Source organism: Bufo bufo, chromosome 1 (genome assembly GCF_905171765.1).
Source record: "Bufo bufo chromosome 1, aBufBuf1.1, whole genome shotgun sequence".
NCBI classification, from domain to species: Eukaryota; Metazoa; Chordata; class Amphibia; order Anura; family Bufonidae; genus Bufo; species Bufo bufo.
Window position 1 is genome coordinate 813,137,231 of NC_053389.1, and position 144,179 is coordinate 813,281,409.

The window sequence follows — 144,179 nt, forward strand, 5'->3', positions numbered from 1 at the left end:
TTTGGTCACAGAAGAATTAGCCAAGGCGCGAGAGGAGCTTCAGAGGCGACTCTTGGAATCACAGATGGCTGGGTTTGACAAGAGATTAAATAGAAAATTACTTATCACACAGGCAGAGATAAAAGACCGTAAAAGGGACAAATTTATTCGGGATAAGAACGACTATGACACAGACCGTGTATTCGACTGGGGAAAGAAAAGGATCCGCCCCAAACGTCCGCCACGTAGAGGACGTCACAACTTCTGGGCAACTGATTCCGAGTCGAGCCCATCTGATAGTAATGGAGCCAACTCGGGGGAGGAAACAACCCCTTTAGAAAAAGGACGAGAAGGGGGCGTTGCCGACGGTCAAGGAACAGCAAAAGAGATCAGAAAATCGACGAGGATGAGACGTCAAGTCACTTGGCGGCAGTAGAATCTGATGCCTTGGACTGTTGTGAATTTACCCAGAACATCGTCATCAATCTCACGGGCTCTGAACTGCCACCCGGCTGTATCCCACTCCTCAATCGGGGGCTGGGATACAGCCTGCCTGAGCAGTTCAACCTAGTAGATTTTGAGATTGATTTGTTCCTATCGATCCGTAAGTTGTATCTGAAGAAAGCGTTTGCTGAGACTCCCACCCCCTGTCACAATTTGTCACAGGGTGAGATCCCAGCTACTATATCTTTCACCGATTTTCATCTGTCAGGCAGATTCACTGAGGATGAAATTGCGTGCATACACTTTTTGTCTAACACTGAACCTACTGAATCCGTAGCCATAGGGGGTCAAGTGAGTAAATACACAGGGGGCATCAGGTCCACCTTCCTTCCTCCCATGCCGGCCGGCTCCGCTATTGATCTTTTCCACAAACGGGTATTAAGAGAAATTCGTGCGTTGGTGTATCCAGCAGCACCTTCCAATCTTTCGATGGAAGAATCTCGTGCCCTTTTGTGGTTAAGTAAACAGACCGACATGGTCATTAAGCCGGCCGACAAGGGAGGGAATGTGGTCCTGATGCCCAGGGAATATTATGTGGAAGAGGCACACCGGCAATTGGGCGACTGCACTGTGTACTCCAAATTAAAGGGGGACCCGATACCCGGAATATCATCAAAATTGTTTGTTTTGATTAACCGTTATATTTTTGCTGGGTTCCTGCCTAATAATATGAAGGAGCGTCTTATACCAGCCTTTCCCAAAATTCCCACATGGTATTTTATACCAAAAGTTCATAAATCACTGACCCGACCCCCAGGTCGTCCCATCATTGCGGGGATCGGTTCAGTGACTGAACCCCTATCTGGTTACGTCGACTGGCTCCTCAGGCCCCTGTTACGTAGTACTCCAACTTATCTGAAGGACACGGGGGATTTCCTCCGTGCGCTCAGTCACCTTGAGTGGCAGGAGGGTTTTCACCTTGTCTCTCTAGATGTTGAGAGTTTATATACTCGTATTCCACATGACCTGGGCCTTCAAGCAGTCATGACTATTCTGCATAAAACTGACAAAAGTGCTATGTTTATGGATTTTGTCCATGAAGCTTTGGACTTAGTCCTTAGCAACAACGTTTTCCAGTTTGATGGTCTCTGGTACCGCCAGGTGCTAGGTACTGCAATGGGCACCCCTGTTTCGTGCACATTTGCAAACCTGTACCTGGCGGTATTTGAGGAGACGTACATCTTTTCGACGGATAACCCCTATCTTCGCCACATTCATCTGTTTCTGAGGTATGTGGATGACATTTTTTTGGTCTGGTGGGGGAGTGAGGATTTGTGCCATGCTTTCGTTAAATATTTAAATGCACATAACCAGATGAACATGAGGTTCACCGTCAAGTTTGGCGGAGAATCTCTGGACTTCTTGGACGTGCAGGTTACTATCAAAGATGGCACTGTACATACTAGTGGATACCGTAAACCTACGGCCACTAACTCCCTCCTCCACCAGACCAGCTTTCATCCACCCTCAGTAAAGCGTGCTGTCCCTTATGGACAATTTGTTCGATTACGCAGGATCAATGATACAGATGAAGGCTTTTTTAGACAAGCTAGGGAGCTTCGTAATAGGCTCCTGGATAGGGGTTATCCGTCGAATGGCGTTTCTGCGGCAATGCGTAAGGCCGCCAAACTGGACCGCACCTCCCTTTTAAGGGAGAGGGACATTAGTTCTGCACAATCACGTTTCGCATTTTCATTTCAATACAGTGCTGCCGCCGATGTAGTAAAACAGGTGATAAACCAGAATTGGGACCTCCTTAAAGGGGATCCCTCCCTCAGTAGCTTGACGGACGAAAAACCTTTGGTCGCATTTAGGAGATGCCCTACACTCAAAAACAAGCTCGTCAGGAGTGTTTTCTTGACACCTAAGGCCCAAACTTGGTTAGGTAAGCCTAAGGGCAACTTCAAATGCGGCCACTGCTCGTTTTGCGCCCTTAATATGTGCAGCAAATATGTGATGTTTGGAGGGGTAACGCACACAGTACAAGAATTCATCAACTGCCGCACGTCTTATGTCGTGTACGTGGTCTTCTGTCCTTGTGGACGCTTTTATATAGGCAAGACTATACGTCCTCTTTTTGAGCGCATTCGTGAGCATGTAGGCTCTATCAGGTCAGGTAGAGGCAGTCCACGCCTTATCGACCATATCTGCGCCGCTCACGACGCCTACCCGCGTTGCCTCTCCTTTGCGGGGATAGAGCATGTCCGTCCCATCCCTCGCGGGGGGGATCGGCATCGCCTGCTCCTGCAGAGGGAGGCAAAATGGATAATCCGGACCGGCGCTATGGGCCCAGCGGGCATGAATGACAGGAATGACATGTCTGTCTTCCTGTGATTTGAATGCGCTCTATAACAAATTGCCTATGTATACGCCCATATGTCCTTATCTCGTGAATACAATCACTATTATTAGTATTCGTCTATTTTTTCTATCCTGGGTCTTGTCTTCTGCCCTCTATTTTCTATCCACCCTCTGTCCATCGCGAGTCGCTTCATGTCACGTAGCCCTATATTCTATGTTTGTTCTTAATTACGCTGGTGCTATGCACCGCTCTTGTGTCTGCATAATCATCATAAGTACCGATTTCTCTGTATCATATTCTTAAGTATTCATTCATCACTCTTGTAAATCTGTCCCACATTTTGTGGATATGGGTATACCAATTGTGTTCTTGTGCTTATATTGTTGTTCTTTTTTATGTACATGTTCCTGCTGGATCCAGATTTTTAATACGTGTCATTTCTCTCTGAGGGCGAACAGCTGTGGCCGACGGCGCCGGCCGTCCCCTGCCCGCCTCTATAAAGTTCTTACCTGCGTCATGACGTATTGAGCGGCCTGAGGAAGCGCGATCTCACGCGCGAAACGGCCGTCGCCGCCTGCAACATTGTGTCCGCCCCTGGATCTTCTATGTTACCACTTCTAAGGAAGCTTCAATAAAGACCTCTTTGGTATCCTGGTGAGTGCCGCAACTTTGTTTCTCTCTCCTCCTTACCTGATTATCTCCGTCCTGAACAGTCAAAAAGACTGAACTGAAGACGTCCTGATGCATCCTGTACGGATTACTCTCCATTCAGAATGCATGGGGATAAAACTGATCAGTTATTTTCCGGTATTGAGCCCCTAGGACGGAACTCAGTGCCGGAAAAGAAAAACGCAAGTGGGAAAGTACCCTTAAAAATATGTATTTGACATTTATTTGTACTGGCCTGCAGTAAAATTGTTATCCAATGACCGTCCTATATACCGCAAGCCACATAATCACTTGTTCTTTTCTGTATGCTGAATGCCTAATGTTTGGGGCCTGTACTCCACTGGCCTGCAGTAAAATTGATATCCAATGACAGTCTAATATACCTCCAGCCACATAATCACTTGATGTTTTCTGTCCGGTGAATGCCTAATGTTTGGGGCGTGTTCTCCAGTGGGGCCTAGAATAAAAATTTTCTAGGCTCCAGCAGGCCACATTTTTGACAGTTTCCCTTTAAGACGCATAAAAATGGCCACTGATGAAAATACATATTTTTGGGGGAATTTTTGCCATTGATCCCCCTCCGGTATGTCACTGTCCATGTTGTGGGACGATTTGTACACTTCTTGTATTTGGTGGCTGCAATAATGACCTGAAGGTTTTTCAGGTTCGCCTGCCATTGAAGTGAATAGGGCCAGCCGCGAACTTGCGGTTCGCGAGCATTTGATCGCGTTCGTGAATCGTCCCGGCCAATATTCTTCCATCACTAGCCACCAATGTCTCAGATGAGACAACCCCTTTAATGTTTAAGAACTCGATTAGCTCAATAGGCCTTTTTAATGTGATCCCAGAAAAAATAATGATCTGAGCCCGCCAGCAGCATGTTTTAGCAAAGTAAGAACTCGATTGGCTTCATAAACCTTAATCAGAGCTAAAAATAAACCATAAAGTTGACCTTTGCAAAAGTTTGAATCATTTGTACTCGTTAGATCTCAATTAGCTCACTAGATTAAAATTACCCTTACCAGTAACTGGATTTCCCTCTAGCCTCCACAGCGGCACGGCACTAACAGGACGGTTACCCCACGTCCTCAGGGACAGGAGACAACGTTGAGATCAATAAAAGCCCCCTTTCCTTTACCTCCTCCAGGTAATAACAGAGGACTCTGACATAGATGCAATCACTCATTATAACATGACAACCGATGATCAGCTTGATGAGGGAAGGAAAAAACTAATCATCAAACAAGGGTGTGAAAAAATCCATGCCGCTGTGGAAGCTAGAGAAAAATCCGGTGAGAGTCATTTTCATTTTTTCCTGGTCCTCCAGAGTGCCACGGCACTAACAGGGGGACTATCAGAGAAATACCCTTAGGGTGGGACTATGGATGATAATACTTTTCGAGAAAAGGGATAAGTCTTGATTGTCCAATACATCAAACTTATAATGCCAAAGAAAATTAGATAGAAAAGACCAAGTTGCTGCCTGACAAATCCGTCCTAATGAGTCTGAAGCGGATTCAGCCCACGAGGTTGACACTGAACGAGAAGAATGAGCCTTCATGAGGGGTAAAAGAGTGATAATCCAGCAGTCTGACTGCCCCCGGAACAATGCCAGAAGATGCCAGTAGCACATAGGTTAAGAAATGACAAGCTCAGAGTCTTGTCTACAAACGCTCGCAGTTTAGGGAATAAGAGGCTATAATGGCATCTGAGAATATAGATTTAGTGGCTGTTACTGAGACGTGGTTCAATGGGAGTAATGACTGGGATATAACAATACCAGGGTTCTCTCTATATAGGAAAGACAGAGAAGGCAAGAAAGGGGAGGAGTGGCCCTGTATGTGAAAGATAGCATAAAATCTAATTTGATACAAGTTAGCGAGACCAATTTAGAGTCAGTTTGGGTTACCCTTGCAGTTTGATAATCATAAGGTAACTCGTGTAGGTGTGATATATAGACCACCTAGCCAAGTCAAAGAAGTAGATGATCTACTAGTTGAGGAAATAGCTAAAATAACATTGAAGGGGGAAGTTATCATTATGGGAGACTTTAATCTTCCTGATGTAAACTGGAAAACCAAAACAGCTAGTTCTGCCAGGAGTACAGATATTCTAAATTCCCTACTGGGATTATCTCTACAGCACGTAGTTGAGGAGCCGACCCGGAAGGAGGCCATTTTAGATTTAGTATTCACAAATGGGAATTTGATATCTGATATTACTGTAGGGAAAAGCTTGGGATCTAGTGATCACCAGTCAGTGTGGTTTACTATAAGTACAGTGACTGATTCACACCGCACAAAAACAAAAGTTTTAGATTTTAGAAAAACTGACTTTTCTAAAATTAGATTAGTGGTATACGAGTCCCTATCAGATTGGAACAGTTTCAATGGAGTTCAGGAGAAATGGGACTACTTAAAAGTGGCACTATTGAAGGCAACAGAAAATTGCATTTGGCTTGTCAGTAAAAGCAAAAAAAGGAAGAGACCACTGTGGTACTCAGCAGAAGTGGCCAAAATCATTAAAAACAAAAAGATAGCATTTAGTAATTATAAAAATTAAAAAAACGAGGATGACAGACAAATTTATAAGATTAGGCAGAGAGAGGCCAAACAAGTTATAAGAGCTTCTAAAGCACAGGCAGAAGAGAAATTAGCTCAGTCAGTGAAAAAAGGCGATAAGACATTCTTCAGATACATAAATGAAAAAAGGAAACTAAAACAAGGAATTACCAAATCAAAAACAAAAGAAGGAAGGTATATGGAAGAAGATAAAGAACTAGCTGACTGCCTCAATAAATACTTCTGTTCAGTTTTTACAAAGGAAAATGAAGAAGGACCTCAGTTAGGAAGGAAGACTAATGAATCTTTTGATGCATGTGTCTCTACAGAGGAAGAGGTTCTAAGTCAGCTGTCTAAAATTAATACAAATAAGTCACATGGGCCTCATGGGATACACCCAAAGCTATTAAAAGAGCTCAGCGGTGAACTAGCAGAACCATTAACAGATGTATTTAACCAATCACTGGTAACAGGAGTCGTCCCAGAAGATTGGAAATTAGCAAATGTTGTGCCCATTCACAAGAAAGGTAGTAGGGAGGAATTGGGCAACTATAGGCCAGTAAGCCTGACATCAATAGTGGGGAAATTAATGGAAACCATACTTAAGTAGAGGATTGTGGAACATCTAAAATCCCATGGATTAATAGATGAAAAACAGCATGGGTTTACTTCAGGGAGATCATGTCAAACTAATCTTATCGATTTTTTTTGATTGGGTGACTAAAATAATAGATGGCGGAGGTGCAGTAGACATCGCTTATCTAGACTTTAGGAAGGATTTTGATACTGTACCACATAGAAGGCTTCTCAATAAATTGCAGTCTTTGTGCATGGACTCCCATATTGTTGAATGGATTAGGCAGTGGCTGAGGGACAGACAACAGAGGGTTGTAGTCAATGGAGTATATTCAGACCATGGTCTTGTTACCAGTGGGGTACCTCAGGGATCTGTACTGGGACCCATATTGTTTAATATCTTTATCAGCGAAATTGCAGAAGGCCTCGATGGTAAGGTGTGTCTTTTTGCTGATGACACAAAGATTTGTAACAGGGTTGATGTTCCTGGAGGGATACACCAAATGGAAAAAGGATTTAGGAAAACTAGAGGAATGGTCAAAAATCTGGCAACTAAAATTTAATGTTGATAAATGCAAGATAATGCACCTGGGGCGTAAAAACCCAAGAGCAGAATATAAAATCAGTGATACAGTCCTAACCTCAGTATCTGAGGAAAGGGATTTAGGGGTCATTATTTCAGAAGACTTAAAGGTAGGCAGACAATGTCATAGAGCAGCAGGAAATGCTAGCAGAATGCTTGGGTGCATAGGGAGAGGTATAAGCAGTAGACAGAGGGAGGCGCTCATGCCGCTCTACAGAGCACTAGTGAGACCTCACTTGGAGTATTGTGCTCAGTACTGGAGACCATATCTCCAGAAGGATATCGATACTTTGGAGAGAGTTCAGAGAAGAGCTACTAAACTGGTACATGGATTGCAGGATAAAACTTACCAGGAAAGATTAAAGGACCTTAACATGTATAGCTTGGAAGAAAGACGAGATAGAGGGGATATGATAGAAACTGCTAAATACATAAAGGGAATCAACAAGGTAAAAGAGGAGAGAATATTTAAAAGAATAAAAACTGCTACAAGAGGACATAGATTTAAATTAGAGGGGCAAAGGTTTAAAAGTAATATCAGGAAGTATTACTTTACTGAGAGAGTAGTGGATGCATGGAATAGCCTTCCTGGAGAAGTGGTAGCTGCAAATACAGTGAAGGAGTTTAAGCATGCATGGGATAGGCATAAGGCCATCCTTCATATAAGATAGGGCCAAGGGCTATCCATAGTATTCAGTATATTGGGCAGACTAGATGGGCCAAATGGTTCTTATCTGCAGACACATTCTACACTGCTCAAAAAAATTAAGGAAACACAAAAATAACACATCCTAGATCTGAATTAATTAAATATTGTTCTGAAATACTTTGTTCTTTACATAGTTGAATGTGCTGACAACAAAATCACACAAAAAAAAAAAGTGGAAATCAAATTTTTTAACCCATGGAGGTCTGGATTTGGAGTCACCCTCAAAATTAAAGTGGAAAAACACACTACAGGCTGATCCAACTTTGATGTAATGTCCTTAAAACAAGTCAAAATGAGGCTCAGTAGTGTGTGTGGCCTCCACGTGCCTGTATGACCTCCCTACAACGCCTGTGCATGCTCCTGATGAGGTGGCGGACGGTCTCCTGAGGGATCTCCTCCCAGACCTGGACTAAAGCATCTGCCAACTCCTGGACAGTCTGTGGTGCAACGTGACGTTGGTGGATAGAGCGAGACGTGATGTCCCAGATGTGCTCAATTGGATTCAGGTCTGGGGAACGGGCGGGCCAGTCCATAGCATCAATGCCTTCGTCTTTCAGGAACTGCTGACACACTCCAGCCACATGAGGTCTAGCATTGTCTTGCATTAGGAGGAACCCAGGGCCAACCGCACCAGCATATGGTCTCACAAGGGGTCTGAGGATCTCATCTCGGTACCTAATGGCAGTCAGGCTACCTCTGGCGAGCACATGGAGGGCTGTGCGGCCCTCCAAAGAAATGCCACCTCACACCATTACTGACCCAATGCCAAACCGGTCATGCTGGAGGATGTTGCAGGCACCAGAACGTTCTCCACGGCGTCTCCAGACTGTCACGTCTGTCACATGTGCTCAGTGTGAACCTGCTTTCATCTGTGAAGAGCCCAGGGCGCCAGTGGCGAATTTGCCAATCTTGGTGTTTTCTGGCAAATGCCAAACGTCCTGCACGGTGTTGGGCTGTAAGCACAATCCCCACCTGTGGATGTCGGGCCCTCATATCACCTTCATGGAGTCTGTTTCTGACCGTCTGTTTCAGACACATGCACATTTGTGGCCTGCTGGAGGTCATTTTGCAGGGCTCTGGCAGTGCTCATCATGTTCCTCCTTGCACAAAGGCGGAGGTAGCGGTCCTGCTGCTGGGTTGTTGCCCTCCTACGGCCTCCTCCACGTCTCCTGATGTACTGGCCTGTCTCCTGGTAGCGCCTTCATGCTCTGGACACTACGCTGACAGACACAGCAAACCTTCTTGCCACAGCTCGCATTGATGTGCCATCCTGGATAAGCTGCACTACCTGAGCCACTTGTGTGGGTTGTAGACTCCGTCTCATGCTACCACTAGAGTGAAAGCACCGGCAGCATTCAAAAGTGACCAAAACATCAGCCAGGAAGCATAGGAACTGAGAAGTGGTCAGGTCACCACCTGGAGAACCACTCCTTTATTGGGGGTGTCTTGCTAATTGCCTATAATTTCCACCTGTTGTCTATCCCATTTGCACAACAGCATGTGAAATTGATTGTCACTCAGTGTTGCTTCCTAAGTGGACAGTTTGATTTCACAGAAGTGTAAATGACTTGGAGTTACATTGTGTTGTTTAAGTGTTCCCTTTATTTTTTTGAGCAGTGTATATAAAACACAATCAAGTCCTCGCTCATATAAGAAATGAAAGATAAAGATCCACCACCTGGGGTGATTTTTTAAAACAACACCTTAGCCTAGGTGACATTTATCAGGTCTAGCACAAACACAGCTGAATACAATTCTGAAGAAAAATTCTCTCCAAGAGGAGAGGCTTACCGGGCTAAGGACTCTGGCAGGGTCTGCAGGCTTGCACACCACTTTGGACCAGCTTGGTTTCGTCTGTGTGCGTCACCATGTGACCCCTCTGGTCTTTCGGGGTGCCATATAGACCTAGCTCGGGGCTTCCTCCACCGGAGGACTTATGCCAAGAGAGGGAAAGAGCTTACCCGAAGCATTGCGCCACCCTCTCTCTGCCACAATTCTCCTGGTTAACCCCAGGGATCCCCATCAAGTGCCGTGCCGCTGTGGAGGCGCTGGGAAAATAATGCATAAAGATGCTTTGTGCAAATGTTTGGGCACCTGTATTCTTTGTAAAGTCTGGGAACTCAACTTGTTAGACCTTCATTAAATCTGAGGACGAAAAACCCTTATAAAATAAGGTATCTGCAAAAGTTTGTACACCCTGCCTTACCTTACGTCCTAACCAGCAGCACAAGTGGGGAGTTCTCCCTTGTGAAACTGGTAGGACAGGTGGAATTTTTATTGATTAAAATTACTACCAAGACAATTAAACAATTAACCCACCCCCTATAAAGGGACGCCCGCCCTTAAACCAGCGCTTTTTTATCTGTCCTGTGGACTGAGGACAGGTTCAGGCGCTGCCTGTAACCTTATTGATTAGTTTGCGGCCAAGTCTTGGTCCTAATTTTGCCGGGTTGCGGGGGAGCGGGGGGCCTGTTGGCACCTCTATATCCCGGCGATATTCCTCTGGGCTCGGCCTGTACTCGTGCCATAGCATGCGCGCCATAGCCGGAAGTGCGTCAGATGACGACTTCCGGGTCAGCGGTGCGCGTATTTCGGCGGCTGTTTTTAGCTGCGCTTCGGCCCCTGGTGTGCCTAATCGGTGTTTTTGCCCCAGATTTATTCATATAATCGAGAGGGGGGGGGGGGAGCCCTGCAGTTTTAATTTTTATAAATAATGTAGCGACAGTGGGTCACTTCCGGCGGGGGAGGGGGGGGGGCTACGCTGGGGGGGGGGGGGGGGGCGAGTCTTTTAGCTATAAAAGCTCAGCAGACTCCAGACTCTCCCTCTCTGCCTGCAGTGAGTCTATTCTAATCTACTTTCCAAGTTGTTTTGCAGATGGCGTCTCCCAATGGTGACCAGCATGGGAAATTCTCCCATAAACAGAAGCACCTAACTCGTGCCAACTGTGAGATGCCGAGCCGGGCTCCTATGAATACAATAGGTGTCCCTTATGCCGTCCTCCTCCGACGCAACCCACGATGGGTGACATGTTCGGCTGGATGAAGGAATTCATGGGTAATTCCATTATGGAGATCAAGAGCGCCCTTTCTTCTAAGAGGGCCAGAGTTTCATCGCTAGGTCCTGTACCTATGGCTGAAGACATCATTTCGATTGAATACCGTTCCTCCTCCTCCTCTGATGAAGATGATGCCACTTTTTCCTGCTGAGAAGACGCAAAGACTTATACGCTTCATCCGATCAAGGGATCATGATGTTGAGCAAGGGGAAGCTCCACTGTCCACCTCTAGGGGGCCAAGGGCCTTTTAAGTGGATAAAGATTTAAAAAAGCTTATGTTAACTGAATGGAAGCATCCTGAAAAAGGTCCAGTTCTCACGAAGAGATTTAAACTGATGTTTCCTCTCCAGGAGTCGGAATCAGAACTGTGAGTACCGCCTCCGAAGGTCGATATGGTGATCTCCAAGTTGTCTAAGAGGACCTTAGTTCTTTCTGATGACGGAAGCAACCTTCAGGATCCATTAGATCGGAGGGCCGAGTGCACTCTGAGGCGCAGCTATTCCGCAGCTGCAGCCTCTGCTTCAGTTGCAGTTGCTTCCTCAGAATTCGCAGAGTTTGTTCAGTCCCGCGTTCTCAGAATCCAGTCGGACCTGGAATCTGGAGTCTCCAGAACTGACGTGCTAGACCAGTTCAGGACCTTGCTCCTCAAAACTGACTTTTTGTGCGACGCTTCCACACAGCACCTGAAATTAGCCGCCAAAGACATAGCTCTCTCTTCTGCCAGTCGGCGGCCCCTATGGTTGCGTCCCTGGGTTGCCGATAACGCCTCCAAATTCAAACTGTGTGGCTTACCATATGAACCAGGAAGACACTTGGTTCAGAATTAGATAAGTTAATGGAGAGCCTGGTGGATAAAAAGGGGAAGTCCGTCCCCCAACAATCCTTTCGGGGCCGGAGTAGGCCCCAGAAGTTCTAGAACCCAGGGCCCCTCCAGGTCTCAGAGATGTCAGGAGTCGTCCAGACGCGGACGGGGTCGCGGTCGTGGAAAGGACCGTAGAAAGGAAGCGGATCTATGACTCTCCCGCTTACCTTCCCCCATCCCCTCTAAATAGTCTGGGGGATGCTCAGAATTTCAGTTCCCCTCCGGTTGGAGGTCGTCTAAGTTTATTTCAGCAGGCCTGGCTGCAAAATATTCTGGACCAGTGGATCCTAGAAAGAATTATGTTAGGGTACAAAATAGATTTTCTGTCCCCTCCCCAAGAGAAGTTTGTTTTAACCAGAACCCTAAACCAGACCAAACAGTCTATCTTAGAGGATTCTGTCCTCCTTTATGTTCAAAAAAGGGCCATAGAGGAAGTTCCTTCTCGCGAACAAGGACTGGGAATATACTCCCCCATTTTTCTAGTCCCGAAGCCGTCGGGCGATTGGCGCATGATCATAGACCTGCGTTACCTAAATCGGTTCATAAGACCAAAGTGCTTCAGAATGGAGACCATTCGATCACTTATCAGCATCCTAAACCCTGGCAATCTAATGATCACCTTAGATCTGAAGGATGCTTACCTTTATATCCCCATTCATCCAGCTCACAGGATATTTTTAAGAATTGCGGTCTCCATAAGAGGAGAGGTAAAACATTACCAGTTTGCTGTGCTGCCTTTTGGCATTTCCTCCGCTCCTCACACTTTCACAAAAGTTGTGGCTCCGGTTGTCGCCCAACTCAGGCTTCAAGGCCTAGAAATCGTGCCATACCTAGACGACTGGCTTCTAAAAGCCGCCACTCTAGACGTTCTTTTATCTCATCTCCAGCTGGCTCTTCAGTCTCTCCAGCGCTTGGGCTGGCTTATAAATTGGGAAAAATCGGAGATCGTTCCATCTACTTTCTAGGATTTTCCTGGGTTTTCTGGTAGACTCCGAACGGATGACTCTTTCACTGTCTCCAGAGAGGAAGGATCGAGTGATGAGCTGCGCAGTTCTTCATGGCACCTCGGCGGGTGTCGATCAGAACACTCATGAAGATGTTAAGCCACATGTCAGCATCTGCGGAAGCAGTTCCTTGAGCCCTATGGCACCTACGTCCAGTTCAGGAAGAAGTGTTAGCAGTCTGGAATCGCAACCCCAAGGGGTTGGACAAGACGCACTCCCTGTCTACCGAAGTCCGTTCCTCCCTCAGGTGGTGGAGGAACCTAACAGATGGGAGGTCCTTGATTCAACCTCGTTGGATAACGTTGACCACAGACGCCTCCCTTCTAGGTTGGGGAACCCATCTGGAGGAGAATCCAGTACAAGGTACCTGGAGTCTGCAGGAGAGGCTTCTCTCATCCAATCTGAGAGAATTGAGAGCAGTTCGTCTCGCTCTCTACCACTTTGCTCCTCTTATCCGCGGGAAGGCGGTAAGAGTCCACTCGGACAATACGACGGTAGTCGCTTACATCAACAGACAGGGAGGCACAAAATCTCAACCTCTACTCCAGGAAGTTGGTTTAATTCTTGCTTGGGCAGAAACCAGTCTATCCCACCTTTCGGCTGTTCACATCAGAGGGAATCGGCTGAGTCGGGGTCTGCCAGTTCCAGGCGAATGGTCATTCAACAGAGACGTTTTCACCCAGATCACACTCCGGTGGGGTGTTCCAGAGATCGACTTGATGGCGACCCGCCTGAACGCCAAGGTGGACAGATTCTGCTCCCTCTACAAGGAGGACAATCCTCTGGCGATAGACGCTCTGTGCATAACATGGAGGCTCAGCCTGGCTTACATATTCCCTCCAATTTCCATGATACCAAGGGTATTGACGGAAGACCAGACCCCGGTCATTGCGATAATACCATTCTGGCCGAAGAGGTCTTGGTTCATCCAGCTCATGAAGATGAGTCAGGGCACATATTGGAGACTTCCCCTAACGCAGGACCTTGTGTATCAGGACACAGGTCCCTGCCTAGATCTGAGAAGACTCAGTCTGATAACCTGGAGATTGACAGGTCCCTACTAGAAGCTAGAGGGCTTTCTGCGGAGGTCTTAAGAACCATTTCACACTCCAGGGCGGAGTCTACAAACAAAGCTTACTCAAGGATATACAAGATCTTCCTTTAGTGGTGTGCTGATAAAGAGGTTGTACCCTCAGATCCTCCTCTTTCAGCAATTCTTCAGTTTCTGCAGGACAGCCTGAACAAGGGTCTAAGCCCGTCAACGCTCCGAGTTCATACCAGTGCGCTTTCTTCCTTTTTAGGCAGACCTTTATCTCAAGACCCCATACTCAGGAGGTTCCTCAAAGGAGCCGAAAGATTAAAACCTAGAATCCTGAATGGGATTTATATGTGGTTCTGAAGGGGCTATTCTCTACCCCCCCCCCCCCCCCCTTTGAACCCTCGGAAAATGTGGACCTTAGATTTTTATCTTTGAAGGTCACATTCCTACTGGCCATAACTTTGGCCAAGAGGATTGGAGAATTTCAGGCCTTGGGTGCCACTGAGCCTTATACCCTTTTCCTCCAGGACAGAGTTCTGTTGAGGTTTCTAAAGACCTTTGTCCCCAAGGTACCCTCATTTAGAAATACTAATCAGACCATCACCTTACCGGTTTTATGTCCCTCTCCCTCACCTCCGGATGAATAAGCCCTCCATTCCTTGGACATTTCAAGAAATCTCAGAATCTACCTGAACAGAACTGCGGACTTCAGAAGATCCGAACACATCCTGCTGTCCTTGTCGGGGAAAAACAAAAGGTCCAAAGGCCTCTAAACCCTCTTTGAGTAGATGGGTAAAAGAGGCAATCCATGAAGCTTTTCTAGCTCAGGGGTTGGCTCCTCCATCCTTTGTCACTGCCCACTCTACAAGGGCAGTATCTACTTCGTACGCGGAGAAAAGTTTGGCTCCGCTGCAGCCTCTTGGAGCTCCAACAGCACCTTTATAAAGCATTACCGCCTAGACTCTAGGCGCTCTGAGGCAGTGGCATTTGGACGTACCATTCTCAGTGCCGCCCTCTCATAAAAATTTTTAAAAAGAAGAACAGGGAACCAATTTGTCTGTTGCTCCTTGCTAGGTCCCCACTTGTGCTGCTGGTTAGGACGTAAGGGAAGCATTAATTTTAACGTAAATTTGTTTTCCATTAGTCCTAACAGCAGCACACAAATTTCCCACTCTATTTTTGTTTGTGTACTTGCTGATAAAGCACTGGTTTAAGGGCAGGCGTCCCTTTATAGGGGGTGGGTTATTTGTTTTGGTAGAAATTTTAAATCAATAAAAATTCCACCTGTCCTACCAGTTTCACAGGGGAGAACTCCCCATTTGTGCGGCTGTTAGGACTAAGGAAAAACAAATTTACGTTAAAATTAACGCTTCCCACTTGTAGCATTTTTTTTTTTGGGCAGAGTCAGACCTCAATTGGCTCCATAAATGTTAAGCAAGCCAAAAATAAAGCATACACTTTGAACTCCGCAAAAGTTTGTTCACCCCTCCACTATAATTTTTTTTATTTTGCTCAAGAACTCTGCTTCTTCCTTATGTGCAAAGGTTTACACATCTTTCCAGATGACTTACTTGTAGCCGTTCTTTTGCAAAGTAAGAAATTAACTGGTTCATTAACCTTAAATAAAACATTTAAGGAGCCTGTTTTTTTCTCTCCCTCCTTTAACCCATAAGAAAAGGCCTTACTATCTTAATAGAGGTTTTCTGTAAGCTAATACATAACTACTGGTGTCTTTAAAATCATATATTGTGACTGTGCAAAACCAGTAATATGTATTAGCTTTCTAAGCCTAGAAAACCTATATTCTTAATATAGTAAGTCTATAGCCTTTTATATTATGGGATAAATAAAGAAAGAAGAAAACAAATTACTGAAAAAAATAAAAATAAAATCAATCTAGAAGTCTTTCCTGGGACTTGAATCAGGTATATCTACATGCAAGGCAGACCAAATGCCTCCAGGCTACAGTCTTTTCATATTGAGAAGAGTGGTTTTCTATATTTAGAAACCTATTGCATATTAGTGGTGTCTTTATAACCACTTATTGTGCCTGTGAATAAATCAATAATATGTATTAGCTTCTAAGTAATGTGGTGAGATTATAGTAAGTATTGAATAAGATATGTAAATGCTAGGACACAGCTCTTCCCTCAGCATCCTGATGCCTAGCCCTATCAATCAAGTAGAGGAAGGAGTGTGTTACAAAAGCAGTGCTCCAAAGATTCCACGCTACCCCCTGGTGTTCCACTGTGCCTATCATTTTTATTTTTTTGCAATGTCTGAGAGCTCAGCTCACTAAGCCTTCTGAATGTGAACCAAAATTCATACATTTTGGAATGAGAAAAGGTTTGTCCATTTGACCCCGTACTAATAGTTATTTTTGCAAGGTCAGAGAACTCAGTTATGTCATTAGCACCTTAACCTGAGCCAACTCAGCTACAGTCTATGTGGTGCCTGGTGGAGCCATTAGATACTGCAGAACACGTAAGGCAGTAAAGGTACAAAAAGAACAGTCAACTCTGAGAGAGATAGCTAGAGCACTATTTATACCGAGTCTCCTGGTTCATGAATAGAATCACAGATATATAGTGAAGACTGAAATGTTGAAGAAGATAAAAACATGCAGGAATGGGGTCACAATACAGATGCTAGTGGTGGTGGCAGATGCTAGTGGTAGAAAACACGAGACGTCGGAAGGCAGCGCTACTAGCAGAGATAACTTTATTTAAGATCAATAACATATAACCAATTTCAGCATTTTTTTTTTCAAATTCAACCTTTATACAATTTGCTACATAAAATATTTTATTTCGCCTCCTTATAATCATCTCTCAAGTTTACAAAAATAGCAAATTCAGCTCCTCAGCCTCGATTGTCTCATTCTAAATGTAAGGGGGTCTTCTGGAGTGACCCAAATACACACACCTTGGGAGGGAGTGGAGGAGGAGATCTGGGATCATAAATATTTATAGATATAACTCTCTGGGCAATTTGTAATAATATTTTTTTGGTATAGCCACGGCCATAATAAAAACCTCCTCACTATGAGGTACCTTGAATCCAGACTAAAGCAGCAGCCTGCACCCCTGGACTTGGGAAAGTCAACAACCATGGACTCCTTTTGTTTCCTGAGGATTAGGAATAAAGCTGCAGAGAGTAGAAGAAGAAGAAGAGCGAAGAGCAAAGAGGAGAGGGTAGAAGAAGAAGAGCGAAGAGCAAAGAGGAGAGGGTAAAAGAAGAAGAGCGAAGAGCAAAGAGGAGAGGGTAGAAGAAGAAGAGGGAAGAGCAAAGAGGAGAGGGTAGAAGAAGAAGAGGAGCAAAGAGGAGAGGGTAGAAGAAGAAGAGGAGCAAAGAGGAGAGGGTAGAAGAAGAAGAGGAGCAAAGAGGAGAGGGTAGAAGAAGAAGAGGAGAGGGTAGAAGAAGAAGAGGAGCAAAGAGGAGAGGGTAGAAGAAGAAGAGGAGCAAAGAGGAGAGGGTAGAAGAAGAGGAGCAAAGAGGAGAGGGAAGAAGAAGAGCAAAGAGGAGAGGGTTGAAGAAGAGCAAAGAGCAGAGGGTAGAAGGAGAGGGAAGAGCAGAGCGTAGAAGGAGAGGGAAGAGCAGAGCGTAGAAGGAGAGGGAAGAGCAGAGCGTAGAAGGAGAGGGAAGAGCAGAGCATAGAGGAGAGGGAAGAGCAGAGCATAGAGGAGAGTAGACTAGAGGGAAGATCAGAGTGAACAGAGTGCATGTAGAGTGCTGTAGCGTAGCATGCTTTGTAGAGTGTGGAGTACAGAGTAGAGTGGGACAGAATAGAGAGTAAAGTGTAAGCCTGCCCAGCACTCTTCTATAAACTTTAGTCATACCCCAGAGAACACATTTAATCCTGCATGTAAATCACACATCAATTACCGTATATTTTGCTCTAGTGCCATCTACTGGACCTGGGGGTAAGTGTGGATAGATTCTTACTTTCCCTGACCAAATTAGTAACATCCATTACCCCATGATTCACTGCACCCGGTGCACCACAGGTTAGCAAGGGCATAAAATAGGAAATTAGTGTTGCGGCATGTGGTGGCGGTGCAAGAGGTTGGACCTCATATGGGCATGCTCCGGTCACATCCAGAGCAGATACTCTTCAGCAGGCATTCGATCCGTCTCAGTTTTAGCTCTCGCGCTGTGATGAGTACTGTGGATTTCCCACACCCGAAGCAATGCACTGTGGGGGATTATCTGTAGATGTCTCACATTTTGCAATGTGTCGCACCCTGCTGCATTGCATTATGGGAGATGTAACATTTTCAAAATCGGAGAACCAGACTCGGAGCAAAGGCATCACCCGCAGACAACGCACTGCACAGTGCAGGAGGTTCTGTACGGACAACACAGCAGAGCTATTGGACATGCAGCTGCATTGTGAATGCAGCTCTGGATGTGACTACAGCATGAGAAGTCATAACTTTGTATTAAATCGCTTAGATCTGATAAAGTGCTTCTTCTATATAATGGATCATTCTCGTTATAAAACAAGGTTCAGTCACAAAATAGACCTGATCACCATGAGACCAAGACAAGCGAGTCAGGATATGGGGAGATTATAATAAAGGGGGACGGGGGGGGGTTATAATACTCCCTTACGTATATTGCCGTCAGGGGGGTGTGCTACTCAGTTTTGTGCCATCCCTGTGCCACCAGTAAACCAAACACACGTAAAAAAAGAAGAAAAAAAAAGCTTCGGCATAGGGACCCATATGATCCCTACCCTAATGTCTGGCTCTATCTCCGCCCTGATATATATTCTGTCACTCAAGGGGTGGAGCCTCCCAATAAATTAAAATGCAGAAAAAAGCAAACAAGGAGGAGTAATAAGTGCTGGGAGAGGGGAAGGGGTCTTAAAGGGGAATGTGTTGGAAAATAGTCGGGGAGGGGTATCCAGTGTGTGGGGGAGGGTCAGGAGCAGACTCTCTTTCGATCCCCCGTCGTTGCTCGTCCTTCACCAGTTCATTATACAGCTGCGGTTCAGGGTCATGAAGTAGACCTGACTGCTCCCGCCGGAGCGTACGGAGGCGAAGAACACCTGAAAGAGAGGAGCGTTACCACCGGGAGGATGGGAGAAATAATCTGAAGAGATAGGGCGACCTCCCGAGTTACCTTATCGTTACGTTCACACAGGAACTTTAGTCGCTGAGCCCTCTTGTGCATGAACACCCCGTCAAGATGGCCAGTTTCCACTGAACGGATCTCAATGGCTTTCTCTCCCCACCCCATGATCTGGTTGGAGCAGATGTATGCTGGGAAAACAGTAACAGGAGGGACCATTAAAGGGGTGTTTAATATCGATGACCTAACTGGCACCAACACCCATCAGCTGTATGAAGAAGGAGCGGCGCTCCAGTGGGCACTGCGGTCCCGTCCTAGTGACATGTTCATTGGTCAAGTGGCCCAGGCGCAGCTCAGCCCCATAGAAGTGAATGAGACTGCGCTGCAATACCAAGCACAGCCACTATACAATGTAGGGCGCTGTGCTTGGCAAGTCATGAGGAGGTCTCTTCAAACAGCTGATCGGCAGGGGTCCTGGGGCCTCCATGGATCAGATACTGATGACCTACACTGAGGATAGGTCATCAGTATTAATCATGCAGGAAACCCCCTTTAAGGGTCCATTCACACATCCGTATGTTTTTTGCGGATCCGCAAAACACGGACACCGGCAATGTGCGTTGCGCATTTTGTGGACCGCACTTCGCCGGCACTATAATAGAAAATGCCTAACCTTGTCCGCAATTGCGGACAAGAATAGTACATGTTCTATTTTTTGGGGGGGAACAGAATTGCGGACCCGGAAGTGTGGGCCCCATAGAAATGAATGAGTGTGCGCAATTCCGTTCCGCAAAATGCGGAACAGAATTGCGGACGTGTGAATGGAGCCTAAGTCTACACACGGCTAGTACCTTGTGTCTTAGGTACGTCCAGATGTAGGCAAGTATCTACTTGGTCTGCCTTAGGTAGGGGATTTAACTGATCACACATTCAGATGTGGGTAAGTATCTACAGTAACTGTAGGTAGGTTACTTGAATATACAGGAGACCAATTGGATAAATACCTACAGCTGGACTTACACGAGACTCACGGCCAGAGACAGATATGTATCTAACTGATCTTTCTTAGATATCTTTATAGCCACAGGTTGAATCCAGAGTTTGGAATGTATCTAAGCGGCCTCCTGGTTTTAGCGTGGTAAGTTCTGGAGACAGTTCCCCTTTAATTCTTGGCCTGACTCACCCACAGAGGTGGGCATCTCGCCCCACTGCAAGACCACGTCTTTAATAATTCTCCCATACGTGTTGACGTAGACCCCCTCATCCTCATAGCAAAGCAGCATCTCCATCCCGTCTGTGTTTGGCAGGAAAATGATGGCGTGGGGGTTAATCTGGCTCTGAATCTGAAGGAGACCAAAGAAAGGATTAAGGAAAGGCTCTTGGCCACTCGTTCACTTCTAGCCATGTGACTGATGTGAAGCGCCAAACGACTCACGTGGACAGGAATGTAGATGTCGTAGTTGTTTCCCGAGTCCACGTCAACTGCATGGAAACCAGAGGAAGAACCGTAGATGACTTTTAACCTCTGACCCTCCTCCACGGTGAGGTCCACCAGCTGTGGTCGGTGTGGGAGATCCGTGAAGGACTAGAAAAGCAAAAAGGGAGAAATCGCAAACGGGGAGCAGGTCTGTCAGCAATCCAATTCATAGGAAGTAAGCCCAATGCAAAAGTCATAAAGTCACTCCCCCTTGTCATTTACCTTGAAAGCCATAAATTTGTGGTACGGTTTGGGAGCCCAGGCGTAGACCTCTACAGAGTTCTTCAAGGCGATCACCAGGAACTTAATGCGCTCGTATTTGACTGAGAGAAAGAAGGGGGTGGGAGGACGGGATGAAAAGTGTCTGATGGACTGCAGGTCAGGGGAAGGTGTTAAAAACCAATGGTGCGTGTTCTTACCAACTTTATAATGGACGCATCCCTCCATGTCTCCCACGGTGCTCCAGCCCTGCTTCTTCTCCACCTCAGGATCATTGTGAAGGATCTTGTTTCTGAGCCACGAGAGATAGTAGACACGCAGCTTGTTCCTCTTACCTGGGACATGGGAAATCCAAATATTATGAAAAATACTGGGTTGTTGAACTGAGGGGGGTGAGGTGGTTTACTTTGGAGAGAGGTTGGTCATAGGAGTAATAGATGCCTAGTGGTACCAATGAGTATGGAGGGAAGAAGAACTACAGTAGATTGACATGGTGGGAATACTGCCGTTGTCAGGACTATCCACTCACCGCTGATGGTAATGAGAAGGTTAAGTCCTTCTAGGACGTCCATCTGCTGGAACCTCCTCCGGGTGATCAGACTGTAGACCTTCCCTTGACCACTGCGGTCCAGAAGCATCAGCCCATTCTCGGTGCCGACCAACAGGTTCACCCCTGGTACAGAACATGTGATGTCATGAGATGACCAATACCTAAAAACATTCCTGAAGCTTCTCTAGTCTCCACTCACCCCACAGTGCGGCACACAGGATCTCAGAGTTGAACCTCTTCTTGTACTTTCTGATCTCTGGGGTGTCGCTGTGCGGCCTGGTGTTAGTCGGGTTCACGTTTACTACCGATCCTTTCCGAGCTTCGTATTTTAGCTGCTCCAGTCGGGCTGCATCTCCACTCACGAAGGAAGCTGCACAGATCAAAACTTTGTTTTAATTTTTTTTAAGGACTGTGAAACAACCTGTATTGAAGAGGTCTCCTGTACACTAACCTGCCACTGGGATGGTGTCGCCTGTGCCGCCGCTCGACTGATATAAGCCGAGGTCGACAAACATGGTGAATGAGGTTTTAGGAGGAGCTTTCACCAACCCACGGGACTGGTACTGGAGAGCAAAGGACATTTTGTGTTATTATAGGAAGCATTCTTGATCACGTACTGACTGGTAATATCCACTCTATGGTGTCATCTTCTACTTCCTTTCCTACTACTGATCACATACGTCTACTTCACGCATTGTCAGACCACCCGCCAACACACGTGTCCTGTATACAATACCACTTCTCAAAGGCTCTACTCCCTTGGACTCACCTCCAAATATCTAATTCTCTGAAAGTTTACAAAAACCAAGAATTCTTCACTAATCAAGGGCAGTCATTTACAGTGAATACCCCAAGTGTCTCTACTGTCTGACACCCAAAGGAAATGACCCCCAATCCACGTCTTCGTGCGACTTTTCGTAATAAAAAAAAAACTTGTCAAAAATGTCACAAACAGCTGGGTCTTTGCCGTTTCACACAGAAGACACTCGGGGCTAATGTCTGCAATGGGTGTTATTGCCAATCGTAGATATTTAACCTGTTAGACACTGTGGGAATCTGGGATGGCTTTTCCAGAGATCCCTGTGCTCCTGGGGCCCGAACAGCTTCCCTGTGCTGGGATCGAGGAAGCCGGACAGTCCTGGGGACAAGCTGGAGCCTATCTGGCCTATCACAGGTAAATTCTTATGGAAACCTGCAGGTGGCAGTGCTCCATATGAATATACTGAACCTCCCATACACCACTGCATTACATCAAGTAGTGTATGGGTGAAGCAATCTAGAGATTGCATGTTCAGGTCCCCTATGTGGGCTTAAAATAAAAAAATAAAAAATAAAAATAAAATCAGGATTTTTGTGGACTTACCCGTAGAATCTCCCGCTGCTGCTGCTAGGAGGCAACACTAGGCTAAAAAGTGTTAGCTCCTCCCGCCGGCTATATCCCCCCCAGCATGGAGAGAGCATATCAGTTTGTGCACAAGCAGAAATGAAATAATGAAATAACATAATAACCAGTGGGTCTGAACCCAAAACTGAGGACCCTACCATTTAATCAACTGCCGTCACCTGCAGCAAAATTAGAAACAAAAACAATGGGTGGGAGCTGTGTCCCCCAATGAACTCAGCGAGAAACGAGATTTTTGTATAACTTACCAGTAAAATCTCTTTCTCGCTCTTCCTTGGGGGACACAGGAAACCTTGGGGTATAGCTCAGCTCCCTAGGAGGCGTGACACTAAGTGAAAGACTGTTAAGCCCCTCCTCCAGCAGCTATACCCTCAGCCTGGAGCGAGCGACTACCAGTTATGTGCCCAAGTAGTTAAAACAAAGGCAAGGATCAACCAAAATAACACCAACAAGTCAAAACACCCGTCAGGGCAACCAAAACAATGGGTGGGTGCTGTGTCCCCCAAGGAAGAGCGAGAAAGAGATTTTACTGGTAAGTTATACAAAAATCTTGTTTTCTCGCCCAATTCCTTGGGGGACACAGGAAACCTTGGGACGTTCAAAAGCAGTCCAGAAAAAGGGAGGGACCACAACCCAAGATGAATTAAAGCACCGTAGGCATTAAGGCACCGCCGCCTGCAAGACCAGGCGGCCCAAAGCAGCATCCGCCGATGCATAAGTGTTCACCCTGTAGAACTTGGTGAAAGTGTGCAAAGAAGACCAGGTGGCCGCCTTACACAATTGTTCAGCCGAAGCTCGATTTCGCTGAGCCCAGGAAGCCCCGACCGCTCTGGTAGAATGAGCGGTAACACCAAAGGGCGGCTCCCTGCCCTTAGCACGGTAAGCCTCAGCAATAGCCATCTTGATGAAGCGGGCAATAACCACTTTAGATGCCGCCAGCCCCCTGCGCGGACCCTCCGGAACCACAAATAGAGAATCCGAGTGCCGAAAGGGTCTAGTCACATCCAAGTAGATCCTCAGAGCCCTAACAACATCCAGACGGTGAAGATCCCGTTCCCGAGGAGGAGACGGGGACGGGCACAGAGAAGGAAGGACAATGTCTTCATTTAGGTGAAAAGCGGACACCACCTTCGGAAGGAAATCCGGAACCGGGCGGAGAACCACCTTGTCCTGGTGAAAAACCAAGAGGGGTTCTACGCAAGAAAGTGCCGCCAATTCAGACACACGCCGAAGAGACGTGATGGCAACGAGGAAAAAAACTTTGCAAGACAACAAGCGAAGGGAAACCTTACGCAGAGGCTCGAAAGGAGAAGATTGGAGAGCCGTCAGCACAACATTAAGATCCCAAGATGGAACGGAAGCGCGATACGGGGGAGCATAGTGAGCAACCCCCTGAAGAAAGGTCTTAACTGGACCGAGCGGAGCCAGAGGGCGCTGGAAGAGGATCGAAAGCGCTGAGATCTGACCCTTCAGGGTACTGAGACCCAAACCCAAGTCCAGACCAGACTGCAAGAAGGATAAAATCGTGGGGAGAGAAAACCGAAGGGGATGAACATCTAAGGTCTCGCAGAATTTCAAATAGGCCCGCCAGGTTCGGTAATAAATCCTGGACGATGGCGGTTTACGCGCACGAATCATGGTACGGACCACGTCAGCAGAAAACCCCCGCCGCGTTAGAACTGCGGTTTCAATAGCCAGGCCGCTAAACGTAGCGACCCTAAATGCTGGTGGAAGATCGGCCCTTGAGAGAGGAGATCTTCTCTTAGAGGCAGAGGCACGGGAGCATCTGCCAGGAGCAGCATAAGGTCGGCGTACCAAGGACGACGAGGCCAATCCGGGGCTATTAGGATCGCAGGCGTGCCCTCCGCCGCGATCTTCCGAAGGACTCGTGGAAGAAGAGGCAGGGGCGGAAAGACGTAGAGGAGAGAGAACTCCGTCCAAGGAAGGACGAGCGCGTCCGCGCCGTAAGCGTCCGGATCCTTGGCTCTGGCCATGAAGGTGGGAAGCTTGTGGTTGAATCTGGAGGCCATGAGATCCACGTCCGGACGACCCCAACGGAGGCAAAGAGACTCGAAGACGTCGGGGTGCAGAGACCACTCGCCCGGGTCGATCGTTGTCCGGCTGAGGAAATCCGCCGCCCAATTGTCCACCCCCGGGATGTAAATGGCCGAAAGGGCTGGAACATGAACTTCCGCCCAGCGAAGGATTAGAGACACCTCCCTCATCGCCGCCGCGCTGCGAGTGCCCCCCTGATGATTTATGTATGCCACAGCCGTGGCATTGTCCGATTGGACACGAACAGGGTGACCCTGAAGCAGCGAAGTCCAATGCCGGAGTGAGAGGAGAACCGCCCTCAGCTCTAGAACGTTGATTGGCAGTTTGGACTCCGATGGAGACCAAGTGCCTTGTACGGACCGAGGAGGAAACACCCCCCCCCCCCCCAACCCCGCAGACTGGCATCGGTGGTAATCACCAACCAAGTTATCAGCAGAAAGGACTTCCCTTGGAGAGGGGTCCGCAACCACCAGAGGAGAGAGGAGCGAACCTGGGGGGGGGGAAGGGGAAAATGCCGATCCAGACTCTCCTGGGACTTGTCCCAGGCGGACAGAATGGCAGTCTGAAAGGTGCGGGAGTGATACTGCGTGTAGGGGATTGCTTCGAAACAGGACACCATCTGTCCCAAGACCCGCATGCTGAACCGGAAGGAAGGATGGCGGTGGATCAGAAGGCTCCGAACTGACCGATGAAGGAGCTGGCACTTTTCTGACGGAAGCCGAACCTCCGCTGCATCCGTATCCAGAAGCATCCCCAGAAAGATCAGTTGCCTGGATGGAACAAGTGAGGATTTGGGAAGATTGATAATCCAACCGAACCGGCGTAAGGTTTGTAGCGAGAGGTCCATACTGGCGGATGTCAGTGACAGAGAGGGTGCCTTGATAAGGAGATCGTCCAAATAAGGAAGAAGAAAAACTCCCCTGGAACGAAGTAAGGTGAGGACAGGGGCAAGGACCTTTGTGAAAACGCGAGGGGCCGTCGCCAGCCCGAAGGGGAGAGCAACGAACTGGTAGTGGTCGGACCCCACTGCAAAGCGCAGAAAGCACTGATGACACCGAGCGATCGGAATATGAAGGTAGGCGTCCTGGATGTCGATAGAGGCCAGGAACTCCCCTTTTTCCAGAGAGGCCACCACCGACCTGAGAGACTCCATCCGGAATCGCTGAAGATGAAGGAAACGGTTTAACCGTTTTAGATCCAAAATGGGACGAACCGAGCCTTCTTTTTTGGGGACCACAAAAAGGTTTGAATAGAACCCCTTGAATCTTTCTTCCATAGGAACCGGAGCGATGACCCCTTTGTCCAGAAGGGTGCGAGTGGCAGTAAAGAAATCGGCCGGCCCTTGGGGATCCCGGGGAACCCGGGAGTGAAAGAACCGAACTGGGGGGAGGGACGCAAACTCGAGTTTGTACCCGGAAGACACAACCTCGAGAGCCCAGGCGTCGGAGACGTGCGCCTGCCAGAAGTCCCTGAACAGGAGGAGTCGTCCCCCCATCCGGGTGGGTGGGGGCGCACCTTCAGGTAGGGTTCTGCTTGGTCGCGGGAGGGCGAGCAGGCTGTGACTTGCGCCAGGAGGGCTGGGTCCGAAAAAAAGGTTTCTTACGTCTGTCTTGGACAGGGTTAGGGTATGGACCTGAAGTGGTGCGGGAGCCCTGCGGGAAGACCTGAAGCGAGAAAAGGTGGGACGGCCTCGAGTGGTGCTCCTAAGTCCTAGATTGGGGAAGATGCGTACTCTTCCCCCCCGTGGCTTCGGAGATGATTTCATCCAAGCGGGTCCCGAACAATCGAGAACCAGTGAAGGGAAGGCCAGTAAGAGACCGCTTTGACGTGGAGTCCGCCGTCCAAACCTTTAACCAAAGCTCCCTCCTAGCCGAAACGGCCAGGGCAGACGAACGGGCTATGAGAGCCCCCGCATCAAGGGATGCCTCACAGACGAATTTGCCGGCTTGAACGATAAGTTGGGCTAGAGCACGGAGGTCCTGAATAGGGACGTCGGACTCAAGCTCCTGATCCAGCTAAGACGCCCACTCTGAAACCGCTTTTCCAGCCCAAGCGGAAGCAAAGACCGGCCTGAGGGCGGAACCGGAGGCTGCAAAGATACCTTTGGTAATGGCCTCTATACGGCGATCCTCAGTGGATTGTAAGGAGGAGCCATCTGCTACGGGAATAGCCGTGCTTTTGGCCAAACGGGCCACAGGGGGGGTCGACTTTAGGTGGTGACGCCCAGTTTGTAATGCAATCCGCCGGGAAAGGATAACAGATATCCAACTTCTTAGGCGGGGTAAAACGGGCATCAGGACGGGCCCAGGCCTTAGAAACCACCGACGAGAAGTCAGCGTGGAGGGGAAAAACCGCAGACGCCTGTTTTTGGCGAAAAAAGGAAACACTGTTTTTTTCAGAATTAGGAGGATCATCGTGAATCTTAAAGGTATCACGAATATTGTTAATAAGATGGCCCACGGCAGAAGCCAGTTTTGAAGGCAAGGCCGAGTCCACATCCCAATCTGAATCAACTAGTTCCCCTTCAGAGGGCATATCCTGTAAGGAGGAAGGGCCCGACTGAGAGCGCACCCTTGGGGGTGATACTGAAGCATCCGAGGATGATAGGCGCTCCGCCCTGGACCGCTTGTGGGGTTGACGGGCTCTGGAGGTGTCGCCTGGAGAGAGGGACTCAGACGGGTCAGCTAAGATAGCGGACAAGGAGGGCCCAGCAGGGGAATTATCCGGCTGCGATAAGGGCAATGCATCTGCAAGGCGGCCCACAACGCTAGTGAGACTGACCACAGCCTGTGAAAGGGATCTAGCCCAGTCAGGGGGATCCAAGAGGCCAGGGGGTGACACAGATGGCGGACCCTGTAATGGGGCTTGGCAAGCCGAGCAATGCGGGTCAGGCTGCCCTTGAGGAAGGGGCGCCTTACATGCGGTGCAGGTATGATACCAAGGTCCAGCAGGCGCTGAGGGGTCAGACATGTTGGCTGGAAGTAATATAAAAGCGTCCAGGCCAGGGGCTGCAGTGCTAGAAGGGGTCAACAGTCCTACCAGGTCACAGTGGGAGCAGACGGCAACAGCAGCAGCAACACCTGAGGTAACGATCCGTCCTGAGAGCAGGCAGGCACGAAGAGGAGGCGGGGCTAGCGAGGAGCGGGAAGAAAAGACGTCTGCCCCCCGACTGAAGCCTAACATGCACAGGAGAAGCGGAACGAAGTTCCGCCCCCCGCTGAAACTTTTGCGCGCGATTCAAAAATATACCGCCGAAGTGCCGCAGAATAGAAACATAGAAACATAGAATGTGTCGGCAGATAAGAACCATTTGGCCCATCCAGTCTGCCCAATATACTAAATACTATGGATAGCCCCTGGCCCTATCTTATATGAAGGATGGCCTTATGCCTATCCCATGCATGCTTAAACTCCTTCACTGTATTTGCAGCTACCACTTCTGCAGGAAGGCTATTCCATGCATCCACTACTCTCTCAGTAAAGTAATACTTCCTGATATTACTTTTAAACCTTTGCCCCTCTAATTTAAAACTATGTCCTCTTGTAGCAGTTTTTCTTCTTTTAAATATTCTCTCCTCTTTTACTTTGTTGATTCCCTTTATGTATTTAAAAGTTATTGCCCCCCGTCTGCCTCCTTCATAAACGGAGGCGAACGACACACCGGTAGCCGGACAAGAAATGTCAGCCGCAGCTGAACACAGCGGCAGCACTGGCCGAGAATAACAAAGGCGGCCCCACACGGCCGCCGCATCAAATCCGCCACCCTGAGGTAACTCGCCCTGTAACCCTCCCCCTGCTACCCGTCCAGCGAGCACTGCTCAGCTCTGCCCCACACACAAAGGGGGGAAGCCGACCGGGCGTCTTGTATGACAATGAAGGCCAGGCAGAGGGGACAGCAGAAGTCAGAGCCCTAACGGGGGGGGGGAGGGGGGGGGTAGGAACGGCTGGAACAGCCATCTCACCATTCGACGTTTTCACCCTCTGTCCATCCAGCAGGGACGCCCCTTCAGCCACTGGCACCGAAGTGGCAGGAGGCTGGAGAGGGGCTTGCAGGCGGGCGACCCTTGTGCTGGCGGGATGCAGGGGAGCTGGGCTGCCCTGGTCCTCCTTTTCTTCTGTGGGGGAGGCAGCAGTGCGGATAACCGGCACTGGCGCAGCTCAACCCCGGGAAAACAGAGAGGTCTATTGCGACTCTGTTGTCCCTGTTGAAAAAAAGCAAAAATTGAAAATAATATAAAAGAGAAAAAATAAAAAATAAAATCTTTAGCAAAGACAGCTCTGCAGAGCAGGGAGTGTCTTGCCTCCTTGACACTAAGCAAAAAACTGGTAGTCGCTCGCTCCAGGCTGAGGGTATAGCTGCTGGAGGAGGGGCTTAACAGTCTTTCACTTAGTGTCACGCCTCCTAGGGAGCTGAGCTATACCCCAAGGTTCCCTGTGTCCCCCAAGGAATTGGGCGAGAAAAGAGATTTTACAGGCGAGTCCATAAAAATCTCATTTTCTTGCTCGTATGATTGGGGGACACAGACTGTGGGACGTCCCAAAGCAGTCCAAGGGGAGGGAGAAACAACACTCCCATGGAAGTCACAGCTGCTGGAGTCTAAGACACCGCAGCCCGCAAAACCTTGCCGCCCAGAGCGGCGTATGCCGATGCAAAGGTATGCACCTGGCAGAACTTGGGTTCGTTTCCACCAGGCAACGTTCACCAAGAAGCGCCCACCGCCCTGGAAGAATGAGTGGTGATACGAAGGGGCGGAGCCTTGCCCCGGGAGCGATACGCCTCGGCAACGGCCAAGCGGATCCACCCGGTAATCCTTTGGTTTGAACAGCAAGTCAGTACACCGAAACGACTCTGAAGCGGATAAATAAATCCACAGGGCACGAACCACGTCTGTCTGCTGGAGGGCCCGTTCCCTAGGATGTGAAGGCGAGGGACAAAATGAGGGAAGAACGAGGTCCTCATTGACATGGAAGGCGTGGACTACCTTCGGAAGAAAGGAAGGCACAGGGCGAAGCACCTCCTTATTTTGGAGCAGAATAAGAAAGGGCTCCCTACAGGAGAGCGCCGCCAATTCCGACACACACCTGATGGAGGTGACCGCCACCAGAAAGGTCACTTTCCACGAAAGAAGGCGAAGAGAAACAGTGTCAAGAGGCTTGAAGGGAGCTGATTGGAGAGAACCAAGCACAAGGTTCAAATCCCAAAAGGGGAAAGGGGGGGGCGATAAGGAGGGACAGTGTGAGCCACCCTTGGAGAAAGGTCTTAACCGGGGCCTTTTGCGCCAGAGGTCGCTAGAAAAAGATTGCAAGCACCGACACCTGCCCCTTTAAGGAACTAAGACCAAGACCCAAATCCAGCCCTATTTGCAAAAAGGAGAGGATTGTGGGAAGGGAGAAGCGGAGCGGAGGGAGGCGAGGGTCCGCACAGAAGCGCAAGAAAGACTTCCAAGTCCTGTGATATATCTTGGATGATGTCGACTTCCTGGCCTTAATCATGGTGCGAATGACTCCATCGGAGAAACCCCACCGCTTCAGAATGGCGGTTTCAATAGCCACGCCGCCAAAAGTAGCGATTCTAAATGCTGGTGGAAGACGGGTCCCTGAGAGAGAAGGTAATCCCTGAGCGTAAGCGGCCATGCAGTGTCTCCTAGAAGAATGATGAGATCGGTGTACCAGGCTCGGTGCGGCCAATCAGGGGCGATGAGAATCGTCTGGATGCCCTCCCTCTTGACCCTGCGAAGGACCCGAGGTAAGAGGGAGAAAGACATACAGGAGGGAAAAGCCGTCCCAAGGGGCCACCAGTGCATCTACTGCGCATGCCCAGGGATCTCTCCACAACGTCCTGGTGCAGACGAAGGACCAATTCGAAGACAGCCTTTGGCACCCACCTCTTGATTGAAAACTCTGGGTGGCGCCCCTGCCGATGGGCGTGCCGGCTTCTCCCAGGGCGCAACCACGCCCTCCTAGGAGTGTCCGGCGGCCGAGGGCCCGCCCTGCAAACATAAAGGGCGGGGGGAGGGTCCGGAGAATTTGAGGCCTAGTAGGCTCCGAGACCAGGTACTAAATTAGTTGCGGCGGCCGGCCGCAATGCACTTCCGGGTAGCCTCCGCTCCCGGCGATCGGAGGAGAGGGCGCATGTCGGAGACCCCACCAGAGGAGAAAAAAGGGCACTCGGGGGCTGGAAAGGCCTCAAACCGGGGTAGGCTGCAGAGGAAGCCGGGGACTAAATCACGGCCGCAAAGCACTTCCGGCCGGGCAAAAACCAAAGGCGGCAAGGGAGGAGCGGGGGCAGCTCGGAAGAGAGGGCACACACCGGAGACCAGCCAAGGGAGAAGGAAAAAGGAGCAGATGCGTGGGGACTGGGAAGGCCGCCGAGTGAGGTAGGCCCAAATAGAGACTGGGGCCTAAATTAGAGGGGAGGCAGGCCGGAAACCCCCTAAGCAGATAATGCCAAGGTAGGACAACATTTGGGCCCCAGGGAGGGAAGAAGGGAAGCGGGCAGTGGGGAATGGGGTGAGTATTCCTGTGTTCCCCCTATCTTCCTCCTCTTTTGTTCACCCTCCCTCGACCGTTCCAGCAGAGTCACCTCTTCAGCTGCTGGCACTGAAGTGGCAGGAAGCTGGCAAGGAAGGAGGGCTGGATCCAGGTGACCCCTTGCCTGGCGGGAAGCAGGGGAGTGAGGCTGCCGTGGTCCTCGTTTTCTTCTTGGGGGAGCTGGACTGGGAGGGAAGCCGACCCGGGCCATGGTCCCTGGAAGAACAGGAAGGCCAGGCGGCCCTGTCCCCCCAACCTGAAAAGGGAACAAAATAAAAAATAGCAGAATTGACCCTGCAGAGCAGGGAGGTCTGCCTCCTACGACACCAAGCTAAAAACTGATATCTTCTCTCCAGGCGGGAGGGGATATAGCCGACAGGAGGACTAATACTTTTTAGCCTAGTGTCGCCTCCTCGCGCCAGCAGCTATACCCACAGTCCTGTGTCCCCCAATAATACGAGCGAACAAAACCCATAAAACTGCGTTTTTTTTTCCCAATTCTGTCTCATTTGTAATTTTTTCCAACTACTTTGTATGGAATATCAAATGGTGCCATTAGAATGTACAACTTGTCCCACAAAAAAAACAAGCCCATATACAGCTCTGAACAGAAAAATAAAAAATTGAAAATTTGCTCCATAATGAAGGGGTCAATTCTCAGCCAACAAGTCCCATCTCAATACTCGCCCAACATTTTCCTTCGACATGTATGGTCCAAATAATCAACAAGTCCAGTCTTCAAATGTGTTCTCTTCTAAATGCTCAACCAACAAGTCCAAAACAGATTCTCTTCTCAATACTGAACCAATAGGTTCCTAGTACAAGTGTCTTCTCAATAACCAGCAGAAAAATCCTTTCCACAAGCATCTTCTCTGCCCAAAATTCAACTGCCATGTTCCTACCTTCCTGAATTGAGATTTATCTTCAAAATTCTTCCTTTCTCCATACTTAACCAAAATGTCCCATCTCCAAACGACTTCCCTTCTTAATACTCCAACAACAAGCCCCTTCTACAGGCATGTTCCCGTCTCAATACTCAACCAACCAAGTCCCATCTCAGAACATCTTCCCTTCTACTATAATCTTCACAACGCTCAACCAGCAGGTCCCATCTTCCTTTCTGAATACTTAATCAAGAAGTCTCTTCTACAAGTGTCTTACATTGTCAACACGCAAATGACAAGTTACATCTAGGGCTGCAGTAAACGAATATTTCAGGAATCGAGTACTCCATCGATGATTTTTTACGATTAATCGAGTATTCCAATAAGAAAAAAATTAATCAATAGACTGTTTTCCTTTATAAAAACTCATCAGACCCCAACACCCTTCATTCCCCCCAGTGCCATCAGCTCCACTATCCCCCAGTGCCATCAGCTTCGTTCCCCCAGTACCTTCAGTACCTCAGTACTCGTTTCAGCCCTAGTTACATCTCAAAATGTCTTCCTTCTCAATACTCACCACACTTTCCAAGAAGTCATATCTGATTATCTCTACTAAGAAATACCCTACCGTGACCTACTCATGTCAGACATCCATTACTCACATCAGTGCCACCTCCCTCCTTGCTAGGGGAGGAGCCCGGCCCCTTGGGCTCAGTGGGCGAATGGCTTGGTTGCACCACATCTGGTAGGTTTGTATATCCGTTGCTATCTGCATGCAGTAGGTTCCGTTCCTCTTCCGGCGTCTGGGAAAAGAAAAAGAAAGATGGATCTTGGACAAGGACATCACAAGTCGTAATCAGAAAATGCTTCATCCGATAGTAGAAGAGGCCGACGTGGGATATGACCATAACTGACACCTTAAAGGGGTTATGCCATGACTGACGTAACAAATGAAAATCAGACCGCTTCTGATATGGCTGGTGACAGCTGAAGATTTAAACGGAGTATCTGCGACCACCTCAGTGAGGTGGACAAAAGAACAAAAAGCAGGTGGAGCCAACCAGATACATTTTATTGAATCGCTCAGCGGCTAGACTAAATTTTTAATTACATGCAATTACAAAAGTATTCTGAAAACTGTAGAATATTTTTCATGGCACAACCCCTTTAAGTGACACAAGATGCTTTACATGACGTGTACGGTGATTATTTTAATGGCTTTAGGTCATATCCCTAGGTCGCCATGTTTCTCAGATGTTGGAGCTCTTCTCAAAAGGATCCTTCGTAGACATGCTTCAAGTTACAGAAGAAAAACGGACAATGGAGTCCAGAATACTGGGACACGTGTCAATAAGGAATAAATGTAGAAGACATGAGGACGGGCCACAATCTGAGCAGCAGATACATCTCTACGGGTGACTTATCAGACCTCCTCCTCACCCTTTGCACGATCATGGTGCCGTCTCCATAGGAGCTGTCCGATGTGCTCCCCACCAGCTCTTCCACATCATGTACCACCATGGTGCTAACGCTGTCTGTGTCCGCGTCACGACCATTTCGACTGAAGGGGGGGAAAAAAGGTGGAAAAATTTTGATGATTTTCAGCCATTCATTGGGGGGTGAGGCGGTTATGGGTGATCAGGTTGTTCCTCACTACCTGGCTGATGAATTATCTCTGCTCTGTTCCTGCCGTTCTTGGTCGCCTTCCTCATCATCCTCGTCACTGCTGTCCATCTCGTCACTGGAAGAGGAGTAGTCCAGAGCCTTTTTGGGAGGTTTTGGGACATCTTCTGGGCGATCTTTCACTAATAAATGGTCCTGTGACAGGAGGGACACAAAAGGAAATGTGTGCTTCAATAAAGAGGATAAAACATCCAAGGAAGACATGTAGTCGTGTGTGCACTGTACAGAGGCTGGGGCAGAGACAGCACCTTATACAGGAGCCCTGGCTGCAGACGCACACACACAGCCGCACACTACACCATGATATACACATAGGCTGGGTAATGTACAGCCGCACACTACACCATGATCTACACAGACACCGGGTAATATACAGCCGCATAATACACCACAATACACACAGCCGCACACTACACCGTGATATACACATAGGCTGGGTAATGTACAGCCGCACACTACACCATGATATACACAGACGCTGGGTAATGTACAGACGCATACTACACCATGATATACACAGACGCTGAGTAATATACAGCCGCATAATACACCACAATACACACAGCCGCACACTACACCATGATATACACAGACGCTGGGTAATGTACAGCCGCACACTACACCATGATATACACAGACACACACTACACCATGATCTACACAGACGCTGGGTAATATACAGCCGCATAATACACCACAATACACACAGCCGCACACTACACCGTGATATACACAGACACACACTACACCATGATATACACAGACACCGGGTAATATACAGCCGCATAATACACCACAATACACACAGCCGCACACTACACCGTGATATACACAGACACACACTACACCATGATATACACAGACACCGGGTAATGTACAGCCGCACACTACACCATGATCTACACAGACACCGGGTAATATACAGCCGCATAATACACCACAATACACACAGCCGCACACTACACCATGATATACACAGACGCTGGGTAATGTACAGCCGCATAATACACCACAATACACACAGCCGCACACTACACCATGATCTACACAGACGCTGGGTAATGTACAGCCGCACACTACACCATGATATACACAGACACACACTACACCATGATCTACACAGACGCTGGGTAATATACAGCCGCATAATACACCACAATACACACAGCCGCACACTACACCGTGATATACACAGACACACACTACACCATGATATACACAGACACCGGGTAATGTACAGCCGCACACTACACCATGATCTACACAGACACCGGGTAATATACAGCCGCATAATACACCACAATACACACAGCCGCACACTACACCGTGATATACACAGACACCGGGTAATGTACAGCTGCACACTACACCATGATCTACACAGACACCGGGTAATATACAGCCGCATAATACACCACAATACACACAGCCGCACACTACACCGTGATATACACAGACACACACTACACCATGATATACACAGACACCGGGTAATGTACAGCTGCACACTACACCATGATCTACACAGACACCGGGTAATATACAGCCGCATAATACACCACAATACACACAGCCGCACACTACACCGTGATATACACAGACACACACTACACCATGATATACACAGACACCGGGTAATGTACAGCCGCACACTACACCATGATCTACACAGACACCGGGTAATATACAGCCGCATAATACACCACAATACACACAGCCGCACACTACACCGTGATATACACAGACACCGGGTAATGTACAGCCGCACACTACACCATGATCTACACAGACACCGGGTAATATACAGCCGCATAATACACCACAATACACACAGCCGCACACTACACCGTGATGTACACAGACACACACTACACCATGATATACACAGACACACACTACACCATGATATACACAGACACCGGGTAATGTACAGCTGCACACTACACCATGATCTACACAGACACCGGGTAATATACAGCCGCATAATACACCACAATACACACAGCCGCACACTACACCGTGATATACACAGACACACACTACACCATGATCTACACAGACACCGGGTAATGTACAGCTGCACACTACACCACGATATACACAGACACACACTACACCATGATATACACAGATACACACTACACCACGATATACACAGACACACACTACACCATGATATACACAGACGCATACACACAGCCGCACACTACACCATGATCTACACAGACACCGGGTAATGTACAGCTGCACACTACACCACGATATACACAGACACACACTACACCATGATATACAGACACACACTACACCATGATATACACAGACACACACTACACCACGATATACACAGACACACACTACACCACGATATACAGACACACACTACACCATGATCTACACAGACGCATACACACAGCCGCACACTACACCATGATATACACAGACGCTGGGTAATGTACAGCCACACTGTACTCCATAATGTACACACAGATACTGTGTGACGTACAGCCGCACACTACACCATTGCATTCATACACACATCAGGTAATGTACAGGCACACACTACAGTGACATCCATATACACATCAGGTAATGTACAGGTACACACTACAGTGACATCCATATACACATCAGGTAATGTACAGGCACACAACACTGACATCCATATACACATCGGGTAATGTACAGGCACACACTACACTGACATCCATATACACACCTGGTAATGTACAGGCACACCCTACACTGTAACATCCATATACACACACCTGGTAATGTACAGGCACACCCTACACTGTGACATCCATATACACACCTGGTAATGTACAGGCACACACTACACTGACATCCATATACACACCTGGTAATGTACAGGCACACACTACACTGACATCCATATACACACCTGGTAATGTACAGGCACACCCTACACTGTAACATCCATATACACACACCTGGTAATGTACAGGCACACCCTACACTGTGACATCCATATACACACCTGGTAATGTACAGGCACACCCTACACTGTGACATCCATATACACACCTGGTAATGTACAGGCACACCCTACACTGTAACATCCATATACACACCTGGTAATGTACAGGCACACCCTACACTGTGACATCCATATACACACCTGGTAATGTACAGGCACACCCTACAGTGACATCCATATACACACCTGGTAATGTACAGGCACACCCTACACTGTGACATCCATATACACACCTGGTAATGTACAGGCACACCCTACACTGTAACATCCATATACACACCTGGTAATGTACAGGCACACCCTACACTGTAACATCCATATACACACCTGGTAATGTACAGGCACACCCTACACTGTGACATCCATATAAACACCTGGTAATGTACAGGCACACACTACAGTGACATCCATATACACACCTGGTAATGTACAGGCACACCCTACACTGTGACATCCATATACACACCTGGTAATGTACAGGCACACCCTACACTGTGACATCCATATACACACCTGGTAATGTACAGGCACACCCTACACTGTGACATCCATATACACACCTGGTAATGTACAGGCACACACTACACTGACATCCATATACACACCTGGTAATGGACAGGCACACACTACACTGACATCCATATACACACCTGGTAATGTACAGGCACACACTACAGTGACATCCATATACACATCAGGCAATGTACAGGCACACACTACACTGACATCCATATACACACCTGGTAATGGACAGGCACACACTACACTGACCTCCATATACACATCAGGTAATGTACAGGCACACACTACAGTGACATCCATATACACATCAGGCAATGTACAGGCACACACTACACTGACATCCATATACACATCTGGTAATGTACAGGCACACACTACACTGACATCCATATACCCGTCCGGTAATGTACAGGCACACACTACACTGACATCCATATACCCGTCCGGTAATGTACAGGCACACACTACACTGACATCCATATACCCGTCCGGTAATGGACAGGCACACACTACACCTTGACATTCACATACACATCAGGTAATGTACAGGCACACACTACACTGACATCCATATACACATCTGGTAATGTACAGGCACACACTACACTGACATTCACATACACATCAGGTAATGTACAGGCACACACTACACTGACATTCACATACACATCAGGTAATGTACAGGCACACACTACACTGACATCCATATACCCGTCCGGTAATGTACAGGCACACACTACACTGACATCCATATACCCGTCCAGTAATGGACAGGCACACACTACACCTGGACATTCACGTCAGGTAATGGACAACCTGAAGCACGACATATCAGGATAGACACTAACCTCTCCAATTGCCCTTTTATAACTCTGACAGCAGTAGAGAAAGGAGAGACGTTATTGCAGGACAGTGTTACCTTCTGTCTACAGTGTAGACCCCCCCACCACCACCACCACCACCCAAATTAAATGAGGATGCAAGTAATTGTATAGTTATATGAAGAATGTAGAGAGCGAGAAATTGGGGGTTATACTCACAGCGGGACGTCCCGGCCGGGACCGATGCTCCTCTCCTGGGGTTTTGCTGCCGGGGGGACTGATTGAGGACTCCTCCAGTTTATGAGGGGCTGCAGGAGACACGTACAGATTAAGAAAAGGAGACTACGTGATTGTACCATTTATTCCTTGGTGCCCCCAATTAACAAGCGAAGGGGCGGGGGAGCAACCTACAGTGCTTTCTCTTAAGAGAGGTGTAAGACTTTTCCTATGGATGTTGAGGAGGAGAGCAGGAGCATCTTCCACATACCTGCCACGTGTGGAACTTAATGCTGCAGGGGACAGTAGCATTACCCCTTTGGTGACCAGCAGGGTTCGGCCCAGTGACCCATGATGATTGTCGCCCTCCCTTTTAAGTCTGGGGGGAGATGTTGGAGGACAGCGCCTCTGGGGGGGGGGGGGGGGGGGGGTCATTACCTATACGGTTCCTTTCCAGCGATCCGGCCTGGGGGAGGTTCGGGTGAGGAGACTGCAGCAGGGAATCGCCTCTTTCCCAGGCACTCTCTGCGCGCCGCAGGTCGGGATTACTGGAGGACAAGAAAGGGGGTCATTAGGTAAAGCGCACGTGACGTTAGGACAGAAGCTGGGGGACACATAGATCTTAGGAGTGAAACTGGAGGCAGCAAGCAATGGGCGATATGAGACTTACCCCCCACAAAGAGCTGGACGTGAAGGGGGTCAGGCTACTTACCTGGCTCTTACCGCCTGGACTGGTCTGCCTCCTCCAGATCCGCTCGTGTTTAGAGCTGTCGCTATGGACGTTGTCCTCTGAGGAACCTAGAGACGGAAATAAAAATCAGTAGTGAGCCACGGCAACATCCAGAGCTGCAATCGCAATTCTGCCGCCAGAGCTCACTCCAAGTCCTACAATGTCGGCAGAGGCAGTTGAGAATGCAGCTCTGGATGTGACTGGAGTATAAGTTGTGATGTCACTCAAGACCCAGTCAGTAAGGAATTTTTAGTGGGAGGCCGACTCCGATCGCGGGCCACGTGAAGCGAGAGGATTGTGGGAAAAGAAATCCAGCAGACAGTTTATTAGAGGCGACAGGCCTGCACGTATCATGGATGTGATTCCAGGAAAGCACAGCAGCGGTTAGTAATGGCAGCCTCCTCAGGCCGGGGTCTGGGAAAGCTGGGTGGCCACCAATATGGCCGCCCGTGGGCAGAAGTCTTACTACATTTAGGCAGAGATTACATCGTTTCTTGCCATTCAGGGGTCTAGGTAAACTGGGTGCGCCGTCCCTCCTGTGTGAGGTGTAGTACCGGCCGTGTCACTAAGGACGCAGTTGAGTTGTCACCCAGCTTTTCCAGACTACTGAATGGCAAACCTACTAAGATATGGGAGCAAAGGAGTTATTACTGCATTACCCGACAGAACATGTGAGCTGTGATGGCGGCCATATTGGCCATTACCCAGCTTTCCCAGAGACAGATAGGAGTTAGCAGAGGCCTGCAGATAGTACAGGACAGCAGGAAGCAGCGCAGTAAACGGTGGTCAAGAAGAAAGGGTTAAAACGGAGCAAGAGACAGAAGACCCGCTGACTGACGTCTTTTCCATCTTCACGCCCCCTTTACCTTTGGAGGAGGGGTCTCTGGCTCCATTTTCACCCATGGGCCCCTGTCTGGCCGAGCGGAGGGTGCAGCAGCCACCTCCGGGGAGGGGTCAGAGCTCTGCCGGGCTAGCTGGCTCCGGGAGGCAGGAGGCATCATGGCGGCCGCCGGCTGACGGTTCATCATGGGGGGTCCCGATGGGGGGTCCTGTAGGGAATTGGGCCGAGGGGTGGGTTTCAGGGCCGCGCGGGCCTGTGGCGTGACGGTGCGGAGCGGCTGAGGGATGGACGGATGAACAGATGAGTGAGCACTACTTTTAAAGGGGTGCAGTCTACGGTTCCCCGTTATCGGCCGAACTGGAAATGCTAAATAAAATCCCTGTATCCCCGCGACCAGATAATCATCGGCTATAGATCACGTCCTCCAGTCACATCCAAAGCTGCCTAACACCCGGCATATGCATCACGTGGCTCCGGACAGTTCCTGATGTAAACACTACAACTCTCACCATGCACTACAGCAGAGTGAAGCGCTGCTCATGGGATGTGGCAGCAATCTGAAGGCAGCTTTGGAGGTGAGCAGAACATAAGACATGACATCACTGACTTCCTAGCCCTGTCTATCGCCATGCTTTACCCTGCAGCTCTGCACCATCAGACCTCACCTATACTCCAGGTGGGGTGCACCAGGCACCAAGCTGTGGAAAAAGAGTTTCCGATCTGTAGCAGCCAGAAAGCCGCAGGTCTGGGGTAGATAGAAACGCATAGCTCCTCATGGGCTCTGTCCTTTACACTGCAACACTGCTCACTAGGACATAGGTTAAATCATTGACTCCAGTTTAGCTGCACGGACTCTCGAGAACCCAAAGTAGTCAAAAGCCATCTCCTATCTCATGAGTAGTTCAGGCTCCTCCTTCATGCTTTACACTACAGCTCATCTTGCTTATATTAGCCGATACGAGAAGTCAATGCATGGAGAGTTGATTTCCTGTCTGGAAACGCACTCTTCCTCTGCAAATGCTCACCCATAAAGGCCATTTTGATAAGGTTGGGGGTCTGACGCAGAGCCCCCACATTATATCACACGTAATATACATGATAACATACGTAAGAACATAAAGTGGGCAGAAGAGGAACGAGACAGGCGGCCACGGCACCATTTCATACATCATGGGCACACAATCCTCCCCTCAGACAGTCTGCACCAAATCTCCCATTTACCTTATGCTCCTGGAGGTCTAGTGGCCTTTGTGATGGGGGGGTTTGATTGGGGGTCCCGGACGACTCTACCGAGCCGAGCTTCGTAACGGAGAGTGGAGAGTTCTGCTTGTTCAGCCTTGACCGCTCCTCCACCTGTAGAAAAGAGGAGTCTCATACAGCACATGCTGGGTGACAACCACCCCCGCCCTCCAGGACAGTCTCTGAAGGGTTAAATAACGTGCATTAATGGGTTAAAATAAAAGCACGGTTCCAAATTACTCTGGCAGACAGAGGTTGAGCAGTGGCTCTACTCTGTCATATACTGCATGCAGTGTTATCCGTCACCAGGTATTTCGGACTGAAGGGGGGGGGGGGGGTGACAATGTAGTAAATTGAGGAGGAGGGGGGTCATACCTCTCGCGCCCAGGCGGGCTTCTCGCTGGGGTTCATGACGGCCCGGTTGTAGTGGTAGAGGGGCTTCTTCTCCTGCTGCTGTTGCTGCTGCAGAGACTTGAGGTAGGCATGCTCCTGCTGGAGCTGCCGCTGCAGCCGCTCTGACTGGCGCTGTTCCTCCAGCTGTTTCCGCTTGTACTCCTGCCCAGATAAAGCTGGCTAAGCGAGTGAGCGACACAAGGAAGGCAGCCGACGGTGACCGCGCAGACACACACACGCGATCCCCGGTATAGTGGAGTATTATTCTACACTGCTAGGGGACAGGCCGGCGGGTGTAATAATACTCAGTCTCTATACACCGGATACAACACACGGACAGGAGGAGGAGGAGGAGAGCGTCACCTACAGGAACAGCACAGTTGTGAGGGGGACGAGACGAGGGGGCAGCAGGGTGGAAATCACAGGAATGGACGGCTGCAGCCTAATATCTGCCTTCTCTAGGAGCCCCGATCATACAGCTATCCAGACGAGTGCAGATCGGGGAAAGTAACCTCTGCTACATGACAGGAAACAGCAGAGCATGCGTACAGGAGGAACCATGTAATATAGGGGGACTCTACACAGGTGGTATTGTAGTACAGGGTGTCTATGTGCAGGAAGGGCTGTAATGGTGTAGTATAGGTGGTCCATGTGCAGGAAGGGCTGTAATGGTGTAGTACAGGGGATCCATGTGCAGGAAGGGCTGTAATGGTGTAGTACAGGGGGTCCATGTGCAGGAAGGGCTGTAATGGTGTAGTATAGGGTGTCCATGTGCAGGAAGGGCTGTAATGGTGTAGTATAGGGTGTCCATGTGCAGGAAGGGCTGTAATGGTGTAGTATATGGTGTCCATGTGCAGGAAGGGCTGTAATGGTGTAGTACAGGGTGTCCATGTGCAGGAAGGGCTGTAATGGTGTAGTATAGGAGGTCCATGTGCAGGAAGGGCTGTAATGGTGTAGTATAGGAGGTCCATGTGCAGAAAGGGCTGTAATGGTGTAGTATAGGGGGTCCATGTGCAGGAAGGGCTGTAATGGTGTAGTACAGGGTGTCCATGTGCAGGAAGGGCTGTAATGGTGTAGTACAGGGTGTCCATGTGCAGGAAGGGCTGTAATGGTGTAGTACAGGGTGTCCATGTGCAGGAAGGGCTGTAATGGTGTAGTATAGGGGGTCCATGTGCAGGAAGGGCTGTAATGGTGTAGTATAGGGTGTCTATAGGCAGGAAAGGTTGTAATGGTGTAGTACAGGGTGTCCATGTGCAGGAAGGGGTGAAATGGTGTAGTATAGGGTGTCTATAGAGACAGGGAGGGTTGTAACGGTGTAGTATAGGGTGTCTATAGACAGGAAGGGTTGTAACGGTGTAGTATAGGATGTCTACATGCAGGAAGGGCTGTAACGGTGTAGTATAGGGTGTCTACATGCAGGAAGGGTTCTAACGGTGTAGTACAGGGTGTCCATGTGCAGGAAGGGCTGTAACGGTGTAGTATAGGATGTCTACATGCAGGAAGGGTTGTAACGGTGTAGTATAGGGTGTCTACATGCAGGAAGGGTTGTAACGGTGTAATATATGATGTCTACAAGCAGGAGGGTTTTAATGGTGTAGTATACAGAGTCTATAGACAGGAAGGTTTGTATTGGTGTAGTATAGGATGTCAATGGGCAGGAAGCGCTGTAATGGTGAAGTGCAGGGAGTCTATTGACCGGCAGGGTTGTAATAGTGTAGTATAGGGTGTCTATATGCAGGAAGGGTTGTAATGTGTAGTACAGGGAGTCTACATGCAGAAAAGGTGTTGTGGCGAAGTATAGGGTGTCCTTATAAACAGTAGGTAGGAGATGTCGTAGTATAATAATTGTGTCTAGCTGCAGAAAAGGCAGTAATTATAGTGTGTTTAAATGCAGGAAGGGTTGTCGGGGTTTAGTACACACTGTCTATATATAGGTAGTGGGAAGAAGAAGAAAGGACGCTGGACTGTTTCGGTCGAACGTATGGACAGTAGGAGCCGCACTATCACAACTGGATGATTTGTATTTTTCAGGTCTACCAATAAACCTGAAAAATACAAATCATCCAGTTGTGATAGTGCGGCTCCTACTGTCCATACGTTCGACCGAAACAGTCAAGCGTCCTTTCTTCAGTGTAGCACATGGGGATTATACGAGTGTAGTGATGTCACAGTGTAGCACATGGTGATTATACGAGCGTAGTGATGTCACAGTGTAGCACATGGGGATTATACGAGCGTAGTGATGTCACAGTGTAGCACATGGTGATTATACGAGTGTAGTGATGTCACAGTGTAGCACATGGGGATTATACGAGTCTAGTGATGTCACAGTGTAGCACATGGTGATTATACGAGTCTAGTGATGTCACAGTGTAGCACATGGGGATTATACGAGTCTAGTGATGTCACAGTGTAGCACATGGGGATTATACGAGCGTAGTGATGTCACAGTGTAGCACATGGGGATTATACGAGTGTAGTGATGTCACAGTGTAGCACATGGGGATTGTACGGGTGTAGTGATGTCACAGTGTAGCACATGGGGATTATACGAGTGTAGTGATGTCACGGTGTAGCACATGGGGATTATATGAGTGTAGTGATGTCACAGTGTAGCACATGGGGATTATATGAGCGTAGTGATGTCACAGTGTAGCACATGGGGATTATACGAGTGTAGTGATGTCACAGTGTAGCACATGGGGATTATACGAGTGTAGTGATGTCACAGTGTAGCACATGGGGATTGTACGGGTGTAGTGATGTCACAGTGTAGCACATGGGGATTATACGAGTGTAGTGATGTCACGGTGTAGCACATGGGGATTATATGAGCGTAGTGATGTCACAGTGTAGCACATGGGGATTATATGAGCGTAGTGATGTCACAGTGTAGCACATGGGGATTATACGAGTGTAGTGATGTCACAGTGTAGCACATGGGGATTATACGAGTGTAGTGATGTCACGGTGTAGCATACAGCTTACATTTGTCCCATGTGAGGCGTCTCGGTGTAGTACAGCGTGTACCAGAGGAGTACGGGGATATATTACTAATGACGAGGAGAGGCCGCACTAGAAAAGCCAGTAGGAGGAGGAGCGCTGATTTACCAGTAAGAGGGCCTGTTCCTGCAGAAGCTGCTGCTGGAGGATTTCTAACTGCCTCTGTTCTTCCTCTAACTTCTGTCTGATATATTCCTAGAGAAGGAGAGATGCAGAGAGAGCCAAGAGACAGCTGGGAGAGATCCAGAGAGAGCACAGGAAGGAGGGAGCACAGCCAGATTACACACAAACTTCCCCGCAACGCAGACATAGTGACCACATTGTGACCGACATGAGACATGAAGATACAGTCATCTCCAAATGTGACAGCGACAATACAGAAACACCTCTGTCACAGGGTGCAACATGGACCAGACAGGTGATTGAGTCCTCCCCAGCATGTGTGGCCCCCCCCCTGCAGACGTGAGGCATGTGTGGGGCCCCCCCCCCGCAGACGTGAGGCATGTGTGGCCCCCCCCCCCTGCAGACGTGAGGCATGTGTGGGCCCCGCCCCCTGCAGACGTGAGGCATGTGTGGGCCCCGCCCCCTGCAGACGTGAGGCATGTGTGGGCCCCGCCCCCTGCAGACGTGAGGCATGTGTGGGCCCCGCCCCCTGCAGACGTGAGGCATGTGTGGGCCCCGCCCCCTGCAGACGTGAGGCATGTGTGGGCCCCGCCCCCTGCAGACGTGAGGCATGTGTGGGGCCCCCCCCCTGCAGACGTGAGGCATGTGTGGGGCCCCCCCCCTGCAGACGTGAGGCATGTGTGGGGCCCCCCCCCCTGCAGACGTGAGGCATGTGTGGGGGCCCCCCCCCCTGCAGACGTGAGGCATGTGTGGGGGCCCCCCCCCCCTGCAGACGTGAGGCATGTGTGGGGGCCCCCCCCCCCTGCAGACGTAAGGCATGTGTGGGGGCCCCCCCCCTGCAGACGTGAGGCATGTGTGGGGGCCCCCCCCTGCAGACGTGAGGCATGTGTGGGGCCCCCCCCCCCTGCAGACGTGAGGCATGTGTGGGGGCCCCCCCCCCTGCAGACGTGAGGCATGTGTGGGCCCCCCCTCTGCAGACGTGAGGCATGTGTGGGCCCCCCTGCAGACATAAGGCATGTGTGGGCCCCCTCCCTGCAGACGCGAGGCATGTGTGGGGCGCCCCCTGCAGACGTGAGGCATGTGTGGCCCTCCTATACACACACACGAGACATGTATGGCCCTCCCCTGCATAGATGAGCCGTATCCATGCACGAGACATGTGTGGCTCTTCCCAGCATACATGAGGCACATGTGGCCTTCCCCACGCTGCGGCACATACCACCCTGAAGCAATACCCTTTATAATACATGTATGCCATGCTGCGGTGATGCCCTGCCCCATAACCCTGCAGCGTTTGCCTGACCTCGCCATCATGACCCTGAAAGACTAACCTGCTCCCTCTCGGCCATCCTCCTCTCTTCCTCCCGCCGGATGTCATCCCGCCTCCGCTGCTGCTCCTTCTCGTGTAGTTTCCTCTGCTCTCGCTCGCGGCGCTGCTGCTGTGATAGTAAAAGTGGAGAGAGAGACATTGTGATGAGACAGAAAAGAGGATGCTGCAGAGGCTAAGACCAAGGACAGGACTTTAAATGCTCCACCAAGGCATACTGGGAGTAGTAGTACCACCGAAGGCGAGAGCTGTTGGCCTAGGCTGGACCACAGTGACCACACCTGATCAGCCTCTGCCACCTACCTCCTCCACGCGCCTGCGTTCCTCCTTCTGCTCCTCTATGCGTCTCTGGCGCTCGTGCAGCAGCTGCTTGATGTGCGCCTCGGAGTCGTGGTGCTGGGGTCCCATCTGCTGTTGCTTCAGGGCTTCAGAGTTACTTTTGTTCTCCTGCTGTAGCCTCAGGAACTCGCGTCTGAGCGTGGACTCCCCCGGCACGTTCATGATGGAGCTGGAAAGACAAGATGTGGGATACTCGTGAGGCTAAATAAGAGGTCCTGTACTATCACGATGCCACCACAAGGTGGTGCCAGCGAGTCAATGTGAAAGGCTTACGTCCTTACCTGGGCTCGCCTTCCTCCACGTGGTTCTCCTCCTCATCCTCACTGCCACTGTATTCATATTCTGTCTCATCTGTATGATGGGGAGCATAGAACAGATCAGTGACTGAAAGAGGTTCTGCAGCAGCTGGGGTGTAGGATGAGCCATAATGTTAGCTCAGCACAGTAGGCGGTGTATGGTGTCACACTGGCGCCCACTTACCTTTCTCCACTCGCTTCTTGCGGGAGCGGTCAATGTGATCTTTGAGCTGGATCCTGACCTGCCTCTCGGTGGGCTGGTCCCTGATGAAGGGATACTTCAGGAGCTGCTCAGTGGGTGGACGGTTCGTGTAGTTCTTGATCAGACAGGTGTCAATGAACTCAATGAATTTTTTGGACCTAACGATGGATAATAAATGCATTTCATTCATTTGGGGTACAGCCTGCAGTGTAAAGAATTGTGCCTTTCATTCGGGTTACCATAGCTACAATCTCCTCTATACTAGACACATTATAACTGATGAGCAGGGTGGGGGGTTGGATAGCACGTAGTATGGTCATGTGACGGGCCGCTGCGCTGGCTGTTTATTTAGCGGGGGATTAATGAGCTCCGGTAATATTTCCCATGTGGCGGCATTACTCGGCTTTGTAGAGATTAGCGCAGTAATTAGACGCTCACCATTTCTTGGATTTCAGTTTCGGGGGAGGGTTCCTGGGGATGAGGAATAAAGCTCTCATCGGATGCATGTCGCACAGCGCTGGGGAGAGAGACAAGAAGAAGGAAATTAGTGATACACTGGAGGGAGGAAACAGCCGCAGGTACCGACCACCAACTAATGGCCAGAGGCCGAGGGTGCCGACCACCAACTAATGGCCAGAGGCCGAGGGTGCCGACCACCAACTAATGGCCAGAGGCCGAGGGTGCCGACCACCAACTAATGGCCAGAGGCCGAGGGTGCCGACCACCAACTAATGGCCAGAGGCCGAGGGTGCCGACCACCAACTAATGGCCAGAGGCCGAGGGTGCCGACCACCAACTAATGGCCAGAGGCCGAGGGTGCCGACCACCAACTAATGGCCAGAGGCCGAGGGTGCCGACCACCAACTAATGGCCAGAGGCCGAGGGTGCCGACCACCAACTAATGGCCAGAGGCCGAGGGTGCCGACCACCAACTAATGGCCAGAGGCCGAGGGTGCCGACCACCAACTAATGGCCAGAGGCCGAGGGTGCCGACCACCAACTAATGGCCAGAGGCCGAGGGTGCCGACCACCAACTAATGGCCAGAGGCCGAGGGTGCCGACCACCAACTAATGGCCAGAGGCCGAGGGTGCCGACCACCAACTAATGGCCAGAGGCCGAGGGTGCCGACCACCAACTAATGGCCAGAGGCCGAGGGTGCCGACCACCAACTAATGGCCAGAGGCCGAGGGTGCCGACCACCAACTAATGGCCAGAGGCCGAGGGTGCCGACCACCAACTAATGGCCAGAGGCCGAGGGTGCCGACCACCAACTAATGGCCAGAGGCCGAGGGTGCCGACCACCAACTAATGGCCAGAGGCCGAGGGTGCCGACCACCAACTAATGGCCAGAGGCCGAGGGTGCCGACCACCAACTAATGGCCAGAGGCCGAGGGTGCCGACAACCAACTAATGGCCAGAGGCCGAGGGTGCCGACAACCAACTAATCACCACTAGTGTACAAACACCACAATCATACTATGCCGATTCCTAGAACGCTGCAATAATAAAGATATAAAGGTGAACTGGAAAAAAACAGCTGAGACACATCTATACTGGAGAGTCCATCGTATCCATCACTCCACACTGATGGCATCGGAACGCCCCAATAATACACAGCACTTACTGCAAGACACCGACCGGGAATTATAATGAACTGTAATATAACAACTCACGTGGTGCACCTTCTGCCATCTCTATAGCGGTGATACCCAGAGACCAAATGTCACTCTGTAGAGAGAGAAAGAAAAGGTTAGATACATATAGAAGCAGCTATGAGTCTGCCCCTCCTCCTGCAGGGTGATACCTATAGAAGGAGCTATGAGTCTGCCCCTCCTCCTGCAGGGCGATACATATAGAAGGAGCTATGAGTCTGCTCCTCCTCCTGCAGGGTGATACATATAGAAGGAGCTATGAGTCTGCCCCTCCTCCTGCAGGGTGATACATATAGTAGGGAGCTATGAGTCTGCCCCTCCTCCTGCAGGGTGATACATATAGAAGGAGCTATGAGTCTGCCCCTCCTCCTGCAGGGTGATACATATAGAAGGAGCTATGAGTCTGCTCCTCCTCCTGCAGGGTGATACATATAGAAGGAGCTATGAGTCTGCCCCTCCTACTGCAGGGTGATATATATAGAAGGAGCTATGAGTCTGCTCCTCCTCCTGCAGGGTGATACATATAGAAGGAGCTATGAGTCTGCTCCTCCTCCTGCAGGGTGATACATATAGAAGGAGCTATGAGTCTGCTCCTCCTCCTGCAGGGTGATACATATAGAAGGAGCTATGAGTCTGCCCCTCCTCCTGCAGGGTGATACATATAGAAGGAGCTATGAGTCTGCCCCTCCTCCTGCAGGGTGATACATATAGAAGGTGCTATGAGTCTGCTCCTCCTCCTGCAGGGTGATACATATAGAAGGAGCTATGAGTCTGCTCCTCCTCCTGCAGGGTGATACATATAGAAGGAGCTATGAGTCTGCTCCTCCTCCTGCAGGGTGATACATATAGAAGGAGCTATGAGTCTGCCCCTCCTCCTACAGGGTGATACATATAGAAGGAGCTATGAGTCTGCTCCTCCTCCTGCAGGGTGATACATATAGAAGGAGCTATGAGTCTGCTCCTCCTCCTGCAGGGTGATACATATAGAAGGAGCTATGAGTCTGCTCCTCCTCCTGCAGGGTGATACATATAGAAGGAGCTATGAGTCTGCCCCTCCTCCTGCAGGGTGATACATATAGAAGGAGCTATGAGTCTGCTCCTCCTCCTGCAGGGTGATACATATAGAAGGAGCTATGAGTCTGCCCCTCCTCCTGCAGGGTGATACATATAGAAGGAGCTATGGGTCTGCTCCTCCTCCTGCAGGGTGATACATATAGAAGGAGCTATGAGTCTGCTCCTCCTCCTGCAGGGTGATACATATAGAAGGAGCTATGAGTACATTACACATGACCCGCTTTTACCCTGTAGTCATATGTTGCGTCTGGGTTTTCATCACAGGCGATGACCTCTGGCGCCATCCAGTAAGGTGTCCCGATGAAGGTGTTCCTCCTCCCCACTGTGCGGTCTAGTTGGGCGCTCACCCCAAAGTCAACTGATACATGAAGAGCGTGAGGAGACAAAAGAGAGAAAGTGGTAAGAAGCGGCACAGATGAGAAGGTGCTGGATACGAGGACGTGTCCTCACTCTACTCACCCAGCTTCACCTCGGCATTCTCCGTCAGAAGCACGTTCTGCCCTTTGATGTCTCGGTGGATGACCTTGTGAGCGTGAAGGTGGGCGAGGCCCTACAGAAAACACGAAGGGTTAACAGGGCAGCACATCTACTGCACAGAATACACTATACCATCAGGACTGCTCATACTGGTTCTAGTGACAAAGACTTCTAGAGGGTACAAGACCCTTACCTGTTCCCCATGACAATGCTCCCTGGCACCAAGTGCAGTCCATGAAGTGTAGGAACCAGCTCAGTGCCTGACCCAAATCTAATGCATTAGAGCCTGGCCTCATCAACCATCACCTCAACCCCAACCTGATCTATCATCTCAACCTCACCTCAACAAAAAATGTGAGCCCAACCTGATCGACCACCATCCAAAACCTCACCCAACATCAGAGGTCAGCCCGATCTGAACAACTTCCATCTCATTTGAGCCTGGCCTGATCACTCATTAACTAAACTTCACCCATCAACAAAACCTCATTAATTACCAAATGTGAGCCCAACACGATCACCCATCACCAGATATGAGCGTTGCCCGACCACCCAGCACCTCACACAAAACCAGAATGTGAGCTTGACCTCATCACCCATCACCTCAACCACCAGACTGAGAGCCTGACCTGATCACCCAACATCTCACCAATAAAACCAGATGTGAGCCTCACATGATCACCCAACACTAGATGCAAGCCCAACCTGATGACCCCTCACCAGAATGTGAGCCTGACCTGATCACCCATCATCTCACCCAACACTAGATGCAAGCCCAACCTGATCACCCCTCACCAGAATGTGAGCCTGACCTGATCACCCATCACCTCACCCAACACCAGACTGTAAGCCTTAGCGTACTTTCACACTTGCGGCAGGACGGATCCGACAGGCTGCTTACCCTGTCGGATCCGTCCTTCCGCTATTTCGTTGTGCTGCCGCTCTGTCCCCGATGACTATAATGGGGACGGGGGCAGAGCTCCGGCGCAGCACAGCAGTGCACGGCGAGAGGCCGCCGGACTAAAAGTCCTGCATGTCCGACTTTTTAGTCGGCGGTCTCTCACCGCGAACTGCGCCGGAGCTCCACCCCGTCCCCATTATAGTCAATGGGGACGGAGCGGCGGTCCGGCGAAATAGGGGAAGGATGGATCCGACAAGGTGAACAGCCTGTCGGATCCGTCCTGCCGCAAGTGTGAAAGTACCCTTACATGATCACCCCACCCAACACCAGATTTAAGCCTGACCTGATCACCAATCACCTCACCCAACACCAGATGTGAGCCTGACCTGATCACCCATCACCAGACTGTGAGAGCCTGACCTGATCACCCATCACCTCATCCAACACCAGACTGTGAGAGCCTGACCTGATCACCCATCACCTCATCCAACACCAGACTGTGAGCCTGACCTGATCACCCATCACCTCATCCAACACCAGACTGTGAGCCTGACCTGATCACCCATCACCTCATCCAACACCAGACTGTGAGCCTGACCTGATCACCCATCACCTCATCCAACACCAGACTGTGAGCCTGACCTGATCACCCATCACCTCATCCAACACCAGACTGTGAGTCTGACCTGATCACCCATCACCTCATCCAACACCAGACTGTGAGCCTGACCTGATCACCCATCACCTCATCCAACACCAGACTGTGAGCCTGACCTGATCACCCATCACCTCAGCCAACACCAGATGTGAGCCTGACCTGATCACCCATCTCCTCACCCAACACCAGACTGTGAGCCTGACCTGATCACCCATCACCTCACCCAACACCAGACTGTGAGCCTGACCTGATCACCCATCACCTCACCCAACACCAGACTGTGAGCCTGACCTGATCACCCATCTCCTCACCCAACACCAGACTGTGAGCCTTACATGATCACCCATCACCTCACCCAACACCAGATGTGAGCCTGACCTGATCACCTATCACCCCACCCAACACCAGATGTGAGCCTGACCTGATCACCCAACACCAGATGCGAGACTAGTTTGACAACCCACAGCACCACCACCCCTCTGAACACCAGACTGTAACAAAGGTCCATTATGGGAGACATTTAGAGGTACACAATTTTTGGCACATCCCCTCTAACAGACGAGTCCCTGTACATATTCAGCATGCCACACTCCACATAGATGTGATCATGAGGTAAGAATCCTCCCATCTGCAGGAACAAGGCGACAGGCGGATCCCCGGGAATCGTCCCCTCACCCGCAGGATTTCCCGGCAGATGTAGGCGATGCAGTCTTCCTTCAGAGCGTTCCCCTTGGTGTTTTTCACCAGATCGGTGACAGATCCCGCTCCACAGAACTCCATCACCAGCTGTCAGGAGACAGAGAGAAAACATAGTCAGTAATGACCTGGGAGAGGGCCGGACACTGTGCACACCTCCTCAGCATGGAATCCATTAACTACATGCATCATTATCGGCGATTATGCACACTGATTTAAAAAAAATATATTCTTAAAAGGAGTTTTCCAAGATTCTAATATATTCAGGTGAGCAGGGCTGAGCTGCAATACCAAGCACAGCCACTATACAACATATGGCGCTGTGCTTGGTAAGCTGTCAGAAGGCTTCGGTGCTCTCGGCAGTGGTCCGGAGTGTCGGACCCTAAACAATCAAATACTGACGATCATCAATATCAGAATCAGAGAAACCCCTTCAAAAAAATCATCCCTGGGTCCCCTTTCCCCCCTGTAGTCACATCTAGCCAACCCCTAGTCACACCCGGGCCTCATCGCCTGTCTCAAGTAGTCAACAGTGGGAGCTTTCACTTTCCCCAGTAGTCAGAACATTCTCCTCATTATCCCGAGTTGTCACTCCAGATCCCCCTTCTCATTTTCCCCGAGTTGTCACTCCAGATCCCCCCTTCTCATTCCCCCCCCCCCCGGTTGTCACTCCAGATCCCCCCTTCTCATTCCCCCCGCCCCCGGTTGTCACTCCAGATCCCTCCTTCTCATTCCCCCCGCCCCCGGTTGTCACTCCAGATCCCTCCTTCTCATTTTCCCCCCCAGTTGTCACTCCAGATCCCTCCTTCTCATTGCCCCCGCCCCGAGTTGTCACTCCAGATCTCTTCTTCTCATTTTCCCCGAGTTGTCACAGCAGAATATTTCACCCATTTGCTATAGTAATCACATCAGAGCCTTTCCTCTCATTTCTCCAGTAGTGACGGCATGGCCATCGTTCCACCTTATTCCACAGCAGACCCCCATCTTCCACTTAGTCACAGCAGGACCATCACGCATTTCCCCAGTAGCCATGGCGGAGCACTTCCCACAGTAATCACAGCAAAATCATTCTCACATTTTCCTAGAAATCAGAGTAGAGACCTTCCACTTTTTCCCCAGCAGTAACAGCAAAGTTTGTCTCATTCTCCCCTGTAGTCAAAGCGTTGTCCTTCTCGATTTCCCAAGTACTCTCTGCTAAGCATTTCTCGTATTTTCCTAGAAATCTGAGTAGAGACCTTGCACTTTTTCCCCGGCAGTAACAGCAGAGCTTGTCTAATTCTCCCTTGTAGTCAAAGCATAGTACTTTCCCATTTCTCAAGTACTCTCTGCTAAGCAAATCTCATATTTTCCTAGAAATCACAGTAGAGACTAGGGCTGCAGCTATCGACTATTTTAGTAATAAAGTATTCTACAGATTAATCTAACGATTAATAGAGTACTCTAATAAAAACTAAAATTAAAAGAACGTTTTTCTTTAGGCCCCTTTCACATGGGGGAGATTTCCGCGCGGGTGCAATGCGTGAGGTGAACGCATTGCACCCGCACTGAACCCGGCCCATTCACTTCAATAGGGCTGTGCAGATGAGCGGTGATTTTCACGCATCACTTGTGCGTTGCATGAAAATCGCAGCAAGCTCTATATTCTGCATTTTTCACGTAACGCAGGCCCCATAGAAACGAATGGGGCTGCGTGAAAATTGCATAGCATCCGCAAGCAATTGCGGATGTGGTGCGATTTTCATGCACGGTTGCTAAGATGATAGGATGAGCAACCCCATTAAAGTTGCGCTCATTACATCAAAGGTCCTTTTGCAGGTCCTCAAAGAAGAAAAACGACGCCGGCTGCGCGAACATGCGGATGAGGGGAGTTAATTTTTTATTTTTAACCCCTCATGCCACATTTTACTTAGCATCCTGTATTAAGGGAAAATAATATAATCTACAGAACACCTAACCCAAACCCGAAGTTCAGTGAAGAAGTCCGGATTCGGGTCTGGGTACCACATTCAGTTTTATTTCACGCGTGTGCAAAACGCATTGAACTCGCGCGGAAAAAACTGAGCAACACAACCGCAGTCAAAACGGACTGAAATTGCGTACGCACTCGCATGATTTTCCCTGATTGCAGATGCAACACATCCGGACACGCTCGTCTGCGAGGGGCCTTATAAAAACTCATTAGCTTTCCCGTGCCATCAGCTTCCCCCCCCCCCCCCCCCCCCCATGCCATCAGGCTCGCCCCCTCAGTGCCATATCACCAGCGAAATAAAATACTTACCTCTCCTGTAGGGGCGCCGCTCCACAGCTCGTCCATCTTCTTCTCCGCGCGCTGCACTGTTGTCCCGACGTCGCACAGCGTCAGGTCACAGTACACGTAAGCGCGCAATATGTCCTGACGATGTGTCAGGAGGACAATGCAGCACAGTGCGGGCCGGCGGGAGACCACGGAGCGGTGAGTAATAGCAAGCGCTTCACTCATGCTCCGTGGTCACGTGACGCAAACAAATCCTCGTTGCAAAAATTTTTGGTGTCGAGTTACTCGATACAATCGAGTAATGGTTTCATCTAGGAGTGGGCGATATGGCCTAAAATCTATATTGCGATATAATGTTAAGCATGTGCGATATACAGGGAGTGCAGAATTATTAGGCAAGTTGTATTTTTGAGGATTAATTTTATTATTGAACAACAACCATGTTCTCAATGAACCCAAAACACTCATTAATATCAAAGCTGAATATTTTTGGAAGTAGTTTTTAGTTTGTTTTCAGTTTTAGCTATTTTAGGGGGATGTGTGTGTGTGCAGGTGACTATTACTGTGCATAATTATTAGGCAACTTAACAAAAAACAAATATATACCCATTTCAATTATTTATTTTTACCAGTGAAACCAATATAACATCTCAACATTCACAAATATACATTTCTGACATTCAAAAACAAAACAAAAACAAAATCAGTGACCAATATAGCCACCTTTCTTTGCAAGGACACTCAAAAGCCTGCCATCCATGGATTCTGTCAGTGTTTTGATCTGTTCACCATCAACATTGCGTGCAGCAGCAACCACAGCCTCCCAGACACTGTTCAGAGAGGTGTACTGTTTTCCCTCCTTCTAAATCTCACATTTGATGATGGACCACAGGTTCTCAATGGGGTTCAGATCAGGTGAACAAGGAGGCCATGTCATTAGATTTTCTTCTTTTATACCCTTTCTTGCCAGCCACGCTGTGGAGTACTTGGACGCGTGTGATGGAGCATTGTCCTGCATGAAAATCATGTTTTTCTTGAAGGGTGCAGACTTCTTCCTGTACCACTGCTTGAAGAAGGTGTCTTCCAGAAACTGGCAGTAGGACTGGGAGTTGAGCTTGACTCCATCCTCAACCCGAAAAGGCCCCACAAGCTCATCTTTGATGATACCAGCCCAAACCAGTACTCCACCTCCACCTTGCTGGCGTCTGAGTCGGACTGGAGCTCTCTGTCCTTTACCAATCCAGCCACGGGCCCATCCATCTGGCCCATCAAGACTCACTCTCATTTCATCAGTCCATAAAACCTTAGAAAAATCAGTCTTGAGATATTTCTTGGCCCAGTCTTGACGTTTCAGCTTGTGTGTCTTGTTCAGTGGTGGTCGTCTTTCAGCCTTTCTTACCTTGGCCATGTCTCTGAGTATTGCACACCTTGTGCTTTTGGGCACTCCAGTGATGTTGCAGCTCTGAAATATGGCCAAACTGGTGGCAAGTGGCATCTTGGCAGCTGCACGCTTGACTTTTCTCAGTTCATGGGCAGTTATTTTGCGCCTTGGTTTTTCCACACGCTTCTTGCGACCCTGTTGACCATTTTGAATGAAACGCTTGATTGTTCGATGATCACGCTTCAGAAGCTTTGCAATTTTAAGAGTGCTGCATCCCTCTGCAAGATATCTCACTATTTTTGACTTTTCTGAGCCTGTCAAGTCCTTCTTTTGACCCATTTTGCCAAAGGAAAGGAAGTTGCCTAATAATTATGCACACCTGATATAGGGTGTTGATGTCATTAGACCACACCCCTTCTCATTACAGAGATGCACATCACCTAATATGCTTAATTGGTAGTAGGCTTTCGAGCCTATACAGCTTGGAGTAAGACAACATGCATAAAGAGGATGATGTGGTCAAAATACTCATTTGCCTAATAATTCTGCACGCAGTGTATATCGCGATATATTGTTTTCTATATTTGGGGGGGGGGGGGTGCTTAAACTTTTTTTTTTACTTTTTATTTAATAACCATTAGCCTCCTTAAGGGCTAGAACCCTTGTCATTTTCACCCTAATAGAGCTCTACCAGGGTGAATAGGACTTTACACTCTCCCTGCTGCCCTGTGCTTTGTGCACACAACAGCAGGGAGCTGACCATGGCAGCCAGCCTCTCATCCGCCCCCCCAGCCTCTCCCTCTCATCAGCCCCCTCTGGTAACTCAAACCCACACCCCCTCCCTCCCCAGTATTAATCATTGGTGGCAGTGGCCACAGGGTCCCCCCCCCATTGGTGGCAGTGGGCAGTTCCGATCGGAGTCCCAGCAGTGTAATGCTGGGGCTCCGATCGGTTACCATGGCAGCCAGGATGCTACTGAAGTCCTGGCTGCCATGGTATGTTAGTGAGCAGCATTATACGCACGTGCGCCGTGGCCGCCGGGCGCTCCTTCTTCTCATAGGTCTGTGCGGCACATTGCTAATGCTATAAGCATTAGCAATGCGCCACACAGACAGAAGAAGGAGCGACCAGCGGCCACGGCGCACGTGAGTATATTGCTGCTCACTAACATACCATGGCAGCCAGGACTTCAGTAGCATCCTGGCTGCCATGGTAACCGATCGGAGCCCCAGCATTACACTGCTGGGACTCCGATCGCAACTGCCACCAATGCAGAGACTGAAGAACATTCCCGGCACCCGACCTCTGACAGGACGCTGTGATCCGCGCGATTAACCCCTCAACTGAGGGGTTAATTGTGGCGGATCGCAGCGTGCAGTCATAGGGGCTGGGATATGGCCGGCACATGAACGCTATGTTGGTATTCAGGCATTCATTGGTGGCGCAGTGGCCACAGTCCCTCCCCTCCTCCTCCTACTCTGTTCTTATTGGTGGCCAGCGGCAGCCGCGCACAGTGGGGAGGGAGGGACTTCCTCCTTCTCCACTGTGCAGGCTCAGGAGAACATTGATCGCGCTCCCGGCACGCACTTTCACTACCGGTCATATCGCGGTCCGGCGATTTATAGGCGATATGCACAAAATCCATATCGTGGCACAAATTTATATTGCATGTCGCCTATATCGCCCACCCCTAGGAGAGACCCTCCACCGTTTCCCCTAGTAGTCAAAGCAGAGCTCGTATCATTCTCTCTAGCAGTCGAAGCATGGTCCTTACCCATTTCCCCAGAAGTCACAGCAGTGTCCTTCGTCTATTACCCTAGTTACCCATTACCCTAGTAGTCACAGCTGAGCCGCTCCCTAGTAGTCACAGGGGGGTGCTTCTCTTATTTTCTACAGAAGTAACAGCAATGCCAGTCCCTCACATTCATCAGCGGTCACACGTTCTACAGTAGTCACATATCAGATATTTCCCCCAGTAATCACAGCACAACTTGGACTCTATTCTCACCAGTAGTTCCAGCAGGGCCCTTCTCACATTTTCCCCAGTATGGTCACCAATTCCATATTAACCCAACACTCACAGATGTCCCACCTTTCCTCAGTTTTCCTTCAGCAGCCCCCTTCCTTCACACACTCCCACCAAGCACCCCCTACTGGTCAGACAAGACGCGTGCACAACAAGCTTCCTGCTCTGTGGTGGAAGAGCTGACATCTAACTGCAAAGTCTCACCCAGAGCTGGTCATCATTTCCAGGTGGGCTCTTCTTGATGAAGGCTCCATAATAGGTCGCAATGTTCCGATGGTGTGAATACTTCTTCAACATGTTAATCTCCTGCTTGATCTCCTCCTCTTCGTCCTAGAAAATACAAGCACAAAACACACACAATGCCGCCATACTGTCACCTTCTTTATCCAGAGGGAAAAGATACGGTATACGACAGGCGGTGACCCCCTATATTAGGAAGCACTACCAGAACGAGGCCTCACCTCAGTAACATCCATGACCTTGATGGCAGCGAGCTGACCCGTCTTGACATGACGACCCTGAAAAGAAAGAAAGGACGCTGGGTCACTCCATCAGCCCTAGAGAGGGTGCCAATACTTACATGGGGCACAGGGCAAACATGAGGAGAAACGCAGATGTCACCCTGCAGGAGGAGGAGCAGACTCATAGCTCCTTCTATATGTATCACCCTGCAGGAGGAGGGGCAGACTCATAGCTCCTTCTATATGTATCACCCTGCAGGAGGAGGAGCAGACTCATAGCTCCTTCTATATGTATCGCCCTGCAGGAGGAGGGGCAGACTCATAGCTCCTTCTATATGTATCACCCTGCAGGAGGAGGGGCAGACTCATAGCTCCTTCTATATGTATCACCCTGCAGGAGGAGGAGCAGACTCATAGCTCCTTCTATATGTATCACCCTGCAGGAGGAGGGGCAGACTCATAGCTCCTTCTATATGTATCACCCTGCAGGAGGAGGAGCAGACTCATAGCTCCTTCTATATGTATCACCCTGCAGGAGGAGGAGCAGACTCATAGCTCCTTCTATATGTATCACCCTGCAGGAGGAGGGGCAGACTCATAGCTCCTTCTATATGTATCACCCTGCAGGAGGAGGGGCAGACTCATAGCTCCTTCTATATGTATCACCCTGCAGGAGGAGGGGCAGACTCATAGCTCCTTCTATATGCATCACCCTACAGGAGGAGGAGCAGACTCATAGCTCCTTCTATATGTATCACCCTGTAGGGGGAATTTACAGACACTTGCAGTCACGCCCTCAGATGATATGTGCCCTCAGGTACTGTGTGGCACTTATTAGTGTGAGACTATGGATTTCTATGCTTTAACATTATTCTCTGTTGCTATGGGAATGAGTGTTACACTTATACTCCCCCGCTCATTCTCCTAATAACGCCCCCTCTGTTTCCATCTCCCTCACCCACCGTCCCCTCCTCTCCTTGTGCCGTCTGCTTACTCTGCATTTTCCTCTGTTTGCAGTTTCCAGGCTGGCACTGCCAATACAACAAGTGCTGACAACAGGCAGCTGAACCGAGATGAGGCCGGAGAACGTAGAGAGGAGTGAGAGGAAGGGAAGACGTAAGGAGACGGAACGATAGGAAGCAACGAGGAGTGGGGAGCGGAGGGCCAGCCAGACGTAGGGAGCAACAGGGAGTGGAAAGCCAGCCAGAAGTAGGGGCTGCAGGAGGGATCAAAAAGGAGTGGAGAGCCAGTCAAAAGTAGGAAGTGCAGGAGGTAGCAACGAGAAATGGGGAGCAGAGAGCCAACCAGACATAGGGAGCGCAGTAGGGAGCAACGAAGAGTGGGGAGCCGAGGGCCAGCGAGAAGTAAGGAACGACAAGGAGTGGGGAGCGGAGAGCCAGCGAGAAGTAAGGAACGACAAGGAGTGGGGAGCGGAGAGCCAGCGAGAAGTAAGGAACGACAAGGAGTGGGGAGCGGAGAGCCAGCGAGAAGTAAGGAACGACAAGGAGTGGGGAGCGGAGAGCCAGCGAGAAGTAAGGAACGACAAGGAGTGGGGAGCGGAGAGCCAGCGAGAAGTAAGGAACGACAAGGAGTGGGGAGCGGAGAGCCAGCGAGAAGTAAGGAACGACAAGGAGTGGGGAGCGGAGAGCCAGCGAGAAGTAAGGAACAACAAGGAGTGGGGAGCGGAGAGCCAGCGAGAAGTAAGGAACGACAAGGAGTGGGGAGCGGAGAGCCAGCGAGAAGTAAGGAACGACAAGGAGTGGGGAGCGGAGAGCCAGCGAGAAGTAAGGAACGACAAGGAGTGGGGAGCGGAGAGCCAGCGAGAAGTAAGGAACGACAAGGAGTGGGGAGCCGAGGGCCAGCGAGAAGTAATGGACAACAAGGAGTGGGGAGCGGAGAGCCAGCGAGAAGTAATGGACAACAAGGAGTGGGGAGCGGAGAGCCAGCGAGAAGCAGGGAACAACAAGGAGTGGGGAGCGGAGAGCCAGCGAGAAGCAGGGAACAACAAGGAGTGGGGAGCGGAGAGCCAGCGAGAAGCAGGGAACAACAAGGAGTGGGGAGCGGAGAGCCAGCGAGAAGCAGGGAACAACAAGGAGTGGGGAGCGGAGAGCCAGCGAGAAGCAGGGAACAACAAGGAGTGGGGAGCGGAGAGCAAGCGAGAAGTAAGGAACGACAAGGAGTGGGGAGCGGAGAGCCAGCGAGAAGTAAGGAAGTGTGGGAGGGAGAAAGGAACAAAAAGAGGTTCAGGAGGAGGCAGTGAGGAGTAGGGAATGGTGGGGCTGTAGACAGAAGTAACAGCCAGTGAGTAATAAGGTGCACATTGAGCAGCAGGGAGCAAAGGAGCAGAGATGAAAAAGTAGGGAGCGGCCGTTGTGCAGAGAGCAAGGGAAAGGAACGGGAAGAAGGAGGCAGGGAGGGGAACGGAGCAGCAATGAAAAAAAGAGGGGACGGGAGCATCAGGCAGCAAGGAGATGGGGGCGACGAAAATCAGGTAGGGAGGGGAGCAGCAGGCACAAGCAGCTCAGGGAGCGGCAGGAGCATTAAAGGGGTTGTCTCACCTCAGCAAATATCATGTACAGAACGGTAATACAAGGCACTTACTAATGTATGTGATTGCTCATATTGCCTTCTTTGCTGGCTTTATTAAATTTTCAACCACATTATAGACTGCTCATTTCCATGGTTACGACCACCCTGCGATCCAGCACTGGTGGCCGTGTTAGCACACTATAGAAATAAGCGCTGGCCCATACGCGCTCCCACAGCTTGTGCCATGATCAGTCTACATTTTCCGGCACTCAGACACTCAGACTCTCAACACTTTTGCAGCTGCATGTAATTAAACATTCAGCACAGCCGCTGAGCTATTCACTGCAATGTATCTGTACAGCGCCACCTGCTGTTTGTTCTTTCCCTTGTTTCTCGTCCACCTGCTGAGGTGGTCGCAGGTGCTTAATCTTCTACTGTCACCAGCTGTATCTTCTGTTCTGTTAGAAGCGGTGACTGTTACAGGGAGAGCTGCGGCACAAGGGACACGCCCTTCCACGGAGGGACACGCCCTGGATCCATGTGAGGTGCAGGGCTGGTTCTAGCTTTGCTCCAGACTCATGTACTACATGATCATGACATAACCCAGTGAGGAGAAGGAAGCAGCAGAAACAGTCAGCATGGAGTCAGAGTCACATCTCACCTTATACACTTGACCGTATGTCCCATTTCCGACCACTTCAACCAGTTCGAAGATCCCTGCAGGGTCCTGGAAAATAGAAGAAAGGGAAACATGAGGAGAGGAAATGTAATGGCGGCAGTGATGTGTGCGCAGCGTGCACAAGAGCTGACAATCCAGCGCGGGTAGGTGTAGTCACTATATATAGCACCTTCAGGCTGTTACTATGCGCTCATGAAAGACGGGATTACACAAGACCTCGGAGCACAGCGGCAATGCAAGAGTATACACGTACGCCAAATACACATGTAATATATATAATATCCTTCCCACCAGCCTAATATACACGGTACCCCAGCCAGGGGGAGGATACGATACGCGATACCCCCTCCCCGGGTGTAATATACACTGTACACCAGCCAGGAGGAGGATACAGGTGTAGTATACATGACACCGCTCCCTAGGTGTAATATAAACTGTACCCCAGCCAGGGGGAGGATACAGGTGTAGTATACATGACACCGCTCCCTAGGTGTAATATAAACTGTACCCCAGCCAGGGGGAGGATACAGGTGTAGTATACATGACACCGCTCCCTAGGTGTAATATAAACTGTACCCCAGCCAGGGGGAGGATACATGTGAAGTATACATGACACCCCCTCCCCCACTGTAATATACACTGTACCCCCAGCCAGGGGGAGGATACAGGTGTAGTATACATGACACCCCCTCCCCCACTGTAATATACACTGTACCCCCAGCCAGGGGGAGGATACAGGTGTAGTATACATGACACCCGCTCCCCCACTGTAATATACACTGTACCCCCAGCCAGGGGGAGGATACATGTGTAGTATACATGACACCCCCTCCCCCACTGTAATATACACTGTACCCCCAGCCAGGGGGAGGATACAGGTGTATTATACATGACACCGCTCCCTAGGTGTAATATAAACTGTACCCCCAGCCAGGGGGAGGATACAGGTGTAGTATACATGACACCCCCTCCCCCGATGTAATATACACTGTACCCCCAGCCAGGAGGAGGATACAGGTGTATTATACATGACACCGCTCCCTAGGTGTAATATAAACTGTACCCCAGCCAGGGGGAGGATACAGGTGAAGTACACATGACACCCCCTCCCCCACTGTAATATACACTGTACCCCCAGCCAGGGGGAGGATACAGGTGTAGTATACATGACACCCCCTCCCCCACTGTAATATACACTGTACCCCCAGCCAGGGGGAGGATACAGGTGTAGTATACATGACACCCCCTCCCCCACTGTAATATACACTGTACCCCCAGCCAGGGGGAGGATACAGGTGTATTATACATGACACCGCTCCCTAGGTGTAATATAAACTGTACCCCCAGCCAGGGGGAGGATACAGGTGTAGTATACATGACACCCCCTCCCCCACTGTAATATACACTGTACCCCAGCCAGGGGGAGGATACAGGTGTAGTATACATGACACCCCCTCCCCCACTGTAATATACACTGTACCCCAGCCAGGGGGAGGATACAGGTGTAGTATACATGACACCGCTCCCTAGGTGTAATATAAACTGTACCCCCAGCCAGGGGGAGGATACAGGTGTAGTATACATGACACCCCTCCCCCACTGTAATATACACTGTACCCAAGCCAGGGGGAGGATACAGGTGAAGTATACATAACACCCCCTCCCCCACTGTAATATACACTGTACCCCCAGCCAGATACAGGTGTAGTATACATGACACCGCTCCCTAGGTGTAATATAAACTGTACCCCAGCAAGGGGGAGGATACAGGTGTAGTATACATGACACCCCCGGTGTAATATACACTGTACCCCAGCCAGGGGGAGGATACAGGTGTAGTATACATGACATCCCCTCCCCCTGTGTAATATACACTGTACCCCAGCCAGGAGGAGGATACTGGTGTAGTATATATGACACCCCCTCCCCCTGTGTAATATACACTGTACCCCAGCCAGGAGGAGGATACAGGTGTAGTATACATGACACCGCTCCCTAGGTCTAATATACACTGTACCCCAGCAAGGGGGAGGATACAGGTGTAGTATACATGACACCCCCTCCCCCAGTGTAACATATACTGTACCCCCAGCCAGGAGGAGGATACAGGTGTAGTATACATGACACCCCCTCCCCCAGTGTAATATATACTGTACCCCAGCCAGGAGGAGGATACTGGTGTAGTATATATGACACCCCCTCCCCCAGTGTAATATATACTGTACCCCAGCCAGGAGGAGGATACTGGTGTAGTATATATGACACCCCCTCCCCAGGTGTAATATATACTGTACCCCCAGTCAGCCGGAGGATACTGGTGTAGTATATATGACATCCCTCTCCCCAGGTGTAATATACACTGTACACCAGCAAGGGGGAGGATACAGGTGTAGTATACATGACACCCCCTCCCCCACTGTAATATACACTGTACCCCAGCCAGGGAGAGGATACAGGTGAAGTATACATAACACCCCCTCCCCCACTGTAATATACACTGTACCCCCAGCCAGATACAGGTGTAGTATTCATGACACCGCTCCCTAGGTGTAATATAAACTGTACCCCCAGCCAGGGGGAGGATACAGGTGTAGTATACATGACATCCCCTCCCCCACTGTAATATACACTGTACCCCCAGCCAGGGGGAGGATACAGGTGAAGTACACATGACACCCCCTCCCCCACTGTAATATACACTGTACCTCCAGCCAGGGGGAGGATACAGGTGAAGTACACATGACACCCCCTCCCCCACTGTAATATACACTGTACACCAGCCAGGGGGAGGATACAGGTGTAGTATACATGACACCCCCTCCCCCGATGTAATATATACTGTACCCCCAGTCAGGGGGAGGATACAGGTGTAGTATACATGACACCCCCTCCCCCAGTGTAATATACACTGTACCCCAGCCAGGGGGAGGATACAGGTCAAGTATACATAACACCCCCTCCCCCACTGTAATATACACTGTACCCCCAGCCAGATACAGGTGTAGTATACATGACACCGCTCCCTAGGTGTAATATAAACTGTACCCCAGCCAGGGGGAGGATACATGTGAAGTACACATGACACCCCCTCCCCCACTGTAATATACACTGTACCCCCAGCCAGGGGGAGCATACAGGTGTAGTATACATGACACCCCCTCCCTCTGTGTAATATGCACTGTACCCCCAGCCAGGGGGAGGATACAGGTGTAGTATACATGACACCCCTCCCCCACTGTAATATACACTGTACCCCCAGCCAGGGGGAGGATACAGGTGTAGTACACATGACACCCCTCCCCCACTGTAATATACACTGTACCCCCAGCCAGGGGGAGGATACAGGTGAAGTATACATGACACCCCCTCCCCCACTGTAATATACACTGTACCCCCAGCCAGGGGGAGGATACAGGTGTAGTACACATGACACCCCTCCCCCACTGTAATATACACTGTACCCCCAGCCAGGGGGAGGATACAGGTGTAGTATACATGACACCCCCTCCCTCTGTGTAATATGCACTGTACCCCCAGCCAGGGGGAGGATACAGGTGTAGTACACATGACACCCCTCCCCCACTGTAATATACACTGTACCCCCAGCCAGGGGGAGGATACAGGTGTAGTATACATGACACCCCTCCCCCACTGTAATATACACTGTACCCCAGCCAGGGGGAGGATACAGGTGTAGTACACATGACACCCCTCCCCCGGTATACACCCTTATACAGATTGTCAGGCACTCGCAGTCAGGCGGACGATCTCCGTAGCTGCTGGCACATTTCCCACACTGCACTGCAGCACACTGCTTTTCTCTCTGCAGTTTTGGAAATATTAACCCCGTCTTGCCTGCAGGAGAACAATGGCAGATTGTTCACATAAATACGAGGAAATCTATAGGGCTGGTTGAGGAGCGGGCGCCGAGCCGTGCCCTCAATACATCCGTCCTGGTAAAAGGCGACTGCCCCGGGGGCCATCCTACAATGATAACCAGGAGATGACTGCACCCTCAAATCTGTTCCTGGGAAAGCTGGGTAACAGCCGACATGAGGATGGATGCGGCCACTCAAACCACTTTAATGTGAAGAACAGTCATGATGAATTACAGTATCTATAAAATGTCCCGGCATGTAGCAGTCCTGCACAGAACAGCTCCTGGCAGAGGGACTGTATACAAAGGATCACACCCCCCACCAGGGGGCGCACAGAATAACCGCACCATAGCAACACCACATGTACCTGGAGAAACAGTGTCCCAAACTCTACAGTCCACATCCCCAGTAGTCACAGCAAGCCCTACACTTCCACCAGGGCCCCACATCCCCAGTAGTCACAGCAAGCCCTACACTTCCAGCAGGGCCCCACATCCCCAGTAGTCACAGCAAGCCCTCCACTTCCACCAGGGCCCCACATCCCCAGTAGTCACAGCAAGCCCTCCACTTCCACCAGGGCCCCACATCCCCAGTAGTCACAGCAAGCCCTCCACTTCCACCAGGGCCCCACATCCCCAGTAGTCACAGCAAGCCCTCCACTTCCAGCTGGCCCCACATCCCCAGTAGTCACAGCAAGCCCTCCACTTCCAGCAGGCCCCACATCCCCAGTAGTCACAGCAAGCCCTCCACTTCCAGCAGGCCCCACATCCCCAGTAGTCACAGCAAGCCCTCCACTTCCAGCTGGCCCCACATCCCCAGTAGTCACAGCAAGCCCTCCACTTCCAGCTGGCCCCACATCCCCAGTAGTCACAGCAAGCCCTCCACTTCCAGCAGGCCCCACATCCCCAGTAGTCACAGCAAGCCCTCCACTTCCAGCAGGCCCCACATCCCCAGTAGTCACAGCAAGCCCTCCACTTCCAGCTGGCCCCACAACCCCAGTAGTCACAGCAAGCCCTCCACTTCCAGCAGGCCTCACATCCCCAGTAGTCACAGCAAGCCCTCCACTTCCAGCAGGCCCCACATCCCCAGTAGTCACAGCAAGCCCTCCACTTCCAGCAGGCCCCACATCCCCAGTAGTCACAGCAAGCCCTCCACTTCCAGCTGGCCCCACATCCCCAGTAGTCACAGCAAGCCCTCCACTTCCAGCTGGCCCCACATCCCCAGTAGTCACAGCAAGCCCTCCACTTCCAGCAGGCCCCACATCCCCAGTAGTCACAGCAAGCCCTCCACTTCCAGCAGGCCCCACATCCCCAGTAGTCACAGCAAGCCCTCCACTTCCAGCTGGCCCCACAACCCCAGTAGTCACAGCAAGCCCTCCACTTCCAGCAGGCCTCACATCCCCAGTAGTCACAGCAAGCCCTCCACTTCCAGCTGGCCCCACAACCCCAGTAGTCACAGCAAGCCCTCCACTTCCAGCAGGCCCCACATCTCCAGTAGTCACAGAAATCCCTCCACTTCCAATAGGCCTTACATCCCCAGTAGTCACAGCAGGCCCTCCACTTCCAATAGGCCTTACATTCCCAGTAGTCACAGCAGGCCCTCCACTTCCAATAGGCCTTACATCCCCAGTAGTCACAGCAAGCCCTCCACTTCCAACAGTCCCTAGATGTCATAGCAAGCCCTCCAATTTCAATAGGCCCAACAACCCTAGTAGTCACAGCAAGCCCTCCACTTCCAAAAGGCCCCAGATATCACAGCAAGCCCTCCAATTTCAATAGGCCTCACTTCCCCAGTAGTCACAGCAAGCCCTCCACTCACAACCGTCCCCACATGCCCAGTAGTCACAGCAAGCCCTCCACTCACAACAGTCCCCACATCCCCAGTAGTCACAGCAAGCCCTCCACTCACAACGATCCCCACATCCCCAGTAGTCACAGCAAGCCCTCCACTCACAACAGTCCCCACATCCCCAGTAGTCACAGCAAGCCCTCCACTCACAACAGTCCCCACATCCCCAGTAGTCACAGCAAGCCCTCCACTCACAACGATCCCCAGTAGTCACAGCAAGCCCTCCACTCACAACGGTCCCCACATCCCCAGTAGTCACAGCAAGCCCTCCACTCACAACGGTCCCCACATCCCAAGTAGTCACAGCAAGCCCTCCACTCACAACGGTCCCCACATCCCCAGTAGTCACAGCAAGCCCTCCACTCACAACAGTCCCCACATCCCCAGTAGTCACAGCAAGCCCTCCACTCACAACGATCCCCACATCCCCAGTAGTCACAGCAAGCCCTCCACTCACAACAGTCCCCACATCCCCAGTAGTCACAGCAAGCCCTCCACTCACAACGATCCCCAGTAGTCACAGCAAGCCCTCCACTCACAACGGTCCCCACATCCCCAGTAGTCACAGCAAGCCCTCCACTCACAACGGTCCCCACATCCCAAGTAGTCACAGCAAGCCCTCCACTCACAACGGTCCCCACATCCCCAGTAGTCACAGCAAGCCCTCCACTCACAACGATCCCCACATCCCCAGTAGTCACAGCAAGCCCTCCACTCACAACAGTCCCCACATCCCCAGTAGTCACAGCAAGCCCTCCACTCACAACGATCCCCAGTAGTCACAGCAAGCCCTCCACTCACAACGGTCCCCACATCCCCAGTAGTCACAGCAAGCCCTCCACTCACAACGGTCCCCACATCCCAAGTAGTCACAGCAAGCCCTCCACTCACAACAGTCCCCACATCCCCAGTAGTCACAGCAAGCCCTCCACTCACAACGATCCCCACATCCCCAGTAGTCACAGCAAGCCCTCCACTCACAACAGTCCCCACATCCCCAGTAGTCACAGCAAGCCCTCCACTCACAACGATCCCCAGTAGTCACAGCAAGCCCTCCACTCACAACGGTCCCCACATCCCCAGTAGTCACAGCAAGCCCTCCACTCACAACGGTCCCCACATCCCAAGTAGTCACAGCAAGCCCTCCACTCACAACGGTCCCCACATCCCCAGTAGTCACAGCAAGCCCTCCACTCACAACGGTCCCCACATCCCCAGTAGTCACAGCAAGCCCTCCACTCACAACAGTCCTCACATCCCCAGTAGTCACAGCAAGCCCTCCACTCACAACAGTCCCCACATCCCTAGTAGTCACAGCAAGCCCTCCACTCACAACGGTCCCCACATCCCCAGTAGTCACTCCACTTCCAGCTGGCCCACATCTCCAGTAGTCACAGAAATCCCTCCACTTCCAACAGTCCCCACATCCCCAGTAGTCACAGCAAGCCCTCCACTTCCAGCAGGCCCCAGATGTCACAGCAAGCCCTCCACTTCCAGCAGGCCCCAGATGTCACAGCAAGCCCTCCACTTCCAGCAGGCCCCAGATGTCACAGCAAGCCCTCCACTTCCAGCAGGCCCCAGATGTCACAGCAAGCCCTCCACTTCCAGCAGGCCCCAGATGTCACAGCAAGCCCTCCAATTTCAATAGGCCTCACTTCACCAGTAGTCAAAGCAAGCCCTCCACTTCCAGCAGTCCCCACATCCCCAGTAGTCACAGCAAGCCCTCCACTTCCAGCAGGGCCCACATCCCCAGTAGTCACAGCAAGCCCTCCACTTCCAGCAGGCCCCACATCCCCAGTAGTCACAGCAAGCCCTCCACTTCCAGCAGTCCCCACATCCCCAGTAGTCACAGCAAGCCCTCCACTTCCAGCAGTCCCCACATCCCCAGTAGTCACAGCAAGCCCTCCACTTCCAGCAGGCCCCACATCCCCAGTAGTCACAGCAAGCCCTCCACTTCCAGCAGGCCCCACATCCCCAGTAGTCACAGCAAGCCCTCCACTTCCAGCTGGCCTCGCATCCCCAGTAGTCACAGCAAGCCCTCCACTTCCAGCAGGCCTCGCATCCCCTAGGACTAAAAGAAGGTCCATAAGTTTTTCAGAAATCTCAGCAGATCCCTCTCTTCCCCAGTAGTCATAGCAGGCCCCATTTCTAAGTGATCACAGAAGAACACTAAGGCTACATGCACACGACATGAAGAACGGACATGTGATGTACATTTTTTAATGGCCATCACAGGTCCGTTTTAAGACCAATGGTAGTCTATGGGGTTATTCACACTGTAGTTTCTTTGACAGTAAAAAACGAACGTAATCAAATATGTTCTATCTTGTCCATTTTTCACTGACAGAGACCGCCCCCATACAATGAAATGGGTCCGTTATTAACGTCCGTTTCTCAGAAAGGCGTCAGTCGTGTGCATGTAGCCTAACACTACCCCCTCCTTACCATGCACTGACAGTAAGCACCCCGCTCCCAGACCTCACCCACTTGCAACTTTTTCCTATAAATTTTTTTAGCCGGAGACTGCAGGCGACCCCGTGTTACCCAGGAGCGCTGTGCGGATGACCCTCGTGTGAGCAGATTATCAGACTTCCTATTGTAACAACCCCTCAGCTCTATTCAGGGCAGGGCACCTGCATCACTTCCAGTCTTCTGTAGATATGTATATACTATGTGCTTTAATTCGGAGTCACTTTCAAGATCTCCGTTTGCGGTCAGTGAATGCACACATTCTTCCTGAACTCCAAAGGTCACAAGCTCCATCCTGGTCTGAAACTTTTTCTGACAGCTGCGGGTTCGTTACAATTGTATCCTCAGAGTAAAAGACTGATCCATTGTAACAAACTATCAGGCAGTATAGATCACAGAGGATTGCCTGTGAAGAAGTATTTGGCGAGGACGTCACGTTCCCCTTCACTGACTGCAAGCAGAGGTCTTGACAATGGCGAGGAATGGAAGTACGCAGTATACCTTTATCTACATGAGGCCGGATGCGATATGCCAGGGTGGGCACCACGTGTGTCACCCGCTTCGAGGTCATAGCGCCTCCGGGTAGAATTACACCCGCTGCCAGTTCTGGTTTATAAGAGGGAACAAATATTTATCTGTGGAGGATGAGGAGGAGAAGACGGGCGGCTATCCCCCACACCAGCCTCTCCAGTCTTAAAGGGCCAGCAGCCCTAAAGTGGTGAGCTAACTACAGGAGTTATGATCGCAGCGGGCAGGGATTGTTTTCTGACAGATACCAGGGAACAATCGCATGCATTCCCCTGCTGCAGGATTACTGTCCCTTTAAATCAGCCTTCCTACATCCAGGCCACGGAATGACCCCCATAATTACTGCACTCTTGTGTATTATGGTTATTGCGGCGAGATAATGACGGCGGGGAGGCTGGGAATAGTCCTGAGATCAGCAGCGGCGTCTGGTGTCACACTCAGTCACACCCCACCTGCGGGACAACCGCTGCCATCAAAACAAAGGGAGAGCCAAGGGTCCCTGACTGGGCGCTGTGGTTCCGGGTCACCGCCGGTCACCACTGCAGGCAGCTCCCTGACATTGAGAAGACGGACTGCGGAGATGAGTGACCGTCTCATAACAAGCATTCATCCAGGGTTCAGCTGACCGCCTAGTGTGAGCTAGGGTCATTATACTCCAGTCACATCCCAAGCTGCAGTCACAATTCAGCCACCTGCAACCTGGGAAAGGTCAGCTCTGTGCTGGCACCATACCACGCGCCGCTCAGCTCATGTACTGATCTTTATACTCCAGTCACATCCCAAGCTGCAGTCACAATTCAGCCACCTGCAACCTGGGAAAGGTCAGCTCTGTGCTGGCACCATACCACGCACCGCTCATGTACTGATCTTTATACTCCAGTCACATCCCAAGCTGCAGTCACAATTCAGCCACCTGCAACCTGGGAAAGGTCAGCTCTGTGCTGGGCACCATACCACGCACCGCTCAGCTCATGTACTGATCTTTATACTCCAGTCACATCCCAAGCTGCAGTCACAATTCAGCCACCTGCAACCTGGGAAAGGTCAGCTCTGTGCTGGGCACCATACCACGCACCGCTCATGTACTGATCTTTATACTCCAGTCACATCCCAAGCTGCAGTCACAATTCAGCCACCTGCAACCTGGGAAAGGTCAGCTCTGTGCTGGGCACCATACCACGCACCGCTCAGCTCATGTACTGATCTTTATACTCCAGTCACATCCCAGCCACCTGGGAAAGGTCAGCCCCGTCCTGGCACTGAACCCCCTGAATGTATTGATATTTATACTCCAGTCACATCCCAAGCTGCAGTCACAATTCAGCCACCTGCAACCTGGGAAAGGTCAGCTCTGTGCTGGCACCATACCACGCACCGCTCATGTACTGATCTTTATACTCCAGTCACATCCCAAGCTGCAGTCACAATTCAGCCACCTGCAACCTGGGAAAGGTCAGCTCTGTGCTGGGCACCATACCACGCACCGCTCAGCTCATGTACTGATCTTTATACTCCAGTCACATCCCAAGCTGCAGTCACAATTCAGCCACCTGCAACCTGGGAAAGGTCAGCTCTGTGCTGGCACCATACCACGCGCCGCTCAGCTCATGTACTGATCTTTATACTCCAGTCACATCCCAAGCTGCAGTCACAATTCAGCCACCTGCAACCTGGGAAAGGTCAGCTCTGTGCTGGCACCATACCACGCGCCGCTCAGCTCATGTACTGATCTTTGTACTCCAGTCACATCCCAGCCACCTGGGAAAGGTCAGCCCCGTCCTGGCACTGAACCCCCTGAATGTATTGATCTTTATACTCCAGTCACATCCCAAGCTGCAGTCACAATTCAGCCAATGGGGAAAGGTCAGCCCCGTACTGGCACCATACTCGCTGAACAAATTGATCTTTATACTCCAGTCACCTCTAGAGCTGCACACAACTCAGCCAGCTGCCATAACCCTCACTGAATGTACTGCTCCTTATACTCCAGTCACCTCTAGAGCTGCACACAACTCAGACAGCTGCCATAACCCTCACTGAATGTACCGCCCCTTATACTCCAGTCACCTCTAGAGCTGCATTAACTGAGCTGACAGACAGACACAGCCCAGAAAGGCTCATGTGCTGCAGCCTGGGAGTTTTGTGTCAGCTGCAGATGTGACTAGAGCATTAGACCTGATGTAAACCTGAGTCAGCTACGGTCAGGACAGGAAGGAAGACGGCCCCGGGACCGCACCGCCACACACCAGACGTGCTCCCTTAAAGGGCCGGTGTCCTGTCTGGAAATAAAACCGAACTCTTGTGCCGCGAGAAGCTGTTCCGCTTTTTAATATACTTTGTGTTAACCCCTGCTACTTGCTGTCAGTGAATGGAAACGCTCCTGGCAAATACACTGCTGTGAGGGCAGGACGAGGCTGCCGGATGTGGATAGGAATTTCATGCACTGTGATCTTCAAGATCTCCGTTAGCTGTCAATGAATTGAAGCATTCCCGTTCACGTACACAGCCCGAGACCCTTCCACACAGCTCTGCTCACAGCTGAGGGTGTGTTACAATGTATCTGAAGAGACATTAGCACAAGTACCAGACCTCTTACCCACACTGACACACAGTAACAAACCCTCAGCTGTGTGTAATGCTTTCACTGCACATCCCTTTCAATAACTCTGCTTGCTGCCAGCAAAACAGAAAATAGTTTATGCCCCTCCTTGACCTAGTCCTGCTCACACAGCTGGGGGTTTGTTGCCATGTACCAGTACAGATCAGTACAGGGCAGCAGCGCTAATCTCTCTCCTGCCCCGACACGCTGAAACGGACCTTCCACTGTGCGGTCTCCATCCCACACTGACATACTGGGTCACAGCTGAAGTCGTGGGCGACGAAATTAGATTGTCAGCTCATCAGGTGAGGATATGAGAAGGTAGGGGGGGGGGGGGCCATGTAATAACACTGCACACCCCCCACCCACATCTGACATCCAAACCACGGATACAGAACTTTCCCGATTGCTTCCTTTTAACAACATGGTCGCCATGACAACCAGCGCAACACTGCGTCACCGCCTGCTCTGGTCACTATGGCAACTGGGACCATCGATTATCATGTAATTTCCTCGCTTTTAATAAATATTGGCATCAAACGATGAGAGTTGTTGTGCTGCGGCTGAGAATGAGAGGGGGCGTTACCCAAATGTGGGGGGAGGCACCGCCCACTCCTGTCCATATACGGTCACCTCAGGTCCTAATAGACTGCTCCCCATTTTCAAGATCTCCGCTTGCTGTCAGCGGACTGGAAGATACCTAATGCTTCTGACAACAGGGGATTCGTTACAATGTATGCACTCTGCACTCACCCCTCGCCTGTCCTGATAGTTTGTTACAATGTATCAGTCTTGCATGGAGACTGGATACAATTGTAGCGAGACCTCAGCTGTGAGGTCACCAGCCTGCCAGGATCGGCTGCCCACAGTGCAGGCATAGCTAATCGATCCTGCACGTAAGGCTGCACTGACTGCTAGGAGCGGACCCCCGGGAGCCAGGAATGAGTGGCAGGATGTAGGTCACAGAGACTAACAATGGGCAGGAGAGGAGACCTCCGCCCCAGGCACATGGAGGCTGCGAGATTATATTACCTATCCCTGCTGTAATGGGAGCCATAACAAGGTGGAGAGCTGCAGTGTAAAGCATGGGGGCTGAGAGAGAAATGAGACGGAAAGGATAAGTGCTGCAGTGTAAAGCATAGGAAAGCCACAGCAGGGGACATAGAGAGAAATGAGAAGGAATGGAAAAGTGCTGCAGTGTAAAGCATAGGAAAGCCACAGCAGGGGAATGAGAAGGAATGGATAAGTGCTGCAGTGTAAAGCATAGGAAAGCCACAGCAGGGGAATGAGAGAAATGAGAAGGAATGGATAAGTGCTGCAGTGTAAAGCATAGGAAAGCCACAGCAGGGGACAGAGAGAGAAATGAGAAGGAATGGATAAGTGCTGCAGTGTAAAGCATAGGAAAGCCACAGCAGGGGAATGAGAAGGAATGGATAAGTGCTGCAGTGTAAAGCATAGGAAAGCCACAGCAGGGGACAGAGAGAGAAATGAGAAGGAATGGATAAGTGCTGCAGTGTAAAGCATAGGAACGCCACAGCAGGGGACAGAGAGAGAAATGAGAAGGAATGGATAAGTGCTGCAGTGTAAAGCATAGGAACGCCACAGCAGGGGACAGAGAGAGAAATGAGAAGGAATGGATAAGTGCTGCAGTGTAAAGCATAGGAAAGCCACAGCAGGGGACAGAGAGAGAAATGAGAAGGAATGGATAAGTGCTGCAGTGTAAAGCATAGGAAAGCCACAGCAGGGGACAGAGAGAGAAATGAGAAGGAATGGATAAGTGCTGCAGTGTAAAGCATAGGAAAGTCACAGCAGGGGACAGAGAGAGAGAGAGAGAGAGATGTGAAAAAAAAAGGTGCATTTCAGACGACCATAGGAACCAACAGATAATGCAGATGAGCTGGAGTCACCGAGGAAAGAGCGGCACGGGCCCGGGCCGAGAGGGTCCGACTACAGATCACCCGTCCTGTACTGAAGAGTCTGTCCGGTTCAGGGTTTGTCCATTTTTGGGACGTTATTCGATTGGCTACTGCAGCGCCCGGACAAGGAGCCCCGCAGCAGCAGCTCCCCGATGGAAGCAGAGACTAAACCCTCCGTCTGAGGTCTCCGCTTCTGCTCCATCAAAGAAAGTCCAGGATCGGTGAAGACCATATACAACTGTACCAAACCCTCAGCTGATACAAGAATTAAGTCTGGACAACCACTCATTGACCCCAAGCAGAGATCTTGAGAATGTAGAGGAAACCTCCTTACACCATAGCTGACCTTTACCCCCCAGGTCACAGGTCAGGAGTAAGCGCTGCTCCAGCCTGTAGGTCCCCGGGCACACCGCTATCATCACATACCGTAGGTGACAACCGAAAACATACCGCCATCTCCACACAACACCGCCATGACCAAGCCGACCCCCGACTCAGACACAGGGACAAGTAAGGGAGGGGTGACTGACACCAAATGCACCAGTGTATCTAATCCTATCACTTCTGGGTCTGCTCCCGTATAGAGCGTCAGCTCCTGGGTCTGCTCCCGTATAGAGCGTCAGCTCCTGGGTCTGCTCCCGTATAGAGCGTCAGCTCCTGGGTCTGCTCCCGTATAGAGCGTCTGCTCCTGTCTTCTACCGTATAGAGCGTCAGCTCCTGTCTCCTACCGTATAGAGTGTCAGCTCCTAAGTCTGCTCCTGTATAGAGTGTCAGCTCCTAAGTCTGCTCCTGTATAGAGTGTCAGCTCCTAAGTCTGCTCCTGTATAGAGTGTCAGCTCCTAAGTCTGCTCCTGTATAGAGTGTCAGCTCCTAAGTCTGCTCCTGTATAGAGTGTCAGCTCCTAAGTCTGCTCCTGTATAGAGTGTCAGCTCCTAAGTCTGCTCCTGTATAGAGTGTCAGCTCCTAAGTCTGCTCCTGTATAGAGTGTCAGCTCCTAAGTCTGCTCCTGTATAGAGTGTCAGCTCCTAAGTCTGCTCCTGTATAGAGTGTCAGCTCCTAAGTCTGCTCCTGTATAGAGTGTCAGCTCCTAAGTCTGCTCCTGTATAGAGTGTCAGCTCCTAAGTCTGCTCCTGTATAGAGTGTCAGCTCCTAAGTCTGCTCCTGTATAGAGTGTCAGCTCCTAAGTCTGCTCCTGTATAGAGTGTCAGCTCCTAAGTCTGCTCCTGTATAGAGTGTCAGCTCCTAAGTCTGCTCCTGTATAGAGTGTCAGCTCCTAAGTCTGCTCCTGTATAGAGTGTCAGCTCCTAAGTCTGCTCCTGTATAGAGTGTCAGCTCCTAAGTCTGCTCCTGTATAGAGTGTCAGCTCCTAAGTATGCTCCTGTATAGAGTGTCAGCTCCTAAGTCTGCCCTCTCCTGTATAGAGTGTCAGCTCCTAAGTCTGCTCCTGTATAGAGTGTCAGCTCCTAAGTCTGCTCCTGTATAAAGTGTCAGCTCCTAAGTATGCTCCTGTATAGAGTGTCAGCTCCTAAGTCTGCTCCCGTCTCCTCCTGTATAGAGCGTCAGCTCCTAGGTCTGCTCCCGTCTCCTCCTGTATAGAGTGTCAGCTCCTAAGTCTGCTCCTGTATAAAGTGTCAGCTCCTTAGTCTGCTCCTGTATAGAGTGTCAGCTCCTAAGTCTGCTCCTGTATAGAGTGTCAGCTCCTAAGTCTGCTCCTGTATAAAGTGTCAGCTCCTAGGCCTGCTCCTGTATAGAGTGTCTGCTCCTAGGCCTGCTCCTGTATAGAGTGTCAGCTCCTAGGCCTGCTCCTGTATATAGAGTGTCAGCTCCTAGGCCTGCTCCTGTATATAGAGTGTCAGCTCCTAGGCCTGCTCCTGTATAGAGTGTCAGCTCCTAGGCCTGCTCCTGTATAGAGTGTCAGCTCCTAGGCCTGCTCCTGTATAGAGTGTCAGCTCCTAAGTCTGCTCCTGTATAGAGTGTCAGCTCCTGGGTCTGCTCCCGTCTCCTCCTGTATAGAGTGTCAGCTCCTAGGTCTGCTCCCGTATAGAGCGTCAGCTCCTAGGTCTGCTCCCGTCTCCTCCTGTATGGAGTGTCAGCTCCTAGGCCTGCTCCTGTATATAGAGTGTCAGCTCCTAGGCCTGCTCCTGTATAGAGTGTCAGCTCCTAGGTCTGCTCCTGTATAGAGTGTCAGCTCCTAGGTCTGCTCCCGTCTCCTCCTGTATAGAGTGTCAGCTCCTAAGTCTGCTCCCGTCTCCTCCTGTATAGAGTGTCAGCTCCTAAGTCTGCTCCCGTCTCCTCCTGTATAGAGTGTCAGCTCCTAAGTCTGCTCCCGTCTCCTCCTGTATAGAGAGTGTCAGCTCCTAGGCCAAGCCCAGGCATTACAGCATACACCCCCCTCCCTATAAGCCCCGGCTCTCACCCTCAGTGCAGAGAGGTCGATGTCATCCAGGCTCCGGGCTGGAGGGTCGGTTGCCATGTTTTCACGTTGAGTGCGTCGGATGACAACACAATGTGCGCTGCTCGGGGGGGGGGGGTGTGTCACATGGACTGTCCTCGACGACACACACAACTCAGCACCGCGCTGCAGCGCTCACATCCCTGACAGCACGCAGGAACCAACACACACACGATGCAACCGCGTCCGGCGGATCACACGCACCAGCTGCAGTGAGTCACATGACACCCACACTGCAAACACAACGACACAACGTGAGGGCCGCGACGCCCCCGCACTACACCCACACGAGACGGGCCCCCCGAGCAGCACCACACTGCAGAGGACAGGGTCTCCAAGGTCCCAGATAATCCCACCCTTCAAGGATTAGGACAGGCTAAGGGTCCATGCAAGGAGCCGGGTGGTCTTCAAGACTGAAGAAGCAGCCAACGAGGAGGGGCTCCAGGTGTCCCTATAGACAGTCACAGGTCTATGGACCCCGAGACAGCCTCTCGAGGGGGTCTGTCGTGCCTCTGATTGAGGGGGCTTGCAGCACTTGTGACAGCCGCTCCAGAGGTCTCAATAGACAGTTCTGGGTTCAGAGTGCCCGTGACAGCCGCTCCAGAGGTCTCAATAGACAGTTCTGGGTTCAGAGTGCCCGTGACAGCCGCTCCAGGGCTCCTTATAGACAGTTCTGGGTTCAGAGTGCCCGTGACAGCCGCTCCAGGGCTCCTTATAGACAGTTCTGGGTTCAGAGTGCCCGTGACAGCCGCTCCAGGGCTCCTTATAGACAGTTCTGGTTTCAGAGTGCCCGTGACAGCCGCTCCAGAGGTCTCAATAGACAGATTGGGCTTCAAGTTTTTGTGACAGCCGCTCCAGAGGTTACTTTAGACAGGTGAGGGTTTACACAGCCGCTTCAGGGCTCCCTATAGACAGTTCACAGTGCCCGTGACAGCCGCTCCAGGGCTCCCTATAGACAGTTCACAGTGCCCGTGACAGCCGCTCTAGGGCTCCCTATAGACAGTTCACAGTGCCCGTGACAGACGCTCCAGGGCTCCCTATAGACAGTTCAGAGTGCCCGTGACAGCCGCTCCAGGGCTCCCTATAGACAGTTCACAGTGCCCGTGACAGCCGCTCTAGGGCTCCCTATAGACAGTTCACAGTGCCCGTGACAGACGCTCCAGGGCTCCCTATAGACAGTTCAGAGTGCCCGTGACAGCCGCTCCAGGGCTCCCTATAGACAGTTCAGAGTGCCCGTGACAGCCGCTCCAGGGCTCCCTATAGACAGTTCAGAGTGCTCGTGACAGCCGCTCCAGGGCTCCCTATAGACAGTTCAGAGTGCCCGTGACAGCCGCTCCAGGGCTCCCTATAGACAGTTCAGAGTGCCCGTGACAGCCGCTCCAGGGCTCCCTATAGACAGTTCAGAGTGCCCGTGACAGCCGCTCCAGGGCTCCCTATAGACAGTTCAGAGTGCTCGTGACAGCCGCTCCAGGGGTCCCTATAGACAGTTCTGGGTTCAGAGTGCCCGTGACAGCCGCTCAAGGGCTCCCTATAGACAGTTCAGAGTGCCCGTGACAGCCGCTCCAGGGGTCCTTATAGACAGTTCTGGGTTCAGAGTGCTCGTGACAGCCGCTCAAGGGCTCCCTATAGACAGTTCTGGGTTCAGAGTGCTCGTGACAGCCGCTCCAGGGCTCCTTATAGACAGTTCTGGGTTCAGAGTGCTCGTGACAGCTCCTCCAGAGCTCCTTATAGACAGTTCTGGGTTCAGAGTGCCCGTGACAGCCGCTCCAGGGCTCCTTATAGACAGTTCTGGGTTCAGAGTGCCCGTGACAGCCGCTCCAGGGCTCCTTATAGACAGTTCTGGGTTCAGAGTGCCCGTGACAGCCGCTCCAGGGCTCCTTATAGACAGTTCTGGGTTCAGAGTGCCCGTGACAGCTCCTCCAGGGCTCCTTATAGACAGTTCTGGGTTCAGAGTGCTCGTGACAGCTCCTCCAGAGCTCCTTATAGACAGTTCTGGGTTCAGAGTGCCCGTGACAGCCGCTCCAGGGCTCCTTATAGACAGTTCTGGGTTCAGAGTGCCCGTGACAGCCGCTCCAGGGCTCCCAATAGACAGCAGGGGAGATTAGTCCTCGTGCCAGCCGCTTTAGCGCGACGTACAGACGGCTGTTTCCGTCAGGACCCCTCTTCAGAGCTGCTAGGCCCCCTGCCCGTCTATCTCCGCCGCGCCCGTCCTCCCCACTCCCGGTACTTCCGGCTCCCAGTCCTCCGTTTTCTGTCGCTGAGGCCGCACCTGGAGAATGGCGCTCCGGACTCCGCCCACCAGCCGTCTCATTGGGAGAGAAAGGCGCGGAGAGGCGTGGCTACAGCAAGAAACATCACGTGACGAACAACCGCAGCGGCAACATAGGCAGCACCTGAGATGGGTGGGGCGTAAGTGGGAGGAGGAGCTTGATGCGGATTTAGGGGGCGGAGTTAAGACGTCACCAAACGGATAATCTGGGGGAAGGACGGATCCTGAGACGTACAACGTTAGGGGCGTGGCTAAAGGCGTCTAAAGGTAGAAGAGCCGCCATATTAGATAAGGGCAAGTGCTCCCAAAATAAAAAAATATATAAATTAGTGTTAATTCTAACTAAAAACAATCATAAAACATCATAAAAACAATTACAGTGTATTAGTACAGTATCCTGTGTGATACTGCCTGCTGAGCCGTGTATCTAATCCTATCCTGTGTGATACAGTCTGCTGAGCCGTGTATCTAATCCTATCCTGTGTGATACTGTCTGCTGAGATGTGTATCTAATCCTATCCTGTGTGATACTGTCTGCTGAGCTGTGTATCTAATCCTATCCTGTGTGATACTGTCTGCTGAGCTGTGTATCTAATCCTATCATGTGTGATACTGTCTGCTGAGCTGTGTATCTAATCCTATCCTGTGTGATACTGTCTGCTGCGCTGTGTATCTAATCCTCTCCTGTGTGATACTGTCTGCTGAGCTGTGTATCTAATCCTATCCTGTGTGATACTGTCTGCTGAGCCGTGTATCTAATCCTCTCATGTGTGATACAGTCTGCTGAGCTGTGTATCTAATCCTATCCTGTGTGATACAGTCTGCTGAGCTGTGTATCTAATCCTATCATGTGTGATACTGTCTGCTGAGCTGTGTATCTAATCCTCTCCTGTGTGATACTGTCTGCTGAGCTGTGTATCTAATCCTCTCATGTGTGATACAGTCTGCTGAGCCGTGTATCTAATCCTATCCTGTGTGATACTGTCTGCTGAGCTGTGTATCTAATCCTATCCTGTGTGATACTGTCTGCGGAGCTGTGTATCTAATCCTATCCTGTGTGGTACTGTCTGCTGAGCTGTGTATCTAATCCTCTCCTGTGTGGTACTGTCTGCTGAGCTGTGTATCTAATCCTATCATGTGTGATACTGTCTGCTGAGCTGTGTATCTAATCCTATCCTGTGTGATACTGTCTGCGGAGCTGTGTATCTAATCCTCTCATGTGTGATACAGTCTGCTGAGCTGTGTATCTAATCCTATCATGTGTGATACTGTCTGCTGAGCTGTGTATCTAATCCTCTCATGTGTGATACAGTCTGCTGAGCTGTGTATCTAATCCTATCCTGTGTGATACTGTCTGCTGAGCTGTGTATCTAATCCTGTCCTGTGTGATACTGTCTGCTGAGCTGTGTATCTAATCCTATCCTGTGTGATACTGTCTGCTGAGCTGTGTATCTAATCCTATCATGTGTGATACTGTCTGCTGAGCTGTGTATCTAATCCTATCATGTGTGATACAGTCTGCTAAGCTGTGTATCTAATCCTGTACTGTGTGATACTGTCTACTGAGCTGTGTATCTAATCCTCTTCTGTGTGATACTGTCTGCTGAGCTGTGTATCTAATCCTATCCTGTGTGATAATCTCTGCTGAGCTGTGTATCTAATCCTATCCTGTGTGATACTGTCTGCTGAGTGGTGTATCTAATCCTATCCTGTGTGATACTGTCTGCTGAGCTGTGTATCTAATCCTATCCTGTGTGATACTGTCTGCTGAGCTGTGTATCTAATCCTATCCTGTGTGATACTGCCTGCTGAGCTGTGTATCTAATCCTATCCTGTGTGATACTGTCTGCTGAGCTGTGTATCTAATCCTATCCTGTGTGATACTATCTGCTGAGCTGTGTATCTAATCCTATCCTGTGTGATACTGTCTGCTGAGCTGTGTATCTAATCCTCTCCTGTGTGATACTGTCTGCTGAGCTGTGTATCTAATCCTCTCCTGTGTGATACTGTCTGCTGAGCTGTGTATCTAATCCTCTCCTGTGTGATACTATCTGCTGAGCTGTGTATCTAATCCTATCCTGTGTGATACTGTCTGCTGAGCTGTGTATCTAATCCTCTCCTGTGTGATACTGTCTGCTGAGCTGTGTATCTAATCCTATCCTGTGTGATACTATCTGCTGAGCTGTGTATCTAATCCTATCCTGTGTGATACTGTCTGCTGAGCTGTGTATCTAATCCTATCCTGTGTGATACTGCCTGCTGAGCTGTGTATCTAATCCTATCCTGTGTCATACTGTCTGCTGAGCTGTGTATCTAATCCTATCCTGTGTGATACTGTCTGCTGAGCTGTGTATCTAATCCTCTCCTGTGTGATACTGTCTGCTGAGCTGTGTATCTAATCCTCTCCTGTGTGATACTGTCTGCTGAGCTGTGTATCTAATCCTATCCTGTGTGATACTGTCTGCTGAGCTGTGTATCTAATCCTGTACTGTGTGATACTGTCTGCTGAGCTGTGTATCTAATCCTATCCTGTGTGATACAGTCTGCTAAGCTGTGTATCTAATCCTATCCTGTGTGATACTGTCTGCTGAGCTGTGTATCTAATCCTATCCTGTGTGATACAGTCTGCTGAGCTGTGTATCTAATCCTATCCTGTGTGATACTGTCTGCTGCCTTGGGTATCTAATCCTATCCTGTGTGATACTATCTGCTGCCCTGGGTATCTAATCCTATCCTGTGTGATACTGTCTGCTGGGCTGTGTATCTAATCCTATCCTGTGTGATACTGTCTGCTGAGCTGTGTATCTAATCCTATCCTGTGTGATACTGTCTGCTGAGCTGTGTATCTAATCCTGTCCTGTGTGATACAGTCTGCTGAGCTGTGTATCTAATCCTATCCTGTGTGATACTGTCTGCTGAGCTGTGTATCTAATCCTGTCCTGTGTGATACAGTCTGCTGAGCCGTGTATCTAATCCTATCCTGTGTGATACTGTCTGCTGAGCTGTGTATCTAATCCTATCCTGTGTGATACTGTCTGCTGAGCTGTGTATCTAATCCTATCCTGTGTGATACTGTCTGATGAGCTGTGTATCTAATCCTATCCTGTGTGATACTGCCTGCTGAGCTGTGTATCTAATCCTATCCTGTGTGATACTGTCTGCTGAGCTGTGTATCTAATCCTATCCTGTGTGATACTGTCTGCTGAGCTGTGTATCTAATCCTATCATGTGTGATACTGTCTGCTGAGCTGTGTATCTAATCCTGTACTGTGTGATACTGTCTGCTGAGCTGTGTATCTAATCCTATCCTGTGTGATACTGTCTGCTGAGCTGTGTATCTAATCCTATCCTGTGTGATACTGTCTGCTGAGCTGTGTATCTAATCCTATCCTGTGTGATACTGTCTGCTGAGCTGTGTATCTAATCCTCTCCTGTGTGATACCGTCTGCTGAGCTGTGTATCTAATCCTATCCTGTGTGATACTGCCTGCTGAGCTGTGTATCTAATCCTATCCTGTGTGATACCGTCTGCTGAGCTGTGTATCTAATCCTATCCTGTGTGATACAGTCTGCTGAGCTGTGTATCTAATCCTATCCTGTGTGATACTGTCTGCAGAGCTGTGTATCTAATCCTATCCTGTGTGATACAGTCTGCTGAGCTGTGTATCTAATCCTATCCTGTGTAATACTGTCTGCTGAGCTGTGTATCTAATCCTGTCCTGTGTGATACTGTCTGCTGAGCCGTGTATCTAATCCTATCCTGTGTGATACTGTCTGCTTAGCCGTGTATCTAATCCTATCCTGTGTGATACTGCCTGCTGAGCTGTGTATCTAATCCTATCCTGTGTGATACTATCTGCTGAGCTGTGTATCTAATCCTATACTGTGTGATACTGTCTGCTGAGCTGTGTATCTAATCCTATCCTGTGTGATACTGTCTGCTGAGCCGTGTATCTAATCCTATCCTGTGTGATACTGTCTGCTGAGCTGTGTATCTAATCCTGTACTGTGTGATACTGTCTGCTGAGCTGTGTATCTAATCCATCCTGTGTGATACTGTCTGCTGAGCTGTGTATCTAATCCTATCCTGTGTGATACTGTCTGCTGAGCTGTGTATCTAATCCTATCATGTGTGATGCTGTCCGCTGAGCTGTGTATCTAATCCTATCATGTGTGATACTGTCCGCTGAGCTGTGTATCTAATCCTATCCTGTGTGATACTGCCTGCTGACCTGTGTATCTAATCCTGTCCTGTGTGATACTGTCTGCTGAGCGGTGTATCTAATCCTATCCTGTGTGATACTGTCTGCTGAGCCGTGTATCTAATCCTATCCTGTGTGATACTGTCTGCTGAGCTGTGTATCTAATCCTATCCTGTGTGATACTGTCTGCTGAGCTGTGTATCTAATCCTATCATGTGTGATACTGTCTGCTGAGCTGTGTATCTAATCCTATCCTGTGTGATACTGTCTGCTGAGCTGTGTATCTAATCCTATCCTGTGTGATACTGTCTGCTGAGCTGTGTATCTAATCCTATCCTGTGTGATAATGTCTGCTGAGCTGTGTATCTAATCCTATCCTGTGTGATACTGTCTGCTGAGCTGTGTATCTAATCCTATCCTGTGTGATACTGTCTGCTGAGCTGTGTATCTAATCCTGTACTGTGTGATACTGTCTGCAGAGCTGTGTATCTAATCCTGTACTGTGTGATACCGTCTGCTGAGCTGTGTATCTAATCCTATCCTGTGTGATACTGTCTGCTGAGCTGGGTATCTAATCCTATCCTGTGTGATACTGTCTGCTGAGCTGTGTATCTAATCCTATCATGTGTGATACTGTCTGCTGAGCCGTGTATCTAATCCTATCCTGTGTGATACTGTCTGCTGAGCTGTGTATCTAATCCTATCCTGTGTGATACTGTCTGCTGAGCTGTGTATCTAATCCTGTACTGTGTGATACAGTCTGCTGAGCTGTGTATCTAATCCTATCCTGTGTGATACTGTCTGCTGAGCTGTGTATCTAATCCTATCATGTGTGATACTGCCTGCTGAGCTGTGTATCTAATCCTGTCCTGTGTGATACTGTCTGCTGAGCTGTGTATCTAATCCTATCCTGTGTGATACTGTCTGCTGAGCTGTGTATCTAATCCTATCCTGTGTGATACTGTCTGCTGAGCTGTGTATCTAATCCTATCCTGTGTGATACTGTCTGCTGAGCTGTGTATCTAATCCTATCCTGTGTGATACTGTCTGCTGAGCTGTGTATCTAATCCTATCCTGTGTGATACTGTCTGCTGAGCTGTGTATCTAATCCTATCCTGTGTGATACTGTCTGCTGAGCTGTGTATCTAATCCTGTACTGTGTGATACTGTCTGCTGAGCTGTGTATCTAATCCTATCCTGTGTGATACTGTCTGCTGAGCTGTGTATCTAATCCTATCCTGTGTGATACTGTCTGCTGAGCCGTGTATCTAATCCTATCCTGTGTGATACTGTCTGCTGAGCTGTGTATCTAATCCTATCCTGTGTGATATTGTCTGCTGAGCTGTGTATCTAATCCTATCATGTGTGATACTGTCTGCTGAGCTGTGTATCTAATCCTGTCCTGTGTGATACTGTCTGCTGAGCTGTGTATCTAATCCTATCCTGTGTGATACAGTCTGCTGAGCCGTGTATCTAATCCTATCCTGTGTGATACTGTCTGCTGAGCCATGTATCTAATCCTATCCTGTGTGATACTGCCTGCTGTGCTGTGTATCTAATCCTATCCTGTGTGATACAGTCTGCTGAGCTGTGTATCTAATCCTATCCTGTGTGATACTGCCTGCTGTGCTGTGTATCTAATCCTATCATGTGTGATACAGTCTGCTGAGCCGTGTATCTAATCCTATCCTGTGTGATACAGTCGGCTGAGCCGTGTATCTAATCCTATCATGTGTGATACTGTCTGCTGAGCCATGTATCTAATCCTATCCTGTGTGATACTGCCTGCTGTGCTGTGTATCTAATCCTATCCTGTGTGATACTGTCTGCTGAGCTGTGTATCTAATCCTATCATGTGTGATACCGTCTGCTGAGCTGTGTATCTAATCCTATCCTGTGTGATACAGTCTGCTGAGCCGTGTATCTAATCCTATCCTGTGTGATACTGCCTGCTGAGCTGTGTATCTAATCCTATCCTGTGTGATACAGTCTGCTGAGCTGTGTATCTAATCCTATCCTGTGTGATACAGTCTGCTGAGCTGTGTATCTAATCCTATCCTGTGTGATACTGCCTGCTGAGCTGTGTATCTAATCCTATCCTGTGTGATACTGTCTGCTGAGCTGTGTATCTAATCCTATCCTGTGTGATACTGTCTGCTGAGCCGTGTATCTAATCCTATCATGTGTGATACCGTCTGCTGAGCTGTGTATCTAATCCTATCCTGTGTGATACTGTCTGCTGAGCTGTGTATCTAATCCTATCATGTGTGATACCGTCTGCTGAGCTGTGTATCTAATCCTATCCTGTGTGATACAGTCTGCTGAGCCGTGTATCTAATCCTATCCTGTGTGATACTGCCTGCTGAGCTGTGTATCTAATCCTATGTGATACAGTCTGCTGAGCTGTGTATCTAATCCTATCCTGTGTGATACAGTCTGCTGAGCTGTGTATCTAATCCTATCCTGTGTGATACTGCCTGCTGAGCTGTGTATCTAATCCTATCCTGTGTGATACAGTCTGCTGAGCTGTGTATCTAATCCTATCCTGTGTGATACAGTCTGCTGAGCTGTGTATCTAATCCTATCCTGTGTGATACTGCCTGCTGAGCTGTGTATCTAATCCTATCCTGTGTGATACTGTCTGCTGAGCTGTGTATCTAATCCTATCCTGTGTGATACTGTCTGCTGAGCTGTGTATCTAATCCTATCCTGTGTGATACTGTCTGCTGAGCCGTGTATCTAATCCTATCATGTCTGATACTGTCTGCTGAGCCGTGTATCTAATCCTATCCTGTGTGATACTGCCTGCTGAGCTGTGTATCTAATCCTATCCTGTGTGATACAGTCTGCTGAGCTGTGTATCTAATCCTATCCTGTGTGATACCGCCTGCTGAGCTGTGTATCTAATCCTATCATGTGTGATACCGTCTGCTGAGCTGTGTATCCAATCCTATCCTGTGTGATACAATCTGCTGAGCCGTGCATCTAATCCTATCCTGTGTGATACTGTCTGCTGAGCTGTGTATCTAATCCTATCCTGTGTGATAATGTCTGCTGAGCTGTGTATCTAATCCTATCCTGTGTAATACTGTCTGCTGAGCTGTGTATCTAATCCTATCCTGTGTGATACTGTCTGCTGAGCTGTGTATCTAATCCTATCCTGTGTGATAATGTCTGCTGAGCTGTGTATCTAATCCTATCCTGTGTGATACTGTCTGCTGAGCTGTGTATCTAATCCTATCCTGTGTGATACTGTCTGCTGAGCTGTGTATCTAATCCTATCATGTGTGATACTGTCTGCTGAGCCGTGTATCTAATCTTATCATGTGTGATACAGTCTGCTGAGCTCTGTATCTAATCCTATCCTGTGTGATACTGTCTGCTGAGCTGTGTATCTAATCCTATCCTGTGTGATAATGTCTGCTGAGCTGTGTATCTAATCCTATCCAGTGTGATACTGTCTGCTGAGCTGTGTATCTAATCCTGTACTGTGTGATACTGTCTGCAGAGCTGTGTATCTAATCCTGTACTGTGTGATACCGTCTGCTGAGCTGGTTATCTAATCCTATCCTGTGTGATACTGTCTGCTGAGCTGTGTATCTAATCCTATCCTGTGTGATACTGTCTGCTGAGCTGGGTATCTAATCCTATCCTGTGTGATACTGTCTGCTGAGCTGTGTATCTAATCCTATCATGTGTGATACTGTCTGCTGAGCCGTGTATCTAATCCTATCCTGTGTGATACTGTCTGCTGAGCTGTGTATCTAATCCTATCATGTGTGATACTGTCTGCTGAGCTGTGTATCTAATCCTGTACTGTGTGATACTGTCTGCTGAGCTGTGTATCTAATCCTATCCTGTGTGATAATGTCTGCTGAGCTGTGTATCTAATCCTATCCTGTGTGATACTGTCTGCTGAGCTGTGTATCTAATCCTATCCTGTGTGATAATGTCTGCTGAGCTGTGTATCTAATCCTATCCTGTGTGGTACTGTCTGCTGAGCTGTGTATCTAATCCTGTACTGTGTGATACTGTCTGCTGAGCTGTGTATCTAATCCTATCCTGTGTGATACTGTCTGCTGAGCTGTGTATCTAATCCTATCCTGTGTGATACTGTCTGCTGAGCCGTGTATCTAATCCTATCCTGTGTGATACTGTCTGCTGAGCTGTGTATCTAATCCTATCCTGTGTGATACTGTCTGCTGAGCTGTGTATCTAATCCTATCATGTGTGATACTGTCTGCTGAGCTGTGTATCTAATCCTGTCCTGTGTGATACTGTCTGCTGAGCTGTGTATCTAATCCTATCCTGTGTGATACTGCCTGCTGAGCTGTGTATCTAATCCTATCCTGTGTGATACTGTCTGCTGAGCTGTGTATCTAATCCTATCCTGTGTGATACTATCTGCTGAGCTGTGTATCTAATCCTATCATGTGTGATACTGTCTGCTGAGTTATGTATCTAATCCTATCCTGTGTGATACAGTCTGCTGAGCTGTGTATCTAATCCTATCCTGTGTGATACTGTCTGCTGAGCTGTGTATCTAATCCTATCCTGTGTAATACTGTCTGCTGTATCTAATCCTATCCTGTGTGATACTGTCTGCTGAGCTGTGTATCTAATCCTAGCCTGTGTGATACTGCCTGCTGAGCTGTGTATCTAATCCTATCCTGTGTGATAGAGTCTGCTGAGCTGTGTATCTAATCCTATCCTGTGTGATACAGTCTGCTGAGCTGTGTATCTAATCCTATCCTGTGTGATACTGTCTGCTGAGCTGTGTATCTAATCCTATCCTGTGTGATACTCTCTGCTGAGCTGTGTATCTAATCCTATCCTGTGTGATACAGTCTGCTGAGTTATGTATCTAATCCTATCCTGTGTGATACAGTCTGCTGAGCTGTGTATCTAATCCTATCCTGTGTGATACAGTCTGCTGAGCTGTGTATCTAATCCTATCATGTGTGATACTGTCTGCTGAGCTGTGTATCTAATCCTGTACTGTGTGATACAGTCTGCTGAGCTGTGTATCTAATCCTATCCTGTGTGATACTGTCTGCTGAGCTGTGTATCTAATCCTATCATGTGTGATACTGTCTGCTGAGCTGTGTATCTAATCCTGTACTGTGTGATACAGTCTGCTGAGCTGTGTATCTAATCCTATCCTGTGTGATACTGTCTGCTGAGCTGTGTATCTAATCCTATCATGTGTGATACTGCCTGCTGAGCTGTGTATCTAATCCTGTCCTGTGTGATACTGTCTGCTGAGCTGTGTATCTAATCCTATCCTGTGTGATACTGTCTGCTGAGCTGTGTATCTAATCCTATCCTGTGTGATACTGTCTGCTGAGCTGTGTATCTAATCCTATCCTGTGTGATACTGTCTGCTGAGCTGTGTATCTAATCCTATCCTGTGTGATACTGTCTGCTGAGCTGTGTATCTAATCCTATCCTGTGTGATACTGTCTGCTGAGCTGTGTATCTAATCCTGTACTGTGTGATACTGTCTGCTGAGCTGTGTATCTAATCCTATCCGGTGTGATACTGTCTGCTGAGCTGTGTATCTAATCCTATCCTGTGTGATACTGTCTGCTGAGCCGTGTATCTAATCCTATCCTGTGTGATACTGTCTGCTGAGCTGTGTATCTAATCCTATCCTGTGTGATATTGTCTGCTGAGCTGTGTATCTAATCCTATCATGTGTGATACTGTCTGCTGAGCTGTGTATCTAATCCTGTCCTGTGTGATACTGTCTGCTGAGCTGTGTATCTAATCCTATCCTGTGTGATACAGTCTGCTGAGCCGTGTATCTAATCCTATCCTGTGTGATACTGTCTGCTGAGCCATGTATCTAATCCTATCCTGTGTGATACTGCCTGCTGTGCTGTGTATCTAATCCTATCCTGTGTGATACAGTCTGCTGAGCTGTGTATCTAATCCTATCCTGTGTGATACTGCCTGCTGTGCTGTGTATCTAATCCTATCATGTGTGATACAGTCTGCTGAGCCGTGTATCTAATCCTATCCTGTGTGATACAGTCGGCTGAGCCGTGTATCTAATCCTATCATGTGTGATACTGTCTGCTGAGCCATGTATCTAATCCTATCCTGTGTGATACTGCCTGCTGTGCTGTGTATCTAATCCTATCCTGTGTGATACTGTCTGCTGAGCTGTGTATCTAATCCTATCATGTGTGATACCGTCTGCTGAGCTGTGTATCTAATCCTATCCTGTGTGATACAGTCTGCTGAGCCGTGTATCTAATCCTATCCTGTGTGATACTGCCTGCTGAGCTGTGTATCTAATCCTATCCTGTGTGATACAGTCTGCTGAGCTGTGTATCTAATCCTATCCTGTGTGATACTGCCTGCTGAGCTGTGTATCTAATCCTATCCTGTGTGATACTGTCTGCTGAGCTGTGTATCTAATCCTATCCTGTGTGATACTGTCTGCTGAGCCGTGTATCTAATCCTATCATGTGTGATACCGTCTGCTGAGCTGTGTATCTAATCCTATCCTGTGTGATACTGTCTGCTGAGCTGTGTATCTAATCCTATCATGTGTGATACCGTCTGCTGAGCTGTGTATCTAATCCTATCCTGTGTGATACAGTCTGCTGAGCCGTGTATCTAATCCTATCCTGTGTGATACTGCCTGCTGAGCTGTGTATCTAATCCTATGTGATACAGTCTGCTGAGCTGTGTATCTAATCCTATCCTGTGTGATACAGTCTGCTGAGCTGTGTATCTAATCCTATCCTGTGTGATACTGCCTGCTGAGCTGTGTATCTAATCCTATCCTGTGTGATACAGTCTGCTGAGCTGTGTATCTAATCCTATCCTGTGTGATACAGTCTGCTGAGCTGTGTATCTAATCCTATCCTGTGTGATACTGCCTGCTGAGCTGTGTATCTAATCCTATCCTGTGTGATACTGTCTGCTGAGCTGTGTATCTAATCCTATCCTGTGTGATACTGTCTGCTGAGCTGTGTATCTAATCCTATCCTGTGTGATACTGTCTGCTGAGCCGTGTATCTAATCCTATCATGTCTGATACTGTCTGCTGAGCCGTGTATCTAATCCTATCCTGTGTGATACTGCCTGCTGAGCTGTGTATCTAATCCTATCCTGTGTGATACAGTCTGCTGAGCTGTGTATCTAATCCTATCCTGTGTGATACCGCCTGCTGAGCTGTGTATCTAATCCTATCATGTGTGATACCGTCTGCTGAGCTGTGTATCCAATCCTATCCTGTGTGATACAATCTGCTGAGCCGTGCATCTAATCCTATCCTGTGTGATACTGTCTGCTGAGCTGTGTATCTAATCCTATCCTGTGTGATAATGTCTGCTGAGCTGTGTATCTAATCCTATCCTGTGTAATACTGTCTGCTGAGCTGTGTATCTAATCCTATCCTGTGTGATACTGTCTGCTGAGCTGTGTATCTAATCCTATCCTGTGTGATACTGTCTGCTGAGCTGTGTATCTAATCCTATCCTGTGTGATACTGTCTGCTGAGCCGTGTATCTAATCCTATCATGTCTGATACTGTCTGCTGAGCCGTGTATCTAATCCTATCCTGTGTGATACTGCCTGCTGAGCTGTGTATCTAATCCTATCCTGTGTGATACAGTCTGCTGAGCTGTGTATCTAATCCTATCCTGTGTGATACCGCCTGCTGAGCTGTGTATCTAATCCTATCATGTGTGATACCGTCTGCTGAGCTGTGTATCCAATCCTATCCTGTGTGATACAATCTGCTGAGCCGTGCATCTAATCCTATCCTGTGTGATACTGTCTGCTGAGCTGTGTATCTAATCCTATCCTGTGTGATAATGTCTGCTGAGCTGTGTATCTAATCCTATCCTGTGTAATACTGTCTGCTGAGCTGTGTATCTAATCCTATCCTGTGTGATACTGTCTGCTGAGCTGTGTATCTAATCCTATCCTGTGTGATAATGTCTGCTGAGCTGTGTATCTAATCCTATCCTGTGTGATACTGTCTGCTGAGCTGTGTATCTAATCCTATCCTGTGTGATACTGTCTGCTGAGCTGTGTATCTAATCCTATCATGTGTGATACTGTCTGCTGAGCCGTGTATCTAATCTTATCATGTGTGATACAGTCTGCTGAGCTCTGTATCTAATCCTATCCTGTGTGATACTGTCTGCTGAGCTGTGTATCTAATCCTATCCTGTGTGATAATGTCTGCTGAGCTGTGTATCTAATCCTATCCTGTGTGATACTGTCTGCTGAGCTGTGTATCTAATCCTGTACTGTGTGATACTGTCTGCAGAGCTGTGTATCTAATCCTGTACTGTGTGATACCGTCTGCTGAGCTGTGTATCTAATCCTGTCCTGTGTGATACTGCCTGCTGAGCTGGTTATCTAATCCTATCCTGTGTGATAATGTCTGCTGAGCTGTGTATCTAATCCTATCCTGTGTGATACTGTCTGCTGAGCTGTGTATCTAATCATATCCTGTGTGATACTGTCTGCTGAGCTGTGTATCTAATCCTATCCTGTGTGATACTGTCTGCTGAGCTGTGTATCTAATCCTATCATGTGTGATACTGTCTGCTGAGCCGTGTATCTAATCCTATCCTGTGTGATACTGTCTGCTGAGCTGTGTATCTAATCCTATCATGTGTGATACTGTCTGCTGAGCTGTGTATCTAATCCTGTACTGTGTGATACTGTCTGCTGAGCTGTGTATCTAATCCTATCCTGTGTGATAATGTCTGCTGAGCTGTGTATCTAATCCTATCCTGTGTGATACTGTCTGCTGAGCTGTGTATCTAATCCTATCCTGTGTGATAATGTCTGCTGAGCTGTGTATCTAATCCTATCCTGTGTGGTACTGTCTGCTGAGCTGTGTATCTAATCCTGTACTGTGTGATACTGTCTGCTGAGCTGTGTATCTAATCCTATCCTGTGTGATACTGTCTGCTGAGCTGTGTATCTAATCCTATCCTGTGTGATACTGTTTGCTGAGCCGTGTATCTAATCCTATCCTGTGTGATACTGTCTGCTGAGCTGTGTATCTAATCCTATCCTGTGTGATACTGTCTGCTGAGCTGTGTATCTAATCCTATCATGTGTGATACTGTCTGCTGAGCTGTGTATCTAATCCTGTCCTGTGTGATACTGTCTGCTGAGCTGTGTATCTAATCCTATCCTGTGTGATACTGCCTGCTGAGCTGTGTATCTAATCCTATCCTGTGTGATACTGTCTGCTGAGCTGTGTATCTAATCCTATCCTGTGTGATACTATCTGCTGAGCTGTGTATCTAATCCTATCATGTGTGATACTGTCTGCTGAGTTATGTATCTAATCCTATCCTGTGTGATACAGTCTGCTGAGCTGTGTATCTAATCCTATCCTGTGTGATACTGTCTGCTGAGCTGTGTATCTAATCCTATCCTGTGTAATACTGTCTGCTGTATCTAATCCTATCCTGTGTGATACTGTCTGCTGAGCTGTGTATCTAATCCTAGCCTGTGTGATACTGCCTGCTGAGCTGTGTATCTAATCCTATCCTGTGTGATAGAGTCTGCTGAGCTGTGTATCTAATCCTATCCTGTGTGATACAGTCTGCTGAGCTGTGTATCTAATCCTATCCTGTGTGATACTGTCTGCTGAGCTGTGTATCTAATCCTATCCTGTGTGATACAGTCTGCTGAGTTATGTATCTAATCCTATCCTGTGTGATACAGTCTGCTGAGCTGTGTATCTAATCCTATCCTGTGTGATACAGTCTGCTGAGCTGTGTATCTAATCCTATCCTGTGTGATACAGTCTGCTGAGCTGTGTATCTAATCCTATCCTGTGTGATACTGTCTGCTGAGCTGTGTATCTAATCCTATCCTGTGTGATACTGTCTGCTGAGCTGTGTATCTAATCCTATCCTGTGTGATACTGTCTGCTGAGCTGTGTATCTAATCCTATCCTGTGTGATACAGTCTGCTGAGCTGTGTATCTAATCCTATCCTGTGTGATACTGTCTGCTGAGCTGTGTATCTAATCCTATCCTGTGTGATACTGTCTGCTGAGCTGTGTATCTAATCCTATCCTGTGTGATACTGTCTGCTGAGTTATGTATATAATCCTATCCTGTGTGATACTGTCTGCTGAGCTGTGTATCTAATCCTATCCTGTGTGATACTGTCTGCTGAGCTGTGTATCTAATCCTATCCTGTGTGATACTGTCTGCTGAGCTGTGTATCTAATCATATCCTGTGTGATACTGTCTGCTGAGCTGTGTATCTAATCCTAACCTGTGTGATACTGTCTGCTGAGCTGTGTATCTAATCCTATCCTGTGTGATACTGTCTGCTGAGCTGTGTATCTCATCCTATCCTGTGTGATACTGCCTGCTGAGCTGTGTATCTAATCCTATCCTGTGTGATACTGTCTGCTGAGCTGTGTATCTAATCCTGTACTGTGTGATACAGTCTGCTGAGCTGTGTATCTAATCCTGTACTGTGTGATACAGTCTGCTGAGCTGTGTATCTAATCCTATCCTGTGTGATACAGTCTGCTGAGTTATGTATCTAATCCTATCCTGTGTGATACAGTCTGCTGAGCTGTGTATCTAATCCTATCCTGTGTGATACAGTCTGCTGAGCTGTGTATCTAATCCTATCCTGTGTGATACTGTCTGCTGAGCTGTGTATCTAATCCTATCCTGTGTGATACTGTCTGCTGAGCTGTGTATCTAATCCTATCCTGTGTGATACAGTCTGCTGAGCTGTGTATCTAATCCTATCCTGTGTGATACAGTCTGCTGAGTTATGTATCTAATCCTATCCTGTGTGATACAGTCTGCTGAGCCGTGTATCTAATCCTATCCTGTGTGATACAGTCTGCTGAGCTGTGTATCTCATCCTATCCTGTGTGATACTGCCTGCTGAGCTGTGTATCTAATCCTATGTATCTAAGCAGATAGTTCTGAGCCTCCTATTGGATAATTACTGCCGGGCGATTATCTTTCAGCAACATGTTATTTAACCCCGACTGGTGCGATGAGTTGCTTCTCATTTCTTAAACCACCTTGTCGATAGACACGTCTCGTGGTCGTGGACGAGATGTTCGTCTGTTTGAGAAGGTCAGATCATTGACATCAAGCAGAGAAAACATCTAAGGAGATCGCAGAAACTACTAAAATTGGGTTAAGAATTGTCCAGCGCATTATTAAACACCGGAAGGATAGTGGGGACCCGTCGTATCCGAGGAAGAAATGTGTCGGGAAAAGAAATCCGGAATGATGGTGATCGGCGATCTCTTAAACGTTTGGTGAAATCAAATCGAAGAAAAACTACAGTAGAACTCAGGGCTATGTTTAATAGTGAAAGTAAGAGCATTTCCACACGCACAATGCGAAGGGAACTCAAGGGATTGGGACTGAACAGCTAGAAAACCACTCATCAGTGAGGCAAACCATAAAAAAGGCTTCAATTTGCTCGGGAGCATAAAGATTGGACTCTGGAGCAATGGAAGAAGGTGATGGGGTCTGATGAGTCCAGATTTACCAGAGTGATGGGCGCATCAGGGTAAGAAGAGAGGCAGATGAAGTGATGCCCCCATCATGCCCAGTGCCTCCTGTACCAGCCTGTTGGGGCAGTGCTATGATCTGGGGTTGCTGCAGTTGGTCAGGTCTAGGTTCAGCAACAGTATGTGCTCCAAGAATGAGGTCAGCGACCACCTGAACATACTGAATGACCAGGTTATTCCATCAATGGATTTGTTCTTACCTGATGGCACGGGCAGATTCCAAGATGACAATGCCAGGATTCATCGGGCTCAAATTGTGAAAGAGTGGTTCAGGGAGCAGGAGACATCATTGTCACACATGGATTGGCCACCACAGAGTCCAGACCTTAACCCCATTGAGAATCTTTGGGATGTGCTGGAGAAGGCTTTGTGCAGCAGTCAGACTCTACCATCATCAATGCAAGATCTGAAAAATGAATGCAACACTGGATGGAAATGAATCTTGTGACATTGCAGAAGCTTATCGAAACAATGCCACAGCGAATGTGTGCCGTGATCAAAGGTAAAGGGGGTCCAGCGAAATATTACAGTGTGTGACAGGCAGTGTATGTGATACTGTCTGCTGAGCAGTGTATCTAATCCTATGTGATACTGCCTGCTGAGCAGTGTATCTAATCCTATGTGATACTGCCTGCTGAGAGTGTATCTAATCCTATGTGATACTGCCTGCTGAGAGTGTATCTAATCCTATGTGATACTGCCTGCTGAGCAGTGTATCTAATCCTATGTGATACTGCCTGCTGAGAGTGTATCTAATCCTATGTGATACTGCCTGCTGAGAGTGTATCTAATCCTATGTGATACTGCCTGCTGAGCAGTGTATCTAATCCTATGTGATACTTCCTGCTGAGAGTGTATCTAATCCTATGTGATACTGCCTGCGGAGAGTGTATCTAATCCTATGTGATACTGCCTGCTGAGAGTGTATCTAATCCTATGTGATACTGCCTGCTGAGAGTGTATCTAATCCTATGTGATACTGCCTGCTGAGAGTGTATCTAATCCTATGTGATACTGTCTGCTGAGCAGTGTATATAATCCTATGTGATACTGCCTGCTGAGAGTGTATCTAATCCTATGTGATACTGCCTGCTGAGAGTGTATCTAATCCTATGTGATACTGCCTGCTGAGAGTGTATCTAATCCTATGTGATACTGCCTGCTGAGAGTGTATCTAATCCTATCCTGTGTGATACAGTCTGCTGAGCTGTGTATCTCATCCTATCCTGTGTGATACTGCCTGCTGAGCTGTGTATCTAATCCTATGTATCTAAGCAGATAGTTCTGAGCCTCCTATTGGATAATTACTGCCGGGCGATTATCTTTCAGCAACATGTTATTTAACCCCGACTGGTGCGATGAGTTGCTTCTCATTTCTTAAACCACCTTGTCGATAGACACGTCTCGTGGTCGTGGACGAGATGTTCGTCTGTTTGAGAAGGTCAGATCATTGACATCAAGCAGAGAAAACATCTAAGGAGATCGCAGAAACTACTAAAATTGGGTTAAGAATTGTCCAGCGCATTATTAAACACCGGAAGGATAGTGGGGACCCGTCGTATCCGAGGAAGAAATGTGTCGGGAAAAGAAATCCGGAATGATGGTGATCGGCGATCTCTTAAACGTTTGGTGAAATCAAATCGAAGAAAAACTACAGTAGAACTCAGGGCTATGTTTAATAGTGAAAGTAAGAGCATTTCCACACGCACAATGCGAAGGGAACTCAAGGGATTGGGACTGAACAGCTAGAAAACCACTCATCAGTGAGGCAAACCATAAAAAAGGCTTCAATTTGCTCGGGAGCATAAAGATTGGACTCTGGAGCAATGGAAGAAGGTGATGGGGTCTGATGAGTCCAGATTTACCAGAGTGATGGGCGCATCAGGGTAAGAAGAGAGGCAGATGAAGTGATGCCCCCATCATGCCCAGTGCCTCCTGTACCCACCTGTGGGGGCAGTGCTATGATCTGGGGTTGCTGCAGTTGGTCAGGTCTAGGTTCAGCAACAGTATGTGCTCCAAGAATGAGGTCAGCGACCACCTGAACATACTGAAGGACCAGGTTATTCCATCAATGGATTTTTTCTTCCCTGATGGCACGGGCAGATTCCAAGATGACAATGCCAGGATTCATCGGGCTCAAATTGTGAAAGAGTGGTTCAGGGAGCAGGAGACATCATTGTCACACATGGATCGGCCACCACAGAGTCCAGACCTTAACCCCATTGAGAATCTTTGGGATGTGCTGGAGAAGGCTTTGTGCAGCGGTCAGACTCTGCCGTCATCAATGCAAGATCTTGGTGAAAAATTAATGCAACGCTGGATGGAAATAAATCTTGTGACATTGCAGAAGCTTATCGAAACAATGCCACTGCGAATGTGTGCCGTAATCAAAGCTAAAGGCGGTCCACCGAAATATTACAGTGTGTGACAGGCAGTGTATGTGATACTGTCTGCTGAGCAGTGTATCTAATCCTATGTGATACTGCCTGCTGAGCAGTGTATCTAATCCTATGTGATACTGCCTGCTGAGAGTGTATCTAATCCTATGTGATACTGCCTGCTGAGAGTGTATCTAATCCTATGTGATACTGCCTGCTGAGCAGTGTATCTAATCCTATGTGATACTTCCTGCTGAGAGTGTATCTAATCCTATGTGATACTGCCTGCGGAGAGTGTATCTAATCCTATGTGATACTGCCTGCTGAGAGTGTATCTAATCCTATGTGATACTGCCTGCTGAGAGTGTATCTAATCCTATGTGATACTGCCTGCTGAGAGTGTATCTAATCCTATGTGATACTGTCTGCTGAGCAGTGTATATAATCCTATGTGATACTGCCTGCTGAGAGTGTATCTAATCCTATGTGATACTGCCTGCTGAGAGTGTATCTAATCCTATGTGATACTGCCTGCTGAGAGTGTATCTAATCCTATGTGATACTGCCTGCTGAGAGTGTATCTAATCCTATGTGATACTGCCTGCTGAGAGTGTATCTAATCCTATCCTGTGTGATACAGTCTGCTGAGCTGTGTATCTCATCCTATCCTGTGTGATACTGCCTGCTGAGCTGTGTATCTAATCCTATGTATCTAAGCAGATAGTTCTGAGCCTCCTATTGGATAATTACTGCCGGGCGATTATCTTTCAGCAACATGTTATTTAACCCCGACTGGTGCGATGAGTTGCTTCTCATTTCTTAAACCACCTTGTCGATAGACACGTCTCGTGGTCGTGGACGAGATGTTCGTCTGTTTGAGAAGGTCAGATCATTGACATCAAGCAGAGAAAACATCTAAGGAGATCGCAGAAACTACTAAAATTGGGTTAAGAATTGTCCAGCGCATTATTAAACACCGGAAGGATAGTGGGGACCCGTCGTATCCGAGGAAGAAATGTGTCGGGAAAAGAAATCCGGAATGATGGTGATCGGCGATCTCTTAAACGTTTGGTGAAATCAAATCGAAGAAAAACTACAGTAGAACTCAGGGCTATGTTTAATAGTGAAAGTAAGAGCATTTCCACACGCACAATGCGAAGGGAACTCAAGGGATTGGGACTGAACAGCTAGAAAACCACTCATCAGTGAGGCAAACCATAAAAAAGGCTTCAATTTGCTCGGGAGCATAAAGATTGGACTCTGGAGCAATGGAAGAAGGTGATGGGGTCTGATGAGTCCAGATTTACCAGAGTGATGGGCGCATCAGGGTAAGAAGAGAGGCAGATGAAGTGATGCCCCCATCATGCCCAGTGCCTCCTGTACCAGCCTGTTGGGGCAGTGCTATGATCTGGGGTTGCTGCAGTTGGTCAGGTCTAGGTTCAGCAACAGTATGTGCTCCAAGAATGAGGTCAGCGACCACCTGAACCTACTGAAGGTCCAGGTTATTCCATCAATGGATTTTTTCTTCCCTGATGGCACGGGCATATTCCAAGATGACAATGCCAGGATTCATCGGGCTCAAATTGTGAAGGAGTGGTTCAGGGAGCAGGAGACATCATTGTCACACATGGATCGGCCACCACAGAGTCCAGACCTTAACCCCATTGAGAATCTTTGGGATGTGCTGGAGAAGGCTTTGTGCAGCGGTCAGACTCTGCCGTCATCAATGCAAGATCTTGGTGAAAAATTAATGCAACGCTGGATGGAAATAAATCTTGTGACATTGCAGAAGCTTATCGAAACAATGCCACAGCGAATGTGTGCCGTAATCAAAGCTAAAGGCGGTCCACCGAAATATTACAGTGTGTGACAGGCAGTGTATGTGATACTGTCTGCTGAGCAGTGTATCTAATCCTATGTGATACTGCCTGCTGAGCAGTGTATCTAATCCTATGTGATACTGCCTGCTGAGAGTGTATCTAATCCTATGTGATACTGCCTGCTGAGAGTGTATCTAATCCTATGTGATACTGCCTGCTGAGCAGTGTATCTAATCCTATGTGATACTGCCTGCTGAGAGTGTATCTAATCCTATGTGATACTGCCTGCTGAGCAGTGTATCTAATCCTATGTGATACTGCCTGCTGAGAGTGTATCTAATCCTATGTGATACTGCCTGCTAAGAGTGTATCTAATCCTATGTGATACTGCCTGCTGAACAGTGTATCTAATCCTATGTGATACTGCCTGCTGAGCAGTGTATCTAATCCTATGTGATACTGCCTGCTGAGCAGTGTATCTCATCCTATGTGATACTGCCTGCTGAGAGTGTATCTAATCCTATGTGATACTGCCTGCTGAGCAGTGTATCTAATCCTATGTGATACTGCCTGCTGAGAGTGTATCTAATCCTATGTGATACTGCCTGCTGAGCAGTGTATCTAATCCTATGTGATACTGCCTGCTGAGAGTGTATCTAATCCTATGTGATACTGCCTGCTGAGAGTGTATCTAATCCTATGTGATACTGCCTGCTGAGAGTGTATCTAATCCTATGTGATACTGCCTGCTGAGAGTGTATCTAATCCTATGTGATACTGCCTGCTGAGCAGTGTATCTAATCCTATGTGATACTGCCTGCTGAGAGTGTATCTAATCCTATGTGATACTGCCTGCTGAGAGTGTATCTAATCCTATGCGATACTGCCTGCTGACAGTGTAGCTAATCCTATGCGATACTGCCTGCTGAGAGTGTATCTAATCCTATGTGATACTGCCTGCTGAGAGTGTATCTAATCCTATGTGATACTGCCTGCTGAGCAGTGTATCTAATCCTATGTGGTACTGCCTGCTGAGAGTGTATCTAATCCTATGTGATACTGCCTGCTGAGAGTGTATCTAATCCTATGTGATACTGCCTGCTGAGCAGTGTATCTAATCCTATGTGATACTGCCTGCTGAGAGTGTATCTAATCCTATGTGATACTGCCTGCTGAGCAGTGTATCTAATCCTATGTGATACTGCCTGCTGAGAGTGTATCTAATCCTATGTGATACTGCCTGCTGAGCAGTGTATCTAATCCTATGTGATACTGCCTGCTGAGAGTGTATCTAATCCTATGCGATACTGCCTGCTGAGAGTGTATCTAATCCTATGCGATACTGCCTGCTGAGAGTGTATCTAATCCTATGCGATACTGCCTGCTGAGCAGTGTATCTAATCCTATGTGATACTGCCTGCTGAGAGTGTATCTAATCCTATGTGATACTGCCTGCTGACAGTGTAGCTAATCCTATGTGATACTGCCTGCTGAGAGTGTATCTAATCCTATGTGATACTGCCTGCTGAGCAGTGTATCTAATCCTATGTGATACTGCCTGCTGAGCAGTGTATCTAATCCTATGTGATACTGCCTGCTGAGTGTATCTAATCCTATGTGATACTGCCTGCTGAGAGTGTATCTAATCCTATGTGATACTGCCTGCTGAGAGTGTATCTAATCCTATGTGATACTGCCTGCTGACAGTGTAGCTAATCCTATGTGATACTGCCTGCTGAGAGTGTATCTAATCCTATGTGATACTGCCTGCTGAGAGTGTATCTAATCCTATGTGATACTGCCTGCTGAGAGTGTATCTAATCCTATGTGATACTGCCTGCTGACAGTGTAGCTAATCCTATGTGATACTGCCTGCTGAGAGTGTATCTAATCCTATGTGATACTGCCTGCTGACAGTGTAGCTAATCCTATGTGATACTGCCTGCTGAGAGTGTATCTAATCCTATGTGATACTGCCTGCTGAGTTGCAGTGTATCTAAATATCCCCCGTCTGTGGCCGGGACAGGACGGAGCTCGGGTGCCTCCTTTTCCGCGTTCACACACTCTGTCCCGCCAAACGGATCAGTTTTGCCCTAATGCATTCCGAATGGAATAGGATCCGCTCAGAATGCATCAGTTTGCCGCCGTTCCGTCTCCATTCCGCTCTGTGTCGGGGACGGATCCGTTTTCTCTGACACAATCTGGCACAATAGAAAACGGATCCGTCCCCCATTGACTTTCAATGGTGTTCATGACGGACGCATGCGGTTGTATTATTGTAACGGATCTGTTTTTGCAGATCCGTGACGGATCCGCCCAAAACGCGAGTGTGAAAGTAGCCTAATACCGAGGATTGTGGGAGATCATGAACCAACAAAAAAATTTGCTTTTTTCCCTTCACATACACTCATGCACTTTCAATTCTCCATTTTTCACTTATTCCATCATTTATTGCCCATTTTATGTATTTATTTTTTTTAGGGCTTGGTTCACACATTTTTTAATATGCAGCGATTTATTTTATTTTTTTGTCACGTCACTAATTTTGTCATTGGTTGTATTAGTCTCACACATTTCACTATTCCACATCCTGAATTTATTACTGTATTTTATTTATTTACATATAATTTCATTGTCCTTTGTTGCACATTACTCATCTGTAACTTAGTCCTTATTTTTTGCACATTATATGGATTCAGTTACTGTAATCCTGTCCATCAGTATCATCATCCTGCTTATTATTAGTACATTGCTTGATCATGTTCTTTTTTGTATCATGGATAATGTATTATATTCACGATGTTGTTTCGAGCACATCAGTGTGCCAATCTACTATATACCATTTCCAAGAAGGCTGGCGCGGCGCGCTGGGTTTTGCGCATGTGTCGGGCCAGAGGCGCGTCCTCTATTCCGTGATGACATGGATCTCGCAACTTCATGTGCGCTCCGTGTCTTCTGGACCATTGGGGTGCGCGTCCTCCGGCCGACCGCATGGCTGGACGATGGCGCGCCAACAGGTTGGTTATTGGTGCGTTCTATATATACACATCTGTGCTCCTTGCACATTATTGGCCTATAGGTAGTCATGTGCTTCAGGCTAATTAAAAAATTTCCTTGCTGGTCCTATATATACTTCCTTCAGCCACTGCCCCTTTGAGGAGGCAGACCACGAAGCGCGCGTCGGGGGATGTGGATTGGTGGTCTGATTACTGGTCAGTATGCTGTATATCCTACCAATGACAACTCTGTGTCTATAATGCCTTTTACTATCTTGGTAGACTTATTCTACACCAGTGTACCGTAGACGCGCCTATTTTATGACGAGGGGCGCGCAACATTATGAATTAGTCAAATCTTACAGCAGCGCAAAGGGGGAAACTATGACTGGTGTAAAACGCTGTCTTAGTAAATGACCCCCCCTTCCTCCTGTTGGGCCTAGGATTTAAGTATGGGATCACGTGGCCTGTTCACGCCTCGCGGTTCTCTGGTTTGCAGTAAGGTTCTCTGTTGGATAACTTTCCAAGATGGCCACCGCCTCTCTTCAATCTGTACACATCTTCAGTGCCCCCATACGTTTCTTTACAGTGCGTGTTATAAAGTGAATACTAGAGATGTCTTCCATTATGGAAGAAGGTGCAGGCAGTGGTGACTGTAGAGCCACTAGCACATGCTGTACTCACCGCCCCCTGATCTTGTCCCATGCCGAGTCCTGACTGTCAGGTCACAGTGCAGCGCCGGCCGGGAGAAGACTTGGGAGCGGACAGCGCAGGAAGAGCGGCTGTATCTGCAGGAGAGAAGTAAGTTCTAGTTATTTTGGGTTTGATCCAAGGATCTGATCTGGGGTCTGATCTGAGGATCTGATTCTGAGATCTTATATCGGGGTCTGATCTGAGGAGCATTTGATATTGGGATCTGAGGAGCTGATCTGGGGGTTTGATCTGATTCTGAGGTTTGATATTGGGGTCTGATCTGAGAAGCTGATCTGGGGGTCTGATCTGAGGAGCATTTGATATTGGGGTCTGATCTGAGGAGCATTTGATGTTGGGGTCTGATCTGAGGAGCATTTGATATTGGGGTATTGCAGCCAGCCAGTAGCGCAGGGGCAACACGTGAGGTGCACGGTGGACCAATGAGGGGCCAAATAATAACACACAGTTCCTCGGTTTACTCACGGTTAGCAGAAAGCCTCCCTGGGCCGGCAGCACAGTGTTGAAGTGGACAGCACGAAATCCTCCGGGGCACGCTCTGTGGTAGGGAAGCATCAGCCAAGATGGTGGTTGAGGTGCCGTTGATGTTAGGGGTGCTTAGGGTGCTGAGTCCCTTGATGGTTTTTGTCGTGACGCCAGTACCGTTAATGGTGGTACAACCAATAGTGGTAATAAGGAGGTAGACAGTGGTCAGATGCAACTCACAACTTTTACTGTTGATGACTTTGGTTGCAGCAGTACAAAATACAGTCTCTTGTTGGTATGAGAGATAATCCGCAAGTCCGCTGTTTCCAGGCTTTCTTAGGCTTGATTTGAGCTGTGGTCGGGGAGTACCTTATTCCTGTTGATGTGCTCAGTCCTATGCCTTGTCCTTTCCCTCCAAGCTGAATATTGGGACAGGTAGCTACCCTGTTTCCCAGAAGTATGGTGTGGCTGCCGGAAGCTATAAGTCCTCCACCATGTGCAAAGGTGTCTGTGGCCCTCAATAATGGCTGTTATCACCGATGAATCGTTAGGAAGCTTGTTTCTATTCCAGGGAGGCAAACTCTTCTCCTACTGGTCAGGGATGCAAGTGTATAGTCCGGCCATGGAAGGAAAACACTCTTCTGCGCCTCACACCTTGGTACTACCTCTTAGCGAAGTTGGCTCCACTCACTAATCTGTGGTGTGAAGTCTTCACTCTGCATTCTCATCTCTGTTTGAATTTGAATCCTCTCCTCATCTCAACTCTGATCTCAACTGACTAACTAGGCCTGACCTAGGTATATATAGAACCAAAGTTTTATCCCCATCTAGTGGCGGGATGTATAAATTACACCTAATCTGCCTGGTAACAGGAATTTGGCAGATAAATTAGTACAAAGTCACATAATACAGCATAATATAGTTTTTAGAGTAAAAAGTGCTTTTAAGCAGTGCCCACACACGTGTAGTGGGACGCTGCATACCCCCATGGTAAAATGTAAGTCGCCCTCGACGTTGGTAATGTCTGAAGCTGTGGATCTCTAAGCCGTGTCCTGAAATACACCAAATGCACACCTCCAAATATGCACATGTGACTATAGACATTGCAATGTATTATCATGACTCTTCAATAACCTCCTGTGAATAAAGGGTTATGCACAAAAATACATTCTAGGCAAATATATAAAATATATCACATACATTTTCTTTTTATGGTAGATGTGTTACGGCCAAAAATGGTTATTAGAGAATGACCTGACATAAGGGCAGTAAAGTCCATGATATGGCAGAGAAGACAAAGTCCATACCTAAAATGGGGTATAAAACATGTATAAAAACATTTTAAAGTGCAAAAATTTTGTTGTCAAAAGGATAAGCACAGAAAAGTCTTTCTGGGTAGTATGCTTTAAACGTTGCGTTAACAAAGTCCCTTGATAACCTGAAAATGGGGTTAAACATGATAAAACACAACTGTAGTGCAAAACTTTCTGGATTCAAGTGGAGTCCTTGCAAGAACATAGAGAGGGGCTCAAAAACAAAAACAATAAGAGAAGTCCTCTCAAACAAATGGCAGCTCCTGCTCCATGAAATGGTTATTGAACGGCCTACTTAATTGTAGGGCTCAGAACACGATGACACATCTGTCTGAATTGGGCTTCCAGAATCCCAGGAATCAGGGGATGATCCTTCTGGTTGTCCCTCCATCACTCTCTGTTTGGGTTTGGATGGCAAGTTAAGTTCCTGCTTCACTTTCTCAAAGATAGGGGGCTGTTCCTTTTTCACGTTACAAGCCAGCCCAACTGTAGGGTCACTCCTGGTCACAGGATTTGATTCTTCAGATGGATTTTTCAGTGTTGAAGAACCAGCAGGCTCCTCTCCATAATGTGGGGTAGCATATCCCTGTTATTGCTGTACAGCTAGTTGTTGGAGTAACATAGCACAGTCCTCTGTAGCTGGAGTGAGGTTTTGTGGCTCGGGCCTTCTTCTTCTAACTCTTTCTCTTTGAGGTTTAGGCTTAACATCAGGGTCTCTGGTGACGATGGCGGGCTGCCAGAGAATATTAGTTCCTGCAAAAACAGTAGCATACTGATTCTGTGTAGTACTTGGCGGTATATATTTTGCAGCAGGCCGCACGGGGGCGGTAGAAAGTTCCTTTTCTGGATCTTCCTCAGACTCAGAGTCCTGATCAAGCTCCTGGGCCTCCGTGGGTTGTCCTGGCCTACGTACTGCCGGTCCACGTGTACCCTCTGCAGGGGTGAACTCAACCACCTCATTCACATATAGGCTGTGTAGCCAAGGGGGAAGCTCTTTTCTCTTCACAGATCGGCGGTTCACATAGTAATCACGGTTAGTCGCCATGTCGCGGATAAATCCAAATCCCCGCTGTTTACAAAAGTCCAGCACTCGGCCCAGTTTTTGTACTGGTACCGGGAAATCTTTTACCGGTGCCTCCAGTAACTCGTTATATTTTTTGCAAGCGTGGGTGCGCGGGAGTCGAGCAGACTTTATCTCTGCGGACAATCTAGCCCAAAGCGCGGTCTGTTCCGCGGTGGGCCACGCTATGGCGGAGGTATCATCAACCAAACCGGACCTTTCGGCAATTTTCGGTGGCTGGTGGCAATCAGCGTCTCTGCTTCCAACGTGCGCACGCACGTCACGCTCTTCCCGAGTGCTAGGCCCGCCTCCCAGGTCTGTTTTAATGACAGGAGCGGCGCAACCGTTATCCACCGTACGAGGGGCGGTCTCAGCGAATCGGGCTTTTGGCACAACACTGGTCAGTATTCCAATTGGGTTTGATGGGTTGGTGACACTCAATACTGGGGCAGTCTTTTGGGTATGAAGATATTCATAGGCGTCAGGGCTTTTGTTCCAACACCCAACAGGTGGGCACATCGATATTCCGCACATGGTTCCACCCATTCCACTCTGCGGCAGGACTTCTCATAGGGCAGAGGGGGCGGCGCTGCGTTTGCATAGAGGGCCGGCCTCTCAGAAACAACACAGTAAAGGTAGGAGGGGCTTGACCAGACAGTTTGCATAAATGGGCGGCACTACATTTTCCCGCTCTTCAGGGGGTGTGGCTAACTTGTACACAGTGATGGCGCAGTTTATATATTTTTCAAACAAGAGCCCAGGCGGCCATCTTAAATGCATATAAACAGTCTATTCACTGACAGCAAGCCGTTTTAGTGACACACAAATGTCGGATTTTCTCACTTTTAACACTGCGATTTTTATGCTGGGGACTAGTATAGCACCTCCATGTACTTTCCAAGCAGTTTAAACAGTTCTGTAGCCCAAAACAGCGCACAATAAGCAAAAGTCTCTCAATAAAGCAAAGGGTTAATATCCTGTTCGTGACGCCAATAAAAGATATGCAGGGTCAACACGTGAGGTGCACGGTGGACCGATGAGGGGCCAAATAATAACACACAGTTATTCGGTTTACTCACGGTTAGCAGAAAGCCTCCCTGGGCCGGCAGCACAGTGTTGAGGTGGACAGCACGAAATCCTCCGGGGCACGCTCTGTGGTAGGAGGCATCAGCCAAGATGGTGGTTGAGGTGCCCTTGATGTTAGGGGTGCTTAGGGTGCTTGTGGCGGCTGAGTCCCTTGATGGTATTTGTCGTGACGCCAGTACCGTTAATGGTGGTACAACCAATAGTGGTAATAATGAGGTAGACAGTGGTAAGGTGCAACTCACAACGTTTACTGTTGATGACTTTGGTTGCAGCAGTACAGAGTGCAGTCTCTTGTTGGTATGAGAGATAATCCGCAAGTCCGCTGTTTCCAGGCTTTCTTAGGCTTGATTTGAGCTGTGGTTGGGGAGTACCTTATTCCTGTTGATGTGCTCAGTCCTATACCTTGTCCTTTCCCTCCAAGCTGAATATTGGGACAGGTAGCTACCCTGTTTCCCAGAAGTATGGTGTGGCTGCCGGAAGCTATAAGTCCTCCACCATGCGCAAAGGTGTCTGTGGCCCTCAATAATGGCTCTTATCACCGATGAATCGTTAGGAAGCTTGTTTCTATTCCAGGGAGGCAAACTCTTCTCCTACTGGTCAGGGATGCAAGTCTATAGTCCGGCCACAGAAGGAAAACGCTCTTCTGCGCCTCACACCTTGGTACTACCTCTTAGCGAAGTTGGCTCCACTCACTGATCTGTGGTGTGGAGTCTTCACTCTGCATTCTCATCTCTGTTTGAATTTGAATCCTCTCCTCATCTCAACTCTGATCTCAACTGACTAACTAGGCCTGACCTAGGTATATATAGAACCTAAGTTTTATCCCCATCTAGTGGCGGGATGTATAAATTACACCTAATCTGCCTGGTAACAGGGATTTTGCAGATAAATTAGTACAAAGTCACATAATACAGTTTTTAAAGTAAAAAGTGTAGTGGGACGCTGCAGTATGATCAGTGGAGCATTTGATATTGGGGTCTGATCTGAGGTCTGATATTGGGGTCTGATCTGAGGAGCATTTGATATTGGGATCTGGGGGTTTGATCTGGTGGGGTCTGATCTGAGGAGCTGATCTGGGGGTCTGATCTAAGGAGCATTTGATATTGGGATCTGGAGATCTGATCTGAGGAGCTGATCTGGATGGGGGGGTCTGGTCTGAGGAGCTGATCTGGATGGGGGGGGTCTGGTCTGAGGAGCTGATCTGGATGGGGGGGTCTGGTCTGAGGAGCTGATCTGGATGGGGGGGTCTGGTCTGAGGAGCTGATCTGGATGGGGGGGGTCTGGTCTGAGGAGCTGATCTGGATGGGGGGTCTGGTCTGAGGAGCTGATCTGGATGGGGGGGGTCTGGTCTGAGGAGCTGATCTGGATGGGGGGGGTCTGGTCTGAGGAGCTGATCTGGATGGGGGGTCTGGTCTGAGGAGCTGATCTGGATGGGGGGGTCTGGTCTGAGGAGCTGATCTGGATGGGGGGGTCTGGTCTGAGGAGCTGATCTGGATGGGGGGGTCTGGTCTGAGGAGCTGATCTGGGAGGGTCTGATACGGTAGATATATTAGATGTCTTTTGTTCCTTGCTGTCAGATAGAGGTCTCCTAATCCGCAATTTCGGGATTAGTGGTGCAGCCCACATATCACTTATTACAAGCGACTCACATAGCTCAATATACAGCGTAACTCCTCTTACAGCATGGGTGTCAAACATGCGGCCCGCAATGAATATCTTTGCGGCCCGGCAAAGATATTCATTGCTCTGGTTACCTGGAGGCGGGCGGAGATAAAATAAAAAAGTCAGAGGCGGTCCAGGAGCGGTTGAAGGATGGCGGAGCAGTTGGAGGCGGTCCAGGAGAGGATGGAGGCTGGCTGAGGCGGTCCAGGAGAGGATGGAGGTGCGCAGAGGTAAACGTCACGTCCTGATGTGACGTCATCAGGCTCCGCCTGGAGTTCTGACATGCTGCGGACGGCGCCATTGCGGCTATAGACGCAGGGTACCAGATTCACAAGGTAAGAAAAGTACCGGATTTTTCGCCCCATAAGACGCACTTTCCCCCCCCCCCCCAAAAGTGGGGGGGAAATGCCCCTGCGTCTTATGGGGCGAATGCTTCCATTTTACAGCGCAGTTTGCGACGCTGCAGCATCGCAGACTGCTATGTATGAGGCGGGAGAGAGGAGGGGCTGGAGTCCGTAACTAGGGGCGGGGCCCGGTGCAGTCACTGTACTCTTACACCGGGCCCCGCCGCTCACCAAAGTATTTATAAACGTGAATCCTTATCCTGGTATTAAGTTGAACTAACGCTGCGCTCTCCCATGTTCCCATGTTCCCCTGTATCCCCCTGTAAGCTTCAATAGCAGGCAGAGCGGACGGCAGCAGTAACGTCACTCACTGACGTTGAGCGCCTGCTCCGCCCACTTTATGAATGAAGCAGGCGGAGCAGACGCGCGACGTCAGTGAGTGACGTTACTGGTGCCGTCCGCTCTGCCTGCTATGGAAGCTTAAGTAAGTGCTGTGGGGATACAGGGGAACATGGGAACATGGGAGAGCGCAGCGTTAGTTCAACTTAATAACAGGATAAGGATTCACGTTTATAAATACTTTGGTGAGCGGCGGGGCCGGTGTATTGGGGGACACTGTTATGAGGGGGATTTGTGGATGACATATAGCAGTGTCATCCACAGATCCCCCCCATAACAGTTCCATCCACAGATATCCCACCCCATAACAATGCCATCCACAGATCCCCCATAACAGCACCATCCACAGATCCCCCACCCCATAACAGTGCCATCCACAGATCCCCCACCCCATAACAATGCCATCCACAGATCCCCATAACAGTGCCATCCACAGATCCCCCACCCCATAACAATGCCATCCACAGATCCCCATAACAGTGCCATCCACAGATCCCCATAACAGTACCATCCACAGATCCCCCATAACAGTGCCATCCACAGATCCCCATAACAGCGCCATCCACAGATCCCCCATAACAGCGCCATCCACAGATCCCCCATAACAGCGCCATCCACAGATCCCCCATAACAGCGCCATCCACAGATCCCCCATAACAGCGCCATCCACAGATCCCCCATAACAGTGCCATCCACAGGTCCCCCATAACAGTGCCATCCACAGGTCCCCCATAACAGCGCCATCCACAGATCCCCCATAACAGCGCCATCCACAGATCCCCCATAACAGCGCCATCCACAGATCCCCCATAACAGTGCCATCCACAGATCCCCCATAACAGTGCCATCCACAGATCCCCCATAACAGTGCCATCCACAGATCCCCCATAACAGTGCCATCCACAGATCCCCCATAACAGTGCCATCCACAGGTCCCCCATAACAGCGCCATCCACAGATCCTCCATAACAGTGCCATCCACAGATCCCCCATAACAGTGCCATCCACAGATCCCCCATAACAGTGCCATCCACAGATCCCCCATAACAGTGCCATCCACAGGTCCCCCATAACAGTGCCATCCACAGATCCTCCACATGACAGTGCGTCATCCACAGATCCCCCATAATAGTGTCATGCACAGACCACCATTAATTCAAAGCCCACCAAAAGCACAACTTTTGGTTAAAAATATTTTTTTCTTATTTTCCTCCTCAAAAACCTAGGTGCGTCTTATAGTGAAGTTTAATATTTGTATATATATATAGGTCTCACTTGTGTTATTGGGCAACGGGATGTTGGGGGTCAGCAGTCATGAAACAACAATGTTCTATGAAAATGTACGATTTATTTTTTTTTTTTGATGCGGCCCACATAAACTTAAATTTTGTTTTTTTGGCCCATGTTAGCCTTTGAGTTTGACATGCTTGTCTTACAGGGAATAGATGTAGCAGTGCTGTGCGCAGTGACTGCACCGGTGTGAACCACGCCCTGACACCTCCTACTTCTTCATTCTCTGTCAATGACCTTGGAGAGAGGCAAGAGCCTAAAGTCGTGGCCTTCTGGCTACAGATCCAATGTGCAAGATAGATGCCAAATGGAAAAGTGCAGAAGGTAGAAGTGGAAGGTGGCCGTAGAGGGGGCGGCCAGCTTGTAAATAATCAGATCTTATTGAATATTCGTTCTGCAAACTACACTGCTCAAAAAAATAAAGGGAACACAAAAATAACACATCCTAGATCTGAGTTAATTAAATATTCTTCTGAAATACTTTGTCCTTTACATAGTTGAATGTGCTGACAACAAAATCACAAAAAAATAAAAAAATGGAAATCAAATTTTCAACTCATGGAGGTCTGGATTTGGAGTCACACTCAAAATTAAAGTGGAAAAACACACTTCAGGCTGATCCAACTTTGATGTAATGTCCTTAAAACAAGTCAAAATGAGGCTCAGTAGTGTGTGTGGCCTCCACGTGCCTGTATGACCTCCCTACAACGCCTGTGCATGCTCCTGATGAGGTGGCGGATGGTCTCCTGAGGGATCTCCTCCCAGACCTGGACTAAAGCATCTGCCAACTCCAGGACAGTCTGTGGTGCAACGTGACGTTGGTGGATAGAGCGAGACATGATGTCCCAGATGTGCTCAATTGGATTCAGGTCTGGGGAACGGGCGGGCCAGTCCATAGCATCAATGCCTTTGTCTTGCAGGAACTGCTGACACACTCCAGCCACATGAGGTCTAGCATTGTCTTGCATTAGGAGGAACCCAGGGCCAACCGCACCAGAATATGGTCTGACAAGAGGTCTGAGGATCTCATCTCGGTACCTAATGGCAGTCAGGCTACCTCTGGCGAGCACATGGAGGGCTGTGCAGCCCTCCAAAGAAATGCCACCCCACACCATTACTGACCCAATGCCAAACTGGTCATGCTGGAGGATGTTGCAGGCAGCAGAACGTTCTCCACGGTGTCTCCAGACTCTGTCATGTCTGTCACATGTGCTCAGTGTGAACCTGCTTTCATCTGTGAAGAGCACGGGGCGCCAGTGGCGAATTTGCCAATCTTGGTGTTCTCTGGCAAATGCCAAACGTCCTGCACGGTGTTGGGCTGTAAGCACAATCCCCACCTGTGGACGTCGGGCCCTCATATCACCCTCATGGAGTCTGTTTCTGACCGTTTGAGCAGACACATGCACATTTGTGGCCTGCTGGAGGTCATTTTGCAGGGCTCTGGCAGTGCTCCTCCTGTTCCTCCTTGCACAAAGGTGGAGGTAGCGGTCCTGCTGCTGGGTTGTTGCCCTCCTACGGCCTCCTCCACGTCTCCTGATGTACTGGCCTGTCTCCTGGTAGCGCCTCCATGCTCTGGACACTACGCTGACAGACACAGCAAACCTTCTTGCCACAGCTCGCATTGATGTGCCATCCTGGATAAGCTGCACTACCTGAGCCACTTGTGTGGGTTGTAGACTCCGTCTCATGCTACCACTAGAGTGAAAGCACCGCCAGCATTCAAAAGTGACCAAAACATCAGCCAGGAAGCATAGGAACTGAGAAGTGGTCTGTGGTCACCACCTGCAGAACCACTCCTTTATTGGGGGTGTCTTGCTAATTGCCTATAATTTCCACCTGTTGTCTATCCCATTTGCACAACAGCATGTGAAATTGATTGTCACTCAGTGTCGCTTCCTAAGTGGACAGTTGGATTTCACAGAAGTGTGATTGACTTGGAGTTACATTGTGTTGTTTAAGTGTTCCCTTTATTTTTTTGAGCAGTGTAGAAAACCGCAAGGTGTGAACAGGCGACATGGTCTTCTACTTCAATCCTAAAGGATCAACATATTATATTATATGCATTGTGATTCTCCATATTGTTTCCTTTGCTGGCCGGATTAATTTCTCCATCCCATTACACATGGTCCGTTTCAAGGGGTCCTGTCCACCGCTGCAGCGCAGATAGGCGGCGGCCAGGACTGGAGCTGCTGCTGTGCATGCGCGTCTATGTGCGCTCCGGCGGTCTCATCCACCAGAGAGGCTGGTGCTTATTCCTATAGTGCGCAAGCATGGCCACCTCTGATGGATTACAGGGTGGACGTAACCATGGCAACGAGCAGCGTATAATGTGAGGGAAAACGAATCCAGCCCGCAACGGAGGCAATATGGACAATCACAATGCATTAGTAAGTGCCTTGTATTAACTTCCTCTACATGATACATGCCATTTAGTAAAGTAGACATCCCCTTTAACTATATTTTCTGCATCCAGTGCTAGAATTCATTTTTTTTTTTTTTTATCCCAGTTTCAAGGCACTGACGCTCCCTGGAGCCTCGCCCCCGGCTGCTGACGCTATATGGGTGAGCTGCATAGATAACACAATAACTCTCCCCGGGGTCAGTACGATTACAGCGATGAGACAATACTTTTTTTTTTATTTATGTTTAATTTCAATACAGTCCAAAAAATTGTCTTTACATAAAAATCACAATCAGCAGTTATTAACCCTAAACCTGCCCATTAAAATCAATCTAAATCCCTCCCTCCCCTTGTGATGCGTCTCTAAATTCTGTATCAACCCAATCACGAGGGGAAAAAGGGAAGAAAGAAAATACAAAAACTATAAAACAATTAATTCATATTTTTTCACCCCATTAATCAGGTTTACCCAGGCATTCACATTTGGAATCAGGGCCGTATTTAACGTGGGGCAAAAGCGGCAGCTGCCCCGGGCCCAGTTTCTCCTGGGGAGCCCAAGGCAGCTGCCTCTTGAGCCCCGCTGGGCACTGGTGACGTGGGGGGCGGCGGCGGCGGGGCACAGGGAGAGGAGCGCGTCCATTGTGGAAGTGCTCATCTCCATAGTCATCTGTATCACCATCCTCAGGACAGCGATACAGATGGAAGTGCTGCGGCGGGGCGGGGGAGGCGTCTTCCTTCCCCCTTTCCTCTGATAGGCTGCAGGCCTAGTGCCTGCAGCCTATCAGAGGCCGATGCAGTCTACGCGATGACGTAATCGCGTCGCCTGAGCCGTACAGCGCGGGACACAGGGCGGAAGAGGCCCGCATCGCTGACAGCCTGATGGAGGCAAGTATAAGGGTTTATTTTTTTTATATGGTACAACTACTGGCACATGATATGGGGGCACTTGTTACTGGCACATGATTGGGGGGCATCTATGGGGGCACTTGTTACTGGCACATTATTGGGTGGCACTATGGGGGCATCTACTGAGGCCACAAAGGAGGGATATTTTATATGGGGGGCTCTGTATAGGGGCATTTTTTTTACTGGGGCACATTATGGTGGGTACTATGGGGAAAAGGAGAGAGGAGTACTATGGGCTCATCTATGGGGGGCACTAAGAAGGGGTATTTTATACTTGCAAATTATGGGGGACACTGAGGGCATCTACTGGGGCATTTTATACTAGTACATTATAAGGGGCACTAGGAATAAGAGGGGGAGGGGGCACTATATAGTCATATTTTATACTGACATATTATGGGGGCACTATGGGGACATTAGCTCAACTGGGGGCATTAAAAGGGGGTATTTTTTGCACTGGCATATTATAAGGAGAATTATTACTATCGGGGGCCTTATGGTGGGCTTCATTACTACTGGGGGTCTATGGGGAACATAATTACTAGTATGGGCACTATGGGAGCATTATTACTTCTGGAGCACAGTAAGGACATGTTGGGGGCAAGGTAGGAGCACTACTACCACCATGTGTGGACTTTTGGGGGCACCTTGGCACAGTATCAGCTCACCACAATTTTTTTAGGGGGACGTTATGTTTACACTATTAGTGTCAGGGGCACTATTTGCTGGGCGCAGTTATTTTAGGGCACTGTGTGCCAATAATTATTGAAGGGCACTATCTGCATGGTACTACTATTATCAGGGGGTTTATCTGTTTCTGCAGTATAGTATTGAGGAGCACCGCGGCACAGTATTGGAGGTGGTAGGATGATTTGTCCAGAAGATGGGAGGATGATGGAAAAGTAGTAAACTAAGATATTTTTTTTTTGTCAAACTGCAGAGACGAGAAATGGCTGAAAACTGGTCGTCTGGTCTGAAGGTCTTAAAGGAGAAGATGAGGAAAGAGAACATCTACATCAAAGGAGACGTCACTGGATGTAAGAGGTATGGGGCGCTGTATTACCCTGTATGTAGGGTGGATGGAGGGGGTAGTAGTACAGTACTATCTGCTCATTGTAAAAAAAATTAAGTAAATCTTCAAAATACTATATATATTTGTGCTTTTTTAATTTTTAGAATAATGATACAGCCATTTTATTTGATACTTTTGTGCGGATTCTTTTTTTTCTCTATATTAAGGGACACTATAGTCACCAGAACCACAACAGCTGACCGTCGTAGTTCCGGTGTCTCCGCACGCTTTGTAATGTAAACCCCTCTAGTGGCCGCTCATCATTATTACAGTTTACTACTCTACCAGGTGTGTGTGTTGTGGATCCAGGGGGCCCAATCAATATTAAAGACGGCCCTGTTTGGAATATTACGTCAAAACCACACTTGGGTAATCAAAAGTCTCGCCAGGAACATTATTCTGGTTAGGAATCCTTTCATAGTCATGACAGTTTACCTTGGAAAGATCACCTGATATCCAACATGTACTTTATTTGCGCATACACTTACAAAACCTGTGCTACTGTACGGGTGACATACTTTCAAGCATATATACCATTTAATGTGCTCAAGGCGAGCAGTAAGGGACGGGGAAGTAGCCGTGCTGCTGATGGTGCACGCAGAGGATGTGGCCCTGGGTGCGGAGAAACTGTGCCTGCTGCCAGAGCACAAGAAACACACTCATGGCGATACCTAGCTTCATGTCCCAGTTTGCAGGGTGGCGCAGGACACCACGCTCGAAGTCAGACCAGTGCGACCAGGTGGTCGGTTGGATTGCAGCGGGTATTTAGTGCTGCTGGTGGCATAATAACATCCGCCTGTCAACTGAAAATGCTGACTCTTATCAAAATGAACAAGGCCTGGATTGCCCCCGACTTCTCTACTCCACCAGAGGAAAGCGTATATGGTTCAATCTTCCTTTTCTCGCCCTCCTCCTCCATATCAACAATCAGCTTATTAGGCTGCACTCGCTACTAATGTTTTGCAGGGTCAGCTCAGCAGCAGGTCCTCGCCCCTAATGTTTTACAGGGTCAGCTCAGCAGCAGGTCCTCGCCCCTAATGTTTTACAGGGTCAGCTCAGCAGCAGGTCCTCACCCCTAATGTTTTAGATTGTCAGCTCAGCAGCAGGTCCTCTCCCTTAATGTTTTAGGGCTCTTTCACACTTGCGTTCTTTTCTTCCGGCATAGAGTTCTGTCGTCGGGGCTCTATGCCGGAAGAATCCTGATCAGTTTTATCCTAATGCATTCTGAATGGAGAGAAATCCGTTCAGGATGTCTTCAGTTCCGGAACGGAACGTTTTTTGGCCGGAGAAAATACTGCAGCATGCTGCGCTTTTTGCTCCGGTCAAAAATCCTGAACACTTGCCACAAGGCCGGATCCGGAATTAATGCCTATTGAAAGGCATTAATCCGGATCCGGCCTTAAGCTAAACGTCGTTTCAGCGCATTGCCGGATCCGACGTTTAGCTTTTTCTGAATGGTTACTATGGCAGCCAGGACGCTATTAAAGTCCTGGGTGCCATAGTAGTAGTGGGGAGCATTATACTTACCGTCCGTGCGGCTCCCGGGGCGCTCCAGAGTGACGTCAGAGCGCCCCATGCGCATGGATGACGTGTCCATGTGATCAATGCGCATGGGGCGCCCTGACGTCATTCTGGAGCGCCCTGGGAGCCGCACGGACTGTAAGTATACTGCTCCCCGCTCCCCACTACTACTATGGCAGCCAGGACTTTAATAGCGTCCTGGCTGCCATAGTAACACTGAACGCATTTTGAAGACGGATCCGTCTTCAAATGCTTTCAGTTCACTTGCGTTGTTACGGATCCGGCGTGTAATTCCGGCAAGTGGAGTACACGACGGATCCGGACAACGCAAGTGTGAAAGAGGCCTTAGATGGTCAGCTCAGCAGCAAATCCTCGCCCCTAATGTTTTAGATGGTCAGCTCAGCAGCAGGTCCTCGCTACTAATGTTTTAGATGGTCAGCTCTGCAGCAGGTCCTCGCTACTAATGTTTTAGATGGTCAGCTCAGCAGCAGGTCCTCGCTACTAATGTTTTAGATGGTCAGCTCTGCAGCAGGTCCTCGCTACTAATGTTTTAGATGGTCAGCTCTGCAGCAGGTCCTCGCCCCTAATGTTTTAGATGGTCAGTTCAGCAGCAGGTCCTCGCCCCTAATGTTTTAGATGGTCAGCTCAGCAGCAAATCCTCGCCCCTAATGTTTTAGATGGTCAGCTCAGCAGCAGGTCCTCGCTACTAATGTTTTAGATGGTCAGCTCTGCAGCAGGTCCTCGCTACTAATGTTTTAGATGGTCAGCTCTGCAGCAGGTCCTCGCCCCTAATGTTTTAGATGGTCAGTTCAGCAGCAGGTCCTCGCCCCTAATGTTTTAGATGGTCAGTTCAGCAGCAGGTCCTCGCCCCTAATGTTTTAGATGGTCAGCTCTGCAGCAGGTCCTCGCTACTAATGTTTTAGATGGTCAGCTCAGCAGCAGGTCCTCGCTACTAATGTTTTAGATGGTCAGCTCAGCAGCAGGTCCTCGCCCCTAATGTTTTTGAGGAGCACCAGCAGGCCACCAATCAATTTTTCAAGGGTGTGTATGACTCCCTCCTTTATCCGTAATAAAGGGTGTATTGGAGTGTCGCTTCCTTGTAATTTTTGGCAGCACTTGCACTTTATATACAAGTAAATATACAGGAAAGAACGTTTCCTAACAAATTTTCCTCCAAATAAATAAAAATAATCAAAAATCGATTTTTATCTTCGGTTTTGAGTGTATTATTGTCAGTCTGTTAAAGTGGCGTACTACTCGGACAACATCGTTCCCAGCAGCGACCTGGGAGTCCAAGATGCATCCAGACATCCTCCCCATGCTGAACTATTTGTGGTGTTTCCATCAATTTCAGACCTTTTCCCATGAACCAGACACCCTCCCCTCTTCAGAGCAGGGGGCGCCTGGTTTAATCCTCGGATTCTTCCATTGACTTCCATTGTGCTCAACCAACACTACTAGAGGCTAAAATTATATATATATATATATATATATATATATATATATATATATATATATATATATATACACACACACACATATACACACACACACACACACACACACACACACACACTGGAGAAAGTGGACAACCTTGACGGGTACCTCTATTCAAAGTAAAATTCGATGTCAAAGCCCCATTGATATTCAATCTCGCCATAGGGGAATTCTACAAAAGCTTAATCATATTTATAAACCCAACTCCAAATCCCATTCTCTCCAAAACCCTGCGATGAAACAATACTTCTATCCATTTACTACTTTTGCCCAATGAAAAGGGTGTAAATATAATTACATACACACGCATCTCCACATGTCAAGGCCCATAACTTTTTTTATTTTTCATTCTACAGAGCCTTGTGAGAGATTCATTGTTGTGGGACGACCAGTAACACGTAAAAAAAAAAAAAAAAAACCACAATGCCGTCCAAATATATGGAAGTGATTTTTATTTTGCAACTTCTTTCATTGACAAGTAATTTATTTATTTTTTTTACACTTACAACGTTCACTTTTTAACCTGACAGGTGATCTTAACAATACTGAAATAATCTTTATATAACACTAGCATATTCTGCAGCGCTTTAGAATCGGATGTTCTGATCACTTGTATAATACACTGTACTGCTTATGCAGTACAGTGTATTACCCTGTCAGTGCTATACTGACCGTTGTCAGGGGGTGGAGCCTGATAGGCATACATTATCCCCAATTACAGCTGCCATGATAAGCCATCTGTACCCCACAACCTCATTCGCTGGAGTGACAGTGCCTAACAGAGGAAGCTCCCTCCTTCTAAGCCGTTTACATGCCGCGCTCACTATTGACCGCGGCATCTAAGGGGTTAAATTACCCAGACAGAGCAGGAAGTTGGCTGTCATGACAGCTGAGGTCTTGCTCATCCCTTTAAAGGGGGACCTGCGGAGTACCAATACTAGGTAACAATAAAAAGGCCTAGGCTTAGTCTAATTAGTGACCGCATATTGACAGTCACTAATGGATTAATGGGGCTGTCCAGGATTAGAAAAGCAGGTCTTCAAACAGCACCACACGTAGTATTCCTGCTCAGCACTGGTGAAGCCAATGGCGCACGGCTGCAATACCACATACAACCTGCGGACTGGTGTGGTGCTGTTTTTGGAGGAAATCAGCCAAGTTAGTCTAATCCTGGACAACCCCTTTAAAAGGGTTGGCCCATCTGGGATATTGATGCAGTTTGCTTGGGTATGCCATCAGTGACAGGAGCGGGTCCCACACGAATCTCCAGAACAGAGATCACAATGCGCATGCACGGCCTGCTCTGTTTACTTCAGGGGCCCCGTTCTGGAGATAGGAGCGGGTCCCAGACGTGGGATTCTGATATCATCATCAATGTTCCAGATGGGCCAACCCCTTTAAGCACACTCGCCAATTGTGGTCAAAAGAGGCGTTCCCACTCTTAAAATGTCCCCACCCCCATTTTCCACTTAGTTTTTTTTTAAGTGCCCAAAGTATTGCAAAAACCGAGCTCCTCCTGGGGTGGACATGCAGAGTGTAGCAGACTAAAAGCAATGCATCATGGGACGAGGAGCATTTAGGCATTTTACAACAGCTGGGAGTGCAGCTGTGATGGATGGAGTTCCCCTTTAAAAAGTCATGGTCAACTCTTAGTAAATAAAAGGACCTTCAGGCCTGAGAAAATGGGCGCCCCTTTATTCCTCTACATCTGGGGGGGGCCCTTTCTTCTTCATAGAGCGTCCAATGACGGCACCACAGATGAGCACAACGACAAAACCGAGACCGCTGACCCCCCCCAGAATCCACGTTTCCATAGTGCTGGACCCAGGCACTGCAAGAGAACGTCTCGGCTGTCCTCCCAGCACCAGCAGCGGTCCCACGGATGCCAGCGCCTGCCTGTCCGCCAACCAGGGTCCTGTAGGAAGAGGCAGAGGGTCAGAAAACAGGGCACAGGCACTCCAATGTTTAAAGGCTATGGATACCTTAGGGGGGCAATTTTGTGTTTAAATTAGTACATTGCACTCATTTTGAGATAAAAATCATTTGGTCTTTATTAAAAATGTTGAGCCTCTTTCTCTGTACAGTCTTGAGATTCTCCAGTAGCAGGCTCAGTATTTGTAGGGTTCCATCAGGCTGCTCAGCTGACGGCTCCTCACCTCTGACCTTCATTATAGCTCAATTCGTAGATTGCTGATAAGAATGTGGCTTAAATAAGCGTTTATGACCTCTTAGTAAATTAGAGATAAGGGTTATTAGATGACGGCACAAAGTGAAAGTGAGAGGACCATTCACACAGCTAGACAAACCGTTAACCCTCTGACACAACGGCTCAATATTTTTTTTTAATAAAGACCAATTGAAGAAAATTATTTTTTCGCCCAAAATGAATGAAATGCAGGCAAAAAAATAAAATAAATCCCCTAAAGGAATGTCCCACAGGATTGGCGCATAGTAATTTGTGGTACCAATATTCAAAAAAGGGTCCAAAAACAGAGCCTGGAAACTATAGGCCGGTAAGTTTAACATCTGTTGTGGGTAAACTGTTTGAAGGTTTTCTGAGAGATGCTATCTTAGAGCATCTCAAGGGAAATAAGCAAATAACGCCATATCAGCATGGCTTCGTGAGGGATCGGTCATGTCAAACTAATTTAATCAGTTTCTATGAGGAGGTAAGTTCTAGACTTGACAGCGGCGAATCAATGGATGTCGTATATCTGGACTTCTCCAAAGCATTTGACACTGTACCTCATAAAAGGTTAGTATATAAAACGAGAATGCTCGGACTGGGAGAAAACGTCTGTAAAGTGGGTAAGTAACTGGCTCAATGATAGAAAACAGAGGGTGGTTATTAACGGTACACACTCAGATTGGGTCACTGTCACTAGTGGGGTACCTCAGGGGTCAGTATTGGGCCCTATTCTCTTCAATATAAGTATTAATGATCTTGTAGAAGGCTTGCATAGTAAAATATCAATTTTTGCAGGTGACACTAAACTGTGTAAAGTAATTAACAAAAAACAGTATACTGCGTATAATTTTTTTTTAAATTATACATACACACACACCAGAGGACAGTATACTGATATATATATACACACACACACACACACACACTACAGAGGACAGTATACTGTATATACACTACAGAGGACAGTATACTGTATATACACTACAGAGGACAGTATACTGTATATACACTACAGAGGACAGTATACTGTATATACACTACAGAGGACAGTATACTGTATATACACTACAGAGGACAGTATATATATACTACAGAGGACAGTATATATATACACTACAGAGGACAGTATATATATACTACAGAGGACAGTATATATATACTACAGAGGACAGTATACATATACTACAGAGGACAGTATACATATACTACAGAGGACAGTATACTATATATATATATATATATATATATATATATATATATATATATACACACACACACACACACACACACTACAGAGGACAGTATATACATATACACTACAGAGGACAGTATACTGTATATACACTACAGAGGACAGTATACTGTATATATACTACAGAGGACAGTATATATATACTACAGAGGACAGTATATATACTACAGAGGACAGTATACTGTATATATACTACAGAGGACAGTATACTGTATATATACTACAGAGGACAGTATACTGTATATATACTACAGAGGACAGTATACTGTATATATACTACAGAGGACAGTATACTGTATATATACTACAGAGGACAGTATACTGATATATATATATATATATATATATACACACACACACACACACACTACAGAGGACAGTATACTGTATATATCCTACAGAGGACAGTATACTACTACAGAGGACAGTATACTGTATATATACTACAGAGGACAGTATACTGTATATATACTACAGAGGACAGTATACTACTACAGAGGGATCTGGATAGATTGGAGGCTTGGGCAGATAAGTGGCAGATGAGGTTTAACACTGACAAATGTAAGGTTATGCACATGGGAAGGAATAATGCAAGTCACCGGTACATACTAAATGATAAAACACTGGGTAACACTGACATGGAAAAGGATCTAGGAATTTTAGTGAACAGCAAACTAAGGCTACTTTCACACTAGCGGCACGGACCTCCGGCAGGCTGTTGCGTCGGGTGAACAGCCTGTCAGATCCATCCTGCCGCTAGTGACCGCGTGCCTCCGGACTGCCGCTCCGTCCCCATTGACTATAATGGGGGCAGAGTTCCGGCGAGAGGCTGCTGGAATAAATGTCAGATATGTTGTAGTTTTATTCCGGCAGCCTCTCGCTGTGCCTCGCCGGAACTCCGCCCCCATCATATAGTCAATGGGGACGGCGTGGCAGTCCGGGGGCACGTGGTCACTAGCGGCAGGATGGATCCAACAGGCTGTTCACCCGACGGAACAGCCTGCTGGAGGTCCGTGCCGCTAGTGTGAAAGTAGCCTAAGCTGCAAAAACCAGTGTCAGGCAGCTGCTGCCAAGGCCAATAAGATAATGGGTTGCATCAGAAGGGGCATAGATGCCCGTGATGAGAACATATTCCTACTACTTTACAAATCACTGGTCAGACCACACATGGAGGACTGTGTACAGTTCTGGGCTCCTGTGAACAAGGCAGAGATAGCAGAGCTGGAGAGGGTCCAGAGGAGGGCAACTAAAGTAATAACTGGAATGGGGCAACTACAGTACCCTGAAAGATTATCAAAATTAGGGTTATTCACGTTAGAAAAAAGACGACTGAGGGGAGATCTAATAACTATGTATAAATATATCAGGGGTCAGTACAGAGATCTATCCCATCATCTATTTATCCCCAGGACTGTGACTGTGACGAGGGGACATCCTCTGCGTCTGGAGGAAAGAAGGTTTGTACACAAACATAGAAGAGGATTCTTTACGGTAAGAGCAGTGAGACTATGGAGCTCTCTGCCTGAGGAGGTGGTGATGGTGAGTACAATAAAGGAATTCAAGAGGGGCCTGGATGTGTTTCTGGAGTGTAATAATATTACAGGCTATAGCTACTAGAGAGGGGTCGTTGATCCAGGGAGTTATTCTGATTGCCTGATTGGAGTCGGGAAGGAATTTTTTATTCCCCTAAAGTGGGGAAAATTGGCTTCTACCTTACAGGTTTTTTTTGCCTTCCTCTGGATCAACTTGCAGGATAACAGGCCGAACTGGATGGACAAATGTCTTTTCAGCCTTATAAACTATGTTACTATGTTACTATGTTACCACCTTTAAACGACCCATAATGCATTCCAACCTGGTAACAAGAAAACAGCAACATTCTAAATGCAGCTTTAGAAGTGACTGGAGTAGGAAGACTTGCAGATACCTTAACAAATACAAACTGCAGCTAGGAGAGAGAGGTGAGCCCCTGTCTTGACCTTGCATAGGACTTCCTACACTGATACACTGTAACAACCTATCAGCTGTGAGCAGGACCACATTACAACAGGTTTTTGAGCTTGCTATTCATTGACAGTAAACATGGGGGGGGGGGGGGCAATAGACAGCATAAAAGTAGTGAAAGCTATATTGCCAGATGTAGCAGAGCTGAGCTGGTCATTGACTATGTCCAGCAGTCCTATGTAAGGACGCTCAGCACCAGCTTTGTGCTTCTACAGTCATGCTCAGTTACTGACCTTGTCCAATTTGTCTCTTGCCCGGTGCTCTTGGTCTTGGTCTTCCGTAGGACGGGTCCCAACCTCTGCTCTCACCGTAGAGGGCGGCACAGTCCTGGGTATTACAGCATTGGCAGATATCACTGGGGCCCTCAACAGTCGACCAACTGAGGAGACAGAGGATCAGCATTACACCTCCAGCAGGTCATCGAGCTATAGAATTATGTTTCAATTCACTGACAGCAAGCAGATCTAATGCCCCTTTAAAGGGGAGCCCTTCATGGAACGTCCAGTGCTGAAGTGTAGTTCTGGTGCTCAATGTAAATTCTAGGCTGGTGTTTTGTCACCACCCAGTGGCCAGTACAGGTACTACAACCAATGAATCCTGCAGACTGGGGGTCTCCAACCTGTGTTTGGAGGGAGTCGCACCTGAGACTATTGGGAAGCTACAGGCCACAGAATCCTTCATGCATGTCCGCAGGCTGTCACTGCTCTAAAGCCCCTGCAGCACAGGGGCCCCCTGTAGACTTAGGGCCACATTGTCTTACCTGTTGGAAGTTTTGTTGTAGGAACAAGCCTTGTTCATAGGGTCGGGGACCTGGGTGGCTGCAGCCGCCCTCAGGGAGCAGGTGATGTAGATCTAAGGGCGATAAGTCAAAAAGCCCCAATAAAGGTATGACCACAACCCCCTTAGGGGGCACTCTTCTGCCAGTCCCCATGATGACCCTTACCATGGACGCCTGGGAGTCAACCAGCTGGAAGGCATCCACCATGAACTGCAGCTGGTCCTGCTGGGGTCTTGGAGATCGGAAAGCAGAGGAGGACTCATGTAGGGTCCCGTCCACCAGGCACCTATGGATGAAGACCATTAGTGGGGACCCCATGACCCCACGTCCGCAGGAACCGGGGGCTACATACCCACTGTAGGCGATGATCTCATAGCGGGGGCTGGAGCTGGGGTCAGGAGAGGTGGTGGCCACACAGCTGTCAATGAATAGGATCATAGAGACGTGGTTCTCACCCTCCAAAGAAGCCTTGATGTAGAAGACATCTCCAAGGCTGAAGACCAACGATGGCCTGGGGGCGCTCCAGTCCTCTGCCAAAGCAACAGTCCATTTATAATACAAAGACAAGAGGTGTCAGTCTTCACTGTAGTTCTGGCATTCTAGTCATGAGCCAGGATACTCCGTGAAAACAGACTCCTCCCACAAAAGAGCAGCTTTATAATTACATTATACACGGCACATTTGGCTGTGAACCTACCGGTCATCAGACGTAAGGAGAAGACCAGCTGCTCTTCTGAGGACACAGTGCTGGAAAATGGAAACCAGGTTGGCTTGATGGCCTGACTGCTCACATTACCGTATCTGCTCGAGAGACAGCAGTTATATTCTTGTACATAGGAGCAGTATTATAGTAGTTATATTCTTGTACATAGCAGCAGTATTATAGTAGTTATATTCTTGTACATAGGAGCAGTATTATAGTAGTTATATTCTTGTACATAGGAGGCAGTATTATAGTAGTTATATTCCTGTATATAGGAGGCAGTATTATAGTAGTTATATTCCTGTATATAGGAGGCAGTATTATAGCAGTTATATTCTTGTACATAGGAGGCAGTATTATAGTAGTTATATTCCTGTACATAGGAGGCAGTATTATAGTAGTTATATTCTTGTACATAGGAGCAGTATTATAGTAGTTATATTCTTGTACATAGGAGGCAGTATTATAGTAGTTATATTCTTGTACATAGGAGGCAGTATTATAGTAGTTATATTCTTAACCATATTTCTTTTTATTGAGGTAAGAAGATAAGGCCACACGCCCACACAGGACATCAGTACAATAACATTAAAAGTCACCATAGTTATTTGGCATACATGTCATGTGTAAACAGTACCAGCTGTCATCATCATCATCAGAAATATACATCACAAGAGACAAAAAAGAAAAGAAAAGGAGAGAAAAAGGGAGGAAAAGGGGGGACAAGAAGGGGAGGGTTCTGCTCTATCATGTGAAATTTCTATGTGATTTCCACAGGGACCATAACTTCAGAAAACAGTGGCGGGAGTTTGTCTCCCAGTGCGCCAGTTCCTCAAAGCGGTAAATTTGGTCTACTTTATCCGCCCACATACTAGGATTTGGGGGGGAATCTGTTTTCCACAGAAGGGGAACCAGTAATCTAGCTGCTGTGATCAGCATTGTAGGGAGGTTGTTTTTGGCGGGAGTTAGCGTGTCATTAGGGCGCCATAGTAAGATAAGTTTAGCATCCAAAACGACTTTAGTTTTGCAGATACTGTTGATCATTGATTCTATCGATCTCCAGAACGGTTGGATCTTGTGACAAAGCCACCAGATGTGTGATAATGAGCCAGTTTCTATGCCACATCTCCAGCACACCTCAGGTACCTCAGGATTGAGTTTGTGCAAGAATTCAGGAGTTTTATACCATCTGCTTAGTAGCTTAAAAGAATTCTCCTGAATTCTTACGCAACGACTAAAGCCGTGAGAATGAGCCAACACAAAGGCTCTCTCTGGTTCCGTCAGGGTCATAGAAAGCTCTCGCTCCCAGGAAGTCAAGTATCCCAGCTCTGGTGGCAAGGAGGAAAGCATTTCCTTATACATCTGGGATAATGGCCTAAGAGGGGGCCTAGGAGTCAGGATTTTCTTCTCAAGCCAGGAGGGGGAGTTATTACTAGCAAAGGTTCCCACGCATAACTTAGTATCTCTCCTAAAATCTGCCAAGTGGAAGAATGGAGCAGTCTTAATTTCAGGGCGGTCCATAATTAAATCCCAATGCAAACTACCATCTGGAAGAAGGACATCCCGCATAGACAAGCCAGCGAGCCTAGACCAAATTCCAGAGGGGTTTGACACAGAAGGATGAATATAGCTCTGCAACAATTTAAGAGGCATACAAGGATTAGGAAAGCTAAACTGTTGGGACTTCACCGTCTTAGACCATTCTACTAGCATTCCTTTCCAAACAGGGGATGAGGCGTAATGGTTGGCTGAAAAGGGTCTAACACCCCATAGAGTGAGCAGATCCTGGTTGGTGAGTAGTATAGATTCAAGCCGTGTGCAAAGGGAATTAGATTTACGGGTCATGACAGCTATACACCTACATAACTGGATAGCAGTATAATATAACTTTACATCAGGCATCCCAAAGCCTCCAAATTTCCTATCTCTTGTGAGAATAGAATATGCAATGCGTGGTGACTTGCCATTCCAGAGGAAGCGTGTGAACACTCGGCGGACCTCTGAAAAGTAAGAGTTTGGCAGCCATATGGGGATGGCTTGTAGCAAGTAAAGAAATTTGGGGAGAATAAAAGTTTTCAGATAGTTTTTCCTCCCTATCCAAGAAACAAAAGGGAGTCTCAAATTCTGTAAGTGAGTGCGAACCTCTTGCAGGAGTGGAGCGAAGTTAAGGGAGGCTAGATCCTGAATATTGGCTGAAACATGTGTTCCCAAGAACGTAATGTCTCTGGAGGCCCAGGTAAATGGGGTGGAGCGTTTTAGATTATTAATTATAGTTTGAGGGCAAGATATGTTAAGTGCCATAGATTTCCCATAATTTATTTTGAAATTGGATACAAATCCAAAGTCCTCAAAAGTATTCAACAACTTGGGCAATGCCTCTGCAGGGTTGGAGGTCATAACTAAAAGGTCATCCGCGAATGCTGCAGTAACATGTGTTTGTTGGCCAATCTGGAGGCCTCTAATAATAGGGTCTAATCTAATCTTACACAAAAGGGTTTCCATGACCAGCACAAATAAAGCCGGGGAGAGGGGACACCCCTGTCTTGTTCCATTGGTGATGCGAAATGGTGGGGACAAAGCTCCATTGACCTTGACCATGGCAGAGGGGGCCGAGTAAAGGGTGTTGATAGCACTGATAAACTGGTCCGGGAGGCCAAACTTCGACAGGGTCCGCGACATAAAGAGCCAGCTGACCCTGTCGAAGGCTTTTTCCGCGTCCGTGCTCACCAGGACTAAAGGCTTAGAGGATCTCTTGGCCCAATTCACAAGATGTAGAAGTCGCACCGTGTTCTCCGACCCCTGTCTGCCATGGACAAAACCTACTTGTTCTTCATGCACAATGTCAGGGAGAACATCCTGAAGCCTGGTAGCCAGAATTTTCGCCCACCACTTCACATCATTATTAAGTAAAGATATTGGCCTATAGTTACTGCAGCATGTTGGATCCTTGTTTTCCTTATGGAGGACAGTGATGTGCGCCATTAAGGAATGAGGAGCAAGAGACCCCCCTGTCAGAAGGTAGTTGCACAAGTTCCTGAAACGTGGGATTAACACATCCTGAAAGGATTTATAATATGCAATGGAAAACCCATCAGGGCCGGGGCTTTTACCTGATGGAATAGACATAAGGACCTTGCGAACCTCTGAATCAGAAATAGGCTTAGTCAGAAGGGAGATTTTTGATGGGGATACAGAGGGAAGGTCTAGAGACTGCAAGAATTTATCAGTAGCTTCGCTTAGATCTCCCGGGGTAGTCCCATTAGGAGGTGGTAAATTATATAAAGCTTCATAGAAGGCGCAAAATGCTTTAGCGACATCTGGGGTTGACCTATGTATTTTGCCCTTGGAGTCTTTAATAGAGGAAACAAAGGAGTCAGAAAACTGCTTCTTGGCAATTGCCGACATCAGTCTGTTTCCTCTATCCCCATGAGCATAGGCCTTAAATCGGGCACGAAGTATCAACTTTGCTGAGGTGACATTCAATAGATTTTTTAGTTTTGTTCTGGCTTCAGTTAGTTCTGCTAGGGTGCTTATAGCCCGTGATTCTTTGTGGGAAGATTCTAGACGGGATATGGTCGCCAGTAGGGCGTCCAGGGCCAATGTCCTTTGTTTTTTCACGAAAGCTCCTAAGGCTATGAGCTCCCCCCTTAGGACCACCTTGTGGGATTCCCAAAGTATAGAAGGAGAAGGAGGCGACTCTGGGGTATCATTGATCGCAAAAAATTCAGATATTGAGGCCCTGAGTTTATCTGCATGCCTAGGATCTAGAATCAGGGTGTCATTGAGACGCCACATGCGCTCCTTTCTCTGTGGTTCAGACAGGGAAAAGTTAACAATGACAGGGGCATGGTCGGATACTGTTATGTTACCTATCCGGGCTCCAGAGACATTACGCAAATGCGAACCAGACATGAAAATATAATCCAATCTATGGAAAGATAATTTAGCATGTGAGTAAAAGGTGTAATCACGTCCGTTGGGGTTCAAGGCCCGCCAGACATCTAATACTTTAAGTTTCCTCAAGGAAATTTTTACTCTTTTCAAGAGCCTGTAGGATACAGAGGGTTTACCCGCCGAGGTGTCCATCGCTGGCTCCAGAGCAATATTGAAGTCGCCCCCTAATACTAATAAGCCCTCTGAGAATGAGGATAATGCAGCAAGGGTCTGAACGAGCCATGGTACTTGGCCTCTATTAGGCGCATAAAGATTGGCAAACGTAACCGGTGAATCACTTAAAACACCCTTTACAAAAATGTACCGTCCCCCAGGGTCTGCTGAAGTAGCGGTATGCTTGAATGGTAGATTTTTGTGTATAGCCACACTAACTCCCTTACTAGCTGAGTCATTTGTGCTATGGAACCACTGAACAAATTTCTTAGGGGGGAGGTTGGGGATTCTACCTGTCCTGAAGTGAGTCTCCTGTAGGAAAGCAACTGAGACCTTGTCCCTCAGGAGAAGGGAGATAATTTGAGACCTTTTGCATGGCTCGTTCAGCCCATGAGCATTTAGGGAGGCGACTACAATTGACGACATATCAACATACGTTCATGAGGTAGATAGAGCCAGATACCCAGGAAAGTATTGAACAGCGTATAGCGTATATGAGCAGAGCAGGGAAAATGAGGAGAAAGGGGGGAAAGGTAAAAAAGAATAAAAAGTAAGAAAAACATTACAATCAACATGTGAGACTGGCAATGAGCCAGCGCAGACGGAATATCCATCTGAAAAAGAGTGAGTGCTTCACCTATTACCATCCAAGACAGGGTTGGATTGGCAAGGGGGCAGGTGAAACACCCTATGGTCTGTAACAAATAAAGACCAACAACAAAAAACATATCCAGCACCGGTAACGCTCCGGTCATTACCCTGTAAGTGGGAATCAAAAGTTCTCAGTTCAGAGACAACGTCCATCACGTAATAAAGAGGTAATTGCAGTTCTTTATAACATCATATTCCCATCCGCCAATATAGAAAAAACAGCTCAGGCCCCAAAAACAGAAAAATAGGTCAGGATCACCCCTGGCCACAAGGAACTGAAAAGGGGAGGAGAAGAGGTGCAACACAGACAACCCCATAACCAAAGGGGAAAATGAAACCTCAGGCCCATAAACTTTTCCTAAAAGGAAAAGGATTAGCATAACTCAGGTGGGGGGCCTCTCCGCCTTGCTACGATTTGGACGCTCAGGTCTGCCCGATGAGGCCTTCTGCCAGGCCGAGATCCGCGGTGGAATCGGTAAGGGGCCATCTTGGTCGGCCGGAAGCCAGGAAGGGATCTCCACAGGGGGGACATCCAGAGAGTTCCAGACTGAGGCGAGATCGGCAGGGGATCTTATGGTAAGTACTTTACCGTTCCTGGATACAGCAAGTCCAAAGGGGTATAACCACCGGAATGGCGTTGATGATTTCCTTAAGACATCCAGGAGGGGTTTTAGCAGGCGCCGCTTCGCCAGAGTCGATGGCGCCAAGTCTTGGTACATCTGGAATGGCGTTCCTTCATATTCGAGCGTCTCCATCTCTCTTTGCCTCTTCAAGAGGGCCGCAGTGTCCACATAACTCAACAAGCCACATATGATGTCTCGTGGGGGCTCTTGCGGCTTAGGCCTAGGCCGCAGCGCCCGGTGTATCCGCTCCACTACGACACCCTCCGCTCTATCCGGGCCCAGCAGCATGGAGAAGATTTCACGCGCCATTGTCGGCAAGGCCTCCGCCGCTATCGATTCAGGTAAGCCGCGGAATCGAATATTGCGCCTACGGCTACGGTTCTCCTGGTCCTCAAGCTTTAGAAAGGCATCGTTCAATAAGGCCCTATGGGCCTCCAGCACCTCCGAGGCTTTGCCTTCATACTCCATGATGGATTCCTGCGCTGTTTCTAGCGCAACCACCCTCTGGCCTAAGTGCCTCAGGTCATCTTTTATATCAGATAAATCTTGCTTGATGGGCGAGAGGGCTGATTCCAGGACCCGTCGGAGAGTCCGTTCTGAAATCGGTGGGTCTCTGGGTCTCCTGTCTGAGATGTCAGACCCGCTGCACGCGTCTGAGAGGTCTCCGGCATCGGAGTCATGGACGGCAGACTCCGCCATATTGGGGCCTTTCTGTGCTACAAGCCGCGGTGTTTTCCGGAGAAACTTCTCCATTTCTGGCTGTTTGGAATGCCTCGGAGTCGTCTCTGTACTTCCTCTGACTTTATCCTTGCCAGGTTTCCCCATAATAAGGCAAAATTATATGCTTAATTAGGGCAAATGAGCCGGAATGCTGGAGGAGCTCAAGCTCGTGCGGCCATTCAGCAGCGTGGCTAGGCTCCGCCCCCCTATAGTAGTTATATTCTTGTACATAGGAGCAGTATTATAGTAGTTATATTCTTGTACATAGGAGCAGTATTATAGTAGTTATATTCTTGTACATAGCAGCAGTATTATAGTAGTTATATTCTTGTACATAGGAGGCAGTATTATAGTAGTTATATTCTTGTATATAGGAGGCAGTATTATAGAAGTTATATTCTTGTACATAGGAGCAGTATTATAGTAGTTATATTCTTGTACATAGGCAGCAGTATTATAGTAGTTATATTCTTGTACATAGGAGGCAGTATTATAGTAGTTATATTCTTGTATATAGGAGCAGTATTATAGTAGTTATATTCTTGTACATAGGAGCAGTATTATAGTAGTTATATTCTTGTACATAGGAGGCAGTATTATAGTAGTTATATTCTTGTACATAGGAGGCAGTATCATAGTAGTTATATTCTTGTACATAGGAGCAGTATTATAGTAGTTATATTCTTGTACATAGGAGGCAATATTATAGTAGATATATTCTTGTACATAGGAGCAGTATTATAGTAGTTATATTCTTGTACATAGGAGCAGTATTATAGTAGTTATATTCTTGTACATAGGAGCAGTATTATAGTAGTTATATTCTTGTACATAGGAGCAGTATTATAGTAGTTATATTCTTGTACATAGGGGCAGTGATATAGTAGTTATATTCTTGTACATAGGAGCAGTATTATAGTAGTTATATTCTTGTACATAGGAGCAGTATTATAGTAGTTATATTCTTGTACATAGGAGGCAGTATTATAGTAGTTATATTCTTGTACATAGGAGCAGTATTATAGTAGTTATATTCTTGTACATAGGAGCAGTATTATAGTAGTTATATTCTTGTACATAGGAGCAGTATTATAGTAGTTATATTCTTGTACATAGGAGCAGTATTATAGTAGTTATATTCTTGTACATAGGAGCAGTATTATAGTAGTTATATTCTTGTACATAGGAGCAGTATTATAGTAGTTATATTCTTGTATATAGGGGGCAGTATTATAGTAGTTATATTCTTGTACATAGGAGGCAGTATTATAGTAGTTATATTCTTGTACATAGGGGTAGTATTATAGTAGTTATATTCTTGTACATAGGAGCAGTATTATAGTAGTTATATTCCTGTACATAGGAGCAGTATTATAGTAGTTATATTCTTGTACATAGGAGCAGTATTATAGTAGTTATATTCTTGTACATAGGGGGCAGTATTATAGTAGTTATATTCTTGTACATAGGGGGCAGTGATATAGTATAGGGTGTAATTATACGTCAGCTGTAAGACCTCCAAGTATTTAGTCTGAACACATTACAGACCTGAGGCTCGGGACGCCCTCTGCAGGCTGTACTCACCGGGGGTAATAGCACTGGATGGGAACCACCGCTGGGCTACAGTCGGAGATGGGCATGTTCTGAGCACCAGACATTGGTTTGAAAGTCAAGTTGGTGCCATAGAGGAGCCCATCGGGGGTCATCTGAAAAGCATAGAACAAGCCAGCACAGTTTAGTTCAGGAGCCTTCTCCATCCTTCTGGGTGTAATACGGGGAAGGAACACAAAGCTTTTATTTACTGTTTTCTAAGTCCTGCTTAGACAGCTGCTGGGTTGTTACAGTGTATCAGTGCAGGATTGTAGAGAGTCTGTAACATGCTTAGTCAATACTGATACATTGCAAAAAACTGTCAGCTGGGGAAAATACTCATTCACTGACAGCAAACTTATTTCCGTAGACGTGCATACAATAGCGCCCCCTAGTTTCGCACTGACTGCACAATAAATGTCGCCAGCTAAAACTACCAACAACTGGGTGGTATTTGCTACAGTCCGCTCAGAGACATGTCCATACTCAGTACAATTGCAACAAACCCTCAGCTGTGAGAAGTATAAGGTCTGTGAGATTTTCTTTCATTCCCTGATGGCAAGCAGAGGTCTGTCAAGCTTTCAGAACTTTTCACTACACACAAAGCTGGAGGCCTGTATTTTACACCCCCCCCCCCACCTTTAAAGAGTATTTCAGTAAAGGGGATAACTATTAGATTGCTGGGGGTCCTACTGATGTAACCCCCCACCAATGACAAGAACCCAGTGCCCCCCCGGTCAGGCATGCACACAGCCGCTCCATTCAGTTCTATGGGAGTTCCAGAAATAACTGAGCATCATATCTCTGGAAATGAATGAAGGGGCAGCACTCATTTTAGGGGGGGCTCCGTGGGGTCCCTGTTCTCGTGATCGGTGGAGGTCCCAGCGGTAGGACCTATATCAATCTAATAGCCACCCTCTGTCCTGTGGATAGGTGATAACTCCATGTACCTGGAATACCCCTTTAAGTTAGCAATAATTCAATTCTACACTGCCACCAAGTGGCCAATCCTAAGAACTACACCTCCCATCAGATTCGGACAACTGACCTGTAAGCTGTTCCCACATTCTTGCAACCCAGTTTCAAAGACCACCGCAGCGTCCGTACTCTGGGGTCCAGCTCCGCAGGACTGGGGCCCCAGGGTGACATCGGAGTCGTTGAGCAGCGTCTCAATCCCATAGAGATCCCTCATCACGGTCACCACCATCCTGTCCTCCATGCACTGCACCCGGATCGAGGAGGGCTGCTGCAGTGGCCTGGCTTGTAGCACCCCTCCAGAAAACCCAACAACACCCCTACCATACCGCAGGTGGTCCTGATACCTCCTATGGTCACTACTCCACCCAGTCTCCTCATACTGCCTCCGCCAGGTACCCACTTGGCGACGAATTCGAGAGAAGCTCTTAAAGGCTGCAAAGTCTGGGCCAAGGACGAGAACTAAAAACCCAAGACAGACCAACCCAGCTCCACACTGCCCCATAGTGGCCAGAGTAAGAAGAAGAAATCACAGGGGAGGGAGCAGCCGCCCTGGACTTATACTCCACCCGTCATCCTCGGAGGCCTCCACCTGCCGACATCAGCTGCGGTCATTAATATCCAGCATCAAAGGGGGGGGGTTTACAGGAGATTTTTTGGACTGCGTTTTGCACGCGCGTGATAAAAAACGGAATGTTTACAAACAACATCTCTCAGCAACCATCCGTGAAAAATCACATCGCATCCGCACTTGCTGATTGCGATTTTCACGCAGACCCCATTCACTTCTATGGGGCCTGCGCTGCGTGAAAACCGCAGAGTATAGAACAGGCCGCGATTTTCATGCGACGCAAAAGTGATGCGTGAAAGCCAACGCACATGTACACAGACCGATTGAAATGAATGGGTCAGGATTCAGAGCGGGGGCGCAATGGGTTCGCATCACGCATCGCACCCGTGTGAAAGGGGCCTAAAAGTCGCACAGCAGTTGATGAATACGGCCCCTTTCACACGATCGAGTTTTCCTCGCGGGTGCGATGCGTGACGAGAACCCATTGCGCCCCCGCGCTGAATCCGGACCCATTCATTTCAATCGGGCTGTGTACATGTGCGTTGGTTTTCACGCATCACTTTTGCGTTGCGTGAAAATCGCAGCATGTCCTATACTCTGCGATTTTCACGCAACGCTGGCCCCATAGAAGTGAATGGGGTCTGCGTTAAAATAGGATCGCATCCGCAAGCAAGTGCGGATGCGATGCGATTTTCACGGATGGTTGCTGAGAGATGTTGTTTGTAAACATTCCGTTTTTTATCAAACGCAGTAAATCGCATTGCACCCGCGCGATAAAAACTGAACAACTGAACGCAATCGCAAACAAAACTGAATGGCTTTGTTTGCGAAATCGCGCAGTTTTCACTGAACGCATCCAGACATAATCCGGACACGCTCATCTGCAAGGGGCCTAAGACTCTGTGTATTGTCATTAGTCTGCCCTCTGGTGGTTGTTTTTCAGTACAACAGGTTCATATTCACTTAGACTGGTCTCATTTATTTGCGCATCAAAAATGTCTGTGAGAAAAGTTGCACTTTACCAATAATGCCTCATGCAGACGTCCGGACCGTGTTCAATCAGCGTTTTTTGCCGTGACAGATCCGCGTTGGGTCCGTGGGTCAATTTTTTGCTGTCCGTGTTGCATCCGTGTTTCACCAACACTCAACAGCTAAAAAATAATATTCAAAGAATCTCTTGTTAATGATCCGAGAAACACGGATGCAACACGGATGGCATCTGTGGTTTTCACGGACCCATAGACTATAATGGGCGTGATGGATCCGTGAACACGAACAAAATAGAGCATGCATCCGTGGTAAGAAAAAAAAAAAACGGACCCACGGACAGCGCTGAAACACTGATGTGTGAATACACACATTAAAATGAATACGTGGAGAACACGTACAGCACACGTCCGTGAAACACTGACGTCTACGTGAGGCTTAGAAGCAGGCCACATGGATGCATAAAGCACACGGATCACCTGCATTCGTATGTTCGTTGGGCAAAAACATAGAGTGGGACATTTATCAAAACTGCCGTAAAGTAGAACTGGCTTAGTTGCCCATAGCAACCAATTAGATTCCAGCTTTCATTTTTCATAGCTCCTTTGTAAAATGAAAGGTCGACTCTGATTGGTTGCTATGGGCAACTAAGCCAGTTCTACTTTCCGCCAGTTTTGATAACTCTCCCCCAGACTTTGTCCTGTACTTGTCCGCAAAATGCAGACCTCGGACCCACTGAAGTCATTGGGGCACATTTACTAATATCGGCTACTAATATCGGTTCCCCCCTCTAATTTATGACGAGGTGTGTGACCTGTTTCTAGGCAACAATGTAAGTAAATTTGCTGGGGCTGGGACCATAACATAAGGCCTCATGCACACGACCGTTGTTCTGGTCCGCATCCGAACCGCAGTTTTTGTGGCTCGGGTGCGGACCCATTCACTTCAATGGGGCTGCAAAAGATGCGGACAGCACTCCGTGTGCTGTCCGTATCCGTTGCTCCGTTACGTAGCCCCGCAAAAAAAAATATAACATGTCCTATTCTTGTCCGTTTTGTGAGCCGCCTGTTCCGTGCCACAAATTGCGGAAGGGACACGGGCGGCTTCCGTGTTAAGCTGTTATCCACTTCAACCCAAGGTCTGGGGTTCCAGCGTTTTCAGGTAGGAGCACCGTGACAAGTGAGAGCCATTTCAGGCCACCCTCCTACACTGGGTACCACCATCTACCATATCACTAAAGGGGCCCTGTGCCCTTGTTGCTTCAATGCAACTGGCCTCACGACAAAACTGTTGACTTTTTCCCTCTTAAAGGGACCCCGTGGACGTTGACCCCGTGCGCTGCAATAAGCCTGAGCAAAACTGCAGGATTTTGGTCAAAACTGTCACGGTTTTGCCAAAATAATAAAAATTACCACAAAAAAAATCCCACAAACACAACTCGAAGTGTATTCATGGTTTATATAAAATGTGAAAATCTGTGCTAAAAAAGGTGATATGACGGCAGAGTGTGAACGCCCCCTAAGGCTACGCCGCCATGGCCGCTGAACTTGCGCACAATAAGCAAGATTTATCAAAACTGGTGTAAAGAACAACTGGCTTAGTTGTCCCTAGCAACCAATCAGATTCCACCTTTCATTTTTCACAGCTCTTTTGGAAAATGAAAGCTGGAATCTGATTGGTTGCTATGGGCAACTAAGCCAGTTCTACTTTATACCAGTTTTGATAAATCTCCCTCAATATGCTGGCCATGGTAGTGGTAAGAAGGAGGGAGCAAAATGGTAGACATAATGGGGGAGATTTATCAAACTGGTGTAAAGGAGAACTGGCTTCGTTGCCCATGGCAACCAATCAGATTCCTCCTTTCATTTTCCAAAGGAGCTCTGGATAATGAAAAGTGGAATCTGATTGGTTGCTATTGGCAACTAAGCCAGTTCTCCTTTACACCAGTTTGATCACTCTCCCCAATGTCACGTGGTTACATAGGCTTACATTGCAGGAAGCATCACAAAGCGGTTTGGCGGTTGCGCGTGGACTCAGGGATACACATGCGCTCACCTAAAAACACTGTGAAGCCCCGGCCCAATTAGCAGACATATTACTCCTGCCAATGCACGATGCCGCACTGCAGTGTGCCGCGGTGTATACGCTTACCATGATAGCGCCCAGGTCCCAGCTGATAATCGCACAAGCGCCTTCACATTGCGGGAAATCACTTATTATATTTACCGCCACAGAGACCAAGCTTAGGCCAGGTGACTTATCACACACGCATGTAATACGTTCATAAGGCCTCCTGCACACGAATGTGTGCGCCCCGTGGCCGTGCTGCGGCCTGCAAAATGCGGGCCGCAATGCACGAACACCGTCCATGGGGCAGCCGCAGCGGATCGCGAACCGATTCACTTTAATGGGTCCGCGATCCGGCTGTTCCGCAAAAACATAGTAGTGCTTCCGTAGGGTTCCGTTACGCACCATTCCGCATCTCCGGATTTGCGGATCCATTGAATTGAATGAATGGGTCCGAATGGTGCCCGTGTATTGCGGATCCGTAAATGTGGTCCGCAATATGGCAACGGGAAAGACACGTTCGTGTACAGGAGGCCTAAAGGCTCGTTCACATGAACTTTTTTTGCGTTCCGAATACAGGCCGTTTTTTTTGTTCCGTATACGGTCCGTATGCATTCCTTTTCCATATTTCCGTTCTTCCGTTCCGTTCAAAGATAGAACATGTCCTTTTAGGCCTCATGCACACGACAGTTGTTTTGGGGCCGCAAAAGATGCGGACAGCACTCCATGTGCTGTCCGCATCCGTTGCTCCGTTCCGTGGTCCGCAAAAAAAAATATAAACTGTCCTATTCTTGTTCGTTTTGCGGACAAAAATAGGCAGTTACATTAATGGCTGTCCACGCCGTTCCGCAAATTGCGGAACGCACGCGGATGCAATCCGTGTTTTGCGGATCCGAAATTTGCGGACCTCAAAACACACAACGGTCGTGTGCATGAGGCCTTATTGCCGGCAAATCACGTTCCGTGGCTCCATTTAAGGCCTTGTTCACACGAACGTATGGCTTTTATAGTTTTTTTGCGGTCCGTTTTTCACGGATCCGTTGTTCCGTTTTTGAGTTCCGTTGTGTTTCCGTTCCGTTTTTCAGTATGGCATATACAGTATACAGTAATTACATAGAAAAAATTGGGCTGGGCATAACATTTTCAATAGATGGTTCCACAAAAACGGAACGGATACGAATGACATACGGATGCATTTCCGTATGTGTTCAGTTTTTTTTGCGGACCCATTGACTTGAATGGAGCCACGGAACGTGATTTGCGGGCAATAATAGGACATGTTCTATCTTTCAACGGAACGGAAAAACGGAAATACGGAAACGGAATGCTTACGGAACACATTCCATTTTTAATGCGGAACCATTGAAATGAATCGTTCCGTATACGGACCGTATACGGAACACAAAAAAACGGCCCGTACGCTCGCAAAAAAAACGTTCATGTGAACTAGGCCTAAGTCAATGGGTCCGCAAAAAAAAAAGAAAACATACGGAATGTACTCCTTATGTCTTTCGTATCCGTTCCGTTTTTGAAGAACCATTTATTGAAAATGTTATGCCCAGCCCAATTTTTTCTATGTAATTACTGTATACGGTATATGCCATACGGAAAGACGGAACTGAAAAACGGAATGGAACCGGAAACACTACTGAAACAAAAGAGCGGAAAAACGGATCCGTTAAAAACGGACCCCAAAACACTGAAAAAGCCATACGGTCGTGTGAACAAGCCCTAAAGGGGTGACGTGTACTCGCAATGCCATGTGACTGCAAAAGCAAAACAATAAAATTTGGGTGCAATAATCAAATTAGAGCACATTTACAGGGCGCGACCGCAAAGTCGTAACCGAATCGCTCCACAAATGTATTATGTGAATAAACCCTAAGTTTATTGTAGCAATTATAAAAACCGCAGCAAATCTGATGCCGTTTATAAAAAGTGCGGATGTGACGAGATTACTGTCATGTTGCGCGTTTTTTTACAAAACAGAGGCATAAACCGTGGGCAAAAACGCAACCATTGGCGCGATGTGGCTGCACGGGGTGAATAACCATGCCTCTGCAAGAAGCATATCGCATGTGGGTGTGTGGCGCCAACTGCTGTGAGTCGACCACCGTGCGCCATTTTCCTCACCCCAGGATTCAATGGAAATCTTGCGCTGTTAAAAATTGCGCAATATGTGCTCCAACACTACTCCAAGCCAGGGCCCGGAGTGATTTTTTTATGCCAGGCGCACGGACTGCCATAGATCCGCCTAATTCATGACGAATCTTACGGCAGCGCAGACGGAAATCTAAGACTGGTGTAAATAGCCGATCTTAGTAAATGACCCCCAATAAATGTGTCGGGGGCCAAAGTCCCAGCCCTGACCTGGCCCCGTCACTCCCTCACCACTCTCAAACGGTGAGGACGGTACAAAAATTTCCCTGCAACTAAATATTGTCGCACAGGTGTTCAAAAAGTCGCAAAAAAGGGACATGCAACATTTTTATGCAAAAAAAATATAGAACATGTCCTATTCACGGACAAGAATAGGACTGATCAATTGAGGGGCGAAAGTTCCGTTCCGCAAAATGTGGAACAAACACGTCCGGCATTTTTGTTTTGTGGATCCACAATTTACAGACTCCAAAACGGACACGGTCGTGTGCATGAGGCCTTAGTCAAGGTAAATGGCAGGTAGTATATAGCCATGGAGCCCACAGTGGTCAGCTGAGTATAATGAGGGGTGCGGTGGAGCGATGACCATGTGATGGGTGGGGTATAAAGATCTCCTCCCTCCAGCCCCTCCTGGTGTGACCTCTCCTAGAGTCAGGATGGAGTTGTGGCTCAGGTGGAGTTGGTTATTAGTGGTTCTCTGGGGCCTAGGCTTTAGCAGTGCCTTAGTTAGACAACGGCGCCAGTCAGACACTCGGTGGAGAGGTTATCAGCCTGGAGTGGGATATCCTAGAGGACTCGGGCAACCTGTGTCAGGCGTAGGTTCTCCTAGAGGACTTGGGCAACCTGTGTCAGGCGTAGGTTCTCCTAGAGGACTTGGGCAACCTGCGCCAGGAGTAGGTTCTCGTAGAGGATTTGGGCAACCTGCGTCACAAGTAGGCTTTCCTAGAGTGAACCAATGGTCTTCAGTGTCTGGATTTGGAGCTTCAAGAGGAGCTCAGCCTCAGTCTCCATGGGGCTCCAGGTATCCTGGAGCAATTAATGAGCTTCGACAGCTTGTACAACCTGCATCCTCCCCAATCAGTGTGCAGTGTGCTGAGGACCAGATGGTGGTGACTGTGCAGAGAGACTTCTATGGCAATGGGTATCTTATAAAAACCTCAGAACTGACCCTAGGATCATGCCAACTTGGATCCCAGACTTCAGATGCAATAGTGGTCTTTAACAATAATGTGGAGGCCTGTGGGGCCAGCTTACAGGTGAGAGAACTGCAAAAATCAAGAACTCTTGTTACATCATAACTTGTGCTCCAGTTGCATCCAGAGCTGCCTTAACTGATGTTTCCATGATGGTCTCTTAGAGGGATATTCTTGAATTATGTGGTTGGGTCTTATAAGTACCTTACTGAAAGATGCCAAGAACTTCTTGAAAGCTGCTTTGGATGTGACTAGAGTATGTGTTCCATAATGTTGTTGACCTTGCGTTCTGTAATATGTAAAGTGTTACATGGCCACTGAGCTTTGTAGTGTTATCTGTAGTGACTTGCAACCAGGCAATGGTGTGTAGTAGGCCCATTTAATGCAGAGCCTGTTACAGATTTAGCTTTAGGATCCTGCTGTTGACCCCCTTCTTTGGGTTCATTGTTCTAATTAACTTTGTTCACAGTTGACCCCGGACTTCTTCATCTATAGAACAATCTTGAACTACAATCCAGTTTCCAGCAACTCCATCATAAGGGCCAATCCTGCTGCGGTTCCCATCATGTGCTATTACCCCCGGTGAGTCTATGCTAGTCATGTCCTCATTTATGTTCAGTCCACATTGTACCATTGTCCTCCTACAGTCCCATCTACTACCACATGCATGTTGCTAATCCTCCTGAGGGGCCTTGTTTATAAATTGAATTCTAGAGCTGCAGTAACGACTGACACAACATGTCTTGCTCATTTTCTGTGGCTTGGTAAAGGATGGGGTGCATCTAGATTACTTTCATGTTTTAGGGTCTTCTCTCCTCAACCTTTCCACCCACCAGCATGTTTTCTCTTCCTCAAACTTTTTGGCAAATTTTTATTTTATTTATTTTTTCATAGTCATGGCAATGTGAGCAGCAAGGCAATCATTCCAACTTGGGCTCCGTTTAGTACCACAGTCTCTACAGATGAGAGGTTGGCCTTCTCAATGTACCTGATGACCGGTAAGTTGGATGGTGATAGGATGTGGTTGACTTTGCCATATTTGTTTCACATTGACGTCCTTGTCTGGTGACCTTGCAGATGACTGGAGCAGTCGTAGATCTTCCTCAGTCTTCCAGCTTGGAGACCTCTTTTATATAGAAGCCTCTGTGATGACTGAGAATCACATCCCCATGATCCTGTTTGTTGACTCCTGTGTGGCCACAACTACATCAGATGTAAACTCCAGCCCCAGTTACCAGATCATAGCCTTTAATGGGTAAGTTATTACTTGGGTTTGGCACCAGTTTGATACTCCTCTGCTAAATACTTGCCAATTTTTCAGGTGCCTGGTAGATGGGACACAAGATGACTCCTCCTCAGCTTTCATATCTCCAAGGTCTCGGCTAGATGAGATCCAGTTCACAGTTGATGCCTTCCGGTTCATTGGGACAGATGCATCTACGGTGAGAAACCACTCCTTTAAGAACTCTTCCATGGTGTATAGTCATATACTGGGGTCCATATACCAGTTTCTTTCAGAGGGCCATTATGTCAACTGGCAGACTTGACTTCATACATATACAATATGGTTTTCTCCTAGATCTACATCACATGTTCGCTAAGAGCTACTCAAGCCAACCAAACTCTTGATCCAATGAACAAAGCCTGCTCTTACAACAAGAATACTAGAAGGTAATGTATTGTTCAACCCCCTTGGACAAACTGTATGTAGTTATAACTAGATCCTAGGCTTTGCAGATTCTGGATAAAGGTCTCTGTGGCAGTGTATGAGCCATCTGATAGGTTGTAGTAGTCTAGTACACAATGGACTTGGCATTAACTTAAAAGGGGTTATCTGGGTTTAGAGCTGAATCTGGACATAACCCCTTCACCTCTCCAGCCCCTCTGACATGAACATTTCATGCTCTGTCCTGCATCGTAAGGGATGTTTAGTTTACACTCTTACACTGCTAGGCAAAGGTTTCTGCCTAGCAGTGTTCCCAGTGACCTTACTGGGAACACTGCTAGGTGGAAACCTCTGCCTAGCAGAGCCTCTTACATCACTGGATTTGCAGAAAAAGCCCTATGCGGGCCATGTAATGCTCAACTTGTATGGGCTGACTAGGTGAAGGGGATATGTCTGGGTGAGAACGTCTAATTTCGTCTAACACCCTGTCCACTAGTTGACTAATTTGCTTGGAAATCCCTACTTTAAGGGCTTGCTGTGTTTGATGGGATCTGTACTGTGTTGGTGCCAGTTATAACCTTCAGACTGCCTCTCAGCGTTGGTGCTTCCAAAGAAGTTGAGGACATCTAAGCAAGGTCTCATCCCAATCAAAATTGTGAATTTTACCACCATACTAAAGGTGGATTTAGACTAACCAATAATCCAGATCATTGGGAACGACTGTTCCTGCATATGCTCATTCCTGATAACCTGCCCATCTAAATGTGCCGCTAATGAACGAGCAAAACTGTTGATCCTGTCATTGGTGCAGGCACTCCAATCATCATTCATGGGCAGCAAATCGTGCTGTCTAAACGGCAATCTACTGGTCAGAAAGGATGATTCTGTATGGGGATAAGAAATCGCAATCTCTCGTTCTCACACTGTGAAGGAGATTGTTGCATGTAAAGGCAGCAGTTTCCTTCACTGAGCGAACAGTTGACTGGAAGGAACGCTTCTTCCTGACAATCAGCGGTTCCATTGGCCCTTGTAAACCCACCTTAAGGACTCAATAATTGGGCTATAAAGTTGAGAACCCCCATGTTTAACCCTAGTAACTTGATTCTCAATTGTTTTGTCACTAGCTGGTCTGCTCTTGAAGGCTCAAATGACATCTGCCGCTGCTGTGACTCTGGGAACTGTGCTCCTGCTCCTTTTGGCCAGGCCAGAAGATGGGGCAGAATCTACGGGGGATCAAGAGGCATTCAGAAGAGAGAAACTGGTGAGTACAAGAGTCGGTGAAACAGTGGGATTCATGCTCAGAATATTAAGGAGTTGTAAACACATGTTAACAGTCTGGAGATGTTTGAGCAATGCCTTTTCTTCAAACATCTGATATTAAGTAATCAATAAAAAAAACTCTTACAGGCCTTCATCTTGAGGAGCATTCTGTGGCCACACTTGGCCCTCTATTGGTCATCTGGGCTGAGGCAAGCCATATGAAATCTGTTGCAGATAATGTCCAGCCTTCAAGAGTTCCTGAAGAGTCTCCACCATTAGAGATGTGGATGTTGGTGGCCATTGGTTCTGTTAGTGTGGTGGTTGTAGCTGTTGCTATAGTTGTGATTTCTAGATACATTGTGAAAAGCTTGTCAACCCGCAAAACTATGGAATAAAAACGCTTTACCATCCAGGTCTCATTTGTCTGTCTACTATAGAATAAGAGCTTGTGCTGGTCAGAACTGCATCTTGTGTATTGTGGCCTTGACA

At 48.4% G+C, this 144,179-nt stretch overlaps 3 protein-coding genes across 4 annotated transcripts; 1 reads left to right on the forward strand and 2 right to left on the reverse strand.

Moving 5' to 3' along the window:
* Positions 1 to 17,440: 17,440 nt before the first annotated feature.
* Positions 17,441 to 77,838, reverse strand: MINK1 (misshapen like kinase 1). 2 transcript variants are annotated; one of them, XM_040415249.1, is made up of 32 exons: positions 77,218 to 77,838; positions 61,546 to 61,611; positions 58,356 to 58,412; positions 58,099 to 58,224; positions 52,213 to 52,323; positions 49,961 to 50,051; positions 49,729 to 49,859; positions 48,449 to 48,503; positions 47,213 to 47,291; positions 46,757 to 46,932; positions 46,558 to 46,627; positions 46,241 to 46,445; positions 45,942 to 46,049; positions 44,596 to 44,682; positions 41,467 to 41,646; positions 41,074 to 41,205; positions 39,878 to 40,129; positions 38,994 to 39,079; positions 38,720 to 38,829; positions 38,285 to 38,373; positions 33,696 to 33,856; positions 33,479 to 33,599; positions 32,701 to 32,841; positions 21,618 to 21,729; positions 21,366 to 21,536; positions 21,146 to 21,289; positions 20,817 to 20,951; positions 20,620 to 20,720; positions 20,356 to 20,505; positions 20,104 to 20,263; positions 18,972 to 19,111; positions 17,441 to 18,897 (listed from the first exon to the last, which is right to left on the reverse strand). In XM_040415249.1, exons 1-32 carry the CDS (start codon positions 77,272 to 77,274, stop codon positions 18,814 to 18,816), a joined length of 3,888 nt encoding a protein of 1,295 aa, XP_040271183.1. In that variant the 5' UTR covers positions 77,275 to 77,838; the 3' UTR covers positions 17,441 to 18,813. The 2 variants fall into 2 exon arrangements, with proteins under 2 accessions (XP_040271183.1, XP_040271184.1); XM_040415250.1 differs by lacking the exon at positions 44,596 to 44,682 and having other exon boundaries at positions 77,218 to 77,835.
* LOC120986589 lies at positions 77,612 to 79,540 on the forward strand. Its single transcript, XM_040415251.1, has 3 exons — positions 77,612 to 78,015; positions 78,876 to 78,936; positions 78,995 to 79,540. The coding sequence occupies exons 1-3, from the start codon at positions 77,640 to 77,642 to the stop codon at positions 79,356 to 79,358; spliced, it is 801 nt and encodes a 266-aa protein (XP_040271185.1). The 5' UTR covers positions 77,612 to 77,639; the 3' UTR covers positions 79,359 to 79,540.
* Positions 79,541 to 119,889: 40,349 nt separating this feature from the next.
* On the reverse strand, positions 119,890 to 134,048 carry LOC120988995 (zona pellucida sperm-binding protein 3-like). The gene is made up of 8 exons (XM_040416834.1): positions 133,860 to 134,048; positions 132,806 to 132,927; positions 125,115 to 125,218; positions 124,770 to 124,947; positions 124,583 to 124,703; positions 124,400 to 124,491; positions 123,873 to 124,018; positions 119,890 to 120,110 (listed from the first exon to the last, which is right to left on the reverse strand). The coding sequence occupies exons 1-8, from the start codon at positions 134,028 to 134,030 to the stop codon at positions 119,890 to 119,892; spliced, it is 1,155 nt and encodes a 384-aa protein (XP_040272768.1). The 5' UTR covers positions 134,031 to 134,048.
* Positions 134,049 to 144,179: the final 10,131 nt, after the last annotated feature.

Excerpts from the sequence above, each read along its gene's own strand:
- MINK1 (XM_040415249.1), bottom strand. The coding sequence starts at position 77,274 with ATGGCAACCGACCCTCCAGCCCGGAGCCTGGATGACATCGACCTCTCT. Across the intron at positions 61,612-77,217 it reads TCGACCTCTCTGCACTGAGG|GACCCTGCAGGGATCTTCGA; the intron begins GTGAGAGCCGGG and ends TCTATTTTCCAG. Across the intron at positions 33,857-38,284 it reads CCCGGCCGGGACGTCCCGCT|GACCATTTATTAGTGAAAGA; the intron begins GTGAGTATAACC and ends CTCCTGTCACAG.
- LOC120986589 (XM_040415251.1), top strand. The coding sequence starts at position 77,640 with ATGCAAGGAGCCGGGTGGTCTTCAAGACTGAAGAAGCAGCCAACGAGG. Across the intron at positions 78,016-78,875 it reads TGACAGCCGCTCCAGGGCTC|CCTATAGACAGTTCTGGGTT; the intron begins CTTATAGACAGT and ends GCTCAAGGGCTC. Across the intron at positions 78,937-78,994 it reads TCCAGGGCTCCTTATAGACA|GTTCAGAGTGCCCGTGACAG; the intron begins GTTCTGGGTTCA and ends AGACAGTTCTGG.
- LOC120988995 (XM_040416834.1), bottom strand. The coding sequence starts at position 134,030 with ATGGAGGACAGGATGGTGGTGACCGTGATGAGGGATCTCTATGGGATT. Across the intron at positions 132,928-133,859 it reads AATGTGGGAACAGCTTACAG|ATGACCCCCGATGGGCTCCT; the intron begins GTCAGTTGTCCG and ends TATGCTTTTCAG. Across the intron at positions 124,948-125,114 it reads CTCCTTACGTCTGATGACCG|AGGACTGGAGCGCCCCCAGG; the intron begins GTAGGTTCACAG and ends TTGCTTTGGCAG.